The 144179-nt window shown below is 40.9% G+C and overlaps 8 protein-coding genes across 12 annotated transcripts; 3 read left to right on the top strand and 5 right to left on the bottom strand.

The window, feature by feature from the left end:
* The first annotated feature begins 4145 nt into the window (after positions 1–4145).
* On the top strand, positions 4146–6568 carry LOC140999162 (homeobox protein Hox-A3-like). The gene is made up of 2 exons (XM_073469439.1): positions 4146–4512; positions 6108–6568. Exons 1-2 carry the CDS (start codon positions 4146–4148, stop codon positions 6566–6568), a joined length of 828 nt encoding a protein of 275 aa, XP_073325540.1.
* A 59067-nt stretch (positions 6569–65635) lies between these two features.
* cbx5 (chromobox homolog 5 (HP1 alpha homolog, Drosophila)) lies at positions 65636–71220 on the bottom strand. The gene is made up of 5 exons (XM_073470278.1): positions 71087–71220; positions 70362–70524; positions 69656–69887; positions 68908–69008; positions 65636–66971 (listed from the first exon to the last, which is right to left on the bottom strand). The coding sequence occupies exons 2-5, from the start codon at positions 70490–70492 to the stop codon at positions 66830–66832; spliced, it is 606 nt and encodes a 201-aa protein (XP_073326379.1). The 5' UTR covers positions 70493–70524; positions 71087–71220; the 3' UTR covers positions 65636–66829.
* A 568-nt stretch (positions 71221–71788) lies between these two features.
* Positions 71789–75983, top strand: hnrnpa1b (heterogeneous nuclear ribonucleoprotein A1b). 3 transcript variants are annotated; one of them, XR_012179499.1, is made up of 12 exons: positions 71789–71896; positions 72792–72908; positions 73052–73198; positions 73301–73511; positions 73602–73697; positions 73795–73851; positions 73942–73998; positions 74078–74221; positions 74309–74452; positions 74539–74605; positions 75747–75804; positions 75880–75983. XR_012179499.1 is itself a non-coding variant. In XM_073470276.1 (11 exons), exons 1-10 carry the CDS (start codon positions 71885–71887, stop codon positions 74592–74594), a joined length of 1041 nt encoding a protein of 346 aa, XP_073326377.1. In that variant the 5' UTR covers positions 71789–71884; the 3' UTR covers positions 74595–74605; positions 74773–75081. The 3 variants fall into 3 exon arrangements, 2 of the variants coding, with proteins under 2 accessions (XP_073326377.1, XP_073326378.1); XM_073470276.1 differs by lacking the exons at positions 75747–75804; positions 75880–75983 and adding an exon at positions 74773–75081; XM_073470277.1 differs by lacking the exons at positions 75747–75804; positions 75880–75983 and adding an exon at positions 74773–75081 and having other exon boundaries at positions 71807–71896; positions 73602–73685.
* Positions 75837–80974, bottom strand: nfe2 (nuclear factor, erythroid 2). Its single transcript, XM_073470275.1, has 4 exons — positions 80777–80974; positions 78417–78542; positions 78179–78316; positions 75837–77407 (listed from the first exon to the last, which is right to left on the bottom strand). Exons 2-4 carry the CDS (start codon positions 78462–78464, stop codon positions 76127–76129), a joined length of 1467 nt encoding a protein of 488 aa, XP_073326376.1. The 5' UTR covers positions 78465–78542; positions 80777–80974; the 3' UTR covers positions 75837–76126.
* Positions 80975–86033: 5059 nt separating this feature from the next.
* On the top strand, positions 86034–91401 carry copz1 (COPI coat complex subunit zeta 1). The gene is made up of 9 exons (XM_073471070.1): positions 86034–86118; positions 86581–86649; positions 87334–87415; positions 87521–87612; positions 88505–88560; positions 88676–88753; positions 89919–89970; positions 90061–90099; positions 90769–91401. Exons 1-9 carry the CDS (start codon positions 86101–86103, stop codon positions 90814–90816), a joined length of 534 nt encoding a protein of 177 aa, XP_073327171.1. The 5' UTR covers positions 86034–86100; the 3' UTR covers positions 90817–91401.
* A 12395-nt stretch (positions 91402–103796) lies between these two features.
* On the bottom strand, positions 103797–109734 carry znf740b (zinc finger protein 740b). Its single transcript, XM_073471135.1, has 7 exons — positions 109652–109734; positions 107516–107667; positions 107136–107369; positions 106687–106821; positions 106479–106611; positions 105904–106022; positions 103797–105763 (listed from the first exon to the last, which is right to left on the bottom strand). Exons 2-7 carry the CDS (start codon positions 107558–107560, stop codon positions 105614–105616), a joined length of 816 nt encoding a protein of 271 aa, XP_073327236.1. The 5' UTR covers positions 107561–107667; positions 109652–109734; the 3' UTR covers positions 103797–105613.
* Positions 109735–110661: 927 nt separating this feature from the next.
* On the bottom strand, positions 110662–115731 carry csad (cysteine sulfinic acid decarboxylase). Of its 2 annotated transcripts, none has more exons than XM_073470488.1 (14): positions 115630–115731; positions 115361–115506; positions 115147–115273; positions 114965–115055; positions 113657–113879; positions 113453–113532; positions 112714–112768; positions 112422–112538; positions 112234–112298; positions 112044–112125; positions 111736–111935; positions 111480–111531; positions 111296–111385; positions 110662–111122 (listed from the first exon to the last, which is right to left on the bottom strand). In XM_073470488.1, the coding sequence occupies exons 1-14, from the start codon at positions 115652–115654 to the stop codon at positions 110949–110951; spliced, it is 1527 nt and encodes a 508-aa protein (XP_073326589.1). In that variant the 5' UTR covers positions 115655–115731; the 3' UTR covers positions 110662–110948. The 2 variants fall into 2 exon arrangements, with proteins under 2 accessions (XP_073326589.1, XP_073326588.1); XM_073470487.1 differs by having other exon boundaries at positions 115361–115509; positions 115630–115720.
* A 155-nt stretch (positions 115732–115886) lies between these two features.
* On the bottom strand, positions 115887–119345 carry LOC141000059 (uncharacterized). Of its 2 annotated transcripts, none has more exons than XM_073470683.1 (4): positions 119259–119345; positions 117507–117847; positions 117345–117419; positions 115887–117258 (listed from the first exon to the last, which is right to left on the bottom strand). In XM_073470683.1, the coding sequence occupies exons 2-4, from the start codon at positions 117820–117822 to the stop codon at positions 116978–116980; spliced, it is 672 nt and encodes a 223-aa protein (XP_073326784.1). In that variant the 5' UTR covers positions 117823–117847; positions 119259–119345; the 3' UTR covers positions 115887–116977. The 2 variants fall into 2 exon arrangements, with proteins under 2 accessions (XP_073326784.1, XP_073326785.1); XM_073470684.1 differs by having other exon boundaries at positions 117345–117416.
* Positions 119346–144179: the final 24834 nt, after the last annotated feature.

Below are 144179 nucleotides of genomic sequence, written 5' to 3'. Positions count from 1 at the left end.
CAATTCTTATCACTTGAGAAACCAACAAAATTAGGGTTTTAATAGTAAATACACGTGCAAGCTATCAACACTTATTGAGTTAGGTATGCAACTAATGATTGTTTTCATTGCCAAGTATTATTTTGATCATTTTCTAGATTAATCAATTAGTTGTTCGGGCTAAAGAATGTAAGAAAATTGTGAAAAATATCAATCAGTGTTTCCCAAAACCAAAGATGACGTCCTCAAACATATTGTCTTGTCCACAACTCAAAGATATTCTTACTTAGCTCTAAAGAAGCCAGAAAATATTCACATTTAACAAGCTGGAATCAGAGAATTGTGACTTATTTTTAATAAAATTACTGAAACCGATTAACTGAATAGTTATTTGGTTAAAGGAGTACCAGAAAATGGTGAAAAATGTTGATCAGTGTTTACAAAAGCACAAGTTTTGTGCACAACCCAAAGATATTCTGACTTTACTGTCAAAGACGAGCGAAGAAGCCAGCAAATATTCACATTTAAGAAGCTGGAATCAGACAATTCTGACTCTTTTTTTTTAAAAAAAAAAATGGATTAGTTATACCAGAAAATTGTGAAAAATGTTGATCAGTGTTTACCAAAGTACAAGATTTGTCCACGACCCAAAGATATTCAGTTTAGTGTCATGCAGTTAAAAAAAAAAAAAAAACAGAAAATATTTAAGAAGCTTGATTCTATACTTGACAACTAATGGATTGATCAGTGCAGCTGTATTGAAAATCAGATTTCACAGGAAAAATATAAAAACCATAATAGTTTTTATGCTGCATCATTGTTTTATTTTAACACTATATATATATATATATATATATATATATATATATATATATATATATATATATATATATATATATATATATATATATATATATATATGTATTCTGAAACACACATTTCTCCCGAGTAAACAAACACAAAGTTCTCTTTCAGATGGCCTCCACTGGCTCAGACCTGCAGGATTTATGATCAGCTCTCTCCACAGACAGGCCGTGCAGGGTCTGCAGTGGGCTGTGCTGCTACCAGGCCCAAATTAATACCCTGTGTTAATGCACATGCTGATGCAAAAGTCAGGACTTGTTTGGGAAATTGACAATGTGTGTCTTTTCCTCACTTATGAAGTGCAGTCTGCAAACTCTAGTCCTTTCATTTCACTCTGCATTGTTTACAGCAATATAGGGCACCGGGCCCATAAATCTTCCCCTTGCTCTGCCAAGACAGCGCCATTTGTATGCACCGTTTTAACCGACAGCATCCTCTGCCCATTAACGTCTTCTCCCCAGCTCTCTCTCTCAGTCTCCTCTTATCTACCCAGCTCTGTCCCCCTGGAAATACATTAACTGATCCGTGTATTCGTTGAGCTCTGAAAACCAATTATGTTTTCTTAAAGTGTACAGAATATATAATTTATGGAAAAGGAAAATTAAAAAATGTAAGGATTTTCGACGCATTCTGCAGATTCTCCTCCGCATGTGCGCGGCTGCAGACGTTCCCCCCTCTCTCTCCGCACTCGACGGTCTTCTCTGTAAGTTATTGGTATGAAAAATAAAAGTTTATCGACGATTTCCTTGGTTGTTTGTGTCAGCGAGCGAGAGAGCGCAGAAGGTAAGGAGGAATTGTAAAAGGGTTGACACCCAGAGCGACCGGCGCGCTTTTGTGTGAGAGAGAAAAATGATTTATTGCCACTGAGGCGGTTCAAACAGAGTTCACGGAGAATTGTGGTGGAGGCGCGGAGGAGCTAAATTATGGTCTTGCTGAGCTAGTATATCATAGATCCTATCTCCAATTCAGAGAGTGTGTTCAAGGGTGTGAGGCAAGGAAAACAAAACGAATTTAATTACTTTCCACCATTCCAGTCGGAGCTGATGGATACTGCCTAATTCTCCTGATAATAATAATAATAATAATAATAATAATGATAATAATAATAATAATAATAATAATAATGATAACAATAAAAAATAATGTGATTTTAATTTGAAATGTTTAGGCTATTATTCATGTTTCTCTGTTGGACTATATTTGGCGCATTTTAATGGACAGGCTGAGGATTGCACCAGGTCACACTCTGTCATTACTTCTAAATTAAAATCAGGTCTCCAAGCTAAACGTTTAGCATTTTCATACAGTTTAAAATTGGATTATGATCAATTAAATCATTAGTTAACAGTCAGTTTAGTGTTGATTATAAAACAGTGTATGGGGGAAGTGGTATTTGCATTATGTCCTTGACCGGAAACCCCAAATTTGAATATTTAATTCATTTTAAAAAAATAAAAAGACCCAAGGACGTGACTCCACTCCGGAGGTTCAGGTGACGGTGGCAGCAGCAGCAGCAGCAGGGGTGAAACAGAAAAAAAAGGGGGAAGGCTCCTCTCTCCTCTCTTCTTCCAAGCTATGCAACCCTGAGTGCATAATCCATCACCGCTGAGAGACATCTAAAGAGGGTTTTCTCGACAGCTTTGTTGTAGTGAAACACCAGAAGGAACTTAGCCTATATCTAAAGCCTGCTCCAGCTATAAGATGGATACTGGCACACTGGAGTAGATGCTAATATCACAGCCCTGCTGGAGAAGCCTCTCTCGTTTTGGGGACGATGCTTTTTTAAAAAAAAAGAAAAGAAAAGAAAAATTGTGATAGCTTTATTATTCTAGTTATTTATCCACTTTGCATGCATTTGTGTATTGGTGGAATTAAGCAATCGTGTTTTGTGAGATATTTTTCCCCCAAGTGTAACTCAGTTAGGCCACACTTGATGGAGCTTTTTAGCCCCAAAATATTTATTATGTGGCTTTTAAATGAAGTTGCAAAATTCATATTTTTATTTAAGTGTTTGCACCCTCATAGCTATATTTCTAACTTCCTGCTGTCTTGTTTTCTCCTCATTGCATTTGCACATAAGGGCTCTGCTGATAATCTCCCCTCCCCATCATATATACTCTTTGTCATCCATGTCTACCATCTAAAGTGTCCACTGACACTGGCAGGGACACTTGATACTGTACAGTGATGCCTGATTCATGCAAATGCGCCGCTTCTTCCCATAGAAAACAATCCTCTAATGATTGCCTCCTTTGTCTTTGTGTGGCAATGACTGTGAAGCCTTTGTTTGACCACTCCCAGTGAATCCTATTAAGCCAAAGCTACACTTCCACTCCGACAGTTAGAAGCATATGCTGTTATTTAAAGGAAAGCCCGCCGATTTATGATGGCCAGTTAAATAGGATGCAAACCAAGTTATCCGATATAATCTCTTAAAGAAAAAAAGAAAAAAACAGCCTTATTGCACAATGTCGTTAAATAGAGCAGCTAATAGCATGGAAACACGCGAGTAAATATTATTTATCATTGTGTTTAATTGGGGGAAGGGAAAAAAACACCAGAGCGCAATTTATTTTTAAGGAGTTTTACATTTAAAAAAAAAAGCTGCTTGAATAATAATGAGTTGTGGTCGCTAACCCGTTATTTTCCTGTGTTATTCCGGCTCATAGACAGAGCCCAGGAGCTCCTCGCGTTGTTGTCTGATAAAAAAAAACCTACCACCAAAAGTTCAGGATGTGCAGCTGCGACCGGCGGCTCCGTCTAATAAACGCGTCCTGTCAAAAGATTTACATGATTACAAGAATTCAACACTGAGTTTGTGATGAGACGCTCCTCACCACACATTTTAATCAGCCTGTGTGTCTGTCTGTCTGTCTCCCCCCTCTCTCCTCTCCTCTCCGTACAAACACCTCTCCCTCTCACTCTCACGCTGATCACACAGTTGTTGGCGTCTATTCATAATCCGTTATTTTTTTTCATCCCTAGGTAAAGAAACGCAGGCTGATCATTGAAATGTTGTCTGAAGAAATATCGCAGAAGCTTCTTCGGGCGCCCCAAGTTGCCAGCGGATTACTTTGCAACTCCAGAGCTCTGTCATTGGAGGAGGACCACACGTGACCACGGCACCCTTCTGGTAAATATTATTCAAATGCTCCACATGGTTACTCCAAGTGCTCTTCCCTGTATGCCTTTACACATTCAGGTTAATTGTGATCGGATATTAGACAGACAGAAGTCCTAGTCTTTACTACTGCTGAGGGATTCCTGGTTTTATATTTGAGACAGTTTGATGAGCTGGGTCCATGGACCCCCAACAGTCTGCCCTCCCACTGCAGCTGCATGGCAACAGTTTTGCTATGAGCTCTGGACAAGTGCCAAAACTGAACGCGGGATGCAATGAAGAAGGAGGAGGAGGAGGAGGTGGTGGTGGTGGAGGCCAAGAAGCAGAACTTAATCAGCAAAACATGACCTCCTCTGCTCATGTCAGTTCCAGGTTGAACCCAGGTGAACAGTTTCAGAGCCCACTGGAGCCTCTGGTTCACTGCCATGCCAAGGGCAAGCTGGACATCAAGAGCAGAAGCTGCAGTCTACTCACCATCTGCCGCTCAGGAGTAATGTTTCCCTGGATGAATCCACGGACCACTGACTCTGAACAATCTGGTAACTCTGGTTTTGTTTATTATCTTTTATTTGAGAGCTATAACTGAGCACACAGTACTGTTGACACAGTCTTCATTAAGTGCTCTGATGGGGTGAATCCATGTATCCAAATGTGTGCATTGAATGTTATCTCAAACACTGATAAATTGATAATCTGACCTTAGCAGTTAAACTTTTTGTTGCATGAAGACACTTAATGCACTGCTGTAACTAAAGAAACATTCAGCCCAGAAATTTACAAACAGAGCAAGCCATAGTCTGGTCTGATGTGTCACCTCGATCATTTATGATGCACTAAAGTACATCAGATGTGAGAGCTCTTTCTTCTCTATTAGTTTTACTTAATCTATGAATGAGTGTTAATGTTGCAGAACAGTCACACACATATCACAAAGTGTCTTATTTTTCCAGTCCTGTAGGTAAAGTTCAAAACAGAAAGCTGCAGTGAACAGGCCGCACAAAAGCTGCTTTTAAGACACTCATTTGCAAATGAGGATCTAAATAATATCAATGTATGATCTGTTTGAATCCGATCAGTCAGTCGATTATAACCTCTGTCCTTATACCTGAGTGTCAAATCAAATGGTGTCTCAGGGCTGCAACTAGCGATGATTTTCATTATTTTAATTTCGATTTAGCCGCTGGTTATTTTCATTATTAATCGATAAATTGCTCAGCCCATAAATGTCAAAAAATTGTGAAAAAAAGAGTCCCGAGTGACGTCTTCAAATTGCTTCTTTTGTCCAGCCAACAGTCCAAAACCCAAAGACTCTTCATTTCCTCTCAAAAATGTCAAAGAAAAGCAAGAAATCTTCACATTTAAGAGGCTGGAACTGGCAAATGGGTGACATTTTTGCTTAAAAATGGATTTAAATGATTAATCAGTTATCAAAAATTGTTGCAACACATTTTCTGTCGATCAACTAATGGATTAATCGTCTAATCATTGCAGATCTAGTCTGGTACGTTTCACAAAAAGAAAAGAAAAAAACACAGATAGAGCAAATGATAACAAAATGGAACATATAAAACATGTAAAACGTTTATTTGATTCACTTGTAATGCTAATGCATCACTATCTCGCACTTAACAAGGAAGCTCCTGATGTGGTTAAGTGCAGTTTTCTCCCTAAGGTCACTGTAGGCCTTATTAAGTACCCATTAACCCCTGCATGTCATATTGTTATCAACAGGCCCCTTGTATCGCTCATATACATGTCAAATGGAATCTCTAATGGCGGTTATTTTCAGTGGTGGTCCCAAGGTACCTTTTAAGTGACTGAGATGGGGATTTGACAGGTCTGCTTCCGTGTGTAGCCATGATTAATGTGGCCTGTCAGGCAGCCGTAGTGGCGTCAGATGTTTCCCCCAGACTGCTTCTTCGGGAGCTAACTTTCCCCTGAACACATGACACAGTAGACAGCCAGTGTTGTATACTGTCTCAAGCATGACTGAATACACAGGAAGAGCTGAGGGCCCTACTTTGTCCCAGGTTGATTGGCTGAGGATTAACGTGGGCCTAGCTGGCACTCGAGGTCCTTCTGTGGGATAGACTTTTTGGCTTTTAATGGCTCCATCTTCTTTATGTGCCTTCTTCTGCATCAGGAAGGCTCGGCGTCAGGAGGGAGAGGACGACCTTTACCAACAGCCAGCTGCTGGAGCTGGAGAAGGAGTTCCACTACAGCCCTTACCTGTGTCGACCCCGGAGGCTGGAGATGGCCACCGGGCTGCAGCTCACCGACCGCCAGGTAAAGATCTGGTTTCAGAACCGCAGGATGAGGTACAAGAAGGAGCACAAGAATGGAAAGGTGGCTGGTTCATCCCAGTGGTCTCCATGTGAGGACCTCCTGAGGTTTCCATGTGCTGTTAGAACTTCCTCCTCCTCCTCAGAGCTGCACTTCATGGATTACGCTCCCATGTCCTCCTCTCTGTTTGATGGTCAGTGTGTTCACCCCGCAGACCTGCCCCATCTGAGCTGCATACTTCCATCTGTTGCAAATGGCCCGCCGCCCTCCTGTACAGGCGCAGATAGTCATCACCATGCTGGCATTTCAAAGTGGCCCTAGGGCCCCGTAATGGCCATCCCTCCTGTGCTCATCAAAATCTCAATGATACATCCACTTTCACTGACTTATGAAAGACTGGAGGATGTCTGATTAGCATCCCTGTGCTGAAACCCCCTGAACACACCCGTTCACCATTCATGAAACATTTTAATTAAACTATGTGAACATGTCTTAATTAAAGGAGAGCTACAGTGATATCATTTATGTTTCTCAGGCTCGGTTACTGAAGGCTGCAGGTCTTCATATTGTACAGCATGCACAAGACATTCGAGCAATTAATAATTACACGTTGTTTTGCTGTAATTTCGTGGCTGTTCTCATTCGTCTTGTCGTTGCATGTTTAATGCATGTGGGAGTTGTACTATGAGTGAGTTTTCTATTTCCCTCTGTTGGCAGATAATAGCTAAGTGGTTGTATTTTCTAAGTGTCACACTAGGCCTCTTTTTTCATCATGCAGGTCATTTGTGTAAAATGGTTTGAACTGTGAAATGAGCAGAGTAATGTTCATATTGAATGATGTTATATTTTTGTTAAAGCCATTAAAGGACACGGCAAAGTCTTTGATACTGTTCCTGATTAATTGAGATGTCACATACTGTACATGCTTAATAAATGCATTTGGGAAAACTGTAGCTCTTGTACAATGTTTACCCTATTCATCGCTGATTAGAATTACATTTTTTTTCCAGCGGTGTTTCATGATTAAGGATTCTTGGATTAGATCCCAAATGGGGGGGGGGGGGGGGGGGGGGGGGGGGGGGGGGATGAGAAAGATTCTGTAATCAAATTAAGGCATGCTTTAGATTCATTGAAAACTCTACAGTATTGTGCATTCAAGTTGCACAATCTTGCCACATAAGCCTCTCTCCCTCGCTCCTGCCTTCGAGTTCCCCGCCATTAATCACCGAGACAAGGCAGTCTTTCCAGCACTCCAACCACAAGCTCTGAACCCACTGGGCACCATGACAAGAGCTCCTGCCTCCTCCTTCCCAAACCCTCGCCTTTTCAATAGCCAAATTGTAATGCTGCAAGTCGGGGCTGGCCTCCCTCTCAGGGGGCATGTTAGTTGTGTAGCTCAGAAACCCTTCCAGCAGCCCATAGGCCACAACAGACCAATGAGGTTCAATCACTAATGACAACATATTATCTTAAAGAACAATGAGGGGACATTGTTTTATAACAGCGTCCCCTGCGCCTTTGTGACATGCGGATTCTCAAATGTAAATGATGTCATGGAAACATTATTTTCTTCTCGCTATTTTTGATTTCCAAAATATTTCGACTCTCGCTGTGCTAAATTATGCACACGGGGGGCATTATGTGTTTATTTGACAGAAGTGGGTCACAGGTTCTCTTGGGTCTCGGCAGTATTGCACTTCAAAGATAGACAGCAAGAAGTTGATAATGTGAGCCGGAGTATCAATATTCCTAACAGAACTGCACACAAATTTTTGGACATGCTGACAGTTTTATATCAGAAGCCTTACTGTAAATGAGCTGTCACAGAGGACCACTGACAGCTATGAAATGGGGGGAGGTATAACGAGGAAGCTGATCCCCTAGTGGTCCTGGATAGAATGACTTCCTGCTCCTAATTTATTAGCTAATCAGTCCACGGATCAGCTGTCATTTGGTAAATATTTGACACCATTTTCAGCAGGTCTCAGTAGGTGTCGTGGGAGCTATACAGCAGCTATAACTCTGATTTTTGAATAAAATAAAATAAGGTCTCTGCAACCACATCTGTATCAAAGAGGTGGTGACAGCTGGGTAATTTAAGAGAAAAGTAATAAAGGCGAGAGCGAGGAAAGAAAAGGTTCGCCGCTTCAAATATGTTCGCCTGCAAAGAGACAGAAAGTGGGGGGACTGTGAGGAAAAGGAAGAAGCAGACAGTGTCGGATTCCTGAGATTCTTGCATATGCCGAGTGATTTATGGTGTTAATGGTGCTGAGGCTCAATAGGACCTTTACCTCTGGTTTTCTCCCTCCAGACGCTAAAAGCCAGGAGGATCCACACACTGGAGTGCAGTAATTCTGTGGATGGGGTCAAGGAGGATCCCCAAGGGTCAACAAAAGCTCCCTCCAAGGGCCCCACTGCAAGGGGGAACATTACAACATTAAGTTAGCCGGTTGTTCTCACTCCTAGTTAGCAACTAAAGTCATTATTTCCTTTTTACTCACTTGACCCCCCTCGTTTGATGACATCTGTTTGCGGGGGGAAGATCTGCAAAGCCTAAAATCCTTCCATGTTTTGTTTTAAAAATCTGGGCTTTGATCAGACTGGAGCGACGCATTAAGTGGATCTTTGAAGTGATAAATGATGCCAGCCGTGGTGCCATGAAACCAGCTTTGGTTACGGTCCATCATTAATTTGAGAATTTTGTGCGTTATGTCCTTTACAGTGACTGATGTAGCTCTGTCCCATTTGCAGCTGTTGTGAAACTGATTTTGGGGTTAGACTTGAAAAATGCTCTCTGCATCAAGACGTTTCTTAAGCTGCCATGAAAACAGAACTGCTGTGTCTTTAACAAAGACGTGCTGCTTTAAGTGTCTCACAAAGCGTTTGCCCCTGCAGTCAACAAATGTAAAGCCCGGAGCTCATCGTATTACCATCGCTGGAAGCTGCTGGTGTCTACTGGAGTCTTATATTATGATGTGGTAATTCCATTCATTATATGGGGATCATATCAGAGGAAATAAATGATAATCATCATAATAATAAATGAGAGAATGTGACAGCCCCTTCTCTTATTAGTGTTTAAACTCTGCCTGTTTAGTATCTGATCTGATGGTGAGCTAAATCAGAGTCCCCAAAATCACCTCAGTCCCTTCTTCTTACTGATTACACACTGGTTGGCTTTGGTCTTCATCAGCCGTCTTTGATTTTACATTTTAAGCACATATTTAATGTAATAATTGTTCTTTTTAGACGCTACTGTACTCACTTGTGGTGCAGTTATAGTAAAACAAAAATTAAGGGGATTCAAGTGGCATATAGTGATGCATTCAGAATCTTGCTCAAGCCCCAGAGATGTTGTTCGCACCTTTAATGCTGTGTTGAAGAATTTAATGTGCAAATGTATGTGTTGATTATGAATTCATTCGAAAAATGTCAACATAATGGCCATAAATGAGTTTACACAGAGTGACACAGATACTTACTGTGTCCGATATAATTAATTTACAACATTGTATTGTTGTCCTTGTATTTATTATTTTTATACGGACCTATGTGTCTGAAATAACATACAATTGAATCTTACCACTAATTAATCTCAATGTCTGACAAACTTCACAACATTTTGTAACTTGGGATGAACTTGAAATGTTTTGGCCTTAGTTTTCCATCTATCTATTTACCATTTTTGTTTATTTTTATGTTCATTAAAGAGGAGACTTTGGCACACAAGGCTTCATCGGAGCACAAGAAGAGTGAGATCCACCTCATTATATAGTGATTAAGGAATCATCCCAAATGTGTTGCGATGAAGTACTATATACAACAGACTTTACATCAAACCTGAAACCATAAAACAGCATCTCATGGGTCAATCCACAAACTTAATCTCCTATGAATCTCTGAAGATGAGGTAAAGTTCAGGAAGCCAAGAAAAGACTAAATCAAATGAGATACCCAACTTTGCATTCAGCTCTTAAACAAGCTGACATACTTCAAAACATCATTGTGCGGGTTAAAATTGAGTTTATTCTGTCATGTAGAATTATTGACATAACATACGTACATGGCAAAATGATTTAACAGGCATCATTTAACAGAATGAATATATTTATGTACAATACAGGTTGAGTGAAATCTTAATTATATAGCCCAAAATCACAAATCACAATATTGCCTCAGGGGGCTTTACAATCTGTACGGCAGACACTCTCTGTCCTTCAGTCCTCAATCTGGTAAGGAGCAACTCACCCCAAAAAACATTTTAACAGGGAAACACACAGAAACTCAGTAAGAGGCACAGTAAAATGTGTTAATCACAAAACACACATAGGCAAAAATACAAAATGGTACAACCATACAAAAAATACGGCCATGAAAACACACTCCAGTCATACAACTCTTCTCCAGTGCGCCATAGTTTATACAAGTTTTTGTCTAAACTGGAAATTCAACCTTTTTCATTCATGAATGATGGTACCTGCTAAAGAATATTTTTGAAAGGTTGGTTACAAAAAATACCCAAAGTCATGCTTGAGTTAAAGTAAAGATATCATGAAAGTCACCCCTGTGAATAGTACTTGAGTATAAGTCTTAAAGTATCTGATGTTAAATAAGTAATATAGTTAGTAGTGTAAATGGAAGGACTCAAGTAACAAACAAGTTCCTCCAAATTGTACTTGAGTAAATGTATCTAGTTACATTCTATAACTGGTTATAACATTGCATTTTGTTGTTTTTACATATTGCCTTGTAAATTTCCGTATCCACTAAGAGGAAATATGTTATTTTGTACCATTAAAGTACATTAAGTTGTTGTGTACACTGACTTTCATGGTGATTTATAAGTCACATGACTGATCAGTGGACAGCTGGAAAAACCTCTAATGAAGAAGAGTTTGGGGAATAAAGCATAATTCACTGGAGTGGAGATCTGCAATGTGTCTTTAGTTTTGATGGACTTGGATTGAAGCTCACTCTGTTCTGCGCCTCACTGTGCTCTGAGAGTTCAAGATCATTGTGGAGTAAATTAAAACATGACAGACTGTAGGATAAAAACACTTAAAGGTGCCATAATTTATTTCCACTGACCTGCCCGAGTTCATGACATCAACAGAGACTGATGTGAACAGTGTGAATTTCTGGTATCGGCTGTTTTTCTCACAGGTTTGACAGGACTGCATGCATCAGACTGCAACATCTACTCTTACGAAACAACTGGGATGAACACAGTGTTAGAGATTAAGATCAATCATTTACAGTGTCTCTTTTCAGGGATTTGTTTTTGAGAATTGAATGTTTTGTATGAATAAAATAATAGAAGTAGAACATGCCCAGAGTGTGGCTGTCACATACTATACTTTGGTCCATTGTTGAGCAAAACCCTGAACTTTTATGCCCGGCCTTTAGGAGGTTTTGTTCTTTTTATGACCTATTAACCTTCTCAGCCTTTTCCCTCCACGGTACTAACTGCTGCCCACCAGTCTCTCCAGGTGCTTGTTGCTCAAGATGATTGTTAAGTATCAATTTCCTGTGTCACCTTTATGGGTTTTATTTATTTGTCTGCTCCCTCATGTGGAACAGAGCCCGAGCATTACTCAGGTAGATGGATTATAACTCAACTGCTACGACTCATCTATCTTGGAAATTTGACTTCCTGAATCTCATACAACTGTTACTGTCATATTACAGCACGGCATTATCAAGATCAATGACATTTTAAATGCTTCCCAGTTAAGGATGATCGGTGACAATAAAAAGGTAAGTTGGTGATGAAACTGTCTCAGCTGTGGTGAGCGGCGCTGTGCACAGTGAGAGAGTCACCTGCTCAGCTCACTGTTGCCTCCAGTTAAATGAATGAACTTGTAATCACAACAGTCACCCTGCTAAATGTCACATGTTGACCATTATCGATTGCTCGAGAAGTATTTAACACCCAATGGCTTCATCACAAAGAGTCTAATCAATGCACACTTTCTTTTGGTGGTTCTCGTATAAAGAACTGTGGAAAAATCTCACAGACAACTAAGGACATAGAGATAATAACTTCACCAGCATGAACATATTCTGTAAATACAGAATACGGATGTTTGTGTGATTTTTGTTTAGCCCTCTCCGACAGCTCAATCATAGTTATATGTGCTTGATGCCTCATGACTCTTCAAATTTTATAAGAGTTGCTAATTAACATGATTTTGAAGTGACAGCATGTTTCACAAGTCTACATCAATCAGTTCTGTTTGTTGTCTCAGAAATCCAGCTGTAAAATATGAATTAATATATGGATTTCCATCTTTAACTGTGTATATGAACTGTATATGTAGCTTTATATCTGTGGTTGCTGTTTTAATGCAGCAAATCCTAAATACATTTGACCCTCATTGAGAGCATGGCCTCAACAGACACAGAGTTTGAAATCCTGGTTTTAACCCTTTCATACATGCTGTCCACCACACAACCCATTTTTAACAGTTTAGGTTGGAGTACCATGTCCCAATAACCAGGTGGTCAGCCCTCAAGGCTCTGTCCCCAAATTGATTATCATCCTTGAATCTCTTTGTCATTTTGAGATATAGCAAATTAAAAATGGCAGAGGAAAGACAAGATGCACCAAGCACCTCTTGAATAGCTGTTAATTAAGAATACAGTCACAGAAAAAGATGCAAGAAAAGTAATATTGAAATCTGGTTAAAAGTATTTCTATCATGGCTCATTTAGTTGAAAACCGGTCTGGTTTTATGAGAATTAAGGGGCACCATCGTTGCATTGTGTCCACCACAGTAGACATTTACATAACTCCTTCAATATAACTTCTGTTGAAAAAAAGAAGTTGGAAGCATGATTTTTATTTTACTTATTTAAGAGTAACAACAAAAAATATAACTTTTACATTTCATAATTTATGCATGAAATCGTTAAATTGACCTATAGGTAGAATTATGTACTGTAAGATATACTGTAATGAGTGTTGTAAAAGGTTTCAAGTGTGTGCTGCACAAAAACTAACAGCAGTTTTGGTCTCTGGGCTCTAACTGACACAAAAATGTGTAATGTGCAGAGCAGGAATTACTTCTTTGAACCTTTCACATGAAGTGAACCGTTCATTAAAATCCTGAAGAATCATTGAGAGCGTAGCCTCTTTTGCAGCGATGTCGAGAGTAAACTCAAAACTGAATACATGCACACGAAAATGGTTAAGGGGTAAACCAGCAAACAACAACAGAACACTGTTAAAAATATTTGCAATCGAGTAGTTTGAAATCATGATTTTAAATTGAAAAATTGAAAAATTAGTATCACAGTGTAGGATAAAATACCACATGTTTGCCTGAGAATTACTTTTGACAACCAAAAGGAATATATATTTGTTAATGGATAGGTAATATAACATATGACACACAAGCTATATCTTTTTTGTGTGTGTAGTAACACTTCTCAAATGTCTTGTTGCAACCCCAGTTTGTGGCCACTGGAACCACTTTAATACTTTCCTACATATTTTGCTGTAATAACTTTAGAAGAAATCCAAAGTATTTAAAGTCCCCCTCCAATCAAAAATGTGTTTTTCTTCTTGTTCCTGCATTTGAATGTTTGAGCTTCACTGTGTAGAAGGAGGTATGTGCAGAGTTTGACACTAGACAGCTGTTTTCACATTTTCTCTGTGCTCACTGAAAATCAGACTTTAAGAGGCGGGGCTAAAGGCAGGATTTGTGACATCACAAAAAGTTTGTAAGTCAATCCTGGTCCAATATTCAGCATGCACAAGTGTGATGTGAAAAACTGAAGCCTCTAGTATACACACACACTGAGAATCGACTTTACAGTAATGTAGGAGACATTTTGTCTCCAGCTTTTAAACTTGTGAAACGAGAGAAAGAAAAAAAAATGCATATTTATATATTCTGGAATTTTTAATGAGGGAGATGGAGAAGGTACAATTTTAAGGATTTTAATGTGGCAATTATACTCTTTTCTGCAAAAACAAAGTCTGTCGCACATTGTATATTTTTAATTATGCCTTAAAATACGTTCAAAGGAAAACAAATTGTTATATTTATACACATAGCAGTTGGGTAAACAATGAGAAAGTAACGCCAACAACAACAAAACACAAGGGTTACACAGGGACACACAAGACTGGCATTTTTATTTCACTGACTGCAAGAATCCTTGTTGAACCTCATTTGTTAAAACTAAACATTTCTGAAACAGCAATAACTCATGCCGTGCAGCCAAACGTTGTTCTGAGCCGATAACTTTATTTCAAATTCTACTGGAGAGACCAAAGTTTCCAAAGATACAAAATATGTCAGCCTGAATTTGGGGGAAATGCGTATAAAGTGATGCACAAGACATCGAGAATATTTCCATTTGATGGAATATGCCGCCATAAAATTCATGCAGTCTTGGGTTTGAATATTTCACTCAGTGTAAACATCATATAGCTTCAACGCAGCGCAAGAACAAGCTGACACGGACCGTCAGGCAGTGAGATATAAGATGATGTTCACAATCTTAAAGCGTCTTTAATAGAAATAAAACATACTAGTGTTAATATCAAATATCTTGTTCATGAGGACTTCTCACAGGTTTTTTCCTGTTTGGACTGCAGCAATCATCCCTCCTGCACAGAACAGGAGATTAGTGCTTTATTAATACAGTGTCATTTTTCTATCAGCATTCTGCTATTAACCATGATTAGCATGCACAGTCGACTCCTGATCTGCATTGTGAACAAGCAGGGGATGTTTAAGCAACAAGAAAAAGATCTAAAAACCACTCCTCCTCTTTCCCTGCAGCGAAAACAATGCTGTACAAGGGAGAATATTACAGAGTGTGCTGCAATGATGAACATTTCCTCCTGTTTCATGTTTAACCCTGCTCATTTCCCACAGTAAGAACTACGGAAACACACAAGTGTGCACAGCAGCTTGGGGGGAAGATGACTGATGGCTTGTTGTCATGATGTTTGGGATTCTGCCGACTCGAAGCCTCTTGGCTCACTGAAGCTGTGAAGTGCTGCAGTACATACTACAGGCTATTGTTGAAAAGTCCTGGTATTAGCAAGGTATTGCTTCATTGTCACACTGTTGAGCCTGTGCAGAATGCAGTTATCTGTAATGTCCCTGGCCATTTGCACAGTAGTTGCATTGGATTTATGATTACGGTTCATGTGCTGTGACAGATTTCATACAATTCAGCAACGAAGCAAAGGACAATTATTAGAATTTCACAGTTTGAGTGGATGGATGTTTTTTCTTGTTTTCAGGTGGTATTCCCTGGATTGCGTGTGGGCTGAGCTTAACCTTACTTCTGACATCACTATTTTTCAAAAATGTCAATATTTGAGAAACACAGACATGCTCTATCAATCAAACAGATAGCCATCTCTCAACCGGTCAATGTGGCACACTTGAATATCTGTGTCTCTCTCTTGCTCTGTGTCTTTTTGTCCCTACAGCTCTATCATTGATGAGCCTGAGCTCCATAAACATGGCATGGATGGCTGTCATCTTCCCGTCCTGGAACTGCATTAACGCCAGTGACCTCTCTGGCTGGTGGTGACAGTCGTCTGTCAGCGCTGGTTAATTCACAGTCTTGTGAGGGTCAAGAGCTGATGTATAATGAGGCTCGACAGTGTTGGAGGGGTCTGGTGTCAACATTGTCGGGACGAGGGTTCAGTTCAAACCGCCGAGGTAATCCGAGCACGGGCTGAGCTGATCCCAGAGCCCTCGACTGCCTATTGACACACATCAGAGCATGGAGGCAAAACAAATTAGCATCAGTCAATATACTCTCCTCCTGACACAGCCACCCAAGGGCTGCCATGTTTACCTCACCTCCAGTCAAAACAATACAGACAATAGTGGTCATGATGGAAAATGCCTGCACTGGGTGTTAAGTGGATGCTTTTGTGTTAAATGTGGTGCAGAATTTGGTTTGAGGGAAATCAAATTCAGATTTGTAGGGTCCATGATTATTTCTGGAGCCATCTCATGCAGAATTTGTGGTTTAGGGGAAACAAGCTGTCCAGAGGAAGGAGCTCCAGATCACTTGTGGGTTGTTGTTTTTTTGTGTTGTTTTGTTTTGCTTTATGTGATCATATAACTTCTGTTGCATAAAGGTGCTGGGCAGTGATGTGGAACAACACTTCAAATATGCTAATCAAACATATGGCACAAACACGGATTGCTGTTCTTGTCCTACAAGATAAAAAGGTTACTTGGTTTGAGATGTAATTTGAATACATCCGAGGGCTGTAATAGGCTGAGGCTGCTGCATTTTTAAAAAATTCGTTTGCATACGAGGGGAGAGCAGAGATTGCTCACACCTGTTTTTTTTTCTCTCTTCTTCTTCTTTCTCTTCTTCCTCCTTTTTTTTCCTCCTCTCTGCAACCCCTCCCTCCCCTCCTCTGCTGAAAGCCATTACAGAAATACAATTTCTAATACCTCCGCACAGGTCTTCGATCGACTGCAAACAAATTTATATTCAGGCGGTAAACAGAAAGCTGCAGAGATTTATTTATTGAGTGTGGAGGAGAGAAACAAGCTAGCGCGTGAACCCTGAGTAACCTCCGAGCTGACATGAAGATGGATCAGCGCGCCCTGCAAATGCATGGAGAGAAGGGATATATCGCACTCAGTCATTCAGCACATCGCTGCCTGTAGAATCCCATTAACTCCCACAGCTGGGACCATATTTCTGTGTTGTAAGAATGCAGTTAGAAGTTGTTCATTACGCTGAATTATTTTGTAATTACTGCAGACTTAAAAGACACAGGAAGTATTGTTCAAATAAAAACGATAAGAACAGGAACAGATAGTTGTTTAAAGTTCGCAAGGTTTCATTTGACGTTAATGGTTTGTACAGTCATCTGTATTAATAATAATAATAATAATAATAATAATAATAATAATAATAATAATAATAATAATAATAATAATAATTCATTAAATTAATTCATTATTATGTTATTGACTGATCATACAGGATGCTGTAAAAACTAATCAAAAAATAAATTAATTCTTAATAATAAATAATGAAGTGGAGCTATACAGTTTCAACATATTTGCTCGTCTTTGGTGATATTTTGTGCACAGACTAAAGTCAATCACATGAAGAATGATTAAAGATTTAAAATGAAACATGGTTTATTAAAGTGTCTTTGCAACTGTTGGATGTCTTGTACAATTAACACAACATCTCTTCAGTTAGTTGGTTAGCTAATAAAGAAAAGAAAAGAAAAGAAAAGAAAAGAAAAGAAAACTAATAAAGAAAAGTTTCCTGATGTGTGTGTTTACTCTTAGTTGTTGTGTGTATGCTGAACTGTTGTTTTATTTTTCACGTTTTTTTTAATATGGTATTTTAGGACCCTCTTGAAAATGAGATGGTTCATCCCAAGGGATTAATCCTGATGAATAAACTTGTACAAACTGAAGGTACAGTAATGAAACTGTTTGGAGATCAGACAGTAACAATGGGGACATGCCCCCATCACTTTGTAAAAGCATAATCAGTTAAAATGTGCTAAAAAATATAGCTAACAGACAACCTCATAAAGTCCTCTCACTACATTGCCTAACATCACATGTCACGAAGACTATTTTCAAAATTGATTTATTTTTCATCTGAGCCCTCGTGTCCCCACCACTTTCCAACACAAAGGTGGACACTAACATCAGCATGTCAGAATATTATTAGCTTTATTAATTCTGGTTATTTCAAATGTGTGCGAGCAGGCTGAGCGATGTGTGTTTTTGAAAGTAGGTCACCAGACTTGGAGAAAAAAAAGAAGAAGAAAACTTGCTGCACTGTGGAGCTCCCTGACATTTTCACTTCTGCACTGAGGAGGTGAAAACACTGGGCTGAGCTCCTGTATTTCCACTGTTGCACAAAAACACAGACCAGTTTCTTTATTTGCATGGTTTTTTTTAGAGCAGTGGAGACTCACCAGCCCTGGAGTAATAACTCTGAGCTCATCTGCGAATGTAGTTTGGAAGTGAATCTTAGTTTAAATAGCAGCATGGAAAGTATCAAATCCATCCCTGAGTAAACACACAGAGTGTTAGGGATGGAAAAAAATCACAGAGCTAAAAACAGATTGGTGTGCTGTTAAGTACAAACAAACAAAAACAGGCTCTATTTTCTGGCGGAGGAATCAGCTTATCCAGCCAACCTGAGATCAACATGTCCTCTCTGTTGGCTACAACTTCTTGATCTCTGCTCGGAGCCATTTATTTCTTTTTCTTTTTTCTTTTTGGGTATTTGTTCGAGGCTAATTACAAATCTGCTGCCACTGAACTTCTAAATACCAGCTGTCACGACCTCTGAACCCATTAAGTGTGCCTTTCACATGACCTAAGCCCTCTGCTAAAGAGGGCCTCGGGTTTTCAAGAAGCCTTCGCGCACATTTGCATAATCCATTAGCCACATCAATGTAGCTCTATATTATGTTAATTTAGCTTTGAGGAGGGAGAAAGAAAGTTTTCATTGTTGTGGTGAAAAATAATTCAAAATAGCAGAATTTGACCTAAAAGACATTTCTCTTGGAGCCTGAAAACCCGCGTAGGATCCTACCAACGCGTCATACAGTACCTGTGTGCAGGTGAGAGGCCCGTGAAGGCCTCCAGCGTCCGATGATGAACTTTAACGCTGCTCTTAAGGACATTTGTAGTTTTTGTAGTTTTTTTCTATGACCTGCCATTAAAAGTGAGTTTCTCAACTTGCTCGCTCGGCTTCATCAGTGTTGTCCTCTCGGATGACAGAGATGTCCAGCTATTGGCCGAGACCAGGAGGGCACGTCATCTCCATCAATCAGGGACTGCTGTTTCCCCTCTGAGGAATGTCCCCACGGTCGTCCAGCCGCCTGACCATGCGTTACTGGATGCACGAGAGGCCGGGCATGAAGTGAAAGCCCGTCCAATGATTATGCAGGGGAGAGGTGATAATGACTTCCTATCAAGAGTTAACGGCCGAAGGGGAGAGTAGCCCTCTGTTCACGGGCTGCTGCCGAGCAAAAGAGGTCATAAACCGGGACCTGGGCGGCAGGACTCATCCTGAACTCTGCAGACGTGTCGAGGAGGGGGAACTGGAGGCTGAAGTAGCCTCAGGATTTAACACACCGCATCCACGGTACTTAACTCTCCCCAACAGTTTGACTCTGTGCACCTCTTTGGACAGCCCTCCTCCTCCTCCTCCACCACCGTGTGAGACTCTCGAGGGCTTCTCGACACCGGCCTGCCCCCACTCGTCCCGTGTCCCCTGGCGGTGCAGGGCGCAGGGGCAGCAGCAGGGCTCTCCAGGACGCGGACGCCGCGCGTCAAATATCAACGACAACACGCCACAATCCGCTTTTGGGTCACTTCCAGGACATTTTCAGATCTACTGTCGTAATGGCCCCGAGATTCACGTCGCCGTGGGGAGTTCGGCTGGCTCGGACCGCACCGGAGCTGATGTGGATGTAAACAGTAAAACTTTTGAGTGGATGAGAGTGAAGAGGAGTCAGCACCGGGCGGGTGAGTTTTTGTCACGGGAGGCTGAGCACGAGAGGAGGGAGAGGGCAACCGTGAGACGTAAAAAATGTAATCAGGACGAATGAGTTTGTGTTTAATGTTAAGCTTCGGGGAACTTTCGTTCATAGTTGGGAAAGTTTGGTCGAAGTTTTCTCTCCAAGCTGGGAAAAAAAAGGAGAAAAATAGCTGACGTGTTTTGTGCGTCATCAGGCACAATTTCTTCCGTCACCAACAAAACTAAAGTTGAATTTGAAATCATGTAATTTCCCACTTTTTTTTTTTTCTTAAAGTGTGTCAAAAGGTTTGAGAGGCAGCACTAGCTGTTTAGTCGACGCCACATTTGAATATGCACATGGGGACTCGGTTACTATTTCCTTAACGGTGCCATGCTCATGTCTGTTAGGCTGTTTAACATTTTCGCCCCACCTACTGCAGCATACAGGATTCAGACTGTACACAGAAGGAGGGTGGGGTACAGTAAAAGGCCTGCTTAGCCAAAGAAAATGATCAATTATTTACCCTTGCCCTTCCTAACCAGTAGCCTTTGAATAATGCAACAGAGCAGTGGCTGTCCAGATTCACAGGAAGTTGAGTAAAACTTACTCTTGTGAGCCGGAGTGCCCCCTGAGTATTGATTAGTTGTCTGTTTGTAATGAAAGCCCTTGTGTATTGATTTCAGTTTGCAGCACCTTTACATGTGTCCACCTTTTTAACATAATTGCTGTCACAGATCATCATTTCCCTGACTGATGAGTCCTGGGCAGAGAGCCCACAGAAGAATACATCCCAGGCTTAAAAAAAAAAAAAATACAATAGCCTACTAATGTGAAAAATGCCTATCACTCCTCAATTTTATGTGATTTATAGTATCTCATATAGATCCTTCATCTGATCAATAATGTCAGTTGACTGACTGGCCACTGTACTTGGGTTGGGTTTCATAAATTTTACATGGATGAAGATTTACTACAATGGTGGTCCAGTCTATTTTTTTTTCTCCACAGCACAATCTGCTGTGAGCTGCTGCTGACCCAAATGTTCACTGACCAAAGCTGCAGCTGTTTGGGGCAAAAAAAGGCCTCAGCTCCTCTGCAAGCAATGCAACAAACACAAACCTGCTGCACAAATTCACATTAGTACATAAAATGACGCACATTATTTCTGATGCTGCTGCATAATCGAGTCAGTGTGCACAAAATGTGACGTCAACAGCTTTTGATTCGATGGCAGGGTTACATGATGCAACAAAACTACAATAGCCAATTTTTTATTTCCTTCTTGCATGCTTAAAATTCAAATGAGTGTGTAGGATGATGTAGCTCATGAAACATTATTCCTGATTAAGACAGGGGAACAGAGGCAAGAGGTGACCACAGCTTTGATTTACAAGCACAGACTAGCAAAAATAAAATAAAATAAAAATGATGTGGCAGTGATATGCATTCACACTGGGGATAGACACATTATCAACCTGGCCGATTATTATTTTTGTGTCTGATTGCAGATAAAATAAAATGTCCTACTTTGGCTCTGACGCAGCATCCTTTCTCTGTCTGTAGTCAGCACTCTGGTCTCACTCAGTGTCTCGAACACAACACTATCTGATTGGTTACATGTCACTAGTTATAGCCTATCAACACTGAACAATCTGAGTCTGCAAAGTAGTTAGTAGCTAAAGTTATCAAATAAATGTAGTGGAGAGAAAGTATAAAGTAGCAGAAAATGGAAATACTCAAGTACAGTTACCTCAAAACTGCACTCAAGTGCAGTACTTGAGTAAATTTTAGTTAGTTACTTTTCATCACTGGTTATTCTAAATGTTGAAACTTGGAAAATATCGGTTTTCAATCTCCTTGGTTACTAATAATTGGTATCAGCCCTGAAAAAAACGGTCGGTCGATCTCTAATTCACAGGGCTTGATAAACATTTTCTCATAATGCTGCTGTAAGAGAGGCCTTAGGTTACAGTTGATTTGTCATAAATATTGCAATGTGGTAAGATTAACAAGCTCAAAACTACAATTTCTAGCTTTTGATTTCCATCTTGCTCAAAATTCAAATTAGTATATAAAATGAAACAGAGCTGACACATTATATCTGATGCTGCTGCACATCCACACTTTTGATGTGACCACAGTGCTGCATGATGCAAAACAACTAAAATCTCCAGATTTTAATTTCCTTCTTGAAGGCATGCTCAACATTCAGATTAGTGGCTGCATCCATACAGCTTATGAAATATCATTCATGATAAATGCAGTGTTAAAGAGGCAAAAGGTGACAACTAGGGTTGGAACAATATGAGATTTTCTCAGTTTCACGGTATCACGATCTACAATGTTAGACAAATATTATTATCAGTTACAAAAAGACCCTTAAAGGAATGAAGGCATAAGTTTTTTTGGGTTAAACAAACACTTTATTATAATTTCATCAAATATTATGACCTGACAGACATGAAACTTGATATAAACTTGAAATATATATATTAAGATGAACACTAATGTATTCAAATTCAATACAATAGAAATGCATTGAAACCGGTATATCGCTGCAACCCGAATGACAACACGTTGGATTTGCAAGAACAAACTGACAAAAAAGCTTCAAAATTCAGATTAATGAGAAGTGATGTTCATTTACACAGCTTGATGAACATTTATCTCACATCTGTGCTGTGAGAGAAGCAATATGTGACATTTGATTTGTCATAAACATTTGCAATGTTGTACGATGAAACAAACACAAAACCACAGATTATAGCTTTTGATTTCTGATTGCACAAAAAGTGACGTCAACACATCAATGATGCCACACAACTAGAATTTCTAGCTTTTGATTTCCCTCTTGCATGCTCAAATTTCAGATTAAAATGACACATTTTCTGCTGCTACATAATCCACTCTATAAAATGTAGCATAAAGGGACTTAAATCCAGTTTCGTTTTGCAGCCCTGGTGTTGTATAATAACAAATACACGAACCTTCAACCTTTCTAACCTTTGATGGAGTCCAATTGCACAAAATGTGACATCACACCTAGAATTTCTAGCTTTTGATTTCCTTCTTGCATACTTAAAATTCAGATTAGTAGGTGAAATGACGTGCATCCATACAGCTTGTGAAACATAAATTCTCATAAAGACAGGGGTAAAGAGGCGAAAGGTGACAACACGTTTGATTTGCAAGCACAAACTGTCAAAAAAACGCTTCAGAATGCAGATTGATGAGTGCTGATGTGCATTCACACAGCTTGATAAACATTTTCTCATGAAGATGCTGCAACAGACGCAATAGGTGACATTTGATTTGTCAAAAACAAAAACAAGATTACAATTTCTGGCTTTTGCTCACCTACTTACACCTATGCTTCAGAACTCGGATTAGTGGGTAAACATTGCTCTGATGATGCCACTCTGAGGGAGACAGAAAGGTCATAACAGCACCTTTGGCTGCTCTAGGAGTCATTTTATTCATAAAACACATTAGCCACTCATCTGATCCAAATCCGTGCACTTGAGAAAGCCATTTGCTCGCACCCGCCCACGCACACAAAGACGTCTCCTCTCAGTACTGTTAGTATCTTTGTAACCTCTTTCTGTATCTCTCTGAAGGGGATCATCTGTAGGAGTAACTCATTAGCGCTACTGTGTAACTTGTAAAAGAGTCATTAGTGAAACTATGCTTTCCTCTGTAGGTTGTATTGGTTTTGGCACAAAACAAAGTCTTGCGTATTCTTCCATGTTGAAAGGCCTCCACAGACCTGCAGTAACCTGATCTCCTGGCTCAGTGTATATACTCCCAGTGCGTCATTCTTCAATTATGCTTTGACAGCACCTGAATTACTGTGGGCTGGATGCCCAGATGACTGAGGCAATGTGTATCGATCTATCCCTTTTCTTCTTCCCTCTCCTTGGCTTGGAAGGCCCTTCCATTCCCTTTGCTGGCTGGCTATTTTTAAGCGTGCAAGTCATTCCTCAAATATTTAGTTTGATTCTTTTATGCCTTCTGGCCGGCATCAATTCTATTATCTTTGGAGCCATTAATCAGAATGTGCATGTGATTTGCACTTCTCAAAGCTGAGGTTCATAATTATGTACAGTTCCTCTGTATTGGTTCTTCATATTCGCTGCCCTCTAATTCTCAGCCTCACCTAACTTGACATTCATTTTCTTAAAACACAGATGTCGACATTTATCCTATAACTGACCTTTCCATCTGCTATGCTTTTCCAAGTGGCTAGAGGCCTGTTAACCTTCCTCCCAATGAATTGTGGTGGGAGACATTGCACTACACCTGGCACACTGACTCCATTATGCAGCAGCAGCACATTTTCTCACAGGCAAAAGCTTACAGACGACTTAGCCACAATGTCAGCAATGAAAAATCAAGATATAGCTGCGGTTCCTGTCATTCATTGCACATAAGTAGCACAGATGATGCTTTAATGTGTGACCCAGAAACCTCAGAGGAAAAAATGGAGACATTTGTCATTAATGCAGTGTTTGAAAGGATCTGTAAACTGTTAAACTGTCATTGACACAGAAAGGCCTAAAGGCAAATTATTAATGATTCTGATGAATACAGTTAATGGACTGTAAACTCCACCAAGTTGTTTTGAATCGCCAAAACATTTTGTTTCTACATATCTGCGCTATGCAGTGGCACATTTTGTTCTAACTTAGTCTCGGACTAAGAAGAAGTGTTGATTGGAGTTCATTTTTCAGGCTGTAGTTTGGGATGTTGTTGCACAGGTGTTTCTCTTATTCTGTCCACACACATACAATTCCCCATCACCCCTCGTTTTAAAGCGCCAGAAGAATTTGCAATGTGCCCCTCGGCTGTTGCTAAAGCTGATAGCACGGTGAAATACATCTTTGATATGCAGACAGAAAAATGGCTCCCGGGTGAAGACTTTAAATCAACACACTGGCTCCGGGCCAGCTCCTACAAATCAGTTTCTTAGAAATCCTTTTATTGAATGCTTGAATATTTGTTTGACTCACTTCTCCAGAATCAAACAAACCTGTGATTATATATTCATTTATATTACTCGTCATCACACAAATTACCAGGCCAGGATCAGACAAATCTATATTTAATAAATTGATTTAATTTCTGAGGATTTATACACAAGTTTTAACTGAAAAATTAACATTAGCTAAAGTTTAATAAATAAGATTTTTTTTCCTGTGAGTATTTCCTGGATGTGGGCGTGGATAATTTTATTCAGAAGGGTTTTGTGCTTCTTTTGTGTTCAACCTCATTGATCTTCTTGAAGACTGTTTTCTGCTCCTCTCTTCCCAGGCAGGATGCCCATGACCTGTGGGTTCAGTATTGTTGGCTCGGGCCTCGGTGCTGCTGTGGAGGCTGGAGGCAGCAGCAGCAGCAGCAGCAGCATCTGCACGGATGGCCATCCCACGGTGAACGGGGCCCCGAGGACCAGCTTCAGCACCAAGCAGCTGACCGAGCTGGAGAAGGAGTTCCACTTCAACAAGTATCTGACGCGGGCCAGGCGGGTGGAGGTGGCCAGCGCCCTGCAGCTGAGCGAGACGCAGGTGAAAGTTTGGTTTCAGAACAGACGCATGAAGCAGAAGAAATTGCAGAGAGACGGGCTGCTCTGCGACCCGCCGGCGGCGCACTCGCACGCCGGGACTCTGGACACCTGCCCCTCTCCTCCTGGACCCAGCTCACCAACAAAACACCTGGCCCTGACCTCCTGAGCGCACGCTGCCTGCAGATGTTTTGATTCCCGTTTGCATCCGTTTCAATCAGGCTTCACCTTTATTTGCTTACCACGATGGATGTTTATCGCAAGAAGCGCAATGCCAAGTTTCTTCATGCAAGAACGGGTCAAAACAATTTGTCATCCTCCCCCGGCTTCAGACTGGCGCTCTGATTTGAATATTAAAATTCAAGTCATCGCATTGCGCTCCTATCTTCACCATGTAAACGAAGAAACAAAATGATATTAATTGTCCATAGAAACAATGGCCGTTTGTTTATTGAAGTTGTGCAATTTAATCAGGAAACGACTTTACGTGAACATATTTATTGTGCCTCCTAGTTTTGTTTAAAGTATTATTTTTTTATTTATTTGACAATGTTTATTTTATTGACACGGACTGAAAATACATTTTGAGGGAAGTTGAACTAATTATTCCAACAGATCATAACATTGCTTTTACTTTTAATCAGTTAAACTTCTGACATTATGGAGATTTCTTTTTTTTATATCTTTAAAATCGAGGGGAAAGTGAGCTGCACCTGCTGCAGACAAACATCTTTAACGTGATGTGTTGCAGCAGATAATTATGGGGCTAATTTAGCAGAGCTTTAATGTTCTACATTTTGTCCGGTTTCTGAAGGTTTTAATTCTCCCTCGCTCCTCCACGGAGAGATTAAAAAGCCATAATTGACTGATAGATTTATTGACCGGCCGTATTAAGACTATTGATCCGCGGTGATCCATCCATTTGAGGCACAAATCTGGGAGCGTTTGCACGCATCTGTAACTGCGCGTTAATGGAATGTAGAAACACGACGATCGGGAGCTGTTGCGCCTTTTATTACCCCTATACATGCATCAGAAAATGATAATTTAGCTTGAACACTCATGCGGGAGAGAAGACAATAAAACGCTGTCTGTGCTGTTTTGCACATCAACCAATAAAAGCTGTGTGGCCCCAGCAGCTCGAGCAGCTAAATATTCCTTCCAGATTCACATCTCATCTCGTATAAAGTAAATGATTGTAAACTCGGCCCTTAAACACTGTTGTGTTCCCCGGCATCGCAATGCGTTTCTGTCACGTTAACGCCTGTTGTAATATCAGGATGTGAGCCATCAGCCGCATTAATTCTCTGCCAGGGAATATTTTTGTTTAGCTTTCAATTAGCGGTGTTTGCACTGGATGTGAAGGGCACCACACATTAATGACAACAGAGGAATTAAAGCAGTTGCTTGGGAATTAAAAAAAAGAAGAAGAAGAAGCTTGAATTAAAATTAATTAGGTCCGTATTAAAGCTTTAACAGGTGTCCTCTTTGGAATTTAAATAAATACTGCTAATAATCTAATAAAGCTGACAGTGGAGTGGATGTGAAGGCTGCAAGGCCAAGCTAATGTATGCAGTCACACCAGAGTTCACCCCTCACCTCTTGACCTTTGTCTTGCCTGGGGACAACGATGACCCGGTCAGCGGCTCACACACAGAAAGATGCACCATTAATTTGAGTGACCTCGGGAGTCTGAGCTTTTTCTTTCTTTCTTACTTTCTTTCTTTTCCCCCAAACTAACTCGGAACGCTTTTGTTCTGGTGGTGGGTCTCCATGTATGTCCTCACAATAATATTTCATCGAGCTGAATAGAGGGCCGACCAGGCCATATGATAATTGTTCATATTATAATTCCATACCAGGCCACATAATGCATTTCTCCCCCTTACACCTAGAGCTAACCTAATTTTTTTGCCCTATCTCTTATTTTAATAAGCCAAAAAATATGCCACTGGCTCACTTTATAAACTGGATGAAAGAGTCTTTTCACCCAATAGGTTTTTGGGATATAAACTACGCTCCTATTTTTAATAGCAAAGTTGAAAAATTAAAGTTACTGGAGCATACTTAACGCTTAATATGATTCCATGTCAGAGGCAGTATAAACAAAATTTAGAACAACTATTCATTACATGCCCACTGCTTATATATTTCATGCACATCTGCTTGAATAATTTTAAAAGAATTTGGACATTAATCCCCTCCAAACAATATCTTTTATGATGCTCATCTCATGAATATTAACAGAAAGTAATGAGAGTTCAAACCCAAAGGTCGGCAGAGGAGCTTTGGACGGTGCAAACATTTAAAAGTTTCATTTGTAATTGATACGCGTGATTTTACATGCGAGCCAGACGAAAAATGTGTTGTGCCCAATTTATTTTACATTTGCATTTACGCAAAATACACACCATTAAGGATCGCCTCTGTCTAAACAAAATAGCACAAAGTGGAATGTTTAACAAAACCTCCAAATGTGTCCGTCTTGTTTTAATGCAAATAAGTGTGCACTCTGTGAAGGTTGTGTGGAGGATGATGAAGACAATGATGATGATGAAATTAATTCATATAAAAAAGGTCTCCCACGTCCACTGTTCCTACTGAGGAGTGTGTTATGTTGACCTTGTTAGAAACTCTTTCATCATCCTGTGCAAATATGTTCCCTTGCCACAGGGCTTCATGTTACAGGTTGCACTGTGCACAGAAGGTGCTGCAGCAGGTGTGCACTCACTTTAAAAAAAATAAAAGAAATCCAAACTTACTTCATCACAGTTCCTTCTGTATAACAGATTCATTTAGAAATACACAACAATTTGAAAAAACGAAAAAAACTTAATGTGAATTATAGGGATAAGGTGAAGGTGAAAAGAAGAGTTGATTTATTTTGGGTGAACTATCACTTTAATTTCATCCTGTGGCAGCTCCAGCATTTGCCTCTCAATTGATGAAAGGCGAACCGCATTGTTTGTTCAGACCTGACATTTAGTTCGAAAGCGTTTGAGTGTGACTCTGCTCTGATGAATTTGTGCTCTTCTGTAATTCCTTCCTGAAGATGTACGGTTGGTTCAGAAGACTGACAGCTGTGCTACGCTTACACACGAGCAAACGCCCGCTGAATGGAAGGGAAATAAAACCAAAATAACTCAGCTCGATGTGTGTTGCTGCCACAGGTAGTAGCAGTCTTGACATTGAAGAAGTTAAAGTTTCCTTCACCTTTATTTTTCTTCCCCCCTGCGTGGAATTCATTCTAAAATCTACTTTATTTAACTCATTCATTTAAATCAATAAGAAACATATTAATAATGAAGTACAATAGCTCAGACTTAATTTGTAAAAGTGAAGTTACCTGCTACAGTTTTTTGATAAAATGGCCCAATTGAGATCTCAAACTTAAACCTGTGATGTATTCGTCCTGATGAATGAGGCTATTGACAGTCTCTATTTTCTCCTGTATTGTCTCTTTAGCTGATGTGGGCAGCTGCTGCAGTTCTCCTGAGGAGCGCTGCGTGGCATGAGCAATGAGAGAACATATGCGGCTTACAGAGTATCTTACATTATATTTTAAATTAACACATATAAGTGGGTTCCTTCTGAGCTCATTGTAATTAATGCTAAGTTGACCTAAAATTAACTTAATGCATATTATGCATGTAATATCCTCACCGGTGCTCAGGGGAATGAAATCAATTGATCAAGTTAAGCTCTTTCTAACTCCATGTGAAGCACTCATAGATAGCTCGGTTGTTGTTGTAATTACACATCATTTGAATGTTCTCCTCCCTTTTTAGTTTTTCTGCTCTGCTCATCTGATTTTACTGTTTTTCTTCATTTGCAAGGACTTTCATGCACTATTAGTTTTTATGATCGGGCTCGTTCAAGTATTTGACTACCAAACAATTTGTACATCAAGAAAGTTGAAATGAAGTGCACCTGCATACGTGGAAGCCCTGTGTACAATTACACAAATATGTGTTTTGTTTCCTAGGTGCTACTAATAAAGCGCTCAAGAAGATACAAAGCACCTATTTGAATAATTGTTCACTCACACGCGCACACACACAAACATATACAAATCCATACATAACACATTCTGACAGATCTACACGGAGCAACATGCACACCAATCCCAGTCCTTGCCTCTCCTCTCCTGCTCCACTCCAGGGAGCAGATGTTTGGGGACAGCTTACAGCCTCAGCGAATTTCTGTGTACAAAGCAAACAGCAGCACTCAGCACTTCTGGCTGCAAAGGGAAATTTGCTCTTGAAAGTGGGGGAGGGGAGGGGAGGGGAGGGGAGGCCTTTTGAGTCAATGTAAGGTATCATGAGGATGGGGGGGGATAAAGAGTGAGAAGGGGTGCACGCAGAGGTGAAACTGTGTCAAGGTTGCGAGTCTGTTGCATACGTAAATTCCCTGTTTCCTGAGACATCTGGTGCTGTGTGTGTGTCATGTACAGTACATACGGAGGAATACATCTCCCTGTGGCATCATGCAGCATCAGTACAATCAACCGAGATGGTCCTGCTACGGATCTGATCGTGACCTCTTCCATACAGCTCTCTACTGACTAGGTTGCCCTTTCAAAAGTTGCACACAAGCATAAAGTGAAAGGAAAAAACAATGAAATGAGCCTTTACTCGATTTGCTGATACTGCACCAGACATCAGCTATAACCTCAGACCAGCTACCCTAATGATGCCATTGATATAATCCACTGATTTTACAGCACTGTGCTGCATGTGCTCTCTGGGAAACTGCAATATTTTTTTAAAAAGTGAAAACATGCTCTTCTTGCCTTTTTTTTTAAATTTAATTTGCATTTCATGAAAGTGTGTGATGTGACAAGATTTAAATAAATACATGTGTTGTTATTCTTTTCTCCTTCCAAAGTGTTTACAGTGCAGCTTCACCACATATGCTCAGCAAGATGCTGCACAGTCTCGTGAATAGTCTCAAACATACATTCTTACGTCCGAGCATGTGTGCAAGTACACACGTTTTGACCTCTCATCAGTGTATTATCATCCCTAAACAAACCATCATAAATGAGCCCTGCGATGCTTATTTGTCTGAACGAAGGCAACCCCCTCCTCCTCTGCCCCTGGGGTGAGGTTGCCATAGTGACAGATTCATAGACATATGGAGAGAGAGGAGACGGGGAGCGGGGTTGAAGGGGTGGGGCTGACAGAGGAGAAGGGGATGGGTACTGGTTTGAGGACGTTGGCGCTCTGTCTTTCAGATGTCTCTTTGTGTTTCATCTGTCAATCAGCCATCCGTGTCAGTCTGAGCTCAGTGAAGGAACAGTTCATGAACTTTTCTCAATCAAGCCTCTGTCAGGCGCCATCTTGGCTGAGTGAGAGGATTGATTCTAGTGATGGCTCAGAAAACACAGCCTGTGCAGGGGCGCTATAGGCAAATAATCCAGACAAAATGTGTGTTATTAAATTGATCTGGATGGCTGTGCTCACATTTTGCAGTCTCTGGCCATTCTGTTGTTTACACTAATGACCAATCAGCATTAGAAGAGCAAACATACAGATGTTTTTGCTCCTTGCTAATTAGATTCAGATGATGTAATCAACCTTTCAGCCAACCTGAGGACAGCTTGACAATGGACAGGGAGAACGGGAGAGAGGAAAGGAAGAGAGAGTGAGAGGAAGAGAGGGAGGGGGGTAGGGGTGAAGCGGCCATCAGGACTGGCCTTGCTGCTATATAAACACATTTTTTCATCAGCCATTTTATGCAAAAGGGGAAGACCAGGTGCTCAATCAAACCTCACGCCTACTGTTTTATTTTCCATCTTCACCCCTCCCAGTGCTTCTCCACACAAACCTTCTGTGTGCCTTCCCCGCTTTCCTCACGCCATTCTTCTCCTCTTCTTCTTCCCTCTCTCTCTCTCAGTGTCATTCGTCTTCCCTCCTGCCTCTGCATCGCCTGCTCTCCAACTGATATGAGAGGGCGACCCTTGGGCCCTCAGGGGTCAAGTGATACAAGGTCATTGGCAGGTCATCTCCGCTGACTGGCTGACCTCTAAAAGGACTTCTGGAAGGAGCCAATCAGGTCTTGCTCCTTCCCCCCTAAGGCTGATCCCCCCTCCCCAGCTCATCAGCCGCCTGTGTCACATGACCAGGGCGAGGCGTCAGAGGGAGGATGATTAATGATGCTTTTAGTACCTGTTTAGAATGAAGCTGTCCACACCGCACTGTAATTACCCACTCCCAGGCGGCAGCTGCCCAACATAATTGCTTTTTGTTTGTTGACCTGGTTTATTGAGGAGAGAGATGGCTGTGGCTGGGTGCGACGGTGCTACGTACAGTATACAGAGGTGAGGATGTATGTAATTTCAAAATTTGGGTGACAGTGTGTGTTTGAGATCCATGTAAGCTACACACGTGTGAACGAAAAGATGTGTACCTCAGAGAGAGAGAGAGAGAGAGAGGGTGACTCAAGACACAAAGGTGCTTCAGGCTGTAAACCTCAACAAAAATCAAAGTATATCCAGTTATGACATGTAGCCACAAACTGTCAGTCAGGAAACACTTAGATATGCAGTACTCCCACTTCAGGTCAAAGACAGCCACAGACCTCTTGTGCAAGGTTACCACATACCACTGGAATACACAAGTATTCAACATGCACAGTTAAGGAGGGGTGTGCTCTGTCATGCATAATTTATGTCAACATCTCAAAAGCAGCAGCACTGTGTTGCTCTAAAAATTCAAAACTAAGTTCAGAAGGTCAATGGAACACCGCACCTACACATCCCCCCTCCCCCTCCCTCTCTGGCTGCATGCCTAAGGCAAATATGAAAATTTCAGTACCTGCGGCGCATGCCACGAGGACAGTGACAATGAAACCCAGATAAACAGCCCCTCGTTTGACCTATGGAGAGCATAAATTTACCGGCCATAAATCCTTGAGTGTTTCAGCTCCGTTTGGCGCATTTGCCCTGCCTCTCTACCCAGACTGAGAGAGGCAAGTGTCGGGTATCAGTGCTGCTGTATGAGCAGCTTTCATCCTGCTCCTGGTTCTCACATAACTCAGTCCTGCAGCCTTTATCACCGCCTCATAAATAACTAGGCTATCGCCTGATAATGTCCGCTTAATGCTTAGTCAATAAAGCCCACAGTAAGAGGGGCCTTTTTTAGCCTCTCTCCTGTACATAAATATAAACAGTGCAGTAGATTGATGTGATGGGCAGGCTCTTTCCACACTGGGACAAAAAGAGGCAGCGTGTGGGCCCGGGAGCTGAAGGTGGGCTGCAGGGCTGCAGGTGTTTAGAGGAGATAGTGGGCTGTAATGAGGGGGCTGCAAGAGAAGGGCTGAGTGGATAGCCTTGACTGATCACCTGTGAAAGGCACATACACACTTATACACACAAATGATAACGCACAGACACTAACGCACAAAGGCACACACACACGTAGGCACACTCATTCACACACCCACACACACACTAATGCCATCATTAGTTAACCCATTGGTGTCGATGCCTGGTGCACAAAAGCTCATCCTTCCCATTTGAAGGGCATTAGAGCATTATGATAAAGACGCTCCCAAATGAACTGCTTCTGTATCTTGTTAGCATCTTTTCTTAATCTATCGACACATTTGCAAAACCAACCATTGGCTGCCACCGCAGAATTATATCCAGGGATGTAAGTTTCATTGTCCGGTGCACATTGCAGGGACAGTTATCGACCATTTGCACTAGTCATCAGACCATCCAATTCCAGTGCGGCACCAGGGGCAGCTGTAGTCAGTGTGATGGCTGGAATGGGATGAGACCGAGCCCTGGGGAGACAGAAGAGACTGACAGGGATGTTGCCGGGTTGAACGAGGGGGCTGATTGTGATCCATGAGTCAGTCAGTGCAGCAGCACCTGGGCTGGGAGCAGCAGCTGGGAGAGATGGGCATGGTGACATAGAGTGGCTTCAAAATGAGAGAGATGATCCAATCAGCTCATATTGACACATGTGGTGGGGTGCAGTTGGTGGCTTGGTTGTTATGTGAGCGTTTACTCTACACACGTTTTGTCGGGTCAGGTTCTGGTGATTCATAAAATAAGGCAGAAATTCCTGTTAATTAATTTCCCTCTTCAAATCCTGTTGTGAAATTCTGAAGTCAGGGAGGTATTTTTCTCTATGACTTGACCTTTTGTTATCACCAGATTTACATAATGTAGCGATTGAAAGAAATCTTTGTACCACTCGATTTCGGCCAAGCTTGCCAAAACCACATTGGCTCATTTCAAGATGTCATGCAAGGCGTGTGTCAACAACAAAGAAGTCTAGACTAAAATTAAACAGAGGAAATTGAAAGGGACTTTCCTGAGACACTTCACTGTCACTTATTCTTCGGCTTTACAATTCTAATCTAATGATCAAAATGCCCTGCAGGAACACAATTGTATTCACCAAATCATGACATTGGCAATCCATCATTTCTCAAAAAAGTTTACCTCAAAACAAAGAACGTGTGGCATAAACACCTCTGAGATCCAAAGCGCAACAAAGAAGAGTCAGATAGAGGACTTGGCAGATGACGCAAGAAAATATATAGCTCAACTTTTTTTTTTTTATATATAAGTTTAGATAAAAACACACACAATCCACAACAGTAAACATGAATGTGGACATGTGGTCTGTCTTACATCAGCAAGCTGAAAAGCATTTTTTTTAATTAAAACTTAAACTCAAAGGGGATGTTCTCATTAGTAATTATTATTAAATAAATAAATTTAATTATTACAATACCTGCAATTTTCTTCCAAAAAGTTATAATAATAAGTCATGTAATCTTGAACAATATGGACAAAAAGGTTGGCCACACTTTAAGAAGTTTCTGTTGGTTTAATGCAAAAAGTGCAAAAAGAGTTAAAGTTAGTCACAAGGTAAATGAGAGATCACGGTTACAAACCTTGGAGACACTATCAAGTTTGGAGCAAATGTCTGACTCCACATTTAATCCCTCTAATGAAATTTTGAATCAGATAATTGGAAAATTTACAACATAACTGCCCTAGTTAAAAGAACACAAGCACCAAATCTGGTCCGCCTCTTTCATCCTGACGTAAGTCTTGAATGTTGGCTACTTTATTCTAAATAGTCTAAGTATTGACTGACACTTTAACAATGCAGTCTTCAGTACATATTAGTCTTGAATGTATACATTAATATACTTGTCTAGTGTATGCTTTTATAATTGCATGAGTGTAAATATATAAGGGCTGTCCTATTTCAGATGTTCATCTGACGATTATTGTTGCCAAAAGAATTCACAATCACAATATTACTGTGACATCGATAGAAATTTTGAAGAAAACAAACAAACAAAAAACACGCTAAATACATCTTTAACTTTGTTTAAAGTGTGTTTTGTCCGTTTTTTGGTCAATAATTAACACTCATACTACGAGTGCAGGGAGGTTTCTACATGATTTTGCACAGCAGGTTTTACTCAACACCAGATACATGCCACTCTCACTAGCTTACAGTTACTGTAGCTTCTTCTTCTTCTTTTCCCATTTTATGGCAGGTGGCAACTAGCAGTGCAACACATTACTGCCACCCACTAAGACAGAATGGAAGGAAACAGAATTGATTTAATAGGCACTGGATTATTTACACGGTATTATTATATGACTATTATTAACACGATAGCAATATATCATTTTTTAAATATCATGGTTATCGTCAATACCGGTTATTTGTGAGACCCATAATATATATGTAATATACATGTGTTTGGGTACATATGAATAGATATGATATACAATATGTGGTGCTTGTATAACCTGAGCCATTATCTGTTTGTAATCTGAGATTGATGGGGTTATTTTTCTTCCTTCTTCTTTGCTGTTTTTTACAATATTTACATTTTTTTGTATTTTGTTTGTTTGTTTTGTGTTCCAGGACATGGATGATGTAATAATCTAAATTAACCATGTCATCTTTATTTTCTATTGCCTGCTGTCAAAAAAACCAATAAAAAAATCAAATCAAATAAAAAATAAAACTTAAATCCTTAGTGATCAAGCCAAAGAAAGCCTAATCCGACCAAAAATGTCTTTAATAGTCAAATAAACAACAAAACCAATGAAATAGCAAAAACACCAAGACCATAGTGCACTCTCAGGATCACTCTCTAGGAAAAAATAATTAATTCCTAATAAATGCATAACATGTAGGCCTTGTAACAGAAATTAATGACTGACCACCCAACCTTGAAGTTGCTGGAAGGACTGTTTCCTCACTGCAGAGATGCTAGTTCCTCTTAGCGTAGCTCCCCTCTTAATATGCTCGAGAGTTAGCAGCAGTGCAACAGCTATTTTTCAACAGAATGCAAAGAGATGTGATTATTACAGATGAGTGTGTCTGACGCTGGGTAAGTAATACAATAAACTTATTTGATAAAATGTTGGGTGTACTTAAACGCATTATACCCAGCGTGTCTGCAAAGGCATCAGTGTCATCTATGGCTTGCACTGGACGTCATTTATCAATGTTTGCCACAGTGAACAGCAGTGGAACATTTCAAGCCTCAATGTTGCTTTTATTCTTGCTTGTGGATTTTGTAACAATTCGGGTAGTGTGTTGCTTTACTAAAAATTGTAGTAATTGATTTTCAGCTCTCCAAGGACATGTTTGGACCTGCAAACTCTGATAAAGTCAGAAATATTTCAGGGGCTAGAGTGCAGAACAAAATCCAAACTACACATACAAATATCTATACTCCTAATTTATATCAAGTTTGCAAATTTGGGTTAAAAAATACAGCTGAGAAAGTAACCATCTAGTGACTTTAGCTTCTTACATCTAAGATTCCCTCACAAGCTCAGGCCACTGATTTTATCCCTCACAGGTGCTTTACTAATGTAAAAGGAGGACCCAAGCGTGAGGTTGAGCAGGGGCCAGATGTAGCAGGAAGGTGAGCTCTGAGGTGCCCACAAACTAGTGGAGGCACTGCTCCAAACACTGCGGCAAATGAATCTCATGGGTAATGGAGACAGAACTATTGCAAAATTAGGAGAGACATTAACTGGGGTATCAATAAATAAACCTCTAATTAGGAAAAAAGAAGCGGAGCGGAGCAGGAGCCGCAGCACGGGGGGAGAATATCAATGGCACGCTCACATCTGTATGCAGGCACAGCTCTCTGGTGAGGGGCCGGGCCTCACGGGGGCTTCACCAATGGTAATGGCTCACCCATCCATTCCCGACCCTCCCTGGCGGAGAGCGTGCCCACTCTTTGACTGTGCAGTGAACCCAGCGCACCCTCCCCCTCCCGCCAAGTCTCCCTCCAAGTGCAGCCTCCACCTTCTCCACCTCTTTCCCTCTTCTCTTCTCTTCTCTTCTCTTCTCTTCTCTTCTCTTCTCTTCTCTTCTCTTCTCTTCTCTTAACCAGCTTATCTGCACAGTGCCCTGAGTGTGCTGCTGTGCTCTGTGACTTCACAGTGATTGATTGTGGTGGGGGTCCTCCACTCCCTCGGTGAGAGAGAAAATGGAGGAGGGAAAACAGGAGAGTGGGGAATGGGCAAAACAGAGAGGAGCCTGGAGAGAGAGAGAGAGAGCCTATGATGGGTAAAATGAAACAGAGGCGGTATTTGTGCATGTACGTGTCTGCACACATGTATGTGTCTCCATCTATTGGTATGGAGTATGCTTATGTAAAATGTGTTCATGTTGGTTGGAATGAAGATAGACTACAGTCTGAGTCGACATGCAGGTATGTATCCAGTTCTAATGTGTCAGGATTAGTTGGATGTCTAGCCAGCAGAGGGAATGTGGAGGTGCAACCTAGGTGTTGGTGGAGGCTGAGGGTGGAGGGGTGCGTGGCGCTGACCGCTCCCTGTCTCTCCCCCTCTGTTCCCTGGAGGGTAATAAAGACTGATGACAGTGATGCTGTGCCATCCGGCTCCACAGTCTCCACTGCACAACCATTTGCGCCATCATTTATCCCGCTCCCCCCTCCCCGCTCTAATTCTGCTTTAATAACCGCCAGCTCCATTCATCAGTGTATTGACGGGCATGACAGGCGGTGCGGCACACACTAACTCCCTGCCCTTTACTCGCTCACAGCCGGGGTCAGCGCGAGGTCACACAGTCAATAATCACAACACACCTCACTGTCACCTTGGAGCGACTGCATGCCCTGCATATCTATCCTCACGGATGCCCGAGCTCCTCATCGACTTTACTGCTTAGTACCCAGCACCACACACATTTGTTACCGTCTCAGAAGCTACGGGCAGAGTTAGAGTGTCACCACAGGAGACATGCAGAGCAGAGGAAGTGTTGATGTTGCTCTACTAGTGAACCAAATGTGTGAATATTCACTCTGGTCCATTAAACTGAGTTGGATTATTCAAGTCTTGCAATGTCAAAGAGATGTAAAGTGTTTGAGAGTAGGTCTGTCATACACAACATCATATTTACACTTTGCTCCCACACTTGTGTTTTGAAGGGGAATGTTTTTTTCGGGGGGGGCTGTAGTCATTTGTTACAGGTGCAGCCTCTCCCTCTCTCTCCTTGGGCATTCACCTCTTCATATGCAAAACATGTCCTGCTGTCCTCCAACTCCAGCACAGTTTGCTGCCGTGACACATTTTTTCTTCATTTCAGCTTGACAGTGACATTTATGTTCATTTGCTCTGTGCAATTGTGAGGCATCTGGAGAGGCTGTTTCCCTTTTTTTCCCTCCTCCCTCACCTCTTTCTTTTTTTCTCTCCTGACAAAAATATTAATGCAGATTTGCATGCCACAGTGACTAAGCCCTTGATGAACAGTTGGATTTTCGGGAACACACAGAGGAAAAACACCTCGGCAATTATGCATGGCAAGAAGACTGAGGAGTTCGATGGAGTCCACTGTTTTCAGATAGATTACGCTGTGCGTGCTATCTCAGAACATAGCCAGGATCAGTGGCACTGGGAACCTGCATCAGTCCATGAATCTTGCGATGCTGCTGAGTATGGTGGTGCTGGGAGTTGTGGTGCACTGGGGAGCTGAACATGCTGCACACTGCGCTGGGCCAGGTGGCACCCACCCTTCTTGCTCCTCCATGGTCACATGATTTATCCGCGGGCTTTTGAGCAGCCCCTTTCCTGACCCCTTCTGCTCGACACGCACACATTACAGAGGGACAAACAAGAGGCCCCGTGGGGCACAAACAAGCAGATAAAAACAAGCAAACAATGGCATATTATATCAGCTGTAATACTGTACCTTCACATCTACACACACACACACCCAACCCCCACTCAGCCCTACTTCACCTACCCTGGCCAGGCAGCAGCAGCAGCCAGGGGTGCGGGTGCTGAGGGCTCTAATCCGCGGTGCAGGTCCCATCGGCAAGGATCATTGAGCTAATTAATAACGTGGCACAGAGAGGGATGGCAGTCATTAAGGAGCCACGGCTGTGTGTGTTGAGATGCTGTGGGCTTCTGCATGGGAGTTTGCGTGTGTGTGTGTTGGGGGGCGTATGGAAGGGCGGGTGGGTGTGGGGAGGGGGCACTGCAGACACAGGGACTCACTCCGGCATGCAACCCTTTGATTCATAATTCACAGAGGCCAAGCAAACATGAAAGCACGCCATTATACAGCCAAACACACATGCACATATCCAAACACACATACGGCATGCACACAACACAGCCATGTAAATTTAACCTAATTAACTGTCGTGAAACTTCAAATAGACTCACTTGAAATTGAGTGAGGGTCAGCCAGAGTGCAGCTGAGCAGGATTTCCCTTTCTCGTTGTATCAATGAAGGCAACTCAGTGTTTTACTCCAGTTAGACCACACTGTAACTCAGACACCGCCGCAGCAGCACAGAGCTCCACGGGGCTCTGTATAAAACACTCCACTGCACCAGCAGAGCCTATCGCTTCCAGTCTTCAGCCATATTTTAGGAGGTGCTGTATACATCGCCAATATTTACTATAGGCTAGGGGACCAGAAGGCTAGGAGCACTTAGTTGTGTGAGGCAGCCCAATAGCTCAGCCTGGGCTAATGAAAGGAAACAACAGGAGCAATTAGCAGTGTAAACAAACAGCTCGCTGAGGCCCCAGTCTCCAGCCTCCCCCCTGACAGCAGAGGGACTGGCAGCCTGGAGTAGGAGGTAATTGGGGGGAGCTAGGAGCCGAGACAAAATCAATGGCAACGCATGCACAGACACAGCACGATTACTCACCACCCTGCGTCGCAGCCCCGGGGACTCAAACACGACAAGGTATTGTAGCAGGTTTGACCCTGTGGAGCTTACACTCACCTGGGGAAATGCTTCGTTACTGTACCTCAGTGGTGCTCAAAATGAGCTTATACTCTTGCAGCTACTGTAACATTAATTTCAGAGTATGGATAAAAAGACTAAGAGACAGACACACTGTCAGACAGGCACTCAAACTGACAGCTGACACGACACAGCTTACAAGCATCGCACTTTCACCACTGGCCATACAGGGGCCTAACGACCTTCCTCTCAGTCTAATTGATCTCATCTTGGTGCCATTTATGTGTCTGCCTGTACACTAATGTCTCCTACTCACTCACTCATTGGGAAGCATCAGCGTCTACACTGCGACCATGTGGCTGGGGCCTGCAGACAGCCGCGCTGAAGCCATGGCCATGTACGTCTCCTCCCTCTCCCTGAGTGGAGCTGCTGGGTTGAGGGGCATCACTAATGCAGGAGGCTGGCTGGGACTTCTGCTCTGCAGGGCACATTCTGCTCCAGGCGTGGGGCTTCTTCTGTCTGAGTGCTGGCCAAGACAATTATCAGCAAGAGAGACTTTCCTGCAGAGTTTTACAAAAGTCTCCTATACATCCATTATGAGGTGTTTATCCAAGTTCAGGTTTCATCTGAATCAGGACTTGTTGGCGCTTGTCTTTGTTAGCAAGATGACATCATGGCAAGAGCGCGCTGGTGGTATACGCATTCAGTTCATTTGCATATGTACAAGTACAAACAACTCAATATAAGAGATGCTCTGTTACAAGTGCCGTATTATGCTTTTTGGGGCGTTCCGTTCCTCTAGTGTGGACTAACTTTTGGGTCCATGTAAAATGTAAGAAGCCCAAAGTTCACAGCGAAGGGGATTATTATCGATACAGAAAGCACTGTTCCCAAACTACCTGCCATCTTTGTAGTCCAGACTTTTCTTCAGTTACAAAGAGGTTGTGCAATAGCGTCATAACAAACACGTCAGCGTGTAATGTGACATTTTGCAAACGCATTGGGTGGCATTGTCTCAACAATGGCATGACATGGCAATTACAATCATTTACTGTCCTTGTTACATGGCGGTTGATCTTGTCCTCTGCTCGTAGAATAAGGTAGGCAGACACTTTTTGTTGCTGTTCATTAATTTTGAGTTAGCTGCTAATTGCTGCTAGTTGCTTTTTAAAATCTCCCGGTTGTGGCCTGCACACATAACACGTTGTCAAAACGTCACACTCCTGTCCCGTCATCCCACCTCGCCAGCTCATTTTTTTTTTTGCACATCAATTCGCTGCTGTTGTGACCTCAGAGGCTGAACAAAAAATAACTCCCCATTCTGTCTTTGTACTTTTTACACAGAATAGCGAGGTGGAAAAACAGCTACCTCGCTGTATATATTACATGAAGATGTGGAAGCAGCTGTCTATGACGTGACTTCAAACTTGGAAGCTGTAAGTTTTGCCTTGTTTAATGTTGTTTTACTGTTTATTTCTAAGGTTGGCCTTTTGAAATTGACATTAGCATGATGCACAGCTAATGTGGCCACCCCCACAGGCCGGGGTCATGTTGGACTAAAGTTGTAATTTTGAGGGACAGACAAGAGAAGCTGTGTGAATGTTGAGCCTCATTCAAAGCCAACTGAATAATGAGAGTAGCAGCTGCATGCTGTTACTTTTTTATGTTGCTTTATGTGGAAGTTCATACTGCAGTGCCAGCTCAGCTAGCGTTAGCGTTGTTGTTATATGGAAACCTGTTGGCGTGTTTGTGTGTGTTGCTGCTGTATGTAAATCTACTTGATAGACAAACTGCAAGAATACATTTGCCTTGCAATATTATGTAACTTTGATGAGCACCAAGCAGAAAACTGACTCAGACCGTAAAACTTTAGTGTTAGTGCCATGCTGGCACCAAGGCTAATATGGATCATATTCCTGCTCTAACATGTGTGGTGGGAAAGTTTTTCGTTTAGAAGTGGTTATTGTGGTGATATTCGCGGTATGCACAGTTAGACTCGGTCGTAGTGATTCCCTGACTGAAAGAAACAGCAGCAGAGCTGACGGAAAAATGACTGGTGCCTCCTCAGGACTCCAGGCAGACTGGTAGGGCGGCCTCAAAGAGACAAGAGTGTTTCAGACAAAGGGGAAATGCATGTGTTGCAGCGATGCATGAGAAAAGTCATTTGTTTCTTGAACAGTAAAGCATGTAAACTTATTCCAGTAGTCCCCCAGATAGAAAACCAAAACAGGAAGAGACATTGTTTTCCCCGATTGGTATCCCGAGGTAACGGTGAAACAACCGGTAACATGCAATAGTAAAAGAACCCCGCTGATGGAGGAGACAAAGAAGGTGAAGAGGGAACGAAGAGTGAACAGACAGGCTTTCGCTCGATGGAGCGTCGGTGTTGCGGTAAAGTGTTTTACCCCGCTGATATGTGTTTCCTCCTATCACCACGACTGAGACGGTTGAAAACCGACATTCTTCTTACAGGATCAGTAAGTAACAAAACATGTCTACTTATTAATACAACCTGGTGTTCAACTCTGCCTTTTCATAGCACTGAGCTGGGATTTCTAGGTCAAATTGGGATTCTTACAGTTGTTTTTTTCTTTGGACAGTAGCCAGGCCGTTAGCGATAGCCATGTTGCTAAAACAGTCATTTTGACAGCGACGCCAACAGTAATACCACAGGGAAACGCTAGGAGGGGGAATTTATGAATAAACTATTTTTAAAAAGTCAATTGAATGAATATTTTCTTATTTTCTTTGGTATTCATGTCATATATAGATGCAAAGATGATTGCTGGGTAATGTGTGTATGCTGTTGCCCAGCCAGTCTTAAGTCTTTATTTGATCATGTGACAAGGCGACAAGACTCCGCGCCGAATCTGTCAAGACTGACAAGCGAAAAGAGCAGTCATGCCCTTCAAACATAAAAGTGGTTGCAAGAAAAAACATGAGCGAAAAGAGCAGGAGGAGAAGGTGGCAAAGCTATCATAATTAGATATGTTTGGGTTTTTTACTAACATTCGCCCACAGACAGGCTTCCTCCTAGCATGCCTCAGCAGCTACGCCACTGCCCATGCGTCAGAAAGCACGCAGCAGGTAACCCCTTAGGAGTAAGCTAGCTAATGTTGGTTTAAATTATCATAACAATAGGCTATTGTGTTAGACGAAACTTTTAAGAGAAGGCATACATGTATTTTATGTATTGATGTCATTCAAATAGATGAGTACAAGGGCTTTTTCAAGGGGATTTGGTGTATCTGGGCTGCCATGCCCTTGTTTAAAAGGCTGTTATCATTTCAGAGTCAGGTCGCCACCGAGCACCTGTTTCGTTGTGTTTTTGTGGGTGAACTGAATTGTACTGAAAATGCCTGAAAAAACAGTGAAATGGACGTCTCCCCTGTAAAATCCAACACATGGTTGGTACTTTATATGTACGCCTAAATTTATGTGCATATCTAAGTGTGTGCATGTGTGCTTCGTTACTGAAGAGCCTTTTGGAATTAAAATGTGGATTTATCTTCACCTCTGACCTTTGTTTTCAGGTGTCTATGTTCTGTAATGTTGACTGCCGACTGGAGCTGGAGGGGAAATCTACTTGACTTCATAAATGTAACGTTATAAAGAGAAGAGGAAAAGAGGAGAGAGTACCAGAGTGTCTGGTGAGTACTGAATTCATCGTGAGTGGTCCTGAATTCAACCACACAGACACACACACACCCTCAGTGTGCCGTTGCACACTAACTTTCGGCTAGTATACAGTAAAGTAAGCTGGCTGTTTGGGGCAGATAAACACTGCAAAAGTAACGCAAATAAGCACAAATATTCCTGCCATCAAACTCGCACTAAACACTAAACTTGGATTTCTCTGGGTTTGAACATTGTTGGAAAATGTAGGATAATGTAAGTATCCTACACAACTAAACAAAATATATAAGAAAGGTCAATAACATTTTAATACATACATACAAATGTTTTTGATAACAAGCTGCCGTGCTCATGATGTTATTTCAGTGTAACAATTTGATATTTATTAAACAATGGGAAATATTTCCAATTCAGAAGTACTTTATGCACTTAATAAATGAATAGCTGAGATGATTATGCTTCAGTTAGGCACACCAATATTTTGACATAATTCTTATTGTTTGTGGTTAATGTGGTTGCACCTGCAGTTTTGCATATCATAAAAGAGTTGGCCCTGGCAGAGGTCTGTGCTCTTCGAGTGCCTTCCTAGTTGTAGATTAGATTATTCCTGACGCATCACGTTAGCAGAATTTAGATGTTGTCACTCGAGGTGGAGCCAATATTTTTATAAGTTTTGTTTGTTTTTATTGTAAGTAGTATGATGATAACAAGATTACATGTTTTAAAGTAAAGTCTGAATCTGCAAAGTAGCTGTCAAATAAATGTAGTGCAGTAAAAATATAAAATGGTTAGTAAGTACAAAGATTTAAAAATTGTACAAAGCAGAAGAACTGCAATAATGAATAAGAGGATCGACAACAAAATAATGAATAATTTTGATAATCGATTAATTGTTTTCTTTAACAAGCATCTGCAAGTTCCACCTGCTCAATTATTTTACACGTTTGACTGTTTTATATTATTGCTAATTTAAGGTCTTTGTGTCTCATACTGTTGGACCGACCAAACAAGCAATTTGAAGATATTACTTTGGGCTTTAAAAAATTGTGATGGACACTCTTTTTTTATTATTATTATTATTTTACGACATTTTATAGCCTGAAGGTTTAGCTGATACATCAATAATGAAAATAATCATTTATTGCAGCCCCTGAAGACGACCACTAGAGTATAGAGCAGAGTGCATGGATTCAAGCTTTGTGTCAATAAGCACTGGCCTTGAGCGGGGCACCGAATCCCTACCATCTCCAGGGATGCTACAATGTGACCGTGTGCCCTCCCCTGTCAGTGAAAAGAGTAATCTCTGATATGACTTTAAAAGTATCCCATTTTTATTATCATTATTCCGTCTTTACTGCCAGTGATGGTAGGATTCAGGATATTGGCTTATTCTGCTCTTAGCACTTACAAAGCGTACTACTTAACAGCATCAGCAAAATGCCAAAACTGTGAGGCAAACGGAACGACTCGAGACTGTATTTCAAAAGGGATTCCACATGGAGCTCACGGTGGAGCTTAATCTGGATCTAAGAGACTTATTCCATCATTTATGATTCAGAAAATTGGGGGGGAACACTACATTCATCACCTTCTTCAGCAACATTTCTGATTTAGTGGTCAAATGGATGGATATTGCCTCTATTAGTCCTCATTATTACTGTAAATTCTGCAATACCGCCAGGTCGGCTCGGTAGGGATTATGGACCATTATGAGCAGAGTGGAGACAGAGACTGAGATTCCTTCTCCACCAGATGCAGAGCAGGCAAAGTGGAGGGGCAGGAAGGAGGACCAGGCTCCACATAATGTTAATACAGGAGACAGAGCTCTGATTGGGGTGCGACACAGTCCCATTCAGCTACACTTAACAGCATCTTCCATAACAGCATCCCTCGGTTCCAAGAGCCAAATGTCTGGATGCCGGACGAAGCACGCACACACACTCACACACACAACTTGCCCTCCAAATACCAGTGCATTACTGCCTTGGCGCTCATTGACAGAGCTGCCACTCACCACTAAGATAGATGCTCCTCCTGGGACATTTCCAAACCTCCTTCATTGACTCATTTGTTTTGCTGATCTAACTACCTTTAACACAACGCTGGGGTGAGTGTGTGTGCTCTTGAGGGAGCGGAGACGTCAGCGTGTTATGCGTAGCCTTCATTTTTGCGCCAAACAGTGACCACTTAGCATTGTTAAAACACCCTCGTGGGGACTGCAACTAATCTTTTCCTTCCTCTAACTTTAAACCACAAGTCATGCTCTCCCTCATGAGACGCTGCACAAATAAGTCCTGTTGCTCATTTATGCACATTTCCCTCCAAGTTCCTTGATTAAAAACATGTAAATGACTGGTCCAAGATCCCAGCTTCCCTGAGCATTATATTAACCAAAACAAGCCCTTAAAAATTTGCATTTTCATTCGATCCGAGGAAGCTCAAGGATCCTCCAGCCACCTCCAAGAATATCTTCATCTCCTATTGTTTCCCATTGGAGTGTGTCACGATCATGGACTACACACACGTTGTGTTAGACAGCCAGGCATTCATCACACACTCCCAGCCGTGTCGATAGTCAGCAGGCTGAAGCAGGCTCATAATGAATTTGAAGAGTTGCACACCTATAGCAAAGTCATTTACTTTATCAGTCCGATAAAAGGAAGCGATAAGATAGTGGCTCTGCACTGTAAGAGTATCAGCCTCACTCCACTATTCATCTCACCAAGATCTACAAATAGCAAAGCTCATCCCTCAAGGCAGCCGCACTCAGCCTTTATCTATGGAATTTAAAGAAGGGCTAATATCTCATAAGAATGTGTGCTTATGAAAACCATCATTTCCATATAATTATCAGCCTGAATATCTCACTGCCTTACGAAGATGCTTCTCCGGCCTCTCTGTGTTGTGCTTCTGGTTCAGGAGCTGCTGGGAGAATACAGGTGCAAATATGATTTGGGCCTATTCCTCTTATGAAGTTGACCCCCTGTAATTGACACAGACACACTGGCAATTTGATTAGCTCTTCCTGCTGCTTGAGGGCATTTGACCATAGCAACCTCATCGTCTGTTTCATGTACATAGCTCCACCTATTGGTGAAGTCAGGGAACAGCACACAAGAGCAGAGGAAGCCTGAGCTGCCTCTTGTCTCACATAGTGTTTGGATTTAAGCCACTGGGCCAAATCCAAGAATATTTAACAAGCCAGACCAGGGCTGAACCACACACCTCAACCAATTAATGATACAAGATCATCTCTGCAGGAGCACGGCTGCATAATGCAGCTGGAAATTATTTAAATGTATTTTTCCATTTTGATAATATAAAAAATGATTTTTGTGCATCTTTTTTGGGGGATATTTCTTTCTTATACTTTTCAAGATGTATGATTTGTGTGTATGTGTCTGAGAGAGAAAGAGCGAGGGAGGGAGCATGCACATACAATGATTTGCATGCAGATTTGTAGGTAAGCAAATGTGTGTGTGTGTCCACAGCCAGCGAGTGTGTATGCGCCACTAAAAGCAGTTCATCCCGTTATTACAAAGAGAACTGATAAGAGGCTCTTGAAACACTTGAGATAAGCGCGCTGGCTTAAGTGCACTGACATTGTCACCAAACATGCAAGGCGTAGGAATGAAAGTCAAGAAAAATGGGTGAACACCCACACGCACACACACATGCACGAACACACGCACACATTTCAATAGCAGTGCCATTCACAGTGCAGAAAAAGAATGTGCTCAATAGCAAAACAGTGTGTCACATGAAGTGAAAATTACTGTACATCGATTCATCAAGATACATCATTAAAGCTGTCAAACATCAAAGGCTCTCTGATCACAGCTCATTCTTGAGACACCAATAGCCTCATTTATCATATTTGTTTGAACAAGGAAAGACAGAGTGAGGCAAGACGAGAAAGAGAGAAGAAGAGACTGGAGAAAGCGCTGAGAGCAAAAGTCAGGAAAGGTTTAAGGGAATTAAATAGAGAAATTATAAAACAAAAAGATTAACAAACAAGACAGAAAAAACAACTGAGGAAAAGGAGCAGAAGAGAGAGATACAGAAATTGTGTGATTGAAAAATGGTGTCATGTGAGAGATAATTAATAATAGCAAGCAGCAACAGAGTTCATTCACACCTCTGTTTGTAGTGGGACAACACCTGGACTGAGCCCTAACCCCTGAGGCTCTCCGAGCTAAGCATGCTGGTTCAGAGCTTCACACACCTGCATGCACCAAAAATGTTCACAAAGCACTATCTCTCCCTCCATCGTATTATTTTTATTATCTGCAATCGCTAGCTCTCACCTTTATTTGACCTCGCGAGACCTCCAGCACATCACTCACTTTAGTGCAGATTTATTATCATTTATCATTTTATTAACATGGGAAACATTTTGGGGGGGAGGTTGTATTGCTAATTTCTGTCCAAATAATGCTTGTAAGAGGACATCTTTAAAGTTTATGCGGCTCGTGATCAAATGGTTTTTATATATCCCCAGGCTCTTGTATTCTCCAAATTGCTTCAATAAATAACTTGTAAGTCTAATTATGCAGCAATTAATTGCAGCCAACATGGAATGCCCATCAATCTTGTAACTTGAAAAAGTCTTTTCCAGCACAGCCTGGCAGTCCAAATAAGAAATTTGATTAGATTTTGCGAGCACGTATGGGACTGTGTGTGTGTGTGTGTGTGTGAGTGCCAGTTTGTCATTATGTGTGCATGTGAGTGTGACTGTGTGTGTGTGTGAGAACATGTGTGGGTGCCCATGGAGGTTACAGCCAGATCACAGAAGCGAGAGAGAGAGAGCTCCATCCCAGCAGCTCCCCGCTCTCTCTGCCGTCTCGTCCAGTTGCTATGGCAGCAGCAGTGAAGGCTGTATCCATGGCCAAAGGAGGAAGCTGGCATCCCCCAATAACAGACCTTCCACCCCCCCCTCTCCTCCTCGTCTCCCCCCGCCAGGCTCCTGACCCGCTGGTGAACCTGCCTGGGGGTCGGAGGTCAATGGCTCAGAGCTGCCGAGTGACAGTGAGGGATGATGAGGGAGAGAATGAGAAAGAGAGGAGTTGCGCCACACAGATGGGGAGGAGAGATGAGAAAATGAAAAGATGAGACCAAATTTGATTACTATCAAGAGGTGGGGGTGTGGGTGGCCATCCCGCATTTTAGAAAATGGCTGCTGTTTTGCCCGGTGTCTTTAAAATGGAGGTGGAATGCAGATTGTGTTGACATGTTTTCCATCATTTTAGTATTTGTTTAGTGTGTGCCTTCTTATTGGTGTGTATGCTGAGCTGTAATAGGTCGGGGACAAAGGAAGAACACAGGCAGTTTTCCACTTTTTTGTCTGTTTTTTCGTGTCCGTCTCGGGGCCACAAGAGAAAGTGTTTATCTGCTTGAATGTGTACAATTTGTCCGGTGAAAGTAAAGGTATGTGTGAAGAGAGTTATCTGTGTGTTTAGTATCTAGTCAAAGGGGTTGATGTGGTCGAGGAGGGGGGGTCAAGTGAGTTGACCCCTGACCTCTCTGCCTTTTAGAGGTCAGACAGTCTAAGGTTAGCTCCGAGTACAACTTCCTCACCTTTGAGATTTGTGTGCTTTCATACCTAGGGGCCTGTAAAAGTATGCAGTTGTTCATCAGTGAGTGTCAACTGGCAATTTGACAAAATTCTAACGAGGAAATGTGGCTTCAAGTTAGTCGAGGTTACCTGAATGTGCCTGTGGCAGAAGGTTTTTCTACTTGTATTTCATCCCAGCTTGCACAGTTGGTTTGGTAAAGTCTTTAATGGAGTGATCAAAAAGGAAAAATAGGGAGAGTGGAGCCCGGAAAGAGGGGCAGAGAAGATGACCTCCCTACAGACACACACCACCACCACCTGCAATGTAACAACCTGTGATAATACATTATCATCAACCCTGCTGCCAATATGAACCAGGAAATCACCCACTACTGCTGCTCAGTTAGCACAGAGGCTCCTTTGACTACTGTGAGGCTAACATTACCCCCTAGTGGCTAATGTTTGCAACTGCAGCCTGAAGCTCATGGGTATGAGTGAATGTCAACAGTCAACCATATAATCCATCTCCATCCGTATCACTCTGTGGTCTATACAGAAGCTATGGAAGAGAGCCTTGCACACTCTGCCTTTTTCATCAGAAACACGCAATATATCAGAGATATCAGACGCAACTGTACATAATTTCAGTCCATCTTTGTCATCATCATTGGCTGGTGTGGACTGCAGGAGTCAGACGGTTATAGGACTGGCAACCAGAGACCCACACAGTACCCGAGAGGGCAGGACAGAGGGTGTATGTTTGCTTTCTACACACAGACACATTCTCATGCTCAGGGCACTTCTGCAGTCACTTCACACTGTCCCCCTCTCTCTCTCCCTCTCTGTCTCTTTCTCTGCTGCATTCTTTATTTTTTTTTTCTGCGTGTTCTCCAGATGTCGTGTCCTCTTCGTCACCCCGTTCCTTCGCTCCGCTCCGCTCGGTTCCCCCGCCCGGAGACTTGTCACAGCCCCTAACCGCATCAGGAGCACTGCTAGATTGGATATACATGATCTGTCCATCCATCAATGGAGAGAGGGAGAGGAGAGAGGCAGAGAAAGAAGAAATGGTTGTCTATCTGTGAAGAGTGAGATAGAGACGCAAGGAGAAAGAGAAAGATTGGAATGGAAAGTCATTTGCAAGCATAAACAACACAGAGGGAAGAATATATTTAAAGTCAGACATGTTGTGAAACAAACATTAAAAATGATATTAAATGCATGTTTGCTCCCTGAGCTTATAATGTATATAGGTGTATATAGGAAAAAACAGCACTTTCTATGCAGTGTCATTGTTTCTCATCACTGTTACTGGTCAGTATTGTCATTAGTGATAATTCTGTGGACAAGTGGACTGGCTGGCAGATGATGCTGATGCTGAAAGTGAAAGACAGCGTCAGACTTCATCTGTCTGAAGCTGCTGATGCTGAATCACCTCTCCATTTTCACCCCCTTTCCATTCTTTGAGCTGGATGAGCCGGAACACGTGTGTTATGGGCCCTGTAAAATGTGTAACAATGTGGGCTCACACAGTCGAAACCTCTCGGCTCCATGTGCAATTTACCTGCAGGAGTTCCAGTCTGGCAGGATTATTACCTGTTTCAGACCAAGTTCATCAAGCAAGGTCAGATTCTGCAGTGTGACGAGCTGATTCGTGTCATGTTTGTCTCCTGTAATCATGTTTGACATTTTGATGATTTCAAATTGTAATATGATATGTGATTATACACTATTATATGTTTCCACAGCCACCAAGCATCATGAGAATAATAACTCTGGAGATGTTACCATGTCATCTGTAAGGGTGTGGTTTGAAAAGACGGGCGTTGTTTTCTTCAGCTGTCAAAGAAATAAATCAAAATGCAAAACATCCCACTGCAATAAAAACACACTTCTACGATTGTTGCTTATAAGCTACAGACAGTGTTCTGTCATACATTTGTTTCATTTTGAACATACAGTATGCAGAGGGTTCAATCTGAGGTTGCCCTAACACTCCATCGTTTTATCTTGTGATATTCATCTCTGTCTGCTCCTCTATCTTTTCCATACATTTCCAGGTGATGCCGTATCACAAGCACATCTGTACATCTCCTCCTTCTCGCCTCTGTCTCCATCTTGCTCTCCTTATTCTCTCAATCTTCTTCCCTCCTTTCTCCTCTCCCTCTGTTTTTCCTCCCACCTGCCCTCTCCTATCTTTCCTTCCATTTTCATACCGACTCCCCCCCCTTCCCTCCATCCCTCTCTCCCTCTCTCTCTGTCCCCTCTCTCCTCTCACTCTCTCTCCGCTGTGCGCTGATGAATTGCCTTCCCCTCCCGGTGAACTCGACCGATAATCCTGGGGAAGCAGTAAAAGATCATCGATCAGCCCTGCAGACAGGCCCACAAGCCACAGCACAGGAACAACACGCTAACAACAAGCCTCTGCACTTGGCTCCCACTGTATGTATATATGAGCATGTGCATGTGCATGTGCATGTGTGTACATTTACACACTTAATGCATGTAGATGACATGCATGATCATCCAACTTGAGATGGGGATGGTCTGGTATTAGTATGTTTGTAAGTATGTTAATTCACACATATGATCCACACACTAATGTTGTGCACTGAGTCTATCACATGTGCTATGTTTAGCCGCATGTGTCACCGGCATGCTTAGCATACAGTGAAGAGTTCCCTCTGTGCTCATCCTGCTTCCTCACGTGATCCACCCCCTGCTGTGTGTCATCCACTTGGAATGTGCGCATATATGTACTAACATGCATGCCTGTGTGCACATGAGTGTGTGTGTGTGTTTGCCTCTTGTCAGCGTGTGTGTATAGTATTTGTATATGTATGCAGTACACACAGAGAGCCATAAATCATGTGGCATTCTCCAGGCCCATCCTGAAGGAGAAGGGTAGAGAATGCACATGATCTTGGGCAAAGCTTGATGGCTATGAAATTGACCAATTGATTGATTGAAACAATTAATTTTGCACCCTGCTTTTATGGCTGAGAAGCCAAGCGATCATCAGTTTGCGACAACCAAGTGAAGACAGCTGGATTGTTTTATAATTTCCACTGAAACATAGCAAAGCACCCACTGCTGCTCCAGGCTTAGGATAATGATAAGCTACAAGCTATTGGTTTAAGTTATATGTGACATGATATGATAGCTTGGACTGTGCAAAGTCATGTATGAAGTCCATTTGTCTTCATCCTCCATTTTGCACACAAAAATAAGCCAGCTTGAGCGATTCAAGCACGAGGCTGCCAATGGTCATTATTCTATCCCCTTAAATATGACAAATGGAGGACGGCTTCTATTGAATCCCATTCTTTACATGCCATATTACAACGCACTGCTGTTCGCCAGTGTGGAGGAGCTTGACCATAAAAAGCCAGTTGCTTGGAAAATAAATCTCCACTTTGACAACCGGTGAACTGCTTTTTTCATTGAGGAGACTCACCATTCATACTTTATCTCCCTTTTTATTTTGGAACTGTTTGTGAGTTGTCCTTCACTGCCTTTTCTCTCTGCTGTCTTTGTTCCTAATGTACTGGCAAGGTGGACTTCATTAAGCCCTGGATGCAGCAAACACATTTATGTCCTATTTTGATTTTTCCCATTTCATTTTGCCGTGATACACCACAGCACTGCCACCAAAGCGGAAAATAAAGTCCCCATCAGGCTTGAAGCCATGGGCCCCTTTGTGGGCAAGGTGACACCTTGTGGTCAAAGCAGAGAACTGCAGCTCCAGCTGAAAAAAAAACCCATCAAACACAAAAGGAGGACCAGCTGACATTCTGCACAATACAACTTGTTCCCACCAGAGAGCTAGCCTGCAATTATCAGCTAGTTTGAACTGAGAGAACGAGCCCCATGCAGAACAAGAGCATGGCACGCACACCACCCCACAAACCTCAAAGGACACCTGCAACAGGTATCTGAGCTATTTCACAAGCATGAGAAGTGTTGTAGGATGTTCCGGGCCATGATTCTTCCAATGCTTGGGGAATGACTTAATGTGAGGGTGTGTGTGAAGGTACGTGTGTCCCTGTGTGTTTTCCTGACAGTGAAACGCCACCACGGACATTGACAGATCGCAGGGGAATGTTCAATTGCAGGTTGTTGCGTCCTGCTGTCATTGGGCTCATCTGTCACAGGGCAAGGCTAGCTGGGAGGCAGGAGGAGGCAGGAGCGAGGGGCGTCACTCCTCCCATAGATGATGATCACACCGGGGCTCCTGCCAAGCGGGCTGCTGGCCCCGTCTTGCTCCTGTGGTCCTTTGGAATTCTTCTCCTTCATAGTCAGTTCCAGGGCAATAATATTACAGCTTTGATACTGCAGCAGACAGCCGTATGAAGCAGAGGGATTTTCCCCACTTGAATACACTACAGCTCTGTTTCCTTATCTCTTTATCTTTTGGCCACGGTGCTGTGTTGACTGTGCTGTATCTTTGTTGAGATTAATTTGGCAGCTCGGGGGATTATTTTGGCGGGATGATGAGACATTTCTCGCTACAAATGCCACACACAGCTGCTCTGTTGCAGAGATGAGTCAATACAAAGCCCTGCAGGAACATAACTGATCTGACCTGCTTTCCTTGCTCTCTCCCTGCAAGTTTGCCTCACCCAGCTTGCACTGCAATAACCTTTCTTGTGTCTTCCCCACCTAAGCCATTACTTCCTCATCCTTCCTCTCGCCTTTGTTTCTTCTTCCTGTAAAGAATCTGTTGTTGTCACACTGGCTCGAGGCTGCACTTTCACGTGTGCACCCTCTACAGTCAAGGCTGAGAAGTGCCTTTGTTGTGACTTGAGAAAAGATACAAACAGGAAGGCCAATTACAGCCCAGCAGTCATCTATCTGTCAACCATTTGACAGGAACATAGCACTGCCAAATATATGACTCCCCCATAAATCACAGCATCTCACTCTAACTAGCCTGTCTTGTGTGAGTAATTAGTAGTATCATGCAGAAGCATTTCGGCGTCCCGAAATACCATTAGATCATTTTACTTTTGATTTTCAGTCACTTTTCTCCAAAACCCACACACTCAAATAGCCAAATGTTCCTGAAAATTATATGCATAAAACTGATTTAGGAGGCACTCAGGAAATCGATCATGCAACAGAATCGTTTAATGTTTAAGGAAGGGCCTGATGATTTGTGGCTGTTGAAACAGAGTTCATATTCCACATTTAAAGATTAAAAAGAGGGACCTTGTATTTTCATAGTGAGCCCAAACCGCCTTGTACCCCCTCGCAGCAGTCCCACCCTGAGAGCTCCATTGCTATTGCAGATGCTTTATGACGGGCAATTTAGCTTCAGCTGCTATCTGAGCCATCTCAGGAATGGACGCGCTTAGAATCAAGTGCAATAAAGCAGAGAGGGAAGTGGAGAGAAAGAGAAGAAGGGGGAAGAGAGAAAATAAAGAGAGACAACAAGCTCGTCTGGACTGCCCCTCTGGACAAAAGGTTTGGGGGTAGGGTCGCCTGTGGACACACACACACACACACACAAACACAAACACTGGTTTCCCAGGCATTCGGCTAGACAAGGAAGAGGCATACCTGTTTGTTTTCACAGGAGCTTCCAAACAAGGCCAAGCGTGTGTGAGTGAATCTATGCACACATGCTGGCTTTTTATGTATGCATGTATAATGTGCACAAGTTTTTTTTTAGGTCTACGCGTGTGTATGTGTGTGTCTGTGTGAGTGTGGGTGTGCATGTGCGCGCGTGTGAAACATTTGGTCCTCCACACCGGCTTGGCTTTGTTGAGTCTGCTGAGCTCCAGGAAATCTCCTGAGACGGGGAGACAGATTTACACCCTTCCCCCTGAGAGGGCTTTACAGCCCGGGACCCAGAAGAGCAATGGAAGGGCCAAGAGCGCCAAGTGAAGAGCAGGGTGATGAGACAGAGAGGGAGAGGAGAGGAAAGGAGGGAAGGAAAAAGGAAGAGAGGAAGGATGAAATATGGCAGAGATTGGGAGAGGAGGGGGGAGGGGGGGTGATATCGATGGAATGCAACATGGCTGCTATTTGCTTGCTGCCCTTCGCCTCAGCTCACATACACTCCTTCTCTTGTACGCTGTGTCTCTCACTCTCAATTTATCCCTACTGCTCCTCCACACACACACACACACACACACACACATATGCACAAAGAGAGGCCATAAATCTGCCAGTGAGTGCTGCTGGGATAGAGACACCTAAGAAAGGCCTATGCTGTGTTTGGAGAGAATGCAGATGTACCTGCCTCCAGCACATCATCCTCGGTCCCTCTTCATCTCCGCCCCTTCATTTTATCCTCTCGATCTCTCTCCAGAGCTCTCTGTCTCATGTTCTTAACCCCTTTCAACCTTAACTTGGCTCATCTCTTCTCCACTCTCCACTCCTTTTTCCCTTTGGTCTCACTTTAAGGGCCGACAGTCTTCCACTTGGGGGGAACAAAACACTCCAGCCGAGTCCCACGCCATTGTTGTGGCGAGACAAGGTCGTTCCATAGGACGGACAATAGGGCAAACAGAAGGGGAGATGCGGCTCACGCTATAGGCGGCACCTTGTGGGGGGATAATGGTAACAAATACAGGATCTATGCAACCTGTTTGCTGCAGTTCCTCTGTCTGAGAGCCGGTATCCATCATCCAGTGACAGGTCTAACTACCAGCTGAGTGATACCTGATGTCCTGAGATGGGCTACATTCACAGCTATCCACCTCTACATGATATGTCTGGGATAAAGACAGACAGGGACATCACAAAGGAAACAGGAAAAGTCTTGAGTAGGTTTCAAGTTTGCACATAATGCAGAGTGGTGACGGCAGGTGTAGGTATTGAGGGGATCTATAAAAAGCATCTCAGACAGCATAATAACTATAACTATAGCTAATGTTTCAGCCCATCTGTATCGGCCATGATGGCCTCCAGACAAGACAGACCTACAAACCCATGCGCACACCCTCACATTCACAACAAAGCATTAACACTTACGCCTTGACATTATCACAGCCCGGCCTCCCAGCAAAAACAAGGCCTCAAACACAGGCACACACACGTAAACACACACCGTCCAAACAGACGTGGCCTGTATGACCTGATTTACAGCGAAGTACACGCTTTAAGCCGCACATCTCACTCCAACACCTAAACACCTGACAGGCCTCTCATAAATAAGGCTGGCCAGCGACTCCCACATAATTTACACCTTGGCTATCTCCTAAGCTAACATGTAACAGGTCCCCACTCCATATTTCACCACCCAGAGCTCACCACTCACTGGAAAAGATGGACGTACTAAAGTTAGTCCAGAAGAAGGGGGCAGGGGAACTTCAAAAGCTGAAGAGAAAGGTCTGGATTTTAGGGATGTGGTGTGGGGATTGAAGCTCTCTGGGCCTCCGAGTAATGTGCGTGCATGTGAGTGCAGGAGCGTGCGTGTGAATGACCCTGGCCCAGGGCGTAGCCTAGCCTAGCCTAGCTCAGATCAAGGCCCACAGCCAGGAGTTCCACTTCTACGTCTGCCATAAATCGTCCTGCCTTTGTCTGTTCTCTCTTTCACTGGCTGAAACTTATCCTCTTCCATTAAGAGTGATGGATCAGCACCTCTCAGGGCGTAAGAGACTCTGAGGTTACAGGTCCTTGCAAAGATTGTACTTTACACTGCAAATGTGAAAGAAATATACACACACAGGCATACTTCCACATACGCCCCGACGCCAAACAGGCAACGTGAGACATGAGATAAATTTTAAGGGAGGGAGGGCCAAAGAAGAAAAGACAAACTGGAGTTGTTTGATGTTGAAACAATTTCATAGCAGCTGATATGTATCTGCAATGGTTAGAACAATGATGTATCTTCTTAATGTTGTTAGTTGCAGACTAATGGTTTTTAATTGTCAGGTACCTCCTCTGGATTTAACAGCATCTGTGCTCCCTCTGGTGGCTGCTGCCTGCCATGATCACTTGATATTATTATGATGTTTCCTCAAAGAGTTGGACCTGCTTTAACTGTGTTCATCTTGAACAACAAGAATTAAAGATTTACTGAGATAAGTGTCTGCGTCAATCGTACATGTAAGATCACAAAAACAAAATAAAGAACAAAGACGGCAATAATTTGTGTTTATTTAATTTAGCATAGATTTAAAATTATAGGCCAACGTTAGAATAACACGCATTATAGAGACGTTAAGACGTAATCAGAATACAAACCCAAGAGTCTTGTTTTACTTGGCTGTGAGCGTGAGGCTGTTTTTCCCACAGCATGAGAGAGATAATAGTTTGGCAGAAGATGTTACAAAACTTCTCCACATGTTACAACAAAGACCTCAGATCAACATCTGTGTGGTTTGTGTGTGCGTGCGTGTGTGTGTGCGCGCGCGTGTGAGTGTTCACTTCAAAACTATGTAGCAACACGTGAAACGTGTTTGCTATGTTTGTAAGTGCTGAAAGTTTAATAGCTCTATTATTATTTGAGACTATTAAGATGTCAAAATACTTCATTTAAATTGGCCCCAATTCTGTCTTCAAAATAAAGCAGACCTCACCCAGATATGAGGCTCCTACAAAATAAAAAATAAATAAAGTGGAATTCGAGGCAAACTAAGGTAACTACAGCAGCCTTTATACCTGCACACGAATGCAAAGGCGGGGGGACTCAGTTTCTCTGGCGGGGACCAGATTTAAACAGCAGATGCATATAAATATTCTAGTACACAATATTATTTGAGGGCTGAGTGTTGTGGCTCTCGGCTGCAGCTGCAGGCTGAGTGATGATGCCCTCAGGTGGTGAGAGTGTAAAACAGCAGCAGTGAATGTGAAGTCCATCAGCCGGCTGAAAGATTCACTACTGATGCTTTCATCTGCTCGCTTCTATAGTGCCCCATTCGTGTTTAAATGAATCGTGTTTTTGATTTAGATTGCGTGCGCGCGTGTGTCCTGCGCTGAGTGGTGGTTTGCGTGGTGCGCATGCGCAGTGACCGGACGAGCGGTGGCCTTTGTCTCGGAATGCCGGCTTCATGCGCTTGCGCGTTGCTCCGCTGGACAGCGGAGGCACATAAAGCCTGGTAAATTGCACCAGGGCAATAAAATGGCAATAAAATGACAACAACAGTGCATTAATCCATCACCAGGGAGCGCTGGAGGTACTGTAAAGAGCTCTGGCTGGAGTCGGGAATGATTTCTAGGGTTTATCAGCTCAGCGGCTGCAGCGACCCATTCAACATGCCAGGGGGCAGTGAGGAGCTGGGGAGGGCTGTGAGTCTCTCTCCCTGTGGACTGGGTTCATATTAATATCAGGCAGGTAGGAAACAGTAATAAAAAGATGCAGCAACTTTATATTGAATGGCCCAGCTTCTTTTAATTAGAAGACAGCATTAATAAAATGAAGGGATGGCGCTTTGAACCAGCAGGGGGTAGATGGAAATCCCCAGCTCTCTGCCTCTTTCAGCTTAGCCTTATTTGGAGCAGTATTTTCCATGACATGTTCTCACAAGGAGGCAGAGCTTCTCTGTTGCAGCGGTGCAGCCCCTCCAGCCTGCAAGCCTCCCCTCCGGCTCCCCGTGGCTCCTGGAAAAAAGAGAGCTTTATTCAGGAGCACCTGGATTTATGTGGGGGAACCAGAAGCAGCAGGTGATGGAAACTGCTGGCCCAGTGGGTTGGCTGTGGCCAGGGGCTTCTGGCAAGGTAGTAAGTGGACCCAGTGGGTCACACTGTCATTTCCTGTTTCTCTACCCTTTTACTCTCTTTTTACCGTCTCTCTTTCCGCAGCCTGCCTTCATCTACTGCCCCTGCCTTCCTGCCAGAATCACTTCCTCCAATAGGAAACAGATGAGTAGCTCCGAGTCTGAGGTGGCCGTGCTTTGCCCTTCCCATCATCAAGGCAACACATCTGACATACATTTTCACGTACTTGGGGCTAAAATATGCCTTTTAAAGATGTCATCTGATGTAATGCAGCTTTGTGGACAAAGAAATTAACATTTTTTCTTGACCTCTTAACAGCTACATGAAACTAATCCTAACCTTAAAGGTGACACCTCTCTTCAGGTTTCTACTTGATAGTCTGGCTCACCACTGAGGATTTTGCCTCTCCTCTGCAGCCATGACAACAAATTTGAGAACACACACGGAATAACCTTTAAAGAGAGAGAGTTTGTGGTGTAAACATTTAGACCGCCTCTCCCCAGATGAAACCACCAGCCGGTTTGCCGTCAGCTATTCCACAGAAACAGCATTCTAAACTGAACCAGGTGTGTACATGCCACAGCAGAGAGGTCAAAAGTGGAAACACATGATCCACCCTTTCTTCTTCTTCCTCCTCCTCCTGCTCTTCTTCCTCTAATAACCGCTGCCTGGTATTAAAAGAGTAACGCTATGTGCTAAAATGGACTATTAAACGTTCCAACAATGCTTATGTAATGCGTATTTCAGTTCATGGCAAACAGATTTCAAACCGTGCAACACAAAAAAAAGAGAGAGAAATGGACAGTCAGGTGAAGCAGAGAGCAGGGGGTAGAAGTAGAAGTAGAAGTAGGAGGTGTCTCTGTTGTGAAAAGACATCTGTTTGGTCTGCTCCGCTTCCCAGATTCTCTCACGTTTACTGGACCTCTGCCACGCTGCTTCGGCCTGGGTTTATTTCTGGCCAGCAGTTGAGATGAAGGACTCGATGTTTAGACATGAGCTGTTTGGATAAATTGGCTCGTGTGTGTTACAGATCCTGCGAGTGAAGCCCTGCATCACTCCCGCGCCCTCAGAAGTGCGACACCTGAGACATGCTATATTTCACCGAGATTCTCCCGTGAATCAGCGCACAGACCATCCTCCTCTATTTCACTAAGTTTTATTACAAATGTGTTTACTGCTAATCAGTGTAATGGACTCGACTGTGAGCACTTGAATGTGTGTTTAACGTATATATATCCTGCTGGCCCCGGGAGATGACAGGGCCCTTACAAGGATGGTGGTTGTAATGTTGAATTATAAAAGCTATTCAAGAACCTGTCAAGAGCCCCTTTATCCTGTGTGGAGTAACATCTATGCCTGCTTTTATGTGCGAGATTTGTTATGCAACGAGGCTTTATAAAGTATTTATCAAGGCTTTATAAGCCACTAAAATTATAATCAGTCCAGGAGCCACCTCCAGCAGCAGACCGGCCCATGTTGTTGAAAGCTCTCTATTCTAAGGCCTGCATGGGTGAGCCTCGCAGCATTTTAACTTCTGCCAGAGCTATTCCTCCTGGATCCGTTAATGTGAACCTCAACATCTCCTGTTGAAATAAATACCACCGCAGAAAATCCAAAGGATTTCATGGCCTCTCTGAACTCTAATCCTTGATGGAAATAGAAAGAACTGAAACTTCATGTTCATTTGACATCCTGAGATATAAATGTAAGAGTTCAGCAGACAGATGTGATTTTTTTCCCCTGTTGCAGCTGGACTCTTCTCAGTTATAAGCCTTGCATATTAGACCTCAAGCGTATAATAGCTCACACTCATATACAGTGTAACATTAGATAGTTTATGGCACTGTATTATGCGGAGGCTGGCTGTGGCTGGGAGCAGGGGCAGGAGAATGTTGTGGTCAGCGGCGGGTCAAAGACTGTCAGGGCTCAGGGCTGGCAGAAAGCCAGCCCCCCGTACGTGTCTGCCCTGAATGTTAATGGATTAACGCTCGCCACACATACAGCTAGACTGGGGAAACTCAAGATGACTTTTAACGTGAAAGGCCGCCTATAAGTCGCCATCATAAATTCAGGGACACATGCTGTCTGTAGCAGCGCCGCAGTCAGGCGTGTTTCCTCCGGGAGGCCAGGGCTGAGGGACTGTGTGATGGAGAATGGGGGAGCAGGTGGGCTCTGTGTTGGCTGACCTTGCCTCTCAAGCCCCACAAGATATGATCAGAGCATGCTGGCAGCTGTGGCCTTGCCTAAATAACACTCAAGCTATCATGTAGAGCAGGTACGGGGATGCAGATTTCTAGCTCCAGGCTCACTCTCTTGTAGTCTGTGTGCAGTGTTTTAAACCCAGACCCTGCTGATTTAGCATTTTCCACCACAAGAGAAGCCCACTCTGCTCCGAATTTTTCTCTTAATAGCTCTAAGCGAGCAACTTAGGCTTGTCTAATGTGAATTTCCACATGGCAAAGAGAGCAGCAGTTGTAGTGCTCAGACACTGTGCAACGACAGCCCCAATCACTGTGTGTAATTTAGCAGCAGGGGACGAGGAGCTAATCCTGCAGGAGAGCATACACTCCCAATTTAAAATCAATCAAGACGCATTTGGGTTTTAGGACCTACGCTTGAGTCGTGCTGTAAATAAGAGCTAGGTTTCGAAGCGCACAATTGTTGTCTGCCTGCGTGGGGGGTCATTTTAAATCCACTGATGGATTCACAGCACATTGCCCTGCAAAGTTTCACACACATTCTGACACTAATACACCCCATTTTTCCTAATCATTTTGCTGCTGCACTGCAAGTAATTAGGTATAATTATGTCAGTGGATGATTTCGAGCCATTTATTGAAGAACTGACTTACAAGCAACCATTAGCAGCAGCGGCAGCAGCATGGTTTTAAATACTTGAAAGAAAAACAAGTGACACATGCAGGAGGGGAAAAGTTATGGTGTTGGAATTTGTAATCCAGTTATCTTATTCTAGTGAGTATAACACTGTGCTGTGGTTCTCTCTGATGATTTTCTGTCTCCAATCACAGAGGACTTACTTAATGCCTTCAATCTTTCCTGCTCTCTCTCCTCTCTGCAAATTAATTTATGGTCTAATTACAGGACAAGCCTCCAGATATGAAGGAACACAAATCACTGGTCCTTACCAGATGGCAGAAAAACGGCACAGGATAATTGAAAATCTAGAAGTGGATCAATATTTAGAAGCCCAAGGTTACACGAAGTATGACAATACTATTAACATGGAAATATGATGCATTACATCCACAGGCAAATTGGCTTCTGTTATTTGATGGTGAATGAGCACTGAGTGAAATGCTTCTCAATAACAAAGATACCTTACTAGCTTTAAACTATCACAGGTTAACTACTCCCATGCACCCGTGGACTATCAAAAATGTACTGTTTCAGTCTCATGTGCAAGCTTACAGCCATATGTGCTCACTTGCACACATGTAATCTGTTTGCCAGGGGTGTGTGGATCAGGTCTGGAGGTCTCCCTTCTGACAGAATGTACCGTGAAGGCTCACGATATCACGGACTACCTCTGGCCCACCCCACCCTTCTTTAGCATTTACCTCTGGCCTGTTAAAAATGATATCAGCTCATGGAGGGCAAGCATTAGCATTTGCATTTTATTGGAAGCACAGAGATTTAGAGCAGAGGATATATCAGCTCTGAGCAGACAGAATTAGTTAACAATGCATTACCTGCCTTTTATGGCAGCTATAACTCTTTCCCCTGGTGGGGAGAGGAGATGAAGGGAGGAGCGGGGGGGTGGGGGTGAAGGGGAAACACAGCCAGCAGAGGGTTGGTGGAGAGCGGTGGCGCAGTCAAGGGGGCATTCAGAACGCAGGAGCTTTGTCTGTGGTGCTTTACTGCACATTAAGTGTGATAGCCACCCAAATTAGAGCATCACATCGCAATCACCTTCACACAGATCAGTGCACTGTGCGGAGACATGATGCACCAGCCATCACTGCGGACCTTTTTATCTGGTTGCAACGAGGAAATGTAGACACAGCTGTTGGGCAGCTGTGCCTACATGACCACAGCACAAGAAGGGCCACATCAAATTAACATCTGCCTCTGTGATACTCATGACTTACACTTTTTTTTTCTCTGAGACACCAACTAAGGATAGTAGTAGTGTTTGCCTTGTCTGTATGAGAGCACATTTATTTGTTTGTTTTTTTAGTGTTATCCTTGAACAAGCTGTGTAACGCTGATGAGGCCCACTGCAGCAGTCCCTTCCCTCGCCACAGCTCCCCCGACACTCATTTGGTGTAATGTGCTGCAAGATGGCCCACCTCTTCCGTGGGTTGTACCCTGTGGAACTCATTTGCACTACAAGTTACTGGGACAGGAGGGATTGTGTGTGGAGTACAGGGAGGCTGCTGAGGATAAATAATTAAATGAACGTACACCAAAAACTGTAACTATATTTTAACCCAGAACATGCTTTGGGAGACACACCTGGCTGAAAAAGCAGTGTTATTATTTTCAATTAAAGATACTGCAAAGTTCATGAAATGCATGTTAAATTTAAAGGTATTATCTATCTATGAGTGCATCTTGTAATGTCAACAAGGCACAGACAGCACAAGCACAAGGCTCAAATCTGATTTTCCTCATTTAGATTTTTGGCTTTGATGACACTCATACCAGAACCGCCTCTACATCTGTATTTGCCACACACATCACAAGCAGAGCTCCCCTGAGTGCCACTGTGGCTTTCCCAACCAAACCTACTGGCCTGGGTTTGTCAGCAGACAGCTCCAGGCTCCATAAAACAGCCTGCTGCTCACTCCCTTTGCCCAGCTTAATGGTCCCAGGGGCTGGAAATTTACTAGTGACCTTTGCATTCCATTTGGAGTGTAAAAGCCTTTTTGCTAGGAAAATTCCATCACTTTAGACGTAGCTGAGCAGCACTTTGTGTGTGTGTTTGTGTGTGTGTGTGTGTGCATGTGAGGAAGAGAGTCACTATAAAAGGCAGCAAGAAAGAATAAGAGGGTGGTAAGAGAAGAACAAGGATTAGACTCAACCTTCACTGCAGTTTATCACAGAAACGGCACCATTCTTAATTGATGTCTATTTATTATCATAGTCTACCAATTTCCCATTTTATTGGTTATTTAGTTGATCATTTTCCTTAAGTCACTTTCAAATTGAGAAAAACTTTTCCTCACATCTTACAACATTATATAGTGTTTTTGGGGTTTTGGGTTTTTCATTCAGTCTATGTGGTCCCTACACTGGCAGAATATCTTTTATGGCTGCATCATTACATCAAATGGAAGTGGCGTGGCCTTGGGCTTTAAGGTGCCAGCCATGCGTGGACATAATGTCCTCGGTTTGCATCCAGCCAGAGACCTTTGTTGAATAATTCCCCATCTCTTTCTCCTCTAATTTCTATGGATTCACATTTCTTCAACGATCTAGTAAAGGCATAAATGGCAAAAATCAACAATTGAAATAATTTGAAATATTCTTCATGTATTGTGCTTAATTTTAATCACATTTAAGCCTGACATACTGTATCCGGTGCCTCTAGAAACTACACTACAAATTGAACTAAATCTGTGAGTTTGAACACTGCATGCTACACAGGACAACAGGGCAATACTTATAAAATATACTGGGAGGGTCACATCCCATAATATTCAAATATGTTTAACATATCCCCACAATATATTGATGTATATACATATATATATACATATATATATGTTTTTAAATCAGTATTATAGGCAACCACGCACCACTGTCGAAAAATAATCATTAGCAAATGTAGTCATTATCATGACATAAACAATAAACGCCATTATTATAATTACGACCATTTCTAGTATTAACATGTGGTTTGTCCAACTGGTGTTGCTGTTACCCAGCAGAAGCCATTGTTTACTTGTAAATATGTAAATGAAAACAACAATTTGCTAACCCTTGGCTACAATTCCTGGATGTGTTTTCATATAACAATGCTGATTAAATGATCATGGTTGTATTTAATTATTCCCTGATCTTTACCAATACATGCAGTGAAACAAGAGAAGGTAAAAGAAAAGAAAAAAAAAGAAAAAAACAGACTCCCCCCCAGCAGATTTGGTACACTAATAATTGACACTAATGTTGACTCCATGGCTGGCATTTTGTGCATCTACAGGTGGGTTCAGCACATGTTAAAAACAGCCAAAATGACTCAGAAGCCATTTGACTTATAGACAGAGATGTTATGTTAGTCAGTAAACATGACATGAATCCATGTCACTGTTAAAGTAGCATAATGATCCATTTAGGCTGTTCAGACAAGAATCATTAATAAACAACTTTAAGAGTTTGGATTGTGAATGACTTGCATAAAAATGGAGTTATAACTTTTGCGTGGGTGTTGTTGAACAGCGCCATCTGCTGGGTGAGAGCAGCTGATGCTCCCGAGATATTTTCAACAAAGAAAACATAAAAATAGGTCTCATTCAACAGAGGCAACATGAAACAGCTTCTGTCTCAAGAGAGTTTTGACTCATAGGTTTTTATCATTCCCCCAGGGCAGATAGTTATTTTTCATGTTTTTAGGAGATTTCCTAATGTTAAGCTAAGGTTTAATGTAGTATATTAATTACTCATTTTGTCCAAAACAATTCCCATCAAATTAGTCTTTTTATGGCATTTTTCTAAATTCCTGGCTCTCAGCAATTTCATTATTCCTGTGGTGTGGGTTTAAATTAAAGTAACTCATCCTCCCTACACAACATTTAATTTACATCCCGAATCAAAAGCCAACTGACAGCAACTTTAACACTGAAAATGTTTATTAAAGGGTGCTACTGTATACATATTTGTAACATTTAGCTGACACAAGAAAAAGGCTTCTTTTCAAAAAATTTGCACAGGCAAAAATTGGGGCCAAAACTCTGAAAGGACAAATTATTTTTAATGAAATGAAATGACAACACAATCTAACTAAGTTATATCAAGGGCTGTGATTAATGTACTGCATGTATGAAAGTGAGGGTCAGCCTTTATACACAATGTCGCAAAAACAAAGAAAAACAAAAACACAAGAGCTCAGTCTGTACACACTAAACATTTGGTCGATCAAAATACAAAACCGGCATCCAGGTTGTGTAAAAAATTTGACCTCCGCTTGCCAGGTAACATCGTTCAAGAAAAAAAAAAATGCAATACTTAGAACCAATCAAATTACTCATCTCAATAAAACCCACAATATGCACAATCCAATCAGAAACTGGTTTTATTGTTTCAAATTAACATTACAATGATATCAACAACAAATACCGGTACTCTAATTGCAAAGTGGAATTTACCACTGTACACTGTAAAAAAAATATACCAAAGTTTCACTAACAAGATCATAACACCGTTAAAACCGCAGGGTTGTAATCATAAATTGGTCCAAAAGATTTTCATCTTTTAACCACAAGGTGGCAGAACCTAATGACTGGTGATGAATGCTGGTTTCATTGCATGTGGATACAGTGAAGATTGTCTAACCGGTTTGCAACAGACTGGTCCAAAGATCACTGCACTTAAAAAGAACCAAAACAAAAAAAAGGTACAAAACAGAGCAAAATTTATTTTATTGTCCTTTTCTCAAACTGGTGAGAGCGTAAAGAAATTAAAAAACACCACACAGTTTACGTTTAAACCTGGAAATGAGGAGATAAAAATTACATTTTAAAAGGGGGGGAAAAAAAGGGAACAAGGATATCATTCGTTATAAAGACAGAATTGGCCGGTGTCATCTGCAACTTTGCAAAGTGAGTAATTATACCCTGGTAAGAGGACAGACTGAGAAATCTACAGGAGATAAAAAGTCTTAAAAAAGGAAGTGATTATGTAGTCAGGAAAGTGCTGCGGTGGTTGTTTCCTGAATATCACGACTACGGTTTTATCTTCAGTGATGTTAGTGGGTTCTTAAAGCAAAGAGGTGCACTGCTTATAAAGACTATAGCATAGGGGTTGTGCACCTGATGTGGGATAGACACGTGGTCAATGCAGCTTGTACCATCTCCGACTCTCGACTGTGTTCTGGGTTTTAACAGATGACCGTGGATGCAAAATACCTTACTGACACAATGGCATCCTGTACGGACTAAAACATGATGTGTTAAGACATTAAAAAGAAGGTAAAGAATACAAAGACAGAACAGCAGAAACCCTAACCCCAGTAGCATATCACCCATGTCCACCACAGCTTCTCCTCCTGTCTGATGGATCTTTCTCAGCAGTCTGGGCCCTTGTGCTCCAAAGGGGCATGAATGGAGATAAAACGACTGTGTCCACTGTCTATGTGTTGTTGTTGGACATGGTAAAGAGGGAGGATGGGAGGTTTGGGTGTGAAAAATATCTGACTCAAAAGGTAGTCCCTGCAGTGGAGGAGGTCCTGTTTCCTCCTGAGGTGATGCACTCATGCGGTGACAGCATCCTTCTCCTTCTTGTCACTGTCTTCATGCCAGGTGAGACGTTCCTCATAGAAGGCTATGACTATCTGTGGGCACTTATGATTGGCCTCCTTGGCAAGCACCAGATCAGCCTCCTCAGAGTCTTTCCTGCAGGAGAAAAAGACCAACAGTTGTCTTTAAATTTATATTTTACTTATACATACATGCAGTATCTCGGTTTTCAAAGATGGAGACAAATAATACACTATTTACATCATACAGCCTTCTGTAACATGCCAATAGGCCACATAATTGCCTGTACATTGTAAATACAACCCGATTCCAAAAAAGGTGGGACACTGTTATATGTAAATACAGAATGTGATAATCTTTTGACATACAGTCAACTGAAAATGGCAGAAAGATGATCAACTACAGCGATTTAAATATATGCTCATTCTGAATTTGATGCCAGCAACATGTTTCAAACAAATAAGGGTAGGGGCAAAAAAAGACTGGAAAAGTTTGAAAGATTGCACAGGTTAATTGTTAACAGGTGATAGTGTCATGATTGGGTTTGAAAGGGGAAAGGCTCAGTTGTTCACAAGCAAAGATTGGGTGAAGTTCACCACTCTGAAACAGATTAAGGTATGTCACCAAAGTGTTAAAAATAAGATGCTGTGGGTTGTTTTCTTTAAAAGATGAGGAGGTTTGTCATTTTTTTGTGCCATTTATTATTTGACTACCTTTTATCATTAGTTAGATAATGTTTTACCACCAAATCTGTCATTTTCTTGTAAATTGTACAATGACCACATTATAAATCGTGCTTCTCATAAGCAAAGAAGGCAGCTGAAGCTTGTGAATCTGCCTGTGGTGTTTTTTTATTTATGTTCCTTTTAATATTTGCAAAATATTTTTTCCCCTCATTTTATATATAAAAAAAAGGTTAATTAGCAAATCACAGCTACGGTGCAACTGTTTTGAGCTAGCGAATGGAGCTTGAACAGGCATGAGTGACGAGGTACTACACATATATCCATCTAGCTAATGTGTAATGACATAAAGTTTTATGGTGTGGCTTACTGTTTGTATATGAATGGACAGCTAAGCTATTAGTGCTGCTAATGGGTAATCTGTCAGTGGCAATCTGGCATATTGAGAGCTGCTGTTTCAAAGAATCATGCCATTACACGTTGCAAACAGTAGTAGCACAGACCGCAACCATTGCAGGCAACAGCCGCAGTACAAAGCAGAGAAACCAGAGGAGCATGAATACTAGTTTCTTCAGAATAGAAATGAATACTAAGTACCTCATTTAGTGGAAATACCAATGCAGAGAACTTATGAGTCATTAATGCCATTATCGTTAGCAGAATGAGTTGCTCATACAGTAGGTTGTCCACACAGCTGTATCTTAAATTGTAGCCACACAGGACACAAATGTGGCCCATCCCTAACCTTGTGAATCACTTGTGGTATCTGATACATCTATTTACTTATGCCGAACACCAAGAAACTGCATCTTCACTGAGCCCACTGCTACAGATGTAGTGCATATCTACCAGAAAAGTCATATGTCAGTAACAGGGGTGACTATTCTTAAACAGTCTGAACGACAAATGGAGAATCATTATGTCGCCAATGCTGATTGCTTAGAATATTAAATTTATTAATATGAGAAAAGCAAACTTGTATGATAACATTGAATGTTATTGGTGTTATATTTATTATTATAGCTACCACTAGCATTCAACCTAGTGGTAGCTATAATAATAATAATAATAATAATAATAATAATAATAATAATAATGCTTTGGACATGCTGATGTAATTAGGGTTGACCCCTAAAAGTCGATGATTTGCGCCATCATTCGAGTTCACGGCACTCTTTACAGTGACACTATCGAGAACAAGGATTTTATAACAAACTACGACCAGATAGCACACTTTAACCCCCTCTCTTTGTGTGGAAATCCCATGTTTTCACATCACGGATGTCAACAAAGGGCAATGAAACAGGCCTTAGAGGTAATACATAAGGCTCATGGGCATTAAAAGATCCACAACCAAATTTTGACATGAACACATCAACAACACCTACCACTTCATAAGAAACATTAGGTCTCCACATGAGTCGGTTGCTCCAATGATCTTCTCTGGCTCAAGTCCTCTCTCAAAGCCACGCGCAACTAGAATCTCCTCCTGCGAGACAACAAAAAAAGAAAAGCACATTTTTATTAATATACACAAATGATGGTGTATACAACCAATAGTAAGATTGTAAACTAACTGTTTAGATTTATTAACAAATAAAATCGTGATTTACACAATGTGTCTGCTGTTCTCAAAACGGTCTACTGAGCCTAAAATTTACTTGAAAAGGTAACTTTTAATAAATTACTTTGCAAAACTAAAATCAAGTAAATACAAAAATATTGAATTCTTCATAATTTCAGCAAAAATCCTGATTAAATGATTTGCATGTGTCAATATATGTAAAGGTTTTTGAAAAATCGATGAAAAGGTGCTCAAGTGTATCCCTACAGGAGCAACAGTCTCTCTCTCTTCTAAACAAGACACTTATCAGCTGTTACTTATCATGCAAATGGTTTTTAAAATCAAGGGTATTAACCATTAACCATTGTTTCTTCCAAGGGAGGAAAGCCACTTTTGAGTCCCCATCGTGCAAGATTGAAAAAGGCGTTAACCACACACATGCAAATTATTTATGCAACTGCATCCTTTCATTCAGATCAGATTATGTTGCGCTTAAACTTGACAGCGCTCTGCATCCGAACACATTTCAAAACTGAAATGTAAAAAAACCACTGCACCAACATATTACGTACCTCCTTTTTCTTTTTGGGCTTACTTCCTCCCTCCTCATCATCGTCTGAGTTTCTCTTCTTTGAGGTACTGGAGTCTTTGGAGCGTCCTAAAGAGCCTGTGCTTGATTTGCTGGCCCCGCTGCTAGGTGTGGAGCTCCCGCCACTGCTGCTGCTTTTCTTGTACGTCTTCATGAATTCTGAAATAAGTTCGGGGCAGTCGAGATTCTTCTCTGGCTCCCACGTGTTGTGCTTTCTGAGGAAGATCACAGTGCATCACATCATTACCAATATTACCATAACTCTTCATTGACAGCACTAATCAGAGATCAGTGAAATACTGAAATTAATATTATGGTATCAAGCTTGATACGATGTCCCTAACAATGCTGTCTTTTATCATTCCTTGATCTTTAAAGCAACATTACAGTAAACAGATGCATTTTTCTCAGTGAATGTTGGTGCTGCATCTGACTCAAGAAGGCAGTGAACAACCCTGCCTAATTGAGTTAAGATACCCACAATACTAACTGTTAATGAATGTTTCCCCATTCCCCCCCCCCAAGTGAAAACCTGCAATACAACACTTCAAAATAACACAAAAATTCACTTAGCATAAAATACATGTGATGTTTTCGTTAAACTATGCTCCTGCACGGTGTTGATGATGTAGCTTAAATCTAGAGGTGCAAATGCAAGCAGTTAGCACACTGGCTGTAAAACAACTTACTCTGAGTATCCTTTCCACTTCAGGAAGAACTCAACCCTGCCTTTCACCACCCTCCTGTCCAGCACCTTCTCCACAACATATTCTTCCTCATCAGAAGATGATGAATCCTCTTCGCGAGACTTTTTGCCCATAGCTTAGTTTGTCGCAGGCCAATGGCACTTCCCTGTGTAGGAAAACGATGGAGAAGCTAACGTTAAGGTGAATGTGGATGATCCTTTTCAGAGGTCTAGCCGATATATGCGGCTATGTATAGTTTAGCACGACGCAGGATCTTACAAATAGAGGTCGGTACACTTTAACGTAAGCCAATGCTGGCTAAATACTATCGTTGATCAACGAAATGGCATAATTTCATTGTGAGTTAAGTTACTCAAATTTGCAACAGGCACGGTAACCTGAAAAAAGCTAAACCAGTTAGCGTTTAATTGGCTGGCTAGCGACCTCTCAGTGACTGTCCAATCGCAAAAATACCTATAAAGATTTAATAACGTTAAGAGAAAATGCGATTCGTGCACAAAGCAAAGAGAATATAACAGCTAGCGTTAATGTTTTGTTTGCTAAGCTACAAGCTAATCAATGGGCATGAAAGGGTAACTTGCTAAAGCAAGTAGCCTGCAAGCTAACGCTTCAACATGCTAACACTAGCTATATTTGACACCAAAACGTAAATGTAGAGCGATGCCCGCAGAGGCATGACGCTCATCGGTGTGTTGAATGTGCCTTACCCTTTGGATGTGAAGACCGCTGGTTCTGACCGGGTAACCGCAGCGATAACGCGTGTCTTTTGTGGACCTGCGGACTGAAAGGCCAACACTGGGGCTATTTTAGCATCTAGCCTGGCTCACATAAAGGTGTTGTGCGTAAAAAGCGCGCGTTAAAGGCGCACAATGAATGTACCCGCCCCTCGGTCAGCTGATGACCTACTTATTTGACTCCCACTGATCACAAATTAATTCTGCAAGAGCTCAGACATGCTTACTGCAATACATTAGCACTGTATATCTTAATTAAAAATACATTTTTAGATAAACACGAGTGTATGTCCATGAAAGGTGTAGTCTCGTTGGTACACTGAGAAAGGCAAAGCTCCAACCTCAGGTGAAAAATCTGAATGATTAAGGACTGATGATCTATTGTTTTAATGTGCTATTTATCTGTGCTTTTATACCATGTTGTTTCTATTGATGCTTACTGACCTGGCAGCACTGTGCAACACTGTATCTTAATCATTCCCTTCACTTTCACGAGCATCCATTGCCTGTATATTATTTTATCGTCGAGACGTGAAGTACCCGCCCCCAGTTACGTTATTGGCCCATAGTCGTGATTGATTGAATTTAGCCCAATGAAGAGTCACCGAATGCTGACGACAGACTGCAGCGGGAACAATTGACCAATCACTGCACGGCAGAGGTGTATCTCCTGCTATTTATTCTACAGTTGAACATCGGGCTAGGCTCGTCTGACGCACATCGCCTCTCTCCGGTCAGATTACAAGGAGTCTTCAAGGTTTCTGCTACAATATGTCGAAAGAGGTGAGTTTTGCAAACGGAACGCCTTTTATATATATTTTGCCTGCACATTTGGTTCACGAAGAAGAAAAGTTGTTTGTAATCATTGTGATAACTTGATGCTCAACGCAGACTGCGTTTTCTACACAACTGCCGCAGCAATCAAGCTTTGTATATCCGCCATTTTATAGCAGCTGGGCCTCGTGGTCTTTTGTTCATGCCGCCTGTTATGTATAAAAATCAGGAGGCTCTCTGATCATGGCAGTGGTGCACTCATGGAAAATGCTAACTCTTTATCGATCTCAACAGACGCGCGTTACTAAACAAGGAGTCTTTATTGAATTGGCTGCAATCTGTCCAAAGATCAGAGTATTACAGTCGGGACACCGTTAGCGGTCTGTGTTCTGCATATTGGGTGGGTTTTTTTATTTTACAATCGTGAGTTATTAGAAACACTGGATCCTTACTTGATGCTCAGCAGACTGAATTTTCATCACAACAGCCGCAGCTATCCAGCATTGTAAAGCCGCCATTTTATAGCATCTGAGCCTCGTGGCCTTTTGATTTTGATCTGTCGGTTATGTATGATGTTTACTAGTTTTACGAAAATGCCGTCGGTAATTGTATAGAAAATGCAACCATTAGGTTAGCACGCATATGCCTTTAGTGCTTACATAGAGTTGCAACTACGATCGTAGAAGCGCTCCGCTAACCTTAATGGCGGCGATGTCCCCTCCTCCACCCTATCCCGGTTTTTGATTTGTGACGCAGGGATTAATTCACGGTTCACGCTGTGTAAATACAGGAGTGGTTTATTATGTACGTGGTGGTCATCGTCGAAGTCGCACTCGGTGTGTGTTTTGAATACTTGTGAGTGTGGCCTAGCTAATGCTAATGCCTTGCTTTGTCCATTGTGTAGGTCCCTCGCGAGCCGGAGCAGCTTCGCAAGCTGTTCATTGGAGGCTTGAGCTTTGAGACCACAGATGAAAGCCTGAGGGCTCATTTTGAGCAATGGGGGGGCCTTACAGACTGTGTGGTAAGTGGATTTCATTGTGTCCTTTAAAAAAAAAAACGCTACTGGCCTTAAGCACTTTACCCATTCACGCCGTTGTCATGGTTTGAAAGCATGCATATGTGATATGTGGCCAACATTGGGACTAATTAAAGAAATGTCTTTAGGTCATGAGGGATCCCAACACCAAGAGATCCAGGGGCTTTGGTTTTGTCACATACTCATCAGTACAGGAGGTTGATGCTGCCATGTCTGCCCGCCCACACAAGGTTGATGGAAGAGTTGTTGAACCTAAGAGAGCTGTTTCCAGGGAGGTATGTTGACTTCAGCATCGGAAAAAACCCCACTCTTTTTGTATGATTTGCATATAAAGGGAGACTAGTTGTAGGTAATAACACAAATGTCTTTGATTACAGGACTCAAACAGGCCAGGTGCACACGTAACAGTGAAAAAGATCTTCGTTGGAGGAATCAAAGAAGACACAGAGGAGTCACACCTGAGAGATTACTTCACACAGTTTGGGAAAATCGAGGTTATTGACATCATGACAGACCGCAATACGGGAAAAAAGAGGGGCTTTGCCTTTGTGACCTTTGATGACCATGATTCAGTCGATAGGATTGTCAGTAAGTACAGATCTTCTGTTGCAGATTATTAGATTATGTCAGATTTAACTAGTTGTCTTGAGTGCTCATTACTTTTTTTCCACCCTACAGTCCAGAAGTACCACACAATCAACTCCCACAACTGTGAAGTGAGGAAGGCGCTCACAAGGCAGGAGATGCAGACAGCAGGCATGGGTATGAGGGGAGGTATGCCCCATTATTACCGCATTATCAAATCTGGCTTATACTAGCACAGTCTAAACTCTTCCAGAGCTAATGTTTTTTTGTTTTTATTTTGGTTCAGGTCGCAGCGGGGGCGGAGGAGGAAGGCCCTACGACTTCGACAGAGGCTTCAACCAGGGTTAGGCTTATTTACAATGGGCTTAACAACATATTTTTTAAATTATGCAAGTATGATGTCTGAGTCTGGATTATACCCTTTTTCTTTCAGGTGGCAGGGGTGGTAGATATGGAGATGGTCCTTACAATTGTAATGGAGGAGATGGTGGTAAGTAAGCAATTTTGTCTGGTCTGAGTATTTTTCACTATTGCAGTTTCGACCTGTAATCAAAGAATGTATGTTGTAGGCTATGGAGGTGGTGGTCCTGGTGGTCCCGGTGGCTATAATAATGGCGGCAACCGGGGGTATAACCAGGGTGGCTACAACCAAGGTGGTGGCGGCGGTGGTGGCGGCGGCTATGGAGGAAACGGTTATGAAAGCAATGGTTATGGTAAGTGTTTGGCTTCCCTTAAATCTAAACACTAAATCTGCCATGCCCAAGTTATGGTTTAAGTTGAACCTAATGACTTAATCATAGGTAACTGTGGAGGCGGCGGTGGTGGTGGTGGCGGCGGAGGAAATAACTACAACAACATGGGCCATTACGACCCCCAGGCCTCCAACTTTGGACCGATGAAGAACAACTATGGCGGCGGTGGTGGTGGCGGCGGCAGGAGCTTCGGTAAGATTGAACAGACGGAAGCAATGATTGCGCGTGTGGTACAATTTGCATAGTCTTTCTAACCGTAATTATTTTTTCACTTCAAGGTGGCTATGGAAGTAGCTCAAACAATGGTGGATATGGCCGCACAGGACGATTTTAAAATGTGAAGTGGTAAGTACTTGAAGGCATGCCTGAACTATTTCTGTATCATAAAACCAGAGTTTGTAGTCGCAGGGACTCGTTAAGTGTAGCTAACGATTAAAAAGAAATTCACTCTGGATGTCAGGTCATACAAAGTCAGTGCACAGTTAACAATGTTGTTCCGTATTGTTCAACAGGACTGAGTACTTAGGAGAGGAGAGCAAGGAGAGGAGAGCAAGCGAAGTGACAGGGCAGCTGCAGGTTTACCTCCTAAATCTGCTCAGCCAAACAGTTGTGGCAGGTTACAGCTGCTGCAAGAAGATATGAACAGTAGATAAATCATGGAGGGTCTTCATTTAAACGTTTTGTGTTTTTTCATCAAACTGTGTTTTCTGGAAACTAAGCATTCCACTGAGGTTTTATGTAGATTTTCTTTGAGTCTGGTTTTTATTTGTATTGAATCAAATCAAGCTGAAATAAACCATCTTTCAGTTTTTTTTAAAAAAGTCTCGTTAGTCCTCTTTAGTGGTTTGGGAAAGGGAGGGTTCACTGTTAGATGCTGCACAAAGTGGGTGACCACATTTGTACATTACATGTGAGGTGAAAAGACTATTGTGAGAAGCACTGTACAAGTCGCCACACACTCGTGTCAATGCATTTACAATACTGGTTCATGAGGAGTGGCGTACAAATGCATTCATCATAAAGAGTCATCACTTGGTACAGACTCTACCCTGAGTTCTGCAATGATCATCTGGAGGATGCTAGCTTACATGCAAAGTCTTTGAGGCTAGCCATGGAAGCCAGCTGAGGGAGAGAAGTAGCAAAACCATCGCGAGGATCATTGAAGCAGGGGAGAGTGAGAACAGAATCCTGAGGCTAGCAGGCAGCAGCTACCAAAAGGCTTAAGTGCTGTCTGTAGGTAAGACCAGCCTTCTCAACTACTGATAGTATGTCTTGCTTTTGTCATTTAGCTGGTAGTGAGTTGTGTAGCCCAATAATGATGTAACCTTTGCAAACAAGTTTTTATTATGACTCACACCAATGTTGACTGGTAAAATTGGCCTCCTAATTGTGTAAAGAGGCGCTACAACATACTGCATGCTATGAACAGAAATGACAACTTTTTTGAAAGATTACATTTTACTCATTTAGTATTTCTGCTTTCTAGGAAACTCCACATGGTATCCAAAACCTGACTACATTTCAGTGACAATGGCCTAAATCAGGTACAAATCATCAAACCTTGCACATCACATTTGCTTGAAGTTTTGGCTTTATTAAACTTGATTGTGTTTTCACAGGTATGCAGAACAATGAGGCTGGTGCTGAAGACTTTTTATATTTTTACTGAAGACTGCTGTGCAGTGTCTTTTTTATTTTTTAATAAAGTATTTTTATAAAGCAATCTTGTGTGGTCTGGTCAATTATAAGGGTGCACCACATGAATTGAATGTGTAATTGGAGCCAGTTGATATACTTTCATATGGCACAATCAGGCAGTATACCTTCTGTTAGTATTACAAATAACAGGAGGCAGTCCACAATCCTTCAGCATTGCTCTCTTTTTTGCATAGTTGTGTGAGGTACCAAATAAATTTTACCGTCGGGTGTCTGCTGTAGAGAGTATTCATCTATTGAGTATGGTTGTCCATCTTCATCTCTTAAGTGAGAAAATACTTCTGCATAGAGGTCTGTAAGACGACATTTGATAAAAGCCAAGCTGTGCTTGAACTCAAGCCTTTCCTTTGCAAGATGCTCTCTTTGGGCCTGCAGCTGGCTCAGTTCTCTTTCAAGGTGAATTATGCTCTCAAGCTTCCTTTTCCTACAGTTCTGAGCCGCCACCTTGTTCTTCCCTCTCCTTCGAATGTCCCTGACCAGTGCTAGTTGATTATCTGTCAGAGTATATTGTGTCAGGAGCTCATTGAAGTCATCCACAGGTAGATTAATTATCTTATCCATGGGGAAGGGGATCTTCAATGCCATGGCCCGCCTCTCATCTCTGCTTACTGGAGCAGGACTGGACATGCTTCCATGTGGTTTTGTATACATGCTAGGCTGTGAGCTCCCTCTGCTGGACACTCCTGAGTCTATGTATAAGTTGCTCATTGCACTGGTTTGACCCTGCTGTTTAACTGACCAAGGAGCATCTGGTTGTGTAGACAAAGTGGGCTGGGTTGAAAAGTAAGACGGATGTGCACCTGAGTGTAAATACGAGTGAGATTGATTCTGGTAGTCCATCGAGTAATGGATGTGTGCTCCTCGGGCGTGTTCAGTCATGCTGTCTGGTTCACCATCACTGTAAGTCATACCTATGTCTGCACTCTGGTACCCTGGTGCACCACCACCAGGATTATCTGGGGAGGCCAGAGGTGGACTCGAACCCAGAGACAGACCAGAGTCCGACTCCAGGTCATCAGCTGAGCGAGGGTGCAAACTTTGTCCATGTGTAGTCCACAGCATGTGCCGACTTAGACCCTGAGCGAGACAAGCGTTGGCCCTCCTGTGCCCTTGGATGGTGCCTGACATGTTCATCGGTTCCCTCGGAGCCATGAGGGAGGGCTGCGTGTGAGAAGAGACTGGGAGCATTCTTTGATTGAGCTGAGACTCGCAGTGTCCGTACATTGCCTCTGTGTTGTTGCCTAGACGATGACAGGTGGGAGCCTCTGGAGGGTAACATCCATCATAAGTCCCAGCAGTGCTGAGTTCACAAGCAGCAGCAGTAGGAGGCTCAGGATGGGACTGAGCCATTCCATATCCTCCCATAGGGACCATGGGCTCCATGTTCTGGTACTGTGTTGTTTCATAGGCGCCTTCACCAGGGACTTCAAACTGTGGTGACAAAAACAAAAGTGGTATGATTGATAGGCACTTTGGTAGACATCACACCAACGGCAATAAAACGATAAAACAGTAATTTCTAAATTTACAAGACAACTCAGTTAATCAGTCAAACAGTGTCTTTTTTACAATTCATCTGGTTCTCTATAGAACACATTGCTCCCACTTCAGCATGCCACCCATAGCCTATGAAGGGCTCTCATAGATGTGATCGTGTTTCACCTGGAAACAGATGGCTATTGTGCGGAGCAGGGGGCCGCTAACAACATACAGCACTTGCCCCCCTCTCACAATCTCTTCATCCTGCCATCAATCAAACGGGCCATTGTTGCCTTTCTATTCAACAGTTGAAATAATACTAGATGAAAATACATACAAAGTACGTATAAATGAAACAATATTTTATGTTTGGTAATTATAAATTCATTTATGAACCACATTTTAACTGTTGTGTTTCATACTCTACTTTCAATATGACTGAGAACAGTATACTTTTACTGAATAAAATTGAGAAGACACATTTGCTAAGGTTTGTATAGGCTTCTGTGATTTTGGAGCCTAGATAAGTAATAAAATTGTCTTCTTAGAAAATGTCCTCATATGATTTTATTCATAAAACAATACAACCTGCACATCTGCGCACTGCAAGGTATTATGATAACGTACAGTAATTGGCATAGCTTAGACAAGACACAAATGTTTTTTATAATACAAAAACAAAATCTCTACATTGCTATAATTCAGTCAGTGCTAAAGAGTTACCTGTAGCTCTGTGATGGCCATCAGCTCCTGCCAAGCCACATCCATCTCTGTGTCCTGAGGGGCTCCATGAGACCTGGCTCCAGAGAAATTAGCTGACATGGACACTCCCCCACACAGCTTGCCTGGAGTGCCTATTACCTTGTAACAGAAAAGAAATGATTACAGATTTTAAAAAAAAGAAGAAAAAAAAGTGTATTTTAGGCCAGATTATGTGTTGTGGTTTCTATCATAGTCCTACCTCACAGGTTCTCCTCAGTGGGAGAACATAGTTGGCCGTTGAACACATTCAGGACAGGCTCTTGCAGCAAAAAGTCAACCTGGTCGGGGCGGAGTGCAGCCGGTTATCACCTACCTCGCCTCTAAACTTTGACACACCAGAAAGAAGAAATAAAAACCACATTCACTCAGGCCACGTATCTGAAAGCCATTGAGTCACGCTATGCCTCCAAACACACATTTCTACAACACACAGTGCATTACATGTCTGTACACATGTCAGTGCTACATAAATGGCTGTTTGGTTGTTGTGTAGGTTTTTTGTGGAACAGATGAAGGGTACAGTTCAGTTGAGTTGACTCCTCCCATCAGCTGTCCCAGGGTGCAGCTATGCCAACCCCTGATAAGACAATCTGCTGGAAAACAGCGCACACTGCTCAGACAGACAGGGGCCTGATGGCTGTTTTGGGAAATTTGGTGCATTGCTAATATATTGGCAGTCATCTTTAAACTATTTTAGATACACTATATCCATTAGCATTATTTTAAAGCGTCTCCAACTTACATTCCACAATATTTTAGTTAAATGCTTTCTTCATGTCTCAAGGTCTTATTTTAATGCATTTCTATGTCTCTGTAAAGCACTTTGAATTGGCTTGTGTCTAAATGCTGCTGTATAAATAAAACTGCCTTGCCGTGCCTTCCCTATGGCACGCATTACAGCCTGAGTTAAAGACACAATCAGAATTGTTAGCTTCCAATCCACAGATGAAACTGTTGCTTAAACAAAAGCAAAGATGTGAACACTGAAAAGGTTTAAATTCATCCTCTTGTCAAATACATGTACGTTTGACATGCCATACAGTTATACTTCTGCACACACTCACGTCCGTATGTCACCCGTATGTGCACATAGTCATATACAATACATAGACACACGCATACACAAAAACACAATCTTTTATTTTTTCTGTTGTTTTTATTCTAAATCTGCTTGTTTAGACATTTTAAGCCTAATTTTAAAACTTAGCCAGGGACTGGAGGTGCAAACTAGCTTCGGTTATACAGTATATGGCCCTGTACCAAATGCAGCTGTTGCATTGCTTTCCTCTATGTAACAATCAGTGTTGCCCCTGTTAACTTAACAAGGAAAGAAATAAAATAATTCATGGTAAAAGCTTCCTTGTTCACCTTGCTGTCGGTCACTTAAAACTCACCTTTGTGCGGACTGGAATTATGAATTTTTTCTTAACCTTTACACAGGAAAAGTAACTTAAATTACTTGCATATGTCTTTTTTGATATCATGATATATCTATCTTGATATATCATATCTTGATTCAGTAAATTTAGAATTTTCCGATCAATAAATGCGTAAAGTGATGTGATTAAGTGGCAACCTGAAGCGACTCCACGTACAATAACACAGAAACAAATTTGTGTTTATGATGAGGGGTAGCGGCTGAAGATACCCTTGAAGTTAGAATTATTTAAATTTAAAAAGTTTAACAAATTATCAAAGTCAGGCTATTTAGGTCAAGGTGTCACCGATGAGAGTCTTGGTTCAATGGGTTTAGCCTCTGAATTGATTAATTAATTAATCAATTAATTGTCTCCAATCTGATAAAAACAATAATAACAATAATAAAAATATGGCCCCTGTGTATGTATCGGATCAAAATGTGACATATCTTCTTTGCAAAATGTGACATAATTCAGTAATAGACATGTATCTTACAGTTTTCAAGTAATTCTTATACCTTGATAGAATCCATGATCAGGATCACCGTAATAACCAATATTGTTTCCTCTTTTTATTTTAATATTTTAATTAAATGTCATATTTCCTCTTACTGACCCTCAAATCAAACACTGTGCTTTATAACAGTCTTTTATTGTCTGTGTAAGGCGAGTTACTAAAGGTTCTGACACATGGGGTTACGACAACAATATCCTGCTATAACTGATGTTTTGTTTGTGGTAAGTTTCTTCATACTGTAAGGAATCATGATTCACTGTCAAAACTCAAAAAATCTGTTCACTGGTTCAGTCAGTAAAATAAAGACGCTGACAGAACAGTGAGAATGAAATCAGTAAGATAAAACTAATTCTAGTTCGTGAAAATGTATTTGTCAGCATGATGGAAATCTGTCGTTATATTGCTGTATTCTTCAAATCTTAAAAGAATGAAAGTTTCAACAACAATATAACAACATTTTTGAATAGTCTTACTTTGTTATATGTCGGTGCGCTCTTTCATATTATCTGAAGCATTACATATACTTAAATATAGTGTAATAAGGACATCATTCAAGTGAGAAACTTGTCATAGAAAAAGTAAAGCTCTGACAAATCAGTAGACAGAAGATGTGAATGAACATACCTGAGCAACATTCTCTGCTTCTTCAACAGGTGATGAGAGAAAAAAAACTCCGGCACAATCCTGGTGGTAAGAAAAAGAAAAAATGAGTAAAAGGAGATTCTGTTCTTTTTCACGTATGCTCTGCTGTCTGCTTACTTTTAACAGATCACAAGAAGTAAAACACACGAGGCCTCCTACCCTATCTCTGATTCAACTGTCTGTCTCTCTCTGTTCAGCTGCACATACAGCCACCGGCATAAATGGGATGGCTCTGTGCAGACAAACGCAATCTTCCTGTAAAGCACCCACACCACATTTTTTTGCACTCTTGTATCCTTAATAGCACACTTGCACCCCAACCTCCAAATTTCCCTTTTGCCCACACGACAAACCACAAACCAACAGTCTGGCACACAATCACTCTGTCAGTCCACACTGAAGTAGGTACATGATTACAAATTCAACACAAACAAACAAAAAAGAAATCCTGTAAGCAATTTTGATTCTAATCATGTTATTTCAGTAAATACAAAACAGATTAAATGACTCAAAGTAAGTGAAAAACTAGCCAGATAGTTGTGTCTGTCCTGGCCAAACCGTACAAGAACTGTGTCCTTTCAAATCCGCCACAAACGAAAAGGTATGAGGAGTGTGATGTAGAGCACCTGGAGTCAGAGCCGACATTGCAGTGAGGGCCCTGTTCGAGCAGGGGTGGGTTGGAGGCAGGATTGAGACTTAGTTTAGTGGAGATGGAATGTACACCCTCCGACAGGTAAGAAAGACTACATTGTTCCTCTATCTGGCAGTGCAACCGCCAAGGGAGAGAGAGGAGCAGGGGGAGAATGGAGGGGAGCGTGTCTTACATAGCAAGTGACCATTAAAATCCCTCACAAAAAAATCCCCTCATTGCCCTGATCTGAAGCACTGCAAGCAGTGAATTCACAAAGGCTATGTGTTATGTAGAACTGCCCCATTGTGCAAAAGCTTTTGCACAATTACTGATAGTGGAGATGTTACATTTTGGAACTAATCTGCATCACATGAAATATTCAAGACCTTTCATGCTGTATCAGTGACCCCCCACTGTGTACATTGTGCACGACACATAGACTGTATAAATAGGTACAAAAAGGTGGATAGATTTCATCTCTTAAAGCATATTTTGATGATAACAGGAATAACAAGATGGGCATGCTGAAATATGGGTCAGTTAATTCAGGTTCTACAGCTAAATGTTACAGCCAGTGATGGAATGTAACTAAGTACATATACTTAAGTACTGTATCAGTACAATTTTGAGGTACTTGAGTATTTCCATTTTCTGATACTTTATACTTCCATTCCACTACAATTCATGACTGCCAAAGTAGCACATTTTTTAAATTAATTTAGTTTATCAGTAATAATAAATAAATAAATAAATAAATAAATAAATAAATAAATAAATAAATAAACACTTATTCCAATATTCAGAAAAATGCTGAATATTGGATCTGATAATTGTACAGGCTGATAATCAGTCGACCCAGAGAATACAAAATAAACATACATGTAAATGTATGTGTAATTTACTCTTATAGCGCTTTTGATACTTAAGTACATTTAATATCAGATGCTTTAAGACTTTTACTCAAGTACTATTCGTATGGGTGACTTTCAATTTTACCAAAGTAATACTTTAACACAGTATCTTTACTCTTACTCAACTATGACTTATACTTAAGTAAGTATATATATATATGTAAAATGATCCTTCCAAAGACTTAATAATAAACAGATGTAAATGCACGTTTGTAGAATAAACTGATATGAGGGATCACCAGTAAATTTGCTGAAAAGAAGAAAAACCCTGTTGTTGTTGTTTGCTGTCTGTTGTTAAAGCGTTGTATTGAAAAATATACATGAGACGACATTGAATGCCTTCTTTTTCTCAGAAATGCAAAGCCATTTGAAAGAAGATGTCACAATTACTTTCCTTCTTGAATTCTAATGTGCAAATTCACCTTTTTTGAAACTGTCGAACATAAAAGTTAATCATTGGAGCCTGAACAAATCTCCAATAAATTGCCCACAAGTATACTTAAATTGCTACAAATATTCTCAATTTAGTATAAATATACACAATATATATATATATATATACACAAACTTATTGATTAAAATTGTTTGCACTCTTTAGTAATAACACATGTGAAAAGTTAGATAATCTAAAATGTGATCTTTGTTCACTTTATGCTGATTCTTATAACAGAAACTGACTTCTCCGGGGAGGAAAATTATAAAGAATACAGAAACAAAATGTAAAGCTGGTCGCATTACATTTGACATTAAAAAGATTAAGCTCATTTCAATGTCCTTTTCTACACTGCAGTAGTAATTCATATAAACATTTGCATTTTTTAATTACAAAGGGAACACAAAGGATGTGAGGATAGTAAATACGACTGGGGTAATTAATGTGAACATTTGTTCTGAATACTGACATGAAGCTTGACTTTTTTAAATTGTAAAATAAATATACATTTCAGGGCCAGTAATAAACAAAAACAGAGTTAAGACTTTCAGTAAGGCTCTGTATATTCAAAGACCATGAGAACATGGAAGGTTTTGTCTGGCCCATTACAATATCACATCCCACTGAGACATAAATCTCAATGTTTTCTCTGTCATTGTTCTAAGATGGAAAAAGTAGGTGGCTGACAGAGTCAAGAAAGGTGAATGTCTACCAGGAATCAAAGAAGGGACTTCCCAACCCAAGTTCCTAGCACCCAGCCCCTGACTCAACCGCTGCCATAGCATGCCAAAGAGCACCCTGTTATTACTGCGACCACAGTGGTTTTGAATCTGGACACAGTTCCCAGGTCAACGCCCACGTTCTCTGTTTGTGTTTGTTTGCTTCAATTAGTCTTTGACATCTCTGCTCTTCAGCTCGCCTGAACCTCTCAAGGACAGTCAGCCTTTTCTCACTGTGCACCTCAGTGCTTCAAATTTCAAAAATATACCCGACATGTTGGCTGGAAACTGCCCACAGTTGACTCACTTAGGCGTAAATTCTCTTAATGACCATCTGATTTCGTGCTAAGGGCGTGCTAAATCCAATCTAGTGGAAATAATGGTCAGACGTGTTTTGTTGATCCCCACCTCCTCTCTATTTGTCTATTTGTGTTTCCATGGCTTTTCACTTGTTCATTAAAGATGGAGGAATGCGGCATCTTTGGTTTTGTTTTAACATCCCGAAAGCTGTATCAGACATGAGTGGAAAAACCACCTAACTCCTAAACAAAATGAATGTGTGTCTTGGGTTGTGGTATCAAAAAAGGGAATATTTTTGGAGTCAGCTTCTGGGAAGGGAAAAAAAAGAGAGGGCAGATGGAGTATTACTTCTTTTTTTCTTATATTGATCGACCAGCTAGTTGTAATTTTGATATGAACTTTAGAAAGTTAAGAAAATATTGCTTCTTTTTTCATTGTTCATATCTAACTCAAATAGAGGGGATGTAAAAACAATAATATGTAGAAGCATTCATTTCATGATGTGTAGGTTCTCAACTGTAAAGGAAGAGTGAGTTCGATCCACTGATCTTTATCGTACGCAGTCCTCCTCAGAGCAACTGTAGATGAAGTCCCTCATGTTGCTCACATTTTGTCGCTACCTGAAACAGAGCAAATGAGGAACCTGAACATGCTGCATCATTCTTCTGAATGTCATCAGGCCAGTGCTTATCTCAAGATGTTCAGATAAAGATAGTGTTTCATAACATCAGTACTGTATTTCCCAATTGTTTTCTGATCTTTTCATTCACTCCTTCATTTTTTAAATTCATGCATTCACATCCGATATAACTGGTGTTGGAAAACACAATTACAAATAATACAATTAAACAGAAATTAGTAACTTCAGGGGCTGTGTAAGTCTTTGTGCATGTGTGTGTATATATTGTACATAATTGTATACATGAGATTAGATGCATGTGTTCTGAACACTGAATGTCAAGGCTGGTCGGTCATACAGACACAGAGAGGTTAGGTAGGGAAAGGAGGATGTTGGTCGGCGGAAGTTCTGCTTAATGCTGATAAAAGAAACACTTGGTTCTGAGGAAGGGAACTGCTAACTGCTGTGGTTGCTGGCATACGCTGACGAGAGGGGAGCAGCCCATACGATCACATCACTTTTTTCTATTTATCTGTTGCTATGTTGTTAATTTCTCTTTTTAATCTTTGTGAACTATAGACAAGACTATAAATATAAATATTTGCTGAACTTGAAAAGGACGTCTTGTGCTGAAGATTTTCTGAAGAGGTCAAATTATGCTTCACCCATTGTTGATTCAACTATGAATCAAGGAATTACATTTATCTGTCATTTGCCAACACTGGGTTGCACGATGAAACTACATAAAATCTTTTATGCAACTTATTCAAAAGAAATTAGTGTGGTCTCTACAGTCGGGGTCATTTTGAAATCATAGCGGCCGAATTGTGTAAACATAGTGCCGTATTGCAACATTTCATGGTTGCCATGTCAAAATAGTTTGTATCTTTTCACCATACACTTTTTACAGTTAAATAATAGCTGTGCGCTGTTTCCTTTCAAAACTCTGCATATTCCAGTATTATTTGAAACACAAGCCCAAAAATATCTTACAGTAAGGCCACACAGTGATGTCATGTGTGGAGTGAGATAGAGGGAAATCCCCATCAGCCTGGGTTTCCAAGTGCTTCCCAGAAGTGGGAACTAAGATAATTGGGTTTGGTTAAATGTAGGAGGATCCTGAAAAAAGATGTTGATGAGTACGAGCAAGCTAAAAAGGCTTGTAAATGAGCGTTTTTTGCTACCATACAGTCTTGTAAAAATAATAGTAGTTAGTTTTGCTTTAACTGCAGCACCAGTAGTAGAGATCTGAACTCTAAAATGGACCTCAGTGGTAACCCTACTGTAGAAGAAATGTTTAAAAAAGACTCCATTGCATTGCATGGGAAATGGAGAACTTTGTTTTACTTTTATGATTGAAAACAACAGGGTGCGGATGGGTTGTGATGTTACAAGGTAGAGGATAGACTAACACCAAAATAAAGTTTGTGGAGAATATTCAGTGTTTGCCTTTACCTGAGGGTCATTATCAAGTTGCAACTTTCCCCACTGAGTGGTTAGTTAGCATTTCAGTTCACATTGAGCACAGATCACGTGTGTTTCTCTCCTGACTGCAGTGAACTGCTCTTTGCCCTGCACGTACAACGCAGCGCCCTGCGTCAGCCAATGCGAAGGAGCCTAATTTACTGTACGTATGACGTAGCCCACGACTGCTATCTTGCTAGTGCTAGCTGGTTTGCTAACAAGAAAGAAGATGGATTCTCCCATACTGGTAATGTTAGACCATGTTATATATATATGTTTTTTGACACAGTATACGTGTCATTGAAGCATTGAATGATCACAGTTTCACGTAATTGTATGTTGAGTTACCGTAGTATTGTATTTTAGCTATCGAGCTAACTCGACTAACGTGAACGGGTTTGCCTGTGTTGGCTAACCAGCTAGCCTGAGAGAAGTTAGCTTCCTGTGTAACGTTATATGTGTTTGTTGGTGATGTGGAAGTGCCATGTCTTCCCTTTGACTCCAAGAATAAGCAATCATCTCAAATGCTATATATTGGTGACTGTGGTGTAATTGTGTTTGCTTTATTTATCCCATGTTAGCGCTTCACCGCCGCACTGACAGAGTTTGTTGTGACTAGTTAGCTAGTTCATGTTTGATTCCTGACTTCGAAATATGTTTGATTAATTTGAGCCGCTGATCAATGAGTTTCAATAATCTACCTCAACAGGAACCATCCCTGTACACCGTCAAAGCAGTTCTCATACTGGACAACGATGGAGACAGGCTTTACGCCAAGGTATGGTGAAGAAAAGTGGAGAGTAAAATTACCTTCACTGGTTGACAGCTGAACTTAAAGGATAAATCTTGTGATATTCTACATTTGTCTTAACAAAAATCTCCCTCAAAGATTAAAACCAACGCCACATTTAGCCTGTTGCTAAGTTTTTTTCTCTATAGTCAAAACCTGACAGAGCTTATCCCTCTAACATAGATCTCTGTTGTTTGTTTGTCCAAAAACTATTAAAACACATCAGAGAACACTTTTGCACTATGACATGTTATTTACTTATCATAAACATGGGGACAGCTGTTTATTGTGAGTCACTTACACATAATCTCCTCTGATGCTGTAAATACTCAATAGTGCACCAAAATTTAGAAAGAAAATATTCCTGTATTGAATACTGTTTGCTAAAACAGTGCCTAGTTCTTTTTTGGTAATTATTTTGCCTTTTTAAAAATGAAACTATGTATTTGTGACAAATTTTTTGATAAATTTACAAAAGAGCAGATACCAGCTGGGGTTAGTATTGACAGACTGACTTATAATGCATTGTTTTATTTATTGACAGTAAGAAAAAATACTGAATATCACCAGCCTAATCCTTTGATAAGAAAAAATCAAATTGGTTAAAGGGTGCTTGGTTATAGATTTACATATCCATGTATGATAATGTACTTGCTTTACATTCATTTACAGTATTATGACGATACATACCCGAGCGTGAAGGAGCAGAAGGCGTTTGAGAAGAACATATTCAACAAAACACACAGGACGGACAGTAAGCTGTGTTTACCATAATAAAGAATATATAATAATAAGGAGTCACTTCTACCGCTTCAGTTCGTGTCAATAACATGCATTGTTGCTTTTTGTGTGTCCTCAGGTGAGATAGCACTACTTGAGGGCCTCACTGTTGTCTACAAGAGCAACATAGACCTCTTCTTTTATGTGATTGGAAGTTCCCATGAAAATGAGGTAAGCCGGATTTTAGGATTTTGTAACGAAGCATGATTAAATAAGAGTTGAAACCCAACTATTGAGCAATGAACAAATCCACACAAAAACAATTTACCAAAAGTGTTAGTAATCCCATCCTGTCTCTTACAGCTAATGTGATGGTTTGAATCAGAGGAGATGAAACAGTAACTTTTGACCACTGATTTTCCCAGTGTTGCCCACTGTTTCCCCAGTGTAATGTGATATTCCAATTTAATTATTCACAAGCTTGAGCTGCCTCTTACAATGAGTCTTAATTTTGCCCAGCCCATAATGCATTCATTAAATCTTTTTAACCTTTCACCAACTACAACTTGGTTTCAAAATTGTGGTTGTGAAATAATATTTTAACCTATTTAGAGCAAAGCACATAGTATTTCTACATGACATTTGTGGTTGTGTAGATGACAATAATGACAAACTGTATTCAGATCAGATCAAATGATGTGTCTATTATGTGGGTTTTCTTTGCCCTATCAATATTGTGCATGCATTTTATGTTGTTAAACAATCTAAATAATAATGTCTGTCGATGTGAACTAATCTGTCTATATTTGCTTTTTATATTTTACAAACATAGAATACTTACTTTGTAATTAAAGTAACAATCCATAAGTCATCCATTGTAAAATGTTTTTGTTTTTTTGTTGTACAGTTTATGTGTCTGATATTTATAACAGGCTGTTCAGATGGATATAAAGTTTGCCTTAGGTAGAAGAAATGAGGCACCTTAAGGTGTAAAGAAAATATTGTTAACTCCATAACAAGTGATTGTTTCGTGACTGATTTGTTTTTATCCCCAGATGATAGAAAAACAATGGGAGCCCATTAGAAATGAACAGATTCTAATACATTCTTTTATTATCAACAGCTTATGCTTATGGCTGTTCTCAATTGCCTTTTTGATTCGCTCAGTCAGATGTTGAGGTATGTCTTGGCAGCTGTTCTTTATTCTACAAAACTGCAATTAAACTTTTTCCATAAATTTATTTTTGTTGTTTAAAAGTTAAGCTTGACATGTATATTTGTTATTACTCTGTAGAAAAAATGTTGAGAGGAGGGCTCTGTTGGAGAATATGGAGGGGCTCTTCCTGGCTGTGGATGAAATTGTAGATGGAGGGTAAGTAAGAATTGAGTGGCTTGAAACTTTTGATGCGAAGTCATATCTCCTTTAAAAAAAGACTGCGGTGTTAACGCAGCATTTTTTCTCTAGTACCACTTTGACACCGAAATTAGCGCATATATGCAGGCTTTTTAAACGCTGGTAAATCTGCTAAAAATAGGCAGTTATCTCTTTTCACAATTTCAGTTTTTTTTTGTGTGTGTGACACATTCAGTGTGGGGGAAATTAGTTCACGGACAAGGTTGGTAAGGAACTAAAGTAGTTTATGAAAAAGTTCCATTTTTGGGTAAACCGAGGAGAGCTGCCTTTCACTGTTAAACTTTTTTTTTTTTTCTAATTTAAGAAAAGACATTGCATCCTTAAGCCACAGAGATACAGATAGGGGTTATGGATATTTCCAGAGGAATTAGACATAAAGGCTTATATTATATTTTATATATATATATATATATATATATATATATATATATATATATATATATATATATATATATATATATATATATATATTATTTCTGATTAGGGCTGCACGATATGGTCAAAAAGTGATCTTGCAATTGTTTTGACAGATGACGTGATTGCGATATAATTCATGATTATTATGGATGATTAAATTTTACATCACAGTTTTCATTATCATTGAAAAACTAGTAAAATGATGATGTGGCATTTATCCCGGTCTCTGCCAAACAAACATGTTTTATTACATCTGGAGAACAAGCTTTGTGTGCCAGAGCATCTCTGCAACACTACAACATTTCATTAAAACACTGTTTTGTGACACATTTGACCTTTTTATAAGATAATTGCAGTTCTTGCAATTTGGATGTTGCACTTAGTCATATTGCGATTTCAATTTTTTGCGATTAATTGCGCAGCCCTATTCCTGATTGTGAAGAGTTCATTTGGAGAGGATCAGGTGAGAGCACAAATAGAGCAATAAATGGGTCCGTCTTTAACTGGGTTTTGGTACTCTGTCAAATTCATAAAAAAGTCGGTTCAGAATTTGTGTAGTCTGGAGCAAAAGAAGATGAGGCTTGTTTTAAATTTAGCCTCCACCGTCAGCCAGGACAGTCTTGTGTGCATATTGCATCCATTAGTGCAGAAGATAATGCAGAGGTGATCTGACTGCTCTTTTCTGTCTCTTTGCTGCCTCCTGCAGGGTGATTCTGGAGAGTGACCCGCAGCAAGTTGTGCACCGTGTGGCTCTCAGAGTAAGCTCCTCTCCTCTACACTCAGAAATATTCAACATACTTTGATGTTGGTTATGTCATCTTGTAAACATGACATAATTGTTTCTGCAGGGGGATGATGTGCCTTTGACAGAGCAAACGGTCACACAGGTGAGAAAAACATTCCTTGCTCCTCTCTCTGCTATAAAGTGTAAAAGCTCCATTAGTTTATTGACTGTTAAAACATGTTACTACAGATCCTATGAATACAAGGGCATTGTTACAGTGTCATTCTCCTCTACTCCTACTTTGTCACTCGCCTTTAGCTTGTCATATATTGCACTGTCTTGCATGCATGACCGTGTACATGATTACTAATAATTTGGTGGTAGGTAGCCAACAGTGGTTCTTGTCTTTTAGTTCCTACATGAGTCTGCCTGTGTGTGAGCTCCTCTTGATTAATGTTGTCATTTAAGAGGCCTGAGACTGGCTACCGCCATCCCTCCTCTGGCCGTGATTAATGGCTGTCCCCAATCCCCATACTTTATGGTTATGATTCAGCTATCATTCAATGAATTAAGATGATTAATTAGGTCTTGCATATTTCTCTTCATTTACATTACTCGTTCGTGCTCCTTTGTTCTGTTTTTGACAATTATGTGCAACTTTTCGTCACGCTCTTTCCTTCAGTCTCATCAACAAAAAGCAACTCCATTTTGATTTTGTGTTATTTGATACTTCCTTGGTATCTCACACTGTAGCCATTCGTACACTGGCTGGTGCAGTTAAATGTTTGTTTTTAGAGTGATCTGCTTGATAAAACTCGGTTGTCTTCCACAGGTTCTTCAGTCTGCCAAAGAACAGATCAAGTGGTCTCTCCTACGATAGAGTCACTCCTGCACCAGTCTACCAGTGAGCCGCTGTTCAGCCCAGTCTTCATGGCACTGATCCACATACTCCTATCCCTCCGATTTCCACTCCTTCAATCAAAGCTGTGAGGATGACCGGTGGCTGATCCAGTCACACTCCCAGGACTACTGCTTGACAAAGTTTCTTTTTTTCTCTTTATGCACAGGCTTGCATTGTAAGACATAATCAACATGAGGATAAGATGTGGCGTACATTCCAGTACCAGGGCCGCCTGTTTTTGTTTCTTTGTTTTGTCATTACAGAACCTGGGTGTTTATTAAACAGACCTATCTGTCTATGAAACATCGATAAACCTCATTATGGCCTGTGGCAACATTCCATGTGTCTCCTTGAACAAGAGTTAAATCCTGTATGACAGCACCTTGTTGTTAACTCCAGATTACTGTAGAGAGTATTGAGGCACTACCTCTATCATTTAAATTACAAAAATATTGCGATTAAAACTTAAAACCAGTACTGTTGTCGTACCTGTGAACCCAGAGGTATGTTTTGAACGGAGATCTTCCATCATCTGATACTTTTAATAAATGTTTGTTGACACTGTTTTATGATCAGCTGTGATATGTCTTAACACTTCTTCCTTCTGTGTGTTGAACTGTAGAGCAGATTTCATGCTCTTAAAATGATTTGTCATAGTTTTTATATCTGCAAAATGTGCTGGCTTTTAAGAGTTGGTGTTTCCTTATTTCAGAGGTGCCATGCTACACGGTCTTTGTTCTGCAAGACCTCAGCCAGAGCCAGAAACACTAGAGCGAGGGCTCCATCTCCTGGTGTCTGCAGCAGAGTGCGAGGCTGAGGTACATTAGAGCCGTAGACGAGGAGGTAGAGAAGGGAGGAGACTCATTCATGCGGTTATGATCAGGAGCTACTGCCGTACTATGTTTCTGTGACATGCAGATAAGTTTTATGGAGTTATACTTGATTCATTTCTACTCCGTAGAGAGCTGCTTTGTGCATCATGAATTGTGTTCCTCAACGTGTGTGCACCCCCCCATCACACACTAGCCTCATACACTCATTTTGATGCAAATTAAGGGTACGCTCTGGAGAGGAACGCATGTGAGAATGGGCACTACATCACGGTGTTACCTGCTGCATATTACAGGAGAAGAAATGATCTATCTGTAGGTATCCCCATATGCTCTCAGGCAGATTACTGAGAAGGTATTTTAGGCTAGCAGAGATTTGTGTTGGTTGCCACCATGCCTAATTTGAACCATAAGAGCTAGCAGGCCTTGTTTCAGATCATGTGTCCTCCCTCCTCGTACTGTACTTGGCATGCCGTGGCATGTCTGTTGGCCTGACTCGAAAGTCATTAAGCCCCAGTTTGTAGCCCTATCACAAATTGGCATGTTGCCAGCTCATTTTTCTCTCACTTATCTATGTCTAAATAAGTTTGACATCAAAGTGAATAAGTGCTCTTGATGTAGAAGAAGTCTATGGCCTGGAGCAGTTTGCAGAATTGATCACACGCATAATTGGTAATGTTGGAATGCAGAAGGTAAATTAGAGCATTTCACCCTTTATTTGCCCGATGGGAAATTTTATACATCTTCCACTGTCAAATAATCAGCTAAATCTTTGTGGTTCTTCTTTGATGGAAGCTGCTTCCATCAATCACAAACACAAAGGATAGAAAATGTGTGCACAGTCTTTATGCTTTGTGTTTCTGTTAGAAGTAAAATACGTGAAGTATTCCAGGCCATGGCACTTAATTGATTTCATTTGCCCAGCTCAATTTAGAAAAAATAGAAAAATAAAAGTATTTATTGATTTCATTTCTTATATTTTTGTGTGATGCACACAAAGTGCCCAACCCTCATATATTTATATAGACACCAAAAGTACAGTTGCGGCAATTAAACATTTAATTAGTTTTCATTTTATTTCAAAACTACAGTTTATTTTGCAGCTCAGTCTTAAACAGGATAATGTGCCTTCTCTTCCAAGCTTGACAAAGGGTACAAAAAATGATTCCCTTCCTGAAGCCCAACTCAAGTTTTTCATCATCATTTAGCCAAAAGAAATCAGTATAAATGGAGGATATTTTAGTTAAAAGTTCATCCTTTACATCCTCGTAGACATGACAGAAACTCACACAACAAAGTCTGTCCTCTGGATTTGCGTTAAACCAAGGGCTAATGGTAATGTTCCTGAATACAACTGAGCATGTAGGGATCTTTGTTTTTTTTAAAAATTTTACTTCAAATAAAGCTCTACACCGTAGCTATTCTTTGTTACACAATAAGTTCCTAATTTTTTCTTATACCGTATATCAACATAGCATGTATCTCTATACATGAGAAACATTTTGCAAATGATCTTCTGAATACCATAAAATAACCTCTTCTCTTTTTTAGGTTAAATGTCTAAAACACTAAAAAAAAAAAAGCTCACTCCATGTTGTGTATCAATCACAGTTAACTGCTGGCAGACAGCAGCTGATACAGAACAAAGCAGCTGAATGTGTGTGAGTGTGCCTGGATGCAAGCATGTGAGTTGATGTTTTCACATAACAGAGAGGAGTGTAGTGAATGAAACTGTTATTGGCTCTGACCTGTAGACCTATTGTCTTGGCTGTGCTCCAGTTTGATTCAGCCCTTGAATCTGTGGCTCTTTATGGCTGCACAGATAGCATGAACGGAGTCTATGTTGATGCCACTCACTAAGTGTTTTTACTGGAGAAAGGGCAGTAAGAAAGGAACAAGTAATCATTATAAATGGACTCCATTATCGTACCAGTTTACTGTTATCGCACCAGTTTGTTGGTATAATGAGGACAGCTTCTGTCTCAGCGTGTGGTTTCAGTGAAGGGGAGGAAACATGAAGGTTAAAGAGGACGGGGTTAGCAGAAGCAGACAGCAGTAAATGTGATTAGATGAGATCCCAGCGAGGGCATGGCGGGAAGCAGAGAGGGTTAAAACCGATCCCACCCAAGGTGCCTGTCCAGACCCCTCGCTTTTCATCAAGATAGCCCTGCAGCACCATCGAGGGTGCTGTGACTTGCTTTCATCCACTAATTACAGTTGCACCATCATAAAAAACCAGCGAGGTAATTTATATTAATTATACAGGCATGAGTATAACAGTTTGAAACGCCATGGCTTGACATGCTGTACATAACATGCAGTAAAATTGTCAGAGACGTGTGGGCTAGAGCCTTGTAATTGATCGATGCATACAGTGAAAGAGTCTCTCTCTTTCTCTTCGGTGTGTGTGTGTGAGCGTACTGTGTGAATTAGAGTCAATAAATTATCATCATCTGTAAGCTTACAGAGTCTTTATGTCATAGTCAATGGGCCTGAGCACCCATCCAATGGCTTGCCCTGCCGAAGAGAAACAACACTGGGGAAAACAATGACAGCATGTTGGATCCAATACAGTAAACATATTAAAGGAAGTGCCATTATATTGTCTGAGCAGGACAAAGGCCAAGACCCACATGATGTTTAATGACCAAGTGTATTAAAATTAACAAGGCTATTTTACTTCTACTGCTTTCACATTTCCAACCAGCAGATAAGACTTATCGTAATGATGTTAACATGTTTGGAAAAGGAGATCAGTACATCTATTGTTGAGCTGCATTTACTCCGTTTTAAAAATAAATTAAACTGGCATCGTATCTGCAGAATCATTGTTAACATAGCATTTTGAAATAGGTCATTAAAGGCTGCTGAAAGCGCGTGTGGTTGTGTGTGCGTGCATAGAGGAAGAGGTATGAGCCCAGGCCTGCTCCCCTCGCTTCAGCAGCATCTCAGCAGCCTGATGTGGTTTATGGCCCCAGTTGCCCTCTCCGGGTCTGTTTATGGATTCCCATAGAATAGAGAATCATGGCCGCTCGAGGAAAAGCCAGCCAAAAACAACACCTCCACCATTGCACTCCTGCCTGCCTTTGCCATAACTCAACACGTTGTTTATGTTTCTGAAGAAAAAAAAAGTATTCATAGTAATGACATAAGATGACTGTAAATTCTGATGCTAATGTTTAATTTTTTTTGTTGATGTAAGATAAAAATGTCACCACAAATGTGGCTGGTTTATTGGATGTCGTTACAGGTTGCTGAAAAAATTGTGGGCTTTGTTAAGGGAAAGCTTTTTTCTTTGGGTTGGAATAGCATTGCCTTTGCAGAACCAGTTCTTTTTATGATACCTGTAAGATTTATTACATGAAAATGTTCAACTTTGATAGGATAATGAAAGTGCACCACCAAGGGCATTGTTAATCGAGGAAATATTCTACCTGATGTGTTTTCCCTCTGCTGCTCTCCCCCCAGTTCTCTTGTGCCAGTGCAGTGCATTACTCTTTACTGAAAGTGTGCTTCAGAAGAGTGATAGTGGAGGTGAAAACACTCTCTGGTCAAAGCTGGTGCTGGTTAGATGCAGCAGCACCATGTTGTGTTTCTCCGTGGCAAAACAAAAATCCTCAAACATAGTTGCTCAGGTCTGCTGTGCCGCAGGGGCAACTCATCATCCTCTGAAGCCGCACAACTGGGGCACATCTGGTTAGTGGATGGGCTCCACTGGACACTCCCTGTAATCCAGAGGGTAGCGTTTAGCCGGGGCGCCTGCTGACTCTCCTGATGGTGCAGTGTCATGGCAGTCAGAGGTTACTCGGTTACTGCTGTTATCAAACAGTCAACACTAAGTTTTGCTGTAGCAATGATGCAGAAGAGCACTAAAGAAGGGCCATCAGTCATTTTCACTGTAGACAGTCAACATCAGACGCAGCCATGCTGGTTGTAAAGCTTTATGAGTGTTTCTGCTGGTGTTATCCAACTCCCACTGCATCCATCAGGAGACATATAGTCTGTTTCTGCTGTTTTTTTCTGCCCGCGTTTAGTCTTGTTTTGCTTGAAAAAATTCCTCTGCACACTTTCCACTGTTAAACTACAATATGTGAGGATGTATTTTTGTATCAGCCGGGCCAAAGAATGTAAAGAAAAGCATTTTCTCGTTGCATAGCTGTGAACACTCCGTTTGTTCCCTCCTCCCTCTGTCATCCACTCTTTCTCACTTTCTCCCCTCCCTCCCCGTGGATTCCCCAACCACACCACAACACCGTTAACAGACGCGGCCCTGACAGATTTACTGCCATCGTCTTTCCATTGGCCGCCAGCGTGACAGCTGAGATTTAGCACTGCCTCCTCATTGGCCAAGATTCGACAGGTTAATTTATGGGTGCACTGTGATTTGATGCCTCCTGCCTTTGAAGTGAGTTACAGCTCTGTCGCTTATAGGACACAGAAACGGTGTCAGGTTGCAATCGTAAAATCTTATCCCTGAAGGGGGGTGGCGCTGGAGTATAATAGTCCTGACGTCATGAGAGAAGAGACCTTCTTGTGAGCACAGAGGAAGAACAGAGAAATGTGTGATGGGGGAAAATGCTAGTTATCTATCCAGAAATGCTTTGAGTGCTTCAAAAAATATTTAAAAAATCCAAGTAATGTGTATGATGGGACATGTCTGCATGCATCCAGGCACATCTCTACCTCTGTTTTTCTACCTGCGTGGGAATGTGCATTTGTCTTCCTTCTTCTCTCATTCCACAACTCTCATGATCAGCAGGTTCTTGTTTGACTTGGGAGTCAAAAGATCCTAAATCACATGTCTATCGCATATCTGATCAGCAGAAGCAAACTGCCAAAGTCACTTTGGCGTCTGACTACTGTATCTGCTCACTGCAGCCTCAGTGTTCGTGCAACGCCATCATCTATCTGCAGCCTATCTCTTCATCAGCCTGACAGTCTGTCCTGACAGGATCAAGAAGAGCGAGAATGTGGCCCTGTAACAGCCTTGACCCACGGAAATCTCTAAGGGTAAAAAGCATGGCTGCCCCTGCCCTGTCTATCAACCCCTAGTGGATTCATGCACCGTTTCCCTTGGATATCAAATCCCTCTCTTTACTCTTTCACTTCACACTTGAGGTCGTCTGCTCAAGTGGAAAATTGTCGGGAAATAAAGAGACTGAGGAAAGCCCTGGACTTGCCTTGTCAAGCGGGATTGCGTAATTTCATCGGAGACCTTCTCATGAACTTGATAACTTGGGGTTACGCAGCGTGCCCTCTGACAATGTGCCATGTAAGAGAAAGAAAACAGGTTTTACATCTTAAAGAGACATGATCCCTCTGAACTCAGGGGAATGATTGATAGTTTGTCGGTGTGTTAGAAGAGATGAGACAAATATACCTGCGTAGGGTTAACCTTTTCAATGAGGTCTTTTCTGTAGAATCGTGCTCTATTTGTGAACCTTGTTCTGCTCTACAGTTCTAGCAAGGAAAAAGCTTTACTGAAGAATAGTATTCTGATTAATTCAATGGATGGTTGGTTTAATTTCCATGTCTCACTATATTTGTAAATGTGTTTCTGGTCTATGGAACATAAAGGTTGTGTCTTCCCAGATAAATATGTCTCCCCACAGTGCAGTGAGCATGCAGCACCTCTGAAGGCCAAATATGGACTCTTCTTGTTGTGGCTGGTTGGTCGTTCCCCAGAGAAGCAGCTCAGTCCAAACGTGTACCAACAAGCTGTGGATTAATAGGGTGGCATAAGGCCAAGGCATGTTAATGTATCTGTCGAGGCTGAACGCACCTCCATTGGAAAGTGATTTTTACACAGTCGGCAGGGCACCGGGGCATTCATCCTGTCAAGGGGAATGTGGATGACTGTGTGGCGAAATAAATCTCAGCAACAAGGTCCTGCACAACTGAACTTGATCTTTGTAAATATATCTACATACACTGCAGAGTGTTAGCAAAGGTGTAAATAGTAGAGCAGGAAACCCTCATATTCAGCAGCCTCCTGATCTTGACTAGAAAAACATTCTTTCATTGAGGCTGATATTGAGTGATAGTGTGGATTGAGGACTACACATAAGAAACTCATACATAAGTTGTGTAATACCCTTTGCACACTGGTTGAAATAGCCACAAACACACGCTAGCATCTGGCTTTTGTCTTCAATGTGAATGTGTACAATTGGCATTCACTACCGGGTCAATAGACTCTGCAGTAGCCACTGGTATTTCTTGTGTCCACCTTCGATTGGCTGTAATGTGAACACAACACCCAGGTGAACACCAAATATATTCGCCACTCTTCAGGCGCAATGCTATGATGTGTGTTGTTAAGTTAAGCCTGCTGTCTTGTTAATTCTTTTAAATTTGTCTCTGTTCAGGCAGCGCTCGAACATAGCGAGTTCCCTCTACTGTTCCCTGATGACACAAGAAAAAACAACAACAGCGCAAATTCGTCTACTGGCAGTGTGAAAGGACTTAATCGCCTGTTTTGGTGAGCGCTTTAAAAACCTGCGTATACGCACTAATGTCAGTGTTAAAGTGATATAATAGACCTTTTTCACAGTAGACATTTTGACTTGTCATTGACTGGAAAAGCACAGGTGACACTTTATAAATCCTAGGAATCATAAATGCTAGGACCAAGTACCTCAATGTCGATATTGGGACAATATTGTCGGGATGACTGTTGGTGCTTTCACAAAATATTAACACAATAAGATTTTAGATATATAACCACTAGTAATGTGGATGTAATGATAAGTGGGTAAAGGCAAGTATTGGAACAAGTAAAACAGTCTGATAACTTAAGAAAATTACATCACTTAACTGTGATGCAGCCTTTAAAATCAGGAAAAGACAACACTTATACTATATCAAAATATAGCGATATCCAAAATCCGAGATGATATATAGTCTCATATCACAATAATGATATAATATCAGTATATTGCCCAGCCCAAATGGCGTGACAGTGAGCCAGCATGCACATCTCCAGGATCTTTAAACTGAAGCAGCTCCTGTAAATAGAATTCATTATTTTTTTATTTACACCTTTGCTTTTCCTACGATGACATGCCAAAACTACTTCTGTGAAAAAGGGCATGATGGGTCACATGTTCAAAGACTGTTGGTCAAGCTTATAGTTGTTTTCGCCCAACCCGTTTCTCTTTCAGGCTTCACTCTGTATTTGTATCCAATAAAGACAAACTGCAAAAAGTTAATTGTCAAAACTCAGGTTGCAAGTTCTGACTTGACTGGAGATTAATTTTCACGCATGAATATTCATGATTTGAATGTATCAAAATATGCAAGTAGGCCGAACTTGTCTTTTCCCCTGTTACCAGTCAGATGGGTGATGGCTTTCGCTTCTCTTCTCCTCTGTGTTGTATTTTGAGTACTGGGACTGATGTGCAGAGACTAATTAATCTTGTTGAGTTGCACTAATTAGAAAAGTACTGGCAGACGTGTGAATATGGGACAGTTTGTGACAGAATATTTCCCATCAGAGATGTTGTGTGAGGCAGGTGGCTGGCAGACATCCCGTCGGTAACTTTCATATGTTTACTACATTTTGGTAACAGTAGCACCCTGGCACCTTAAGGGTCTGCACACACCAACTTTGTTTACACTCTGGAAGCCATTTTGTCCATCTCAGATTGGTGTAAAATGGCTGCCGTTTGCTAAGACCCTTCACTTAACCCAGCTGTTCTTTAATTTTATATCACTAAAGTTCTCATATTGGTGCAGGATGCCTTTTGGTTATAAGGCAGACCAGGATTGAGCTACATACATAATTTATCTCTGAATAATAGCCCCCAGTATTAGAGAATATTACAATATTTGGTAATCATTAATAAGTAATGCACTCACACCTTCACTGCTCATTGTTTGACGAGAACTTTAGATTGATGGTGAATTCTTTCATGCAATATCAAATAATTATTGAGCGAGTGTGATAAGTCAAATTGATGTTTTTACATTTATGCTAACACAGTTGGGTTAACATTAAAATGAGTGAGTGCAACAACGAGGTCACGTTAACAGTGGATTCATATTATTCCTGGTTCTCTCTTTAGTTGTTCTTTACATTTTCTTTCATTCTTCGTCATGTCTTGATCGCCACACTTGGCCTGTGTGAACGTTTGAGGACGTGTTCACTGAGGTGTCCAGGAGAATGGGAGTAACCTGGACAGAGGAAGTGAAAATTTAATGATCAGCAGCACCACCACCACGCTGACGGCCATGGAGCACCTCAGACAGCTTAAATATCACCGCTAATTAACACGGAGAGGTGGGCTGTCATTGGCATGATGGATGCTCAGGGGGGTGTGTGTGGAGGGGGCAGACCGCTGCTTTCAACCAACCAGCGATTCCTTTATTAATCAAAGCCTGAGATGAAAAGGCTCTCCCACACCTCGGGGAGAGGGAGATAGCAGGAGCTATTGTTGGGAGGGTTTCAATCATCCGCTGTACGCCTGTGATGTATTTGATCAGGGGGCATCCAAACATTTGTAGGAGACGGAACGTTTCTCCTGCTGAACGCTTGTTTTTGTAAACCTCTGAACCACCCATATGTTTACAGAGCCACAGTGTGAGCAGTCAGCTTAGATTTACTGGTTATTCAGGAAATTTCTGTTTGGAGGACCTATTCTTTTTATCCCCCTCTGACAGGAGAGGTGAGCATGTAGAGAGTTGGCTATCACTCTCCAACAGAGCTCTCCTCCCTGATAGAGTGAGCCAGACTGAGCAGCACTCCCACACTTTACCTCCGGACTGACTCCATGATCAGTCTGTCTCGCGGAGATGATTTCGAACCTCGATGATTTCAGCACTTTGTGTATGAAGATGGAGTGTTATCTCCCCCGCTCTGGTCTCCTCCCCATCTACCTCACTTAAAGGAGGTCCATTGTTAAGTGCCGGGGGCCTGTGGGTGCTGTAAATCAGGCTACAGAGGGAGGGGATGTCTCCCATGGGGGAAGGCGCACACTCCCAGCAGCCTTCAGGCTGATCTCATCCTGCCAATCCTAATGCTTTAATTAAGGAACTGGTCAATAGCAAAGAGGAAGGTGCTAAAGGGTATGATCTGTACTTCCTAACGTACGACTGATGTGGCAATACCCATGCAGGCCAAATGACGGGGCAGTGTACTCGAAGAAATTCCCTCCACCTCTCTGAGGAATGTGGGGATCAGCTATCACCACACAGACTTTTACGTCTGTTTGATTACCCAGCTTGGCTATAATACTTCTTAACACTAACTTTTATAACAAATCATGTTTTTATATATATATATATATATATATATATATATATATATATATATATACTCACATTTATCATGTATACAGGGCTGATTGCTGTGTTTAATTTAGCAACTTCTGTAATCAAATTGTATTTGCAAACTCATTAAATTGGTCTCCTGTCGTGTAGAGGCAGGTACCCTCTTACACTCATTGTGGGAATGTTCTTTGGTTTTTCCTTTTTGGAAAGAAGTTACTTGAAAATTGGGTGGATGGCCTTGAGAGCTCCTTATCAGAATTTTGGCAACTTTGTCTACTGGCAGACAGATCAGATCTACCATCAGGAATTTGGTTTAGCATTGACAGGTTTCATCACTGAAGCCAGAATTATTCTTCACCACTGGAAGAGCCAGACTCGGCCAGAATTTACTGACTGGGTTAGGCAGATGACTAATGCCTCCTTTGAACTGAGGATGGCCAGATTAAACAATGACGAAGGAAAATGTTACCAGGTCTGGTATCATTTATCACATTATTATATAAAAGTAACATCTAGAGGAAGATATCAAATGATGATGTGCAATGTTAATGTACTTCTGTTATGTTTATTTGCCTATATATATGTTCTTTTGTGTATCTTTAATCTTTATTTAACATAGTTGTATGGTTTATACTGAAGTGTATGTAGAAGGAATGGAGAAGGAATTAAAAATCAGAATTTGGATGTTTACAATATAAATTAGAGAAGATAATACAAACTCAAATATTTATCATACAAACAAGCTCTTCTCAGAGCAAAATAAGGTCCCCAGAACACTGTTTGAAGCTAGAAAGGTGGCAGGGTCCGCCAAATATAAACAAAGTAAAATAGTATGAAATTGTGTTGTCCTTTAAGGACAGTTTATTAAGAACGTTTATTTAGTTTGTTTAGGCTTTAAAACAAAAATCAGTCAATGAAGATCTTTTCCTTTGATTAAAATTTCTTCCCCAAAACTACATAGTGCACCTTTACACTTGAATGGCACTCAGTAGAGCACATACCTCTTCCAAGGCCCAACAGTCCCCACTAATTCAATCAAGCCTAGTCCAATATCAAACTCAGTAGCCCTCTATCACTCTAGATATAAAACCAACCATAACTGCTTACCATAATTTAAGATCACCTGATCTAGGATCCACATCAAATTGTACCCACTCATAGATACCCTGCCACCTAAATACAGCGATTATTCCCTGAGAAATTAATGAAAATGATGAAAATATCCTATTTCGCGATGTTAAAGAAAGTGCGAAAAAAATTCCTGGATCCATCCCTTCATCCAGATCTGCACCAAAAGTTAATGGATTCTATTCTGGTCCGAGACCCATCCTCCATCCAAGTTATGTGGAAATGTGTTCAGTAGTTTTTGTGTAGTTCTACTGTCAAACCAACCAACCAACAACAGAAAACAGAATCTCCCTGGTTAAGGTGGGAAAACCCTTTGGACCTAAACTATAGTAGTATGCAGTATAAGTAGTGGTATGCAACATTGAATCTGGGTCATATATGCATTTCCAAACAACTCCATGCTATTATATCAGTGATTGGTTCATGGAAAAGATGTATTGATCATTCGTTGATCCAGCCTTATCGATAACTACATAAAGGCTCCAAAAAACTACAGAGCACTTGGCTTTGCATGGCGCATGTACCATCTGTTCCTTAGTGTCTGTAGCAACGTTGTGAGAACACAGTAACTTGGGATACACCTCCCTCTTGTGGTGCAGACAAGGCTTTGTATAAACCAACCTAAGTGCCAAAACTGTATTGCAGTGTATAGTTGTACAGGTAATTAATAGGTAATAAAAATTAGAATTATTCACTGGCAATTGTCATTCGCAATGAATAGTTTTGATTCTCTTATAAACCCCCTCAAAAGACATGTCTGTTTCTCAAATGTGAGGGTTTGCTGTTTTCCTCAGCTTCATATCTTTGTAAATTGAGGAGGTTTTGTTTTATTGAACATTGGTCAGAAAAAAGGGATTCTGTTTAAGACAGTTAGCTCTGGTACGAGGAGAAGTAGATGAATTTGTTATGAAAACAGGCTACATTTGTAGCCTCATTTGAAAGAAAGGAGTAAATGCTTAGATCTTACACATTGTATTTTGATTCATTGGATTGTTTTCCTTACTCACTCATAACTGTAAATATAAAGTGAGGTTTTTGTCAGTTTTCTCATTGTAGCTTGATAGGTCTTCTGAACAAAACTTTGTATTCTATCCAAACGCAAGCAGAGACAGGAGATTTGTCTTTTGATCGATGTTACTGCTTGTTTTCTACACATCTGCCTCCCAAAACTCACTCGTGTAGCAACAATGCTCTTCCCTTTAATCTATAATTAAATGAACAGATTAACCATCATAGACAGTGAGGACTATCTGATTTAATCTTATTCGAGACAATTATGTACAAAATTGAATTTCCCCAAGAGGAAATAAGTACTTCTGTTATTTCTTTTGAATTACCACCGATCTGGGAAAATAAAAACATTTGAAGTGTTTCTTCATCTTCATTACTGCACTAGAGAGAAAATTGGCCCTCATATGGTCATTGATGCCATCTGCTGACACAATTAGTGCATTACACTTCTGAAATGTGCAGTCTTTCTAATTTGAAAGATTCAGCAAGTTATGTGCCATTTAAAGACATGTCATGACTAATTCTTTAATAAAATAAAGAATTTTATGCTCACTGGTGCTCAGCAGAAAACTACTGAAATGGGTCACATCAATTTATGGGTAATTCATTCTGCTAAGTACGCTGAACATACCGTATTTCTGTCTGAAATTTAGTCTTTCTAGAAAACAAATGAAAAGGGGACATCTGGATCTTTAAAAGAAATTGTGAAGAAAACATGAATTTGTTTAAAAAGTGTAACAGCTTTATTGAGATGTGGGGCCCTAAAACTCCTTTACAAACTCCATACTACAGTAGGATTGACTGAGTCAAATTTGATTTCACTTAACCCCGGAAATGACAAATAAGGTGGGGCTCACATTTTTAAAAAATACGTCTTTACCCAAAGAAATGTATACAAGATCCTCCAACAAATGCATGCTAAAGAAACCAAAAATATACCGACTAATCATGGCTGCTATACTAAAAGGGCAACAGTGGCAGCTTTAACTTTACTCCTAATAGCAAGTTGAAGGATGACTTGCAATGCTCTTTTCAGTTGTCATAAGAAATCATCAGACTAATGATTATAACTTCGTAAATACTTTGATTTTCTTTTGGAGTGTAGGTCCCATACATACTATTTTCTAGCCCTAATACAATTTAAATATATATTAACTTCATAAAAAGTAGACAAGTCGGTGATGGGCCCCGAACTCCTTTCACATCATCTAAAAGTTTGACAGCAAGGTGTACCAGACTACAATACAATCCTCTACAACTGAGCTAACCTCTTCAGTCCAGTGTTTACAGTCCGAACACAAGATAATGAAGGCTATCGTCTTACAAAACACCGCGTGGACTTTATATTCCCCTGTCCACTGCATACAATTAGTCACCTTCACTGAAGATGCTCAAGAGATGAAATAACACGGCACTGTATTCAGATCACATTCAGTCAGGTCAAGACGGAGCTGAGCTCTTGAACTCTATGAATGAACCAAATTAATTTAGGAGCTCTTCAGGAAACACCTAATTTTCGTAACAAACGGGTGGTTCCTCATCCAGTTCACATTATTAAAAAAACTCACTAACTTTGTTCAAGAGCTTAAAAAAAAAAATCAAGGCTCTTCCTACAAAACCTGTCAGCCTTCAAATGTACCTCAGCCGTGTTATCTATAAACAGTCAGGACAAAACGCCTTTAAAACAAGGTAGACCAGTGAATGTGTGAGCCAGCCGTCTCTTCACAACTTAACTAAACTCGAGATTAGTTGAAAATGTAACATTTCAGGAACATCCAGTCAACCTTTAGTGTTTTTCATCATAATCAACAACAGGGATTCACCTGCAGTTATTCTTCAGTTATGAAATAGCTGGTGATACATTATTTTACACCCCTTTAAGACTTGTGTGTTGGGGGAAAAAAGGCTTGTACATGAATAAAAAATGTATGACTAGCTTGTAACAAACCCCTTTCATGTTTAGATGAGTGTTATCAAAAAGTACATTAATTTAATTTCAGATCGGTGCCTAATTACAACCTTAAGGCAGCCTGGACCACAAAGCTGCTGTGATCTTTCGCTCATGAGCAGTAGCTGGTGCAGGATTAGTAGCATAAAGAACACAAAATGAGTGGGACATGAACACTTAAAAGCTGCACAGTTCTGTGCGTGTCCTTTAGTCAACCCTCCATATGTACTAGAGGGCAGCACTGGGTTTGACTGCAGGTCAATGCAGTCAGAAATACTTGTAATCCCTTGGCAGCATTACCAAAATATACGTGTGTGCGTTTCTGTTATTGCCATTATATCATCACCTGTTGTCCAAGATCCTCTATTAGTCCTTTCTCTTTTGCCTGTACATGAATGTAACAATAGATTAAAAAAAAGTACAAAAATCCAATATCAAGCTCTATGAAGGAGCTGGCGAGAGCAAACTGAAGTTTGGTTGTGTTTGATCTAGGCTGTTTTCAGGATTACAGGACTGTTGAACTCCAACGTGCGATGTCACTGAGCTGCAGACTGCTGCTGTCTGTAGGGTCTCTATGTGAAGCTGAGGGTCAGACAGTCAGACGGTTGTTGGAAGGCTGTAGGGGGCTCCAGGAAGCTGGATGGGCAGATGTGTCCTGTGAGAACTGGTTTTCCTCTTTGCTTATCCCGACTGTACATAGCCGTCGGTGTCTCAGCAGCCTGTCTGTTCGCGAGAAGTTCTGTAGCCAGGCAAAGAAAGATGGGCGGGAAAGAAAGTTAGAGGAGCAATGCTACCGACACTGCAAAGACAGATGGATGTGAGTAAACAGAAACCCAAAAGTAAAGCATACAAACCATGCTGAAACAAAGGTTAACTAACCTGATGGCAGCGATCACACTGGTACGGCTTCTCTCCGCTGTGCACCCTCTTGTGTCTGTCCAGGTGGTAGCGCTGAATGAACCGCATATCACACGCGTCACAAGCAAATGGCTTTTCTCCTGTCAACAACCATAAGCGGAACATTTATCAACATTTATCAGGACTTGCAACATATTGCACTGGATGGAAGATACTATAAACATTTGTTTTTAAAGTTAATCTGTAATTAAAATCTACTTTTTTGAGAGTCCCAACCAAAAGAGCAGCAGAACTATGTTAACAAAAAGAAGAGTAAGGAAGGTTGTAAGGCATTATAACATATTAAACTGTCTAAATAAAAGTTAATGAATGACAAATTAATTAATTTAAGATGGCTAGAGTCGGCAGCTTTTTTGTAGTTTAATCCATGCAGATGGAGTTTTAGAAGGCTGGATGTTCACTGAGGTCCACTGGCTGAAGAGCAGCCTCACTACTCATTACACCACTAAAACTACTACAACTACTACTACAACTATTACATACAAAGAAGTGAGGCAGGTCACACTGAAGCGCAGCCCCGAGCTGTGAGTTCTCACCTGTATGTGTGAGTATATGTCGTTTGAGGTGGTAGCTACTCCGGAAAGCTCCATAGCAGTGGTCACAGATGAAGTTCTTCTGGACTTTCAAGGAAATGTCGTCATCATCCATGTCCATTTGTGGAAGTAAATGCTAACAAAGAAAACAAAATTAGTTGAAATTGATCTTGACATATATTTAAAAGTGCAGCTTTGAAACAATCCTTACCTCCACTTTCTCTTTCACTTTGTTGGACGAACCAGATTTTTTGTGCTTCTTCTTGGGTTGCATATTCTGGTTTGCCTGTATGTCCTTTTCATCCATCATTCTTGATGAGTGATAATCTCCATCTTTTCGGATCAGCTTTAGGAGGAAAGAACGGTCGAAGCCATTATAGACCACTGTTTTGCAGTACATTCCAAAACAATGCTAACTTCCAATCAAGCAGCAAACACATTCACATAAAGCTTACAGGGTAAGAATTTACTTTAACCAAACTAAATGCAGATGGTGTCATTATTCTATAGTCATTACATTGTGCAATTAACATGTAGTTCATGATGATAAAGTTACAGCAAAAAACGTTTCTATTGCCAGTTTAAATTTTGTTCTTGAAAGCAAAGAGAAAGAAGAAAATAAACTTTCTGAGTGACCCTGTTTGGTGTTTTCTGTCTTACCAGGGGCGGACAGCTGCCTGATGAGTGATGGCCCATGTGGCTATGCTGCGCTTGTCCGTGGTGAACCTGGTGTCCGTGGTGGTTGTGGCTGTGCTGCGAGTGAGTCTGGTGGCTCTCGGGACTGGCCCTGTGCCCCTGGCCCAAGGTTGACATCATCCTCTTCTGGCCTGGGATGTTGTTGGCTTGCATGAGGGCCATGCTGGACAGCACCGCCTCGCAGCCCAGCAACCCAGCCTGACAACACAAACTATATGTCAGAGCAGAAAGAGGGGGCCTCCAGAGGACTCCTCACAGAGACAAGGAGTCAGGGGAAGTGGGGCAGCTGAGTAAATGGAGCAACAGAGAAATGCACTGGCATTATGTTTGAGACTTCCACTGACCCATTTCATATGGTCTCGAACAGAGTTGTTGGAATGGTGTGTCATCGCCGTGGTTTGAATGCGTGTGTGTTTGGGGGCAACAGAGGGGGCTTCACTCAAGATGAGGGGTAACAGAAGAGACCACACCCACCCAAATCATCAGGGGCCAAAGCCTGAAAGTAGAGGCATGAGAACATAAGGCTAACATTTTTACATGCTGGAATCAGACCAATCTATTAAGATTTCACACCAAATCTGCATATATGAGCAAAAATTTAGGTCCAGCGTCAACATATAGATCAGGCAAGAAAGCCCCAATGGTTTGGTGCATGTCATATGTCCATGGGTGACAGAAAACACGAAAGTCAGATACGAAAAATAATGACATCCAATGGGTTAAATGAAAACAGTCAAAAAGAATAAATGCATATGTGTAGGAATGATACATTAATCAAACAAATGCTTCACACGTGAGGTGAGATGGAATTATATATAAAACACAAAAGTGTGTTGGGAGCTTCTACTTGAGAATAAAAAGTGTAGGCCAACTGCAAAACATAAACTCATCTACTTTAAATTGTTATAGACATCTTTAAATGGAAAATAGGCATCACATGATTTAAACTGACTGAAATCTATAGTTTGTCCTAAAATAACTGGAAGTGAGCCTTTCAAACGGAGTCTAATACAGATGTATTGGTCATATTTCATAGCACACACCAATGAATCGTTGGGTCATTTAACTGTTTAGTAGCCAGTCAATCACTATATAGTGAACTGGATTTCAGGCAATGAAATCTGGCACTAAGGTTGTAGATTTCTGCTGTTTCATGTAGGCTACCTTATGATTGCTTTTTGATTCTATGTTTACTTGTGCTTAGTTTTGTATATCATAGGTCTTCTGTATTTGCTTTATCTGGATCTCACCTGCACAATCTGCTTCTTTTTAGTTGCTGTGATTCCGCAGCTTTGTTTTACTTAGCAAATAAATCATTGAATTTAATTAGATAGATTTGTTCATAATGATTTGTGATGCACTTCTGCATGACCACAAATTTATTTCCATGGAATTAGGTATCATGTAATATACTAGTACATTGTGCACTACTTAAAATAAGTGAGGGATATTGGGATATTTTAGTGTTTCACTTGATTGTTTATTCTGTGGCATATCTTAATTTTTGTTTTGTAAATATGTTTGGTCCCCAAAAATAATGCGACACATTTCATGTGACTTTTATTGCATATCCATGCACATGCATATATGAACCCATATCCCAATATCCCCAACTAATTTAGAGTAGTGTATATTTAGACTTTAGACTTTTATTTATACAAACAATACAAACATCTCAAATTTTCATTTTTGGTTGAACTCCAGAGAAATGGTTGTTACATCCTTGGCATTGGAAAGTAGATACTTTGATATGAGAACAAATTCCTAGCAGTAAGGCAAATGAAGATAAAATGCACATTACCCCTCACTGATTGTCATAAATAATACACCACAGGGAGCATTATGATTATTGCAGTGTTATCTATAATGAAGATTAAATATGCTGCAAATGAAAAAACATATCAGATAAATACAGACCATACACAAATCCTTTGCTAGTACACAAACAATATTATTCAAAAAGCACAAACTAGTGTTCGCTTTCATTAAATTAATCTTTAAGTTGAACATCATCTCTCATTTGTAAGCATGAGGCTTTGATGTCTGGTCTATAAAATGCTGCAGTCAGCACTGGTGAGCTAGCTAACTTAGCGACTTATCCTCAAAACGTTTTATTCTGTTAGAAAAAGTGAGCTTCATTAATGAAACGGGGACTGTATCTGGAGCACACTGGAAGGCAACGCACATATTTATGCCACTGATTTAACAGTGCGAAGTATGGTGAGGGTCCCTGCTACATGAAACAAAAAAGGCTAACCTGCTAGCTAGCCATTAGTTGGGTTTTGGGACAACACTTGTATGACTGACCCCCACCCCCCGCCCCAGACAACACAACAACAGCCAGGCAGGGCGTGCAGCTCGGCGCCGACCACAAAATAACACCTCCCTCCCCGGCTACAGCCGCTACAAACACACCGCTATCACATTATAAAACAGTTAAGGAGCCGCGACTGAAGGCTGTTTGAAAAGCGACTGCTTACCTTTCGGTTTTAAGAGTTTTGTGGATTATTATTTCTTGTCGCACTTCCAATTTTTTCTCAGTTTATAAACACTGACAGGAAACGCCGCCGGAAGTGCTCACCGGGGAGAGCGCTGATTGGCCAGACGCCGTTTCACGTGACCCAAGCGGACTGACCCACATTGGCGGCCATAGCTGTGAGGGAGCTGTGGTGCTGAAGAGCTGTTGCAAAGCAAATAGTTGATTATTTAAACCCCTGGTAGATAATCTGCAACTACACTAACTACATAACTGCTTTAATTACTGGTTAATTAAAGATTTTTCTTTGCTCCAGACTGTTGGTCACAATATTGGAAACAATATTGGATTCACTTTGGCCACAAGGAATTTTTACCATTTTCTGATATTTTATAGATCTACATTGTCTTTTAAAATAATTGCTAATTAATTATTATTATATATTAAATGTACTTAAGTGTCAAAAGCACAAGTAAATCTGACATTTTTACAGATATTTACTTATAGGCCTATTTAGAGCCCGACTGATAGATCAATTCGGCCATGTTATCAGCCAATACTGGCCTATCACAGATGTCACGGTGTTATCCCACGCGTGGGATAATTTATATTTTTTAAATTACAAGTGAAATTTACTGTATCAGTGCACTGATGTCATTGATAAACAGAAAATATCCAGCCTGTTACATATATACAAAAATGTCTGTATACAAGGGCTGCACAATATATAATTTCAGCATCACAATGTATGCATACACAATAGTCACATCACAGGATGTGTATTGTCCAAATAAGGCAAATTAACTCAAACACATCAAGTTTTTTTGCTGTTTGATACAATAGGAAAATTCCTGTATTTATCACGATATATATTGCAGAAAAACAAAATATCGCCATGTCAATTCTTTTAAATATCCTGCAGCAGCTGAAGTTTATTTTGGCCGATATATTGATATCTGAATCTTTCACTCACTCCAGCTCTGCAAAAATAGTTTAAAGAAGAGTCTGGCGAAATGATTTCAGAACAGTTCTTTAATTCATTGGAAATGTTTCAAAACACCTTTAAAATAAAGGCCCTCTTCATTCATTCATTCATTCATTCATTCATTCACATATTGGTCCATGTTCATCAGAATCTGGAAATTAGTATCTCATTATGACAGCTGTATAAATCTAGAATATCACATTATGCAGTTAATGCAGCGAGGTTGTTACAATCTGTGACATCACGATAGCAGGATTAATCCACAACCTTGATATTTAGATAGACAAGGTTTACACAGCCATAAGTTTAAGTTTGTTCACAAGTCGTTTCCCAGTCTTTCAATTTCATCGAGAAAGAAGTCCATGTCTTTCTTGCAAAGTAGCGGTGAGAAAACAATCACACGGAAAAAGTTGACCTTGTTTCCCAACGGTTGGTAGCCCACCATCATAGTGCCTTGTTTCATCATTCGTTCCTTGATTACTGGAGCTACCTATTAACAAAAAAGAAAAGAAAAGGATGGTGGCCTCCATGTTTTTTAACAAAGCATGACAACTACAAATAATTAAGAAGTTGGTCTGGCAGCTTAATGAAGGAATTAATTAAAATCTCAATCATGGAGACTTCAGTCTTTTCCCCGTCCACTGATGTAAAACAGAAACTTACTTTTGCCAGTCTCTCCTGGTAAATTGCATGTCCTTCCTTCCCCCTCATACTGGGTGGTATGAACCAGAAGCAAACATTCACAAACTCTGGCTGCACATGGAGACAAATATGGACAAGTAATCGAATTTAGCGGGGATAAACAACTCATCTTTCTCAGCATGCTTGAGATATAGTGCATACTCACTTCACGCAAAAGCTGAAACCCTTCTCTTTTCTTCATTTGCTCAACCAGATACCTGCAGGAGAGTTCAGCTTTTACTTTCTTTCCAAGATTCTGTTATTTATCTAAAAATTCAGATTTAATCTTGCTGTATTAGATTGGATTCAGTGGTAAAGATTTTCCTTCTCCCTTGATGATTATATTGACAAAAATTAAGCATCTAAATAGCCAATTAACTGATAAATTAGAATGTTTCACTACGGCTGCATGCCATTTTTACCTCACATGGATAAAGGCTTTGTCTACACGCTCTTCCAAGCCAGCAGAGCCAACAGCTTTCCACATCAACCACAACTTCAGACAGTCCACCTTGCGGCTGCACTGCACCGACTTATCCCCGACGTCCAGATTCACATCATAGAATTTGTCCTGCTGGAACAGATATGAGGCGTTGGCGCTGTGGCACTGCTTCAACAAGTTCTGAGGATGAGAAGAAGTTAAAAGATTGTTAAAAATTTTTAAAAAGTTAAACTTCTAATTTTTTGATAAACATTATACTGTGTATCAGGTAATTCTGCGGCCTCAAACCGTGGTATCCTGCAGCAGCAGGGCAGAACACTGCAGGCCGGCCACCAGCATCTTGTGTGGATTCCAGCCTACTGAATTTGCCCTTGTCACACACAGAGAAACAATAAAACATACACACAATAAACAATGTATTGTCTGTATCGCCTATCACAATGTTGCCTTCCATGTGATATAAAAGGCATATTAATACCTGTCAACCCCTTTCATCAGATGTCTGTGTTGCTTGGAAAACAGCACACTCCCTCCCCAGGCAGCCTGAAAACACAACAAAACAGACAATATTCTGCATGCTCTTACATTTTAATAAACACAACAGAAGCTTAAAAAAAAAAAAGGCTGGTCAACAGATATGGATTTGTCTTCCTCAGGAGGACTCACGTCTACATGCATCCACAGCTTGTGTTTTTCACAGACATCAGCTATGCGGTCCAGCGGGTCAAACGCACCCTGCACTGTGGTCCCTGATGTGCAGCTTACAAGGAACGGCACCGTACCCTGAAAGAAATAGAAATAAAAAAATTAACTGAAAGTGAACACAGTTTTCTTGCAGTCTCTTCTTTGTGGTGTTATCTCGTGGATAAGTACGTTAAAATCCAATTGAAGTGACCCTAAAAGTACAACATCATCTATGTGAAATATCAGAGGACTCACTAAAGGTCCGTGAATTTACCTGAGATTTTGCCAGCGTGATCTTTTCATCCAGGTCCTCTGGAATCATGCAGCCTCTGAAGCGTATGAGTGAGCACACATAAAAGGTTATAGTGGAATAATACTGCCAGAGCCAAAGATGCCGTCTTCAAATGACTTGTTTATGTATTTTTATCTATCTATTTAAGGATAAGTTTTGTAGTCCACAAAACATTTCTGGAGCTTCATAGCAAAACAGTGCTGCAGGATTCTCCCAAACAACTGAAGTAGATGGTGACTTCTTTTGCTGCTAAGCTAAAAGCATTACGGCGCTCCCCATCTGAAGTGGGTGCACGAGCTCAACCGCATGCAGAGGGTGTAAATAAACGTTTTAGTCAAATCATTTTGGGATCTCAGGGCCTCCAGAGACTTGGATTACACCAAATGAGCTGTATGTAGCCATTTTTTTTGTTTGTTTGTTTTTTTCAGTTGTCTTTGACCTTTTAAAACAAGTCCCACTGCAACACTGTTTTGCTGTGAAGCTCCAGAAATGTTTTGTGGACTACGAAACTTCACCCCACTTTCCATCGGCACGAGGGTGAGTAGATGATGACTGAATAAATTTTTGGGTGAACTTTAACAGTCCAAAACCCAATGAAATATTTTTTTTAAAAATCCTCACATTTGATAAGCTGGACCTTTTGTGGCATTTTTGCTTGATAAATTAGGAAAAATAGTGATCTTATCAATTGTTTCAGCTCTTATAATGAACATTACATTACCCATCATCCACTTTCACCACAATGACATTGTCTGTCCCAATGCCCAGGTAGGCAGCCCCTTTCTTCACAGAGTAATGGCTCTAGAGAAAAACACAAGGAATACATCTTTCACTCATGTTTATGTAGAGACAACAAATAATGTTTGACCCTCAATAAACACCTCTGATACAGTTTGTTACCAATCCCTCAGAGACGCAGTCTGACCTCTGAAGATGTAAACACGGTAAGTTGTGGGAGACCCCACAGCCCCCGGCTTTTGACCTCTGGGAAGAGTCGGTAGCGTGCGAGGTTCATGGCGAACATGTTAGAGGTAGAACCTCCGGGGCAGAAGATACCGTCACCCTCTGTCCAGCCAACCAGCTGCCGCAGCCCTCTCAGGACCGCAGTCTCCATCAGCACAAACACCGGGGCCACCTCATATGTGAAGCTGCAGTTTGCACACAAAATGTCTGATCATTTTAAAGGTTGTGTTTCATACAGCAGCACATTACATTACACATTACACAAGTATTCAGATCCTTTGCTTAAGTTCAAGTGACATTATCCTAATCTAAAAGTACTCCATTACAAGTAAAAGCCCAGCATAAAAAAATGTTACAGAAGTATTATCAGCAAAATGTATTGTATAGTATTTGTATTAGTAGTATGCAGAGACACTTATTTCAGAGGGTTATTGGAAACTTATGACTCCTGACTAAACTTATGACTCCTGACTAGGTGACAGATTTTATGTTATATTCATATAATATTCAAGGCACAACAATAACAGCAGAGAAATATGTAATAAACTGTACAATTAACCCACATATTAACAAAATAACTGCAGGAAGTTTGTGTAAAATGAGTGATTTGGATGAATTTTGAGTGGACTGTGTTGAATATTGCAGCAGATGTGTTTTATCCTGATGTTTTATGAACTTTTGGTACAATTCTGTCTATATTATGGTTTTTTTAATCAACTTAATAGGCTTTTTTTTTGTTATTTGTATGGACAAATTTAGTGTTTCCTTCTCCCTGATGTTTGGTCGTTCTTTTACTAGCTCTTTGGTTTTAACTGCCTTCTTTTCTAATGCTGGACATAGTTTAGCAGAGAGTGAAGGCTCTGTGAACAGCTTGTGTTCAGGTCTTCATTGTGCCCTTATCCTGTCAGATTTGTATCTTAAGCAATTATTTGAAATTTAAAATTTGCTTTTCATTTAGTGCTCTTCACAGAATTGAATGAAATGCTGAGATACAAGTTTACGGTCTTTTTTAGTGAAGCTTTGGCGACACCTGGTGGGGGTCAGGAGCCCAGGTTGGGAACGCAATGGCAGGCTTGTCCAGCAACAATATAATGTTGTTTCTTTTTTACATGTTTATACATTAATAATATGAATAACTGAATTACATATATAAATATGCACTGGGTCATTCTGCATTACTACTGTTCTCTTTCCCCCCTTTTTTTTATTTTAATTATTTTTTATTTTCATTATTATTATTTTTCATTATTATTATTATGCTGATTCTTACAGGTTAGTGTTGAGGGTCTCAGTGAGAAATCTTCCAGCTAAGGCATGATAATCCACCCCGCCATACTGCTGATTGAAAAAATGTGGGTGACCTGAAACAAACAAGAAAAGGTCTCATTATGAAAGAATGTTTAATATCTATTCAATCCATTTCAATGCCTCTACTGTCCCTGGCAGTCTTACTTGTCTTGATGCTGTACTTGGCAACATCTTTGACTCTCTCCAGGAGCTTGTGTTGTGGCTCCCCTGTTGCCCTCAGCTCCAGATCCAGCAGCCGAGCCAGCTCCTCCGGCTCCTTCCACTCACAAACCTGCAGAAAGGAAACATGCATAATCAGTTTCTTTCGGATGTTTCAGTGCAATCTGACACTATTATAATTTCATGCTTCACTAGAGACCTTTTGTTTGATGTCTGTGCCCTTGCAGAGCACCTCCTCCACAATAATCTTGAAGGCTTCGTTCAGGAAGAGTTGGCCCTCTGAGTGATCAATGAGAGGCTCATTCAAGTCACGGAGACCCACTTGCTCCATGGCCCGCCCGTCTGCTGCTGATACAACAGTTAAATGCATGAAGACACACCTTCAAAAGTTATGTTACAAACAAGAACAAACAAAAAGAACATATACATACATACATACATACAACATATACAGCACACTGTACTTACATGAAGATCGGAGCACGTTTGCCATGTTCACAGTTTTGATCAGTCAGTGAATCTCTGCCACTTTAGTTTGGCTGCGCAGACGAGGAGAGAGCTGAAAATGGCTGCAAAGCAGAGGGACGGAGTGGTAGGGAGAGGGAGGGAGCCGACCTTTGTCCTAGTTTATTATAGATGTGTTAAATGACGCAGAGAGTGGCAGACACAGTTTTGTTGGATTTTGTTGGGAGTATCAGATTTACTTTTCAGACAAAATGGCAGAAACTGATGTAAAGAGTTTATTCAGGGTCTTGTGAAAATACAAATCAAAACAAAAGCCTGTCAGCCAACTGCCTGTCTCAATATCTCAACAGACTTTCACACGTGGTTTGTGTGTCACCAACATGTAATTCAATTAAGACCAAGATATGTAGGTCAGTAGGGAACATGTCAGCGTATCTATTGTGATTACTTATCTGCACAGTAGGGCTGCAACGGACATTTATTTTCATTGTTGATCAGCCTGCCAATTATTTTCGTGCTTAATCGATTAGTTGTTTGGTCTATTAAATGTAAAAAAAATTATCAGGAATGTCGATCAGTGTTTTCCAAAGACAATTATGATGTCTTTAAATGTCTTATTTTGACCACAATCCAAAAATATTCAGTTTACTGTCACAGAGGAGTAAAGAAACAAGAAAATATCACATCTAAGAAGCTGGAATTAGAGAATTTTGACTTTTTTTTTCTCCTTAAAAAAACAGGTCAAGCTGATTAACTGATTAAATAGATAAAATAATTTGAGCACAGAATTAATGAAAACATAATTCCAACCTCCTACGGTAGCCCTAAACAGTCATGGGTCAAACATAATATTTCCTCTGTTTTTTCCCTGAAAACAAGTTAAATTCTATTTGTTTTCTCAATATTACAAGTTATTTATGTCATTATCATGGAATAACAAATGTTGCTTTCCCAAGTGTGTTTGCAGAACAAAGAAATGAGCACTGCTCAGTTGTTTTCCCAATTTTTCCTTGATTGAAAGGATAATAAAAATCAATACTACAGACACAATCAATAAAAAAGACAAACACCTCTTTCAAAGAGAGTTCATGAAGCAAAAGTCAGTTATTTATATCATCCTAATAAAAGCTGCACTATCATAGAGAGGCAGTATAACGATAGGTACATTATTTTCTTTGAACAATAGACCTCTTGTTCAACGGTACAAAATGATGCTGTGGGCAAATTCCATAAAGTTGTAAAGTCTTCAAGAGGTGTTTTCCCTGATATGTAACTCTATAACCCTAATTTCCAGTAAAAAGAACACCTTTAAAAGAGTTTCAGTCTTAGCAGGTACCACACAGTGAAGGCCTCAATCTGTCTCCAACAGGAAGTCGATGCTTTCAGGTGGCAGCGCCCAGTCGTCCTGACTGAGCAGGGAGTGCAGGTGAGCAGCGGTGGCTTTTTCCCTCTGACAGGCCCTCCAGTAACGCAGCATAGCAAACACCCGCTCCACATGGACAGAATGGTCCTCTTCTATCTGCTCCAGCTTCACAGAGGGGACGTTCAGAGCCAGTCTGCCGATCTCCCTCCACGACTTACCAAAGTTACGAGCCACGGTCATCAGCTGCTTCTCCTTCACTAAGCGAGAGCCTGTGAAATGAGACAGAGGCAGATAAAGTGGGTGACGCTGTATAAAATGATTATAGAGGATTATCTTTGAGTGTAGTGTGACTCACCATTTTTGCAGATCTGTTTGGATGGCATGTCCACATGTGAATCAGAAGCTGCTTGTCTCTTTCTTGATGTTTCTTCTTTGTAAACATAGAAAATGTTCATATTCAACATATAAATCTAACACTATTTCACAATAAGAACATACAGAGCAGACTTTGTTCTACCTGACGACAGCGTGTTGACTTGCAGATCCTTCACAAAGCAAAGCATGGGGAAAGTTTCCTGCAGGGCCTGGTCCTTCAGTAGTTCCAGCAGGCCGTGTGCTGCTTCAGGCCCTCTCTGGAGGACATGATCGAGCAGCTCTGTCACCTTCTCACTGGGAACACGGCAAGCTTTCACCTGCTGGTAGCCTTGAGGAGACAGCAGACAGCGAGAGTCCGCATGCTGCAGGACAAAGTCGGCATCGGCACTTAGAATTTCTATGAGCTTGGACTTCTGGCTTCTGAGGAGCCGGATTACTGCTGCTGGTTCCTCAGCCATGACTGGACGACACTTAAATCAGCTCCTGAAAAAATAACACAATCATATCTGAAAAAGTTGGAAACCAATACATTGTGGCAGTTCTATAAAACTCAGTTCTTTTCTTGGTCACATTTCATTACTGTATACCCTAATATTTTAGGGTTATATGTTGCTATAACCATAATTTATAAGAGCAGTTACTGTGCCAATATATATATTAATATCTTGACGAGATATGTGTGGCTACAGCAGGTGGCAGGTCTTGACTGTGAAGGTTTCGCTCAGGGTTGTAGTTATCATTGAGGTAATGTCCTCTGTGATTCTTCTTGAGAACTGCGGTGTTTTATGAACCTGGATGGAGTTTGAATTCTACATTGATGGATATTTTACAGGGTAATTCCAGTATTTTCTTATACATATGTTCTTGGACTCAATACATAACATTTGACTAACTTTATCCCAATAAATAGACAATATTATAACAGGGAAATAATCCTTATTTATCATGGCATGTGGAGATTTGGTGTCCACACGGTTATTTATGGGTTGAAATTTTCTTCTGTCTTTGGCTGAATAATCGATTGAAAAACACAGTGGATTATCCGAAAAATGCATTGTTAACATGCTGACAAGAATTTGGTATATTTTCATTTATAAGGCTATATTGGTCTGCTTCTGTCTACAGGACTACATCCTTCAAAAAAAAGTACAATACCAGGACTTATTTCTACTTGGCTAGATCTGGCAGGAGCTGGTCCCACTGAAAGCATTTAAAGTGATTATAAATGATTTGGAATAAAGGACATCTGGCTGTAAATGTTTTGTCTGTTGATGAATGTCTTGTTATTTTACTGTTATCCCTCTCGCTTGAATCGTTATATTTTTGTTATATGTCTGCAACCCCGTAAATGTGTTGCTGCCTATCTTGGACTTTCTTATGAGGCCTCTTTCCTGGTTTTTTTTTGGCTCATGAAAAGTTCATGTTTGTTTGTTTTTTGCAGTACAGAGTCATGTTAACAAATAAACTGGACAGAACATAAAGCTGGACAGTTAAAGGAATAAATAAAATAAATAATTATAAGCTATTATACCACTAGTTTACAAAATAAAATAGATAGTGGAATAGACTGATTAGATAGATTATTGTCCATCAAAGTTGAAGTATAGACCGACTGCTGTAAACTATGAGTCTGGATCAAGTCAACAATGTCTGACTGTTAGTTTGTTCAAATAGCTGAGAACAATATTCCTAGGACAAAGTTACTTCAAATCAATGTGTTTAAGTGTGTTATTTTAAAGTAATGTTTTTAACATAATGAAACTACTTGACAATGTTGTTTGTGTTTATGTCTGGACTTCCTTGTTTCCTGCCTTTACCTGCACTCAGCCTGCACAGCATCTTTCACACCAAATACGACTTTAACAAACACAACGCATTGCCATAAGACTCTTACCATATACTGTAACAGCTGGAGTAACAAAAAGCAAAATTCGACAACAGCAGCTTTTTGCAGACAGACAGAAAACATCTCCTCTGTTTACATGCTCCTAATCACAGGCATCAGACTTCTCTCCTCCCGCCGCTGCTTCTTCTTTCCTTCAGCCTGAACTATTGGTATTTATTTCTGTGTGCTTCCATCCAGTGGATGGATGGTTTAACTGCAGTGGTCTGACATGGCTGTGAGGATTTGGTGACATCTGGTGGAAATGATTACACACTGCACTTTATCGTGAGGTAGGAAAACAAACAAATAACTACATGAATAAAATAAATGAGTAAATAGAATAAGAGACCAGAAGTTCAGAAGAAATAAGGGAGGTGCTTGAAAAAGCTTCATGTACAATCTAAACAGAGACTTAACTTTATTTATTTGATAACTTAAGTTACTAGTTACTTCGCAGATTTCATGCTGCATCAGAGCCAAAGTGGTACATTTTTAAAATAAATCATTTTAATTGGCAATAAGATGAAAAAAATCACAAAGGTTTAGATCATCTGGAAAATGCTGATTTTGGGATCAGATGCTAGGCCGGGCAGATAATCAGTGGAAGTAACTAATTACAGCTTCTCAAATCACTTTAATTTAGTCAGTGTTTTTGGGGTATTTGGAGAAACAGAAGCCACTTTGATTGAATGTCTGCTAATGATAATGCATTAAACATCAGCAGCTAACTAATAGAAGAAGAATACTTTGTACTTTTACTTGAGAAATATTTCAGTAATGTTACTGTACTCATACTTGAGTAGAGATTTTCAGTACTCTTTCCACCACTGCATACATGTAAATATATGTAAAATTTGCTGTCACTTTTGATACTTTACTTAATACATTTACTATTAGATACTTTCAGACTTTTACTAAAGTACTATTCGTATGAGTGATTTTCACTCTTACCAAAGTAATATTTTAACATAATATCTTTACTTTTCATCAAGTTTGCCTTTTGGATACTTTTTACAACAATGATAGGAATGAATTATGAGTACAACATTCAAAATAGTATGATATGTGTAGTATATGTAAAATACAAACTCAATACAGTAATATTACAATACTATGGAGTATAGAGATCTAAGAGAAAACAATGATGCCACATTTACCAAAATATAAGAGTATAATAATAGCAATATATTATTATGACAACCTGATTTAAGTATTATTATGCAATGTAAAATAAAACATTGTTGTGCTGAAAATGCATTTTTTGGGATGTATGGTCACCATGGATATTACAGAAAGACATGAAGAGCTAAAAATATAGAAAATGTCCCAAATGCCTTTAAAAACAGTATTTGATTTTTTTTGTTTGTTTGTGTGTTTGTCTTTGGTTCTTCTTCGCATACCTATAAATCCATTAATTTCATATGTAGAGCTTTATAAAATAATGTGCACGTTTAACTACTAAACCATGGAATGTATGACATTTGTGGCAAAAATTAAAAGTTTAAAAAAAGCTACAATATAACATTGATAAAACATTGTTATAGATGTGTTACTACCTGTTATAATAGTACTGCTAAGGCAACAATAATAATAATAATAATAATAATAATAATAATGATAATGATAGTAATAAACAATCAGGAACAAGGTGCAGGTGTATTGTTGTAAAAGTATAACATGTTAGCAGCAATGTTCTTGAACTGAAAAGTAGAAGTGTTTAATTACTCATACATCATTAATGTAATTCTGTTTTGCTAAAAGAACTCAAATGTCTGAACAAGGAGACAAACACTCCCTGTTGTTGTTACTCATTTATACTGTCAAACTAAAAGGCTGCTCCGCCTGGGCACACCTCCTCAAAACAAGATGCTCAAACATTCATGTCGAAGCAGATAAATGTGTTGTTGTTCCTACTGTGGCAGTGGAATTCTGTAAACATGGAAATAAATATTTGATTGTTTTTGTTTGAGCAGTAAAAAGATTTGCTGCATGAATACCAAGTAGATGTGTGTGTGTGTGTGTGTGTGTGTGTGTGTGTGTGTGTGTGTGTGTTCATTGTGTATTTGCAGGTGCATGTAAGGCCATGTGGATGATGTAGAATACACAGCACATTTGGGTTCAGTGTATTGTTTCAGAGAAAAGGCCTCTGACTGTTACCGGACAACAATTATCAGCGACCAGCGGTCACACATCTGCTTAGCTTGTTTACACAGCCTCAGCTCTGGGAAATGACAAATCAATATCTTATTCCTGGACCGATATTTGCTTTGTGCGAGAGGAAAAGCCTCTCGAGCCCATTTCATCCACACACAGTATATACTCTGAGTCACTGTGTGTATTAGCTGTCTGAATAAATCCAGTTTTCTCTCTGCCTGCAGTGGGTGGAAAGAGGAGAGAGAACCATCATTTATTCTTATTATTTATTCTTACCACCCAGGTGAGGCTGAGCAGGGGAATGCACGATTCACACACATTTATGTACTCCTAATGACTTTATTATGCTATAAATTTGCATTATGTTCAGATACTTTACACAAAGCTGAAACGCAGTGATCTACTGATGTGAAGAACTGAAGGAAACACGCACACATGTTGACACTCTAGGTAGCTTTCAACTCCAAGTGCTGTATAATGTGCCTGTGAAATGTGCACTTAGTCATCTTGCATTATATCACTGCAACACAAGTGGAGCATACTCTGTGTGGAATATGAAAATGAACTTACTTTGCCGCTGATCGAGCACGATCCCACTCATACCCTTGTGCTTTTCAGGCCCCATCGCACTCTCTGTCAAGTGGTAAACTCCATTTGTGTGTGCATGCTAGTGGTGGATGGTATAATAGCTCGGACGCTCCGCCGTGCTGATGGAGAAGAAAGCAGTTTCCCTATGAGTGGCTCCGGCTCCATTCTACAGACCTGTGCACCTGGAAAATTGGGATTTTCGCGATGAGGGTGTGTGTGCGTGTGTGTTTATTTATGCATGTATACCATTCAAGAGTGAGCCAGGCGCAGCAGCTTATCCCCTCCATGCCTGAACAGAAAAATTTGATTTACATGTAAAGTAACAGACTTTCTTACTGGCAGTCTTTAGCATTCTGAACCACGAGGGACAAAAAGGAGTTCATTTGAATGGATCAAATAATGCTTTGTGTGTGCTTTTACAATACATGAGTAGACTTTTACATGTATACAAAGACACAAGACGCACCTAAACAGAATTCTTTTTGAAGCTGTGGTAAAAAGCTTGATAAAAGAGACATGTTTTCTTTGAATAGGCATCCACTTCACAAACAGGAAGCTCCTTTGTTGCATATCCTTGAAACTTTGCAACGATTCTGCTCCACTTTCAGAACTGGCTTTATGTTTCACCTTAAAGGAGACTTATTACGCTTTTTTGTTTTTTTCCTGTCCTTCGGTGTGTTATATAGATTCTTGAGCATATAAAAGGTCGTTAAAGTAAAAAAGCCAACAGAAGCTCCTCTCTCCCACGGAAAACACTGCTCCTGAAACGCCTCGTCAGTAGTCCCGCCTTAAATTCCGTGACTTTGTGACATCACACTACTTCATCCTGTCACACATTTGCATAATTTATGCCTATATTCATGTTAGAAGTGAAGCTAACAGGAAGCTGAACATACAACAGAGCTGACCAGAGACACGGTGAGCGGTGCTGGCTCAGGTGTGTGTGAGCTGACCAATCAGAGGAGACTGGGTATTTGGAAGGGGGGCCTTAAAGAGACAGGAGCTAAAACAGAGCGTTTCAGACAGGGGGGGAATACAGTGCTGGACAGTATGACTTACTTTTGAGCACCAAAGCATGTAAACCTATTCTAGTAGTAACCCAAAATAGAATTATGTACCTGAAAATGAGCATAAAATGTATCCTTTTTGTATAAATAGACTCAGGTATAGGAGCAACATTGATTTTTCCCATGAAGAATGTACAGTTTGTATTTGCTGTAGCTGACTGTAGCCCAGCAGACAGAGTGGCCTTTGAGAGGTGAACCCCTCATCTCAGGGTGGATGGAGCTGCAGCTAGGGGACAGCCATGCATCTGAGTGACTCTGACATGTCTGTTTGTTTAACATGCATTATATATGAAAGACCAGAGCGAGAAAGGAAGGAGCAGGGCAGCACAACAGAGGGAGACGCCACTGAAGAAAGACACAGACACCTTTAAGACGGTCAGAGAGAGGGCAGAGGGAAGCAGCTATTCACGGTAGAGTGGACACATACTGTAGATGGAGAGCTTCGGTTTCCTGTGAAAAAAGGCCAGATTTAGTATTATGAAGGAAGAAAGTGCAGAAAAGTAAGAGATTTCAGTGAGGCTCATCTCAGAGCGCTAAAGTAATGCCATCTGAGATTCTATTAACCTTACTTTTAGAGGAAAGACGGGTGTAATACGTTGTAACACAAGACATGACCATCCATTATCACTGAGGATGTCATATACATTCTCTCAGATCAAATATACATGAAGCTGTTGTTCATTATGGGAAGAAGACAGTTTGCAGAGGACTTACAATTTGAGCACATAATGTAATTGACGGATCCATTAACGTTGATAGAAGTGTAAATAATTTAAGTTTGCGTGCATGCGTGTGTGTGTGTGTGCGTGTGCGCTCCTCAGCCCACCCTTACTTTAGAGAGGATACTCAAGAACGGCAAACACAAAGGCATTTTCCTTCCTTTAAGTCTAATGAGTGGAAAAGACAGTGAGTCTGACTGACAGAGCAGACAAATTCTCAGACCGCATTAAAGCCACGAAGGGGCTGCAAGAATAAGAGAGACGATGTGTGCATGTGAGTGTCTATGTATGTGTGTGTGTGTCATGTCATACCTGCTGTAATTCAATGACGTCAGTGTTCTGTCAAGTAGAGTCAGTTTTATTTATTTGGCCCAATATCAGAAATCACAAATGGGCCTCAAGGGGACCTTACAATCTGTACAGCACACGACACCCTCTATCCTCAGACCCTCGAGGCCCTGTTTACAGGATTCATCGAGCCAAATCTCTGGACCAGGGGAAATCTGCATCATCACATCAAAGACAGAGTGAACGAGAGAGGAGAGAGAACAACAGGATGTGTGTGTCTGATCCTCTAGAGGGAGCTCTTATCATTCTAAAGCATCATTTCCAATGTTTTTAGCTGGTTCCCTCATTCAGCTCTTCATTTATAAATACCTTTTGTATAATTTCCACCATTAAGCTCAAACCTCCCTCAACCTAAAACATCTCTGTCATTGGGTTGAGGGACATTAGGTCCCTCTGGCAAAAAAAATTCAAGCCAGGTTTCCAGAGCTCCCAGAGGAGGAAAAATGGATCCAAACTCTCCCTACTTTGGGGATTTGATCCGGACTGTCCTAAACTCAGTGACCTCTGTGTGTAAGAAGCGGAGTGAATCTGTAATGTTTTTGGACGACATCACACCTAACCTATTGATCCGTTACCTTCCGTGACACTGACTGAACATCAGCTAACATCTGCTAATGCATTTAAGGTCCTTGTGGATTTACAGCAACATGAACAATGATGACAACACCGGACTGGTTTAAACTTAAAGGGAAAAACTGACTAGAATGTCTTCTTACTGCTGAATGTTCTATTTCTGATTAGATATTTTAGTAAGGAACAGTTCAGCCAGCGGGTATATCATTGTTTTTACTCCATTCCCGGTTTTCTTTACAGTTTTGCTGCTCAGTTTTTTCAAGGAAATTGTACCTGTAAATGGCTGGTCTGCGTGTAAACCCCTTAATCAAACTAAGAGCATTTGTTGGTCATTAGCAAGTTGTGCCTTCCGTGTTCAAACTATTTAATATTCTCTAATGTGCTTTCATAGCACAGATTGCCCACAGGTTTGAGGACGTGTGTCTCATTAAAGTTAGGACAAGAGTTCCTTCTTGTGTTAAATTCAGCAGTCTTAGAGCAGTTCTGATCTCTCTGCAGTTACTGTATCGCACACAGTCATCATATTTTGAGAATACGCTGCCACCTGCCTGTGCTCCTATTCAAAGCTCAATAATACAGGGAATATGACAAAGCTCTACTTTGGCTCTGATGCAGCATGAAATCTGTAAAGTAACTTGTAAGTTAAGTTATCAAAAATCGTAGTGGAGTAAACAGTACAATATTTACCTGGAGTGAAAGTATAAACTCACTGAAAATGGAAAGTACAAGTACCACAAAATTGTACTGAAGTGCAGTACCTGAGTAAATGTACTTCTTACATTCCATCACTCCATGTATGCATCCACTCTGCACACATAAAGCACTCATCTACATACACATACTCATTTGAATTGGAAATAAGTTTTGGTCTCATTTGAAAAAGCTCCCAAAAGTATTCCTTTATTAGATTTTATGTTGAGTCGTCGTAAACATTTGGCAGTTAAAAAGGGAAATACAGACATAACAGAAAATAGAATTTTATTGGACCCACTGCTTGCATTGCTTTCAGCTATATTTCCTCTTGTTCCATCATGTAACAGTTTCAAGGCTTAAATTATCCTCAGTGTTCATCATCAACCGATAGAATCCCATGAACTTCATTCATCTAATCAATACAGGTAAACAGTGCTGTTTGTGATAAAAACCAAACCCCATGCTTTTAGTTTTTTGCCACCGTAAAAATTATACGACTGAAGCAAACTGTCTTTCATTCTTTCCTGTAAACCCCCCTGACTACCACCATTATCTGCAGACACTCATTTTTGCTGCAGTTACCACATCCTAATAATCCCATTAGTGCTGGAAAACATCGACTTCTGACTGGGTTAAAGAAGTCCAGCTCATGCATGCTGGGTGTGTTTCCTCATGCTTTTCAACATGTCTCCCTCTATATGAGCTAATTAAAGCAATGGGAGACAAGGGAGAGACTCATGACTTTGAGTGATTTATGTGAGTGCGTGTGCGTGTGCGTGTGCTGTAAGTGTGAAAGTGTTCGTGCGAACATCCAAAGCTTCGTGGTGGTGTCCATGTCTCTCTGATTTTAAGTGTTTGTGACAACCGTCACTCTCTCCTGCTGCGTTTTCTCTGCATATTGGTGTGAATATGTGTATTCGTGCCTGGGTTTATGGGTGTGTGTGTATGATAATTGGTGGTAGTCCGGATATGGCAGTGATTCACATTTGAGTGTTGCATCAGTCCCCAGTGGGAGGAAGTCACTGATTCGATTGAAAAAACTCTTTGCTTGAAAGCCCTGAAAAAAGAGACAGATTGAAGTTGTGGAAAAAAAACAGTTATTTCTTATCAAATATGCATGAGTATTTTATTCATCATCGTCTCCATATTTATTGTGAATTTCCTCATTTTATAGTTTGAGCAATATTGATCTTTGTCGGCTCATGCTGATGCAGATATTTTTAGACCAAGTCACTGATTGCTTGTATTTTGTTACAAAAGTCGATATCATAACTGCTTGTCACAGATATTTGTTTCTCAGAATGGCTGAAAAGCCCGTAAAATAAACAATAAAGTTGCTTTTTTGGGGTGATTCATGTCTTAAACTTCGTCCTCATCTCACGTTACGTTGCGCCTCTTCAATGGTAAGAAAGCTGAATACGTCTATATATGACGAATCAATTCATGAATAATGAAACCTAATGAGGGAAACGCTATTTTTCAGCAATGTGTCTTAGAATTCCTGAGGCCTTCTGGATTTTCTTGTTCTACATATGTTTACTTAAAGGCCCAGTGGGTATGATTTAATGGCATCCAGTGAGGCATCCAAAGGTGGCCACTAAAAAAAACCCAAATTTTAAAGGCCCTCTAGAGCATGGCAACTCTGTGGAAGAGAACCGGCTTCCTCTGAAGACATAAAAGATTCATTCTAAGGTAACAAAAACACAATGATTCTGAGTTTCAGGTAATGAAAACAAAATTATGAACATTATATTTCATTTCTGCACCTAAATCCTTGCGGAGCAGTCTGGTTTGAATGGCAAGGAAGTTGAATAAACGAGCGGACAGCCACACGGTTGTTTTCCTGTCGACTCAACGTGTATGTCGTCCATATTATGTGGTTATAGTTATAAGAAAGTTAAGATAAGCATGAAAGTAATGAAGACTAAAGATAGCCACTACAGTACCCTTAATGCCAGGAAAATTACATAACATTGTTAACTCCTTTTCAAGCTTATTTCATAACTAATTAGCTGTACAAAAGGTAAGAAATCTTAACATGTTACTTTGTCATGCATCAAACAACCAAATTAAACATTCCTACTGAAAAGAAAAGCCTCCACATGGTTTAATCCAGTGATGTCAGCATGATGTCACAAAAAACATACAAACCAGGAAATGCTGGGTTGGACCATCCCAAAGAGTCCTGGATGGTGGCTCTGAACACAGGAACAAACAATTAAACAGTATTCAAACAACAACATAATATTCTTGCACAATACAGATAGGTCGGTGGACTGGACCGTAGTCATTGTGAGTGCTTGTCTATTTTCTTGTCTATGTTGATTCCTTGTTTTCCAGTCAGTGCATGCTTGGATATTGTCGAGAAACTGAGCAGTAAGACAATGAATGAATGAGTAACTGAGCATTTACATGAATGAAAAATGTCAAAGTATATTGGTCTGAGCCTCTTAAGCTAGTTTGTGGGAGTATCCTTATGTGTGTTCTCTGCACCCACATCTGCTCATACACTTTGTCTTACTTCTGTATCCCAACAGATCTCCCTGCTATAACCAGACAATCACTTAGTGGCTGGCTGTGGCCTGCTACCCACAGATTGCACTATCCCTCCCTTGGCCACGGGAACTGAGTATTATGCAAACGAGTGGCCTACCTCAGGTCATTAAGATGCCCTCACTCAGCAAAACTGGCACATCTGCGCGTGCTGATCAGCCTGGCCCTGTGGTTGGTGGAGGGATGATAACTGCACGCTAATTAAAAAGCCATTCATTGGAGTGAAAGGCCAATTAAAGGCCTAATATTTGATAAGGCTCTCAGTTCACTCAGCAGCAAGCCCACCTGGGAAGTATTTATTAAATGTTAATGGAGACTGTAATTAATATCCAGGGCGGATTAACGTGCAACTGAATATCATTCATATTCACAGTGAGGGGGAGCAGGAGGGAGAGAGAAAGAGAGAACACATACAAATGAGAGACAGATATGTAACTCAGCATTTTGCTCTGGTAGGCAGCCGTGAACACAAGAGGCTCTTATACAGGTTTGTCATCAATCCAGAGCGCTGCTGCTGCTGCAGAGCATGACGATCCCTTTTTCACAGACTGCAAAAAAAATGTAGCAGAAATCTTCTGATTCTGTGTCGCGCTGCATTTTCTAAATATAGCAGCCAGTTAGATCTTGATAATTGGGTGCTTGTGTCTCTGTATATTGATATTCACACTGATGGGCCACGTGAATGGAGTGTGTGCATATTTGTGTGTGTGTGTGTGTCTGTGGTTGTTTCTGAAGAGATATTACATTCTAGATTATCATATGTAGTGAATACTGTGCAGTGTGCATACAGGAACGAGAATGCACAAAGCGGCATGTAATACATATGAACATAATGTAATGGTTTGAGTGTTAAAGACCCTTTACAACAGATTAAATTAAATTTAAAAAATGAACATTTTCTAATGATTCTGTTGTTGATCTGAAGATGTCCTTTGACCAGATTGTGCTAAGAGACCAAGCTGGCACAGAATGACGAGGCAGTTATATCTATTCTGGGGCCTCAGCTCCACATTTAAAATTCACTTACATCTCTGGTCATTTTGTATTTGTAGCACACCTTTACCTCACTAATGAAGCTTAGCCAAAGTTGAATCCTGACGACTTTCTTCATACTCACTTACCAGCTGTTCGTGGGTTCTTCCACTGACCTCATCAGAAGTCTTGCTCCACATCACATCCATCCAGATCTTCATCTGTGCTGAACTGTCTCATCACCGATGTGGATATTTCTATCTAATTTATGGTGTGAATACCCCATTTACGTTACGACCGTATGTTTCCAACAAGGCGTCTTCCCCTGTGGTGTGGCAATCCTTGCATTATCACAGTGCCATTTGCCCTATCTGATAGAGATAGAGACGCATGGACGCACGCAATTCACTCACAACTTCATGCTATCAATCAAGTTATCAAATAACACTTCTGGGTGCTTCGTTACCGGCCGCTATTTTTAGTGGTGCTTTATTAGCAAACCGTGCTCCTACCCCGCCAGTCTGCTCTGACATTAGAGGAGTGGCACCAAGTGCAGCAACGTCACTGTTGGACTTCAATCATATGTCAGGCGTCATTTGCCATCGGGCATTGAAATACGGCAAAATGTGGGACTGTCATGCACAAATCAGCAATAACAATGTGATGTTAGCTATCTGGCTTGTAAGCTACTGAGACATCAGCAAACTGGTTGCGATTATTTTAAGCTTGTTATAAAGAAAAGAACCATAATGCATGGAAATGGCAGAGTTCTCATACCCCTCGATCTGGAGTGTGCCTCTGAAAAATCTCTGTTTGGAGGGCTATGTAGCCCTAACACTTCACCCTTGTCCTCAGGAATCAGGACACCCTACCCTTAGACGTGAACGCACAAAACAGAGGGGCTAATAGGGGCAAGGGATGTATTGGTATTGGGTCTTGGTCTCACATATCTCCTCAACTTGTCATATCATGTCAAATAATTTAATTCAATTACTCTTTAAGCATCCCTGTGACTGTTTCAGAGACATGTTTCACTGATTTATTTATTGTATATCCTTCTGTCATAAATTCATGATTACATCATCCATACAGCTATTAAACAGTGAATATAAAATGTGAGCAGTTAATGTTTCTGAAAACCACCTGATTTACCTGACTTTCATATCTGAAGGTGGAGGGGACAGTTTTGGAGTTACAGGAGAGAAGGCTGCCAAACTGGTGACCGCAGTGCGAGTGTGCCTTCTTGTAATTGTAAGTGTGAAACTACTGGATATTTTTAAGGAGACCTCAAGACAGTTTCCAGCTGTGTTTTTGGCAACAAAACTGGGTGTTTTGAACGAGACCTTGGAACATTTCCAGCTGTGTTTGTGGCGACAAAACAGGTATTTTAAGCCAAACCATGATGTTTTCCTAACCCTGACAAAATGGGCTTTGTGCCTAAACTTAATCAGAGCATTAGGACAGTGCTGTTTCAACTTATCTGTGGTTTTACAGAAACACACTTTGCTCACATTTATTCTGGTGATTGGGTCGCATTATTTCATTGGACTGGTCTCCTGATTTCACTGTCATCGCACAACACAGCCCGTGTTTGGCACTTCTGTGTCAGTCCATGCCTGCTTGTGTGACTGTGTCAGTGTGTTCTGTTCGAGTGACTGTCCTTGCTTCTGTCCCTCAGAAGCTGGCCTCTATTTATAAGTTGTACTTTTTTTAAAAACTGTGTCCTCCTGGTCACTGAGCAGCACAAAGCTAAGGAGAGACACTCACTGTGCTCCTCTGCCTCTCAGCAGCAGAGGACAGGCAGAGTTGAACTGTAGATAACGTAACTGGCAGAATGATTTCCCCCTGGTACGGCCTCACGCTCCCCTTTTCCTTTTACAAATAGCTTTGTTTGTTACTGTTGCTGTGTACAGAGTCATTATTGTCTGGCCATGATGATGGTTTTCCCTCATTTTCTTCTGTTTGTTATCATCTGTTTTGGTTTCACTTTTGACCTTGTTTACATCCCTTCCACAAGCCATTAAGAACTATGTAGTGTGTCTTCATTACTGCTGGCTGCTCTATTGGCCAAGACTAATAGACATGGTCACAGATGAAGGGCATGCCAATAGCACTAAATATGCTAAAGCTAATGATCTAACGGATTGGTGGCAGGATTAAGGTTATAGCTGAAAGGTTGAGGTTAGAGTCACAATTCAGCAGTGGTGAAGAGGGATTGAAATTGATAGTGTTCAGCGACTCCTATCCACAGTCAACCGTCAGGGGGGCCAGAGTCAGCTGTTTACCAGCAGCAAAAAGGAGGTAAGCCGATAATGCGGCGGCCACACAAACAAGCCACACCAGCGCTTTTATCTAATCTGTTTGCTAATCTATTCACAATCTGTGGGTGATTTTGACATGGCTCACATGTGTGTCAGCGTCTAGTGAAGATGATGTTGACGGGATACACTGTGTGAGGTGAGAACAGGCATGATCACTATGAATAATACACATGCCTCAACCTGTGTTATTTAAATGCCTCATTAATAATACAGAGACACTGATCATGAGCTTTGCACCAGTGCACCTTCATTTTAGTTACATACACTGTGCTCTTTGGACTGGAGAGTGTATGTGTCTTTTTGTGTATGTGCACATTCAAGGCCAGGGCTACAGCGCTACATCTTTTTCACAGTATACCATGTATAAATGTAGATGATTATGATACCATGTACATTTGCTTATGTAAGGTGATTGATTCTACCTTTTAAATAAACAATAATATGTATATATGGCATAAAGATATAAAAACAGAGTATAATCATGCCCAACCACACTGTTGCGTTTGGCCTTGCCTATCTGTGAAAAAAACATGGTCCCTTCCATCGTCAAGTTACCAATAACAGACATGCTACATCAGGTTACATTTTCAAAATAACGTTAACAAAACTACTTGGTTACGTTTAGGAAAGACCATGGGTTCACTTAGAATACCTGTTTTGGTCAGTCTAATCAGTCACGGCTGGAGATGTCCTAACTTCCCGTCAGAAATATACTGTTTTTGTCGGCACAAACTCAGCTGAAAATTGTCCCGTGGCCTCCTTCTTTAAAACAGTCACCACTAACTGTTCCTCACACAGGACTGAGAAAAGCCCTATGAATAAACCATCAAACCATCCCAGTCCACCTCCTGACATGGACTTTCTGGCTCTTTGAATTGTGTCCATTCACTTTTCCGATCATTAACTCCCCCTGCTAGTACTGCACCTTCATAAACGCTGACCTCTAGTGGATCGGCGGGTCTATTACACGCTTTGGTGTGAGACGGGTTGGTATAATAGCGGTAAAAGGTAGAAAAGCAATAAAAAGTGGTTGTCCGGTCTAATCATGCCAACTATGAGATCATACTGCTGGTCAAGTGATTTACAATAGTCCGTGTCATAACTTTTACTAAAGCCAAGTTAATATTCGTATTTTGAGCAATAATTTCTAATTAATAAAGCAATAAAATGTTTTATAGAAATAGATACAGAAACAGAATGTAAATAGTAATAAAATATTTAACAGCCAAAAATATAGCAGGATTAAGGTACACAAAATAATTTGCATAAAAAACAATAAGTATAAAACAGGATATAAAAAACAAAAGCAGTAAAAGTTGCAAAAATGGGCGTGACCATTCATTCATCAGTCAATGCAGAGTGAAAAAGTCTGATTAAAGCTGAGATTGTTACATTAATTAGAAAACAATTAACTGATTTATTGCCTTTTATATGTCAATCAGTGAAATGTCATTGTGTTTATTGTAAGTCTGCAAACAACAGAGTCAGCAGCAACAAACAAGCAGGGTGTTACACGCCTCCATGTGAGGAGAGTCAGAGGACCCTGTAGTAAATTGTGATCGTTTCAATAATAGATGTGTGTGTGTGTGTGTGTGTGTGTGTGTGTGTGTATGTGTGTGTGTGCGTGTGTGACTGCATGGTGAGCAAACAGCAGAAATGAAGTGGATGTGTGCGTGCGTGCAGTCTTTATTGGTCAATAAAATACTAATTTATTGTTTCTGTGGTCAGTTAGTTGTACAGGCATGTGACTGTGTGTGTGTGTGTGTGTGTGTGTGTAGCACTATTAAGGACACAATATCCAGTAAATCAGTCAGACGCAGCAGACAAAGCACTATGTTAAAACTTCACTGTGGAGCAGCTGGAGAGCTAAGATGGATGAGTGGGGGTGGGGGGACTATTAAAGGATATGAAGTAAGAAAGGGAGGGAGGGTGAATGAGAGGAAATCAGCAGGAAACGGCTGTTGAACGGCGCTCAGATCAATACTAATAACCACACACGGAGAATGACTTCCTCTCATCTCTAATAACTCAGACAGCAGAGGAGAGGAGGAGAGGGATGGAAAAGCACAACCAGACGAGAGAGGACAGAACATGGAGGCTGTGAGGAAGGAAAAATGAGCATGAAGTTCAAATTTGTCTGTTTCGCAATCTTTGTTGGTCCCTCGCCTTCTTTCTCGTTCTCCTCCCTTCTGTTTAATAAGAGGGCAGGGTGAACAGACGGCCATGTTTGAGGTGCCACTTTATCACTGTGGAAACATGGTGCCACCCATCTCCTCCTCCTGCAGCCCTCTCTGAGCTCACACAGCTACAGTCATATTGGGAAGATTAGAGAAGTGTTTGTGTCTGTGTGTGTGTGTGCGTGTGTGTGTATGTGCGGACTGTTGGAGTGCCATACAATTTGTGGTGAATTAGATTGTTCTAAAAGCATCTCTCAATAAGAGGCTGGTGAATGCGTTTGCCCTAATGGCCTGCCATTTTATATTTCTTTAATGAAGTTACAGAAGAGGAGAAAATGGTCAACCCTGCCGTGCTCCTACACACACACACACACACACACAGACACACAGATGCACAGTACTCTCCATTTTCTTCCTAAGCTGAGGTGCAGACATTAACCTCAGCTAATTCTGTGTGCTGGAGAGAAACTGAAGCTGCATAATGCACACAGGTTGATTCCGTTTTGTGTGTCTGTTTTTGTGTGTGTGTCCATCTGAACCTACCAACACTGTGTGGGCGTAACAGCATAATGTGATCCCAGCTTACGTCAGAGTGGCAATCCCATTTCACCCAGACTTCCCAGCTTTGGTGAAATTTCAACACCTTACTCAAACTCCAACATATTCACGCTCCGATGAGTTAAAACTTCCCCATGAGAGATTGACAGAAGGGCAGAATAAAGTACGGGCCTGCCTGTGCGATGTCAGATGAGAAAAAAACACACACACATGCAGACACTTTAATGTTTCCCTGAAAAGTGTAACAATGAATCCAGTCACTTCTTTTTTGCTGCCAGATATGAGAACCAAAGGCTGCAGATCAGTCCGCAGCACATGCCTTTTCCCAGTATGTTGCACGGCTGTTTGAAGAACCTCTTCAGATCATTTCCAACGCAGCGAGCACGTGCGAGTGTCAGAAAACGGACTTGTTGGGATTCCCAGATGGCAGACGGCTCATTGTCTGCTGCTTCATCCATTGAGTCAAATTTTCAGGACAGAGCTTTCATAAGCCTGTCATTATGGTAGAACTCAAGAGCAGATGCCGCCATAAAGCCCTGCCTGGGATTTGATTCCTATAACCACCACGAGGACATATTGTCTGTATTATTTTTCATGCATTATTTTGTGAGGTAATGACCCTCGGGTATGGAAAAGCAAAAGAGATTATATGAATCTTCACTTAAAAAACAATATGTCGCAATTAATTCAAGCAGTGTCTGTTGTGGTGTCTATTATCCAGGCAATCTGCTCCAAAAGGCGCCTTGTACTCGTCAACTGAACCTGAATCTGAAAGAGAAGTTTACACGCTTTACTGAGAAAATTGGAAACAAAGACTTGAATGACTTTGGACCATATTTTTTTATTTTTAGGAAATACTATTTTAAAATAATCTGCAACAAGAAGAGATGTTCTCGAGCAGAGCATCCCAGGTGTACTTATAGGTATTGATGTGCAACTAACTGTTTCCCCCGCACAGAAACAGTAAATCACCTGAACTACATGACTCAATATTGCTTGAACAAGCCTTACTTCTCCCAGGTAATTAAGAATTTAATCAAACAGAATAGGGCATAGGAGGATTCCCTATTGATTCATTCTGATGAATGACATTATTCTGAACAACTCACTGACACGCATTCAGTTGTCATCAGAGCAACCTTCTATAAGATATGAGCTAATCAATAGTCTACCCTTACCTATGGATTTTCTCTGGGGCTATCTTCAGATGGTGCTATAGCTTATCAAACAACAATGATACATATCACCATTGACCCATCCTAATCAATTATTCAATCCAAAGACCTAGGCCATACCTGCATATTTTACATCTATCTGTTTCCTCCATTTCTGTCCCTGCTGCTCTCTGATATAGACTGAGCCACAGCTAAGGTATAGCTGGTATTGAACAATGTCTGGCCCAAATGCTATCGACCTGAATGGTATATTCATCAAAGTTCATCCCATTATTGATAAAAGGTCGTCTATGGTTACACACACAAACACACAAACACACACACGCACACACACACACACACACACACACACACGAACATATGAAAGAATATAACCAATGGAGATGATGTGAAGAGAAATAAGACACCTCTATCTGGAGGAAAGTCTCGGCGCATCAAAATAATTTAAACTGTGTTTATTATGCCCATAGGTGAGAATATATGGGTGTTATGTTAGGTCTGTAAGGTTAAAGTTTGTTGAATGTAAATGTAAAAGTGGTCACACCTTAGAAAAGTAGCCCTGCTAGAAGGCTCTTACTTTTCTGTCGTATATTGGTGATGCTAAACACACCTAAAGAGGATAAACATACAACAACAAGAAGTGGTAGCGTGGACACTGTCTACCTTATTCCATTCCTTGTTAATTTAGTCAGACTCATAACACAGATATCAAATGAGGATCCATTAACTTTGGACTCATGGACAAGCCATGTGGCCTAATGATGTCACTGCTTCTAAACAACCTCACACATAAATGATACATAATATAATAAACTTTGTTTATATAGGCCGAGCACTACCTAGCACTAACACTCTAAACAAGGTAGCTTTGGCATTTTTGTACTATACTTATACTGTATATCTGTATCGACTGACAAAAATGTCCTGAGTGCATCTGAACAGTTACGGAGTAGATTAGCCTGATTATTAATGTACAAGCAAAAAACATATATACCCAATATGGGTAATTATTTGTCCATATTGGTCAGTGAATTTCAGCACAATGACTAACACTCTAGATAGGAGGAGGGATACTAAACAGCAGCAGCAGCAGTTAACCAGACAGCAGCAATCAAATAAGTTAACATGCTTGACATTCAGGTGCTTCATAAACATCCTTAGCAGCTAACATTGCATATTGTAATGATATAAAAGATGACATACCTCTATAGTGGGATTTCTTTTCCTGCTCCTCTTTTCTTTGTTTTCTAAATTGCCTATGGCCTATGCCAAGAGCCAGCCCTGACTTCAATCTATGAACAAATACCGTGATTTTAGACTCTGAAACTGTGTGTGTTATGTACGGGAAAGTCAAATTTTGCATGCCGGTGATTTCCATTAACTCCGTTCCCACGGATTTCCACATCCATTTTTTTTGTTCTACTGTGTGCCCTTAGGGAGGCTCCGTAGAAATCTAATAATATAAATCTCCCTCCAGTCACCCAGATCAGTCTTCTTGTTCCTACAGTTGAATGTTTGAACTTCACTGTGTAGAATGACGTGTGTGCAGAGTTTTACACAAGAAGGCTGTTTTTTCACATTCATAACTGAAAGTGTACAGTGATAAGTGAAAATCAGATTTTCAAGCATGGTCCAATATTCAGCAGTGAAAACTTTTTAATGTGGTAAATACACTTTTTTTTTCTGAAAAAACACATCAGACACACATTAATTTTTCCAAGCCAACTATCCTAGCTAACCTATCCTAACCCATCCAATCCTAACCCATCCTAACCTAATGTAACAGGCCCTGCTACGCTGGGCGTGTAAACAGATAATGTACCTGTAAAACAGAGAAATAATAAAGCAGAGGAATCTTGCTGCCGTTCGTCTGGTCGGTCTCGCCAGAATTTATGGAATAATCACATTGTCAAATGCATTGTTTTCCTTTTTGTCTTACTCATTCACTTAATTAAACCAAAATCTCCCATTGGTTATCATTTCTACACATTCACCAAAATTTAACATATTCCATAAAACAAAACCAGTAAAGGCACATTTATCCCTAAACAGATAGGAAGATGAATCCACATGCTATATTACAACGCATTATAAAGGAATATAGACCTTTCATCACATATTAGTGCTGTACTCACTTTAAACAGACTGACAGGATAGCGGCTGATACTAGCATATTAGCATTCAATGGATATTTACATGACTGATCTTAGACCAACATGGCACACATTTTTATAACAGAATACCCATAAAATGCAATACAAAACTAATAAAGTGCACAGGGGCTGTAAACATGTAAACTGGAGCTCTACATTGACCAGGGAGCAGTAGTCTCTGCTAAAGGAAAATAGCGGCCGCCATCTTCTTTACTCACGACGAGCTTTTCCTGGCGCCAGAGTAACACAGGTAAATACAACAACGATACAGTTACAGCTCGAACACAGCTGGAAACCACAGGTGATAACACCTCACTATGCCTATTTAGGCATTTTGTACCTATTACTAACCTGTAAGACAGGAGAAATAATAAAGCAGATGAATCTTGCTGCCGTTCGTCTGGTCGCTCTCGCCAGAATGACAAGATTACGACAACTACGCCATCAAGGCAGGCCCGCTACGGCAAGCGCTTTGCTGCTCCACGCTATCCTCTGCTGCCCCCTACTGTCGGTAGTGGCATACATATATGCATATTTTGAACATCCAAAACCTTGGAGGGCTTAGTTAAATCAATACTACCTGACCGGTGTTACTTATTAAAAAAAACCAAAGTATTACATTAAATTAAAACAAAAATGTGACCACATATTTTCGTGTGGGTCACACAAACCCAAAGCGAATAACCTAAAGTAAACCAAACCAGCTGCCCTAAACAAGAACTGAACCTGATCTAATATTGTCTCAGGGCCAGATGAAATTTCTTAAACTGAGTCAGAATAAATCACAGGCTGATTTGTGACAGTGTTCAGGTGGTTTCTACGGTAGGTGGTTGCTACATGGGAGTGGCTGTAAGGCACCATGCCACTGTGCACTACCTCAGTGACCTCTGCAGGACAGAAGGCAGAGCCTCCCCTGATTCCTCCAGCACTTCCTCCTCCGCATCCCTCTGTTGCCTGTCAAATGCTCTCTCCACCTTCTGACGGTGTCTGCAGTCGAGGTCAGCGTGGACGACGCCCTGCCTCACACTCCTCCATCATCAGCTGTTCGCCACAACCTGTTCTTGGCCTCCCTGAGCTCCTCCTGTGCAGCCACAGGAGCTGCCGTCCTCTGAGCCAGCTAACACATGTAATATACATGTAGACCGCCTCTGCTGTAAAAAGCCTGCACAAAGCACTGCCTCTCCTTCCTCACTCTTCAGATGGTTCAGCAGAACCTGTTCGTGACCTTCAGCTCCTTCCGCACCACCTTCTTCCTCTGCGGTTCCTCCAGTCTGCTGATTCATGATTGATCAGCCCTCTTGCCTCTCAGCTGACCTCGCCTTGAAAATGGTGGTGTAAGTAGCTCTCCTTCCCTGCTGCACAAACCCTGAGAAAAAAAAAACTCTTTCAGCTCCTCCCACACTGTCCTCACCCTTACTCAAGTCCTTCTGGTCTTCTGATCCATGTCTGTCAATAGTTCTCCTCCTCTACTGAGATCAGCCTGGAAAAAGTCCTGCCTCTTGGCCTTCAGTCCTTTCAATGACTGTGGCCTCCTTGAAATCCTCCTGACCCTTGAAAACACTTAAGTTCTCACCTGCTGACTGCAACTGAAAGTCTATTTGGCTGAAAAATGCTCTCATAAACTTTTGTTGAAGCACTTTAAGTAAACCTATATGATACATGAAACAAGAAATGAATGATGCTTTTGTTGTTTCTTAGAGAAGATAGAAACTAGATCAATAAAAAATAAAAAACGACATAATATGTGAAGTGTTGTTTGAATTTTTAAAGTTAATTTACATTAGGATTAGCCTACAGGGGAAAAAGGTTATACGCCTTACCGGATTTTTTCCCACTTAGTTTTTATCAAGTCAATACTAAGGGACTAAATAGCCTCCCTGTTAAAGCATAATTCCACTCATTTTACACTCATGTACTCATCGTGAGGAGTAGTGGCACTGAATGCAGCTTTCTATCAGAAAATAACCCTAATGATGTCATCAGGGTCATCAGGGAAACTGGGGCCCCTCCAGCATGTGGCGCTCTAAGCGACCACCTATAAGGTCTATGTCAAGAGCCGGCCCTGACCCCACTACAATTTGGAGACAGATATTGTACTTCTTACTCGACTACATTTATTCAATAACTTTAGTTACTGGTTACTTTGCAGATTTCATGCTGCATCAGAGCCAAAGTAGCACATTTTAAAATTATTTTACGTGTTTTTCAGTCGGATAATAAAAACTCACTGATTCTGATAATCAGAAAATGCTGAATATTGGGTCTGATAATAATCCAGGCTGATAATCAGGCGAACCACAGTAACCTATACAGTATACAGTACACACATGTAAATATGCGTAGGCCCTATAAGTTTGTTTTTACACGTAGGCCTACTTTTGATACTTTAGTAGGACACATCTATTGCCAGAAGTCCCTTTGATAGGAATACCATTTTACTTTTCATATGGGTGACTTTCACTTTTACCAGTTATATTTTTAATACAATATTTTTTTACTTTTACTCAAGTATGACTTTAAGGTACTTTCTACAAGATTGAATGGTAGTATACCTGTCAGTGACAGTGGTCCATAGAAAGAGAAACACTGAGTTAGTGAGTTTGCAGGTGGAGGGAACGCAGCTAAACATTGGTCGCCATTAAGTGGAAGGTTTCTTCATCCTGCCTTGCTCATTTGACGAGCTAGCTAATGTTGTGGAAGTGGGTTTTTAACACCATATTCCCGAGGGAAATGTAAAGTCTTGGAGACGAGGAGACACAACAAACCGTAAGTAAGTCTGTGTCAGAGGACGGGTAATAATATTTATCGAATATTTATGACAAATTGATTTGAGTGAGTATGCTAGCAACGTAGATATTCATGCTAACGTAGACGTTCATTAGCATTACTTGCTAGCTTAACTGTTGCGCCAGTTACAGGGTGTGGAAAAGCTAGGTTAAATCTTTTTATTTTTATTTTTACCAGAGTTATTGTTTTTTAGCTTCGAAAGATTTAAAACATTGGCTGTTATGTAAGTTGACATAATTATGGATTTGTTAAGGATGGCTGTTAACTCTTGCTATAACTTTGCTATTAATTCAGGGTCAGGCTGGTGAATCCGAGGAGCTGGGAGATGGATGAATACAGCACTGCAAACTGTAAGTAAAAGTCTCAGCCTACTTATTTTCATTATGCTTGTGTCTTTGTGTTTGTGTTGGCCGCCGTGCCATTGCTGGAGCTATGGTGGTGCTTGTTGTGACCTGTTGAATCTCTATAAGTTTGTGTTTAATGTGCTGATGTTCTGATTAGACCTTGGCCACAGTTACTTCTGCTGCTGTATTCTCATTAGCCAAGTATGGCTGAATGTATGTGAATACATTCATTAATTCTATAGCAGGTTTAATAGCACTTTTATTCAAAATATTTGTATTTCCATGTCTGCCATATGCTGTTTACCTTGGCATTGCTGATTGCTTGTGATTGTCCCTGTGATGGATTTATATAACTCAAAGCCTTCAAATACAAATGAGTTTACTGTTGGTGGTGATGAAGCAAATTTGAATATTGTATACAGTATTTTGTATTGAGTTTTAGTTAGTTGGCCTATTAACATGTACATATCTACCTGCAAGTTTTTCGAAGATGTTTTTCATACCTCCGCTGAAGTCTTAAAGACATTCTGGCAAGAAATATAACCTAAAGGATAATTTCACCCCAAAATTAAATTTTTGTCATTATCGACTGACCCCCATATTGATGTAAAGTTGTAGTCCACAGAACACAAAAAAATAAAGTAAACTAATCATAAAATGCCTCCGCACAGGTTTACATGTCACTTCAACCAAATAGAATTAAATAATATGTTTATAATATATATATATAATATATTTATTTAATAATTTATGAAAGTCTGATGTTGCCATAGCAGAAAATGACTAAAATGAAGTCTAAAAGACGACACAAAGAAAGTCCTTCTTAAAGTAATTTGAATCTCTTTGCATTAATGTCGTGTTTGTGCCACTGCTGAATCTAAGGCTGTGCTTGTTGTTACCTGTTGAATGAGTGGCTGTGAAAGCTGTAGTTGAGATGCTGATGAGCTGATTAGACCTTGTCAGCAGTCTCACTGCTCCACTGTGTACTCACTGACAGTGAGTGGTTGGATTCATATTCATAATTCTTTAGACTCTAAGCTTTGTAACATTTTGATTTATGTTGGCTACCCTGCTTTTAGTAAACCTAGAGGCCTGTGATTTACTCATTTGCTGTGACAGATTGAAACACACTGTACACTGTAGGTAATTTTGCTAATATGGAGGGCCGGTGTTTGTGCCGATAATATTCTGTGTTACAGTTTTTGTCAATTAGGCTTAGTATTTGCATTTAGTGTTTGTTCATAAAGGACTTGCTATTTTTGTTCTTATTATTTCAGCACCTTGGACAGCAACACTGTTATTTATATGGCTAGGTTGCAGTCTTTGTAACACAATGGCAAGGGGAATTACTGTATGCTTGTTTTTTATCCTGGTCTGCCTTGGCTCAATGAGTAAGTTGTTTTATTGTTTATGTACTGTTGAGTGGGCTATGTGCTGGTCATCTGGAAATTCTATGCCCATTAGAACTTTTTCATAGTAGACATTCTGTCATGTCAAAGCCGGAAAAGCACAGGTGTCACTACTGACATGAGGGATGGCTCTGCTCCGTTAATTGTCCAAGTGAACTATGCCAGTTGGACAGCATGCCCAGAGGAGGGCCCTGAAACTGGCTCACCTATATGGAAAACAGTCTTAAGTTGTTATATAAGTAATTACATGTGCTTTTCCAACAAGGGCAAGTAAAAATGTTTCCCTTGAACAAGGTAAATGAGGATATAAAATGAGTGGTTTCTCACAAAACTTAATGGTATTCTGGTATCTTTACGATTTTTTTGACTTGCGAAATGATCTCCTAAATAAACAAACATCATATGTGTAATTTATGGCACAATTCAAACAGGATCAAAAAAGATTCTGAATATTTTTTTTAATTTAATTTTCAAAAATATTTTGTAGTACACAAACTAATGCTAAAAGTCAACGGGGGTGAACGCTTTGGTAATTCACCCTGTTATATATATGATGTCCAGACCACACAGGAGATACAGCTGAATGATTTGGGTTGTGTGTGTGTGTGTGTGTGTGTGTGTGTGTGTTTGTGTGCGTGCGTGCGTGCGCTCTCACTCACATGTGTGAAGTGGGTGTGGACGTGGGAACTAATGGTGACTTATTAACATCATAATTCAGCCAGGCAGGACAACTAATCACTGAGACCTCAGATAGACCAGCCACAGGGGGTGATGGATGAAGCCTGTGTGTGTGTATGTTTGTGTGTGTGTATGTGTTGGCGTGTGTGCGTGTCTGCATGTATGTGTGCGTGTGTGTTTTCGGTGTGCGTTAGTGATAGATGGGTTGTGTGGGGGTCCTTTCACACTGAGATGGCTCCTAATCAGTCTTAATGATTAGACCCCATTGATGAGGTGCAATGATGAGAATGTGATTGTGGCTGTAGGGCGTGGCAACAAAACTCTCTGAAACAGAAAATAAACCCAACTGATATCCTGTCTACATGTCTATGCTTTCTTGTGTGTGTGTGTGTGTTGCATGTTTTCTACCGATTAGTATTCTCACATCTGTGTTTTCATATGTGTTATATGGGTCTGCTGTCTGGCTTGGAGAGCTGGGCTGAAGCCATTTGTCACAACAAACTCTATAGAGAGTGTGTGAACGTCCCTTCTTCTATCTTCTCCTCCTCTGTCTGTGTCTCCATCTATCTTTCGGCCTCCTCCCTCATCGATGCCACTCATCCGTCTCTGGCCCAGTCAGGGCTGTTTACACTCATTTAGCTCCAACTGAGGCACAGCCAGGGCAGGTTTGAGGTATTTATAGGCAGCAGGATAATAAGAGTGTAAACAGGAAACAGGAGAATAGAACAAGGTACTTGTGTTGACGTCATTTCGGCTTTTTTCATTATTATTTTTTGAAGAAGAATGGCAAATGACAGGCAGAAATGACAGGTTTGTTTTTACGGGCATGGGTCTCATCAGGATTTTGTTAATATCGATAATGATACTGCTTATTGATATCAATGCTTATCGGTACTCTTATCTATACTACTCTCCATAATGTGGTGCAAAAAATAAAGGCAAGACATGAAAAGATGAAAAAAAAAAAAGCTGGCATGGGTATTTGATGGCCTGAGAATGACACTCAAAAATCAACTGTCTTTCTTCAGAATTGCTGAAGAAGCTTTAATAATTGTCCACCTTAATGTCTACCTTTCTCATTCTCTCTCCCATCACGTGTCTGCGGCTCTGCTGATGACTGGATTTTTTCACAACAGCAGGTGAGCCATGTGTGGAGGACGTTTGATGTTAGTTGTGTAGCCTATCGAAACCATCGTGATACTGATCAACATCGCAACAACCAGGTGCACTTACTGTACCAGCTTGAACAAAATAATGGCATAAATAGGCCTACATTAAATAGAATTAAAAACAATTAAATGTCACCTAGTTAATCAATCATTTTAGCATATATTGTAACGATTGTTACCTTGACTTGACGAATTTGGGACAGTGGCATTCTTAGTTTGGTTTGATGGCGTCACCCCCTTTACATGCAACTACCTTTTCAAATATATTGCATTTAGCTGAATTTCAAAGTAAATTTTGTAAAGTGAACCCACACTTTTGAATGCTTTGCCCTGCCAGCTATGACTGCACAGTACAGAATGTAAACACACATGCAACATCAAATGTAGCTTGCCAGTTTCATCATCATTAGGAGATGATTAGGAATTTGAAAATATTTTTTTGTAATATTTTACAATGAATTAATGTTACATTATATCAAGAGCAGCACTGTT

Source organism: Pagrus major, chromosome 7, assembly GCF_040436345.1.
Source record: "Pagrus major chromosome 7, Pma_NU_1.0".
NCBI classification, from domain to species: Eukaryota; Metazoa; Chordata; class Actinopteri; order Spariformes; family Sparidae; genus Pagrus; species Pagrus major.
The sequence above is the reverse complement of the archived record's forward strand: the minus strand, read 5'-3'. Positions and strand labels throughout refer to the sequence as shown.

Excerpts from the sequence above, each read along its gene's own strand:
- LOC140999162 (XM_073469439.1), top strand. The coding sequence starts at position 4,146 with ATGGACCCCCAACAGTCTGCCCTCCCACTGCAGCTGCATGGCAACAGT. Across the intron at positions 4,513-6,107 it reads TGAACAATCTGGTAACTCTG|GAAGGCTCGGCGTCAGGAGG; the intron begins GTTTTGTTTATT and ends CTTCTGCATCAG.
- cbx5 (XM_073470278.1), bottom strand. The coding sequence starts at position 70,492 with ATGGGCAAAAAGTCTCGCGAAGAGGATTCATCATCTTCTGATGAGGAA. Across the intron at positions 69,009-69,655 it reads AGCCCAAAAAGAAAAAGGAG|GAGGAGATTCTAGTTGCGCG; the intron begins GTACGTAATATG and ends GTTGTCTCGCAG. Across the intron at positions 66,972-68,907 it reads CTAATGTTTCTTATGAAGTG|GAAAGACTCTGAGGAGGCTG; the intron begins GTAGGTGTTGTT and ends TTTCTCCTGCAG.
- hnrnpa1b (XM_073470276.1), top strand. Across the intron at positions 72,909-73,051 it reads GGGGCCTTACAGACTGTGTG|GTCATGAGGGATCCCAACAC; the intron begins GTAAGTGGATTT and ends AAATGTCTTTAG. Across the intron at positions 74,453-74,538 it reads TGGCGGCGGCAGGAGCTTCG|GTGGCTATGGAAGTAGCTCA; the intron begins GTAAGATTGAAC and ends TTTCACTTCAAG.
- nfe2 (XM_073470275.1), bottom strand. The coding sequence starts at position 78,464 with ATGTGTTCAACGGCCAACTATGTTCTCCCACTGAGGAGAACCTGTGAG. Across the intron at positions 78,317-78,416 it reads CACTGAGGAGAACCTGTGAG|GTAATAGGCACTCCAGGCAA; the intron begins GTAGGACTATGA and ends TTCTGTTACAAG. Across the intron at positions 77,408-78,178 it reads TGGCCATCACAGAGCTACAG|TTTGAAGTCCCTGGTGAAGG; the intron begins GTAACTCTTTAG and ends TTGTCACCACAG.
- copz1 (XM_073471070.1), top strand. Across the intron at positions 87,416-87,520 it reads CAAAACACACAGGACGGACA|GTGAGATAGCACTACTTGAG; the intron begins GTAAGCTGTGTT and ends GTGTGTCCTCAG. Across the intron at positions 88,561-88,675 it reads TCGCTCAGTCAGATGTTGAG|AAAAAATGTTGAGAGGAGGG; the intron begins GTATGTCTTGGC and ends ATTACTCTGTAG.
- znf740b (XM_073471135.1), bottom strand. The coding sequence starts at position 107,560 with ATGACACACCATTCCAACAACTCTGTTCGAGACCATATGAAATGG. Across the intron at positions 107,370-107,515 it reads TTCGAGACCATATGAAATGG|GCTGGGTTGCTGGGCTGCGA; the intron begins GTCAGTGGAAGT and ends TTGTGTTGTCAG. Across the intron at positions 106,612-106,686 it reads AAGTGAAAGAGAAAGTGGAG|CATTTACTTCCACAAATGGA; the intron begins GTAAGGATTGTT and ends TTTCTTTGTTAG.
- csad (XM_073470487.1), bottom strand. The coding sequence starts at position 115,654 with ATGGCAAACGTGCTCCGATCTTCAT. Across the intron at positions 115,056-115,146 it reads CAAGTACAGCATCAAGACAA|GTCACCCACATTTTTTCAAT; the intron begins GTAAGACTGCCA and ends TGTTTGTTTCAG. Across the intron at positions 112,126-112,233 it reads CTGATGAAAGGGGTTGACAG|GGCAAATTCAGTAGGCTGGA; the intron begins GTATTAATATGC and ends GTGTGTGACAAG.
- LOC141000059 (XM_073470683.1), bottom strand. The coding sequence starts at position 117,822 with ATGGCTGAGGAACCAGCAGCAGTAATCCGGCTCCTCAGAAGCCAGAAG. Across the intron at positions 117,420-117,506 it reads AGTCAACACGCTGTCGTCAG|AAGAAACATCAAGAAAGAGA; the intron begins GTAGAACAAAGT and ends ATGTTTACAAAG. Across the intron at positions 117,259-117,344 it reads CAAACAGATCTGCAAAAATG|GCTCTCGCTTAGTGAAGGAG; the intron begins GTGAGTCACACT and ends CTCATTTCACAG.